A 113,803-nucleotide genomic window follows, 5' to 3' on the forward strand; every position below is an offset into this window, starting at 1 on the left:
GGTTAAAGAGGTTAACTTAATTAAGCTTAAAGACCCGCCGTATAATAGTAGTAAGTCGGATAATAATCTTATACCTAGTATATAGCTTAGTATGGTATCTATTACTAGCTAACCTAGCTTAGACCTATAGGAAATTATTAGAGGACCTAGGTTTACTATACGCGTTAAGGTATATATAAATAGAGTAGTAATAAACATAACCGCGCTAGCTAATTTAGGCGTAAGCATAATATGCCTTATCTACCCTTAAGTAGTTACCTTTCTCTAATAGAGGGGTATCTAAAGATAGAGGATTACTAGTAGAATCCTACGAGCCTTAGGATTTAATAATAAGACTAGGGCGAATATTCATTTTATATACTACCTAAACCTAGAAATTAATAAGAGAATTATCTATATATAGGCTTTTATCTATAATATAGGTAGCTATTCTCTTATCCTTAGACGATAGTTCTTTAAATAGAACGAAGTTCTTTTAGACTACTAGACGAACACGCTTATTTAGTATAATAAGAAAACTACTCCTTCCTTTTAGGAATTACTTATAGTTCTATATACCTTTATAAAAAAAGAAAAACCTTCGTCTAACGGACTAAGTAGACCTAGGAGGAGGGGATAAGCTCCGCGCTTTAATTTACGCTTTTAGAAGCTTAAGTACTAAGTATAATAGAAAGTATATAACTAGAATAATATATAGTACCTAGTATAGAACTTTATAGGAATTTCTTTCCTTATTACGGACTATTATTAAAGGAACCTAAATACCCTAGGACTACTAGTATAACTCCCTACCTAGATAGATACTTTTATATAGAAAAAGAACTATATTAGAATAGATATAGACGATGTCCTAGTCGTCTAGGAGAACATATAAAGAAAACTATACTACTATATAAAGTAGTTTACTAAATAGCTTTTATCATCCTCCTATTCTAGTATATAAACCCCTATACTAGGCTTAGTAACCTAGCACGCTAGATAATACGCGCCTCTACTTCTATTACCTACTACTATTATAGTAGATAATCTAATACTCCTTAACCTTAAAATTACCTCTCTACTCCTTATTATCTAATGGACTAGAACTAGGACTATTTACTTATTTAGACTATTTCCCTTATACTCTTTTATATGAAGCTACTCTAACTATTATTATTATACCTACTTTTAGGGGGGGGTAATATTACGGCCTATACCCTTATAGCCTATACCCTAGATAATAGATATAGCCTAATATACTTCCTAATAAACTAACTTAGTAGAACTAATAGATGAACTAACTTAGCCTACCTAAGTAGTAAACTATCTAACTACCTAGGCATACGCTATAATAACTAAACTCGTTATATAAGGGTTATATAAAATAGTTACTACTCTAGATAAATCCTTTAACTACGTATACTACTTTAGATGCGTATATAGAGTAGTAGACTACGGTATAAGGCTAGATAGTAGTTAGCTTATAGATAAAGGTAATCCTATTATCGTCTAATAAAGGCATATAAAAGGTAGTATAACCTAGGATAGATTAAGGAGTATTCTTAGAATTACGTATAATTAAGCGCTTCTTAGTAGATCTACTTTAGCTATACCCCCTACTTATAAGTTATTTTACTACTACGTAATACTTAACCTCTTATCTCTTACCTTCTTACCTTCTTATCTTATTATAATTATCTTATATAGACTACTTATAACTTATTCTCTAAAGTATTACTATCTACCTATTAGGAAGCCTAGCTTATAATAAGTATAGCCTACTTATACGTAATACTACCCTCCCCTTCTAGTAAATAACATCCTTATTATTTAGTTAGTTATCTAGCTAACTAGTAGCCTATAATACTAATACCTATAGATCCTACTAGAGATTAGGTATTAAGGTAGGGCCTAGTAGCTACTAACTAGGACCTAAATAGGGCCGTATATATAAGTAAGAATATATAAAAAGCCCTCTATAGATAAAACCTTATAAACTAAGGTTTTATCTAATATCTACTCTAAATATATTATTATTACTACTTAATTTAACCTCCTATAGTACTAAATCTTATATTATTATAGATAGACTATTAAAGGATATAATCCTAGAATAACTTATCTTTACCTTAATACGCGCTAGGTACGCTATCTAAAGCAGGCACCTTACCCTTCTCTCGCCGCGTGCCTGCCGCTTCGGGCGTAAGCTTAACCTAGGTAGCTTGAGCTAAACCTTGTCCTTGATTTGAGGGGATGCGTGCGTGCGTGCGAATACTGGTGCAGTGCGCACTACAGTATTCGGGCGAAACGATCAGATGTTTCCTGTCCTTTTCTCTGCTGTACTGTCGTACACAAGTACATGGATAGGTCTGTGATCCCGTCTCGAGCGCGGGTGGATGGATGGACGAACGGGCGGGAGACTGTGTGGTCGAAAGGAAAGGGTCTCGGTGCGTGGGCCGGTAAGTTGCCTCCATGTGCGACGTAGACGAGCTCGGCCTGTTGGGGAGGGGGGGGGGGGGGGGGGGGGGGAGCCCTGAGAGCGGGTGTATCTGCGTACCTACGTACTTACTGTATGCATCCAACGGCGCAATCTTGATCGGTCGAGTCAGGCTGAGGCTGCGAAATCGAAGATTCGTGGTGAGCACGTACGCTGTATGTTGCGGTGAATATTTTCGCAGAGCACTCTAACAATCTTGGAAAGCATCTGTTCTCGAATACGATTTTGGAGCGAAGTAGAGCTAGTTCAAGTAGAGTACAACGATAGTGAGAGCATACAACGCAATGTTGGTATTTTGAACGACACTTTCTGCGTGCACACAAAATCAACTCCCACCAAGAAAAGAAAGAACATCAAGTAAATAGGTAGAAGAAGACGGGTCAAGAATTACAAGAAAGAAACGGAAGAGGAGTCATGTTTCTTTCCAGCAACACCCTCACCTCTCAACGATCCAACGACGATGTAGTACCACCCTCTCCGCTATGCCAGGATGCTTGTCAGGGACTCGAAAACAGACGGGGAAGAGAAAGGAGGTCGACCAGTGACGACATACTCATCCGCCGCCGCCGCCCATGCCAGGGAATCCTCCTCCTCCACCTCCTCCAAGTCCCGGAAAGCCCTTGCCACCGCCAAATTTCCCGAGGCCGCCGCCACCGCCTTGCTGGCCGCCTCCTAGACCTCCGAGGCCACCGCCGCCGCCTTGCTGGCCGCCTCCTAGGCCTCCGAGGCCGCCTCCACCTTGCTGGCCGCCGCCGCCTGGTTGACCACCTCCTAGACCTCCGAGACCACCGCCGCCTTGCTGGCCGCCGCCGCCTGGTTGACCACCTCCTAGACCTCCGAGACCACCGCCGCCTTGCTTACCACCTCCCAAACCTCCGAGACCACCGCCGGCTTGCTGGCCACCACCTCCTTGATCTCCTCCGCCACCCCCTCCTCCACCTCCTCCTCCACCACCTCCTCCGCCGCCGCTACCGCCAGCACAGAGTTGCTTGATGTAGCCAGCGGCGGTACCAACATCAGAGCCGTAGCCAGTGTGACCAGCAGCCTTGGAGGGCGCATTACCTTGACTACCACCACATACACCATCACCCTGACCGTGTTAGCTCGTGCAACCACAATAGAGATGAGCGTAACTTACACCACCGCAGAACGTTTTAAACTTGCCACCCTCGACTGGAGGCTGTTGCTTGTAGGGGTCACCGAAAGTGATAACCGCACAAACACTCTTGAGCCAGGTGTTCTGACCTTTCTTAGCAGCGCCGTGGACACAAAGACCGCCCTGCGAATAGCCGGCGAGGCCGATCTTGCTCTTTGGACACGAGGTCGTCAGCTGTTGCGCCATCTGGGCCATGGCACTCGAGCCGGGACCGCTGCCGGAGATTTCGGTTGCGATACCACCACCATCAGCAGGGTACCGAACACCTCGAACTTCGCCTCCGGCCTGATTCTTAACCGCCTTGGCGAGAGGAGTACCGACGACGGTTCCGAGATCACCACCAGGATCACCCGTACCACGGGCGAAGATGACAATGATGGGTGCGCAATCGCCGCCTACACAAGCCGAAGTTAGTCATGTGCACAAGGTTTTACAGCAACAATCGCGACGGTTAGGGTCAACATAGAGAAATGAGCGGAATGGGGTACAGTGTGGAATCTGCGCTCATAAGAGGAGACGGAGGGTGCCGGGTCACACTGCTTGTGCAAACATCAAGGAGTGAATACGTACCACCAGACTGACGACGTTCCTTTCGCATGCCCGGCGAACTACCTCCTCCGTATTGCTGGAGTCCACTCTGGTGACTACCGTGCAGTCCACCTTTCATCCGGTGAGACGTAGCGCCATGGCGACCGTTGGATGAACCTTCTCCAGAACTTGGTTTCTCATTCTTCTTCTCGTCCTTGCTCTTGCCATGCTTCTTCGACTCGCTGTTGGACATCATCGACTTTTGATGACCTCCTCCACTACGAGAGCCACTACCGCCGCCGCTGCTACTCTCGCCACTGTAGGACGGCTTCTTGCCTTTGCCTTTACCCTTGCCCATTCCACCACCCATTCCGCCTGAAGACCCTCCGCCATTGCCACCTGAAACGCGGGAGGATCCTCCACCCATTCCGCCGCCCGATCCGCCGAGGCCAGTAGGACTTGGGAGGGATGTTCCAGTGGGAACGGGAGGAGGCTTAGGGCGCTTACCACCCTTGCCCTTGCCTTTCTCTTTGCCTTTGCCTTTTCCTTTGCCCTTGCCCTTGCCTTTGCCTTTGCCTTTGGTTATCGGGGCTGTCGGGGTGGGAATAGGAGGCTGGGTTCCAGTTGCAAACGGAGCTCCTCCTCGTCCTCCTCCGCCTAGCTTGGGGAACTCTCCTCCTTCACCGCCTCCAATGGGTGCTCCACCACCTGGTCTTACGCCACCCTGGCCGCCGCCGATGGGTCGAGGACGTGAAAGGCCAGAACTGCCTTGTGAATTGCCTCCATATGAGGGTCTTTCCATCTTCTGGGGCGCGCCAATAGCCAGGGCGGCCAAAAAGAGAGGAGCAAGATAGAGCTTGACCATGGTGGGCAACGAAGGGATCGGTTGATGAGATGACCGAGGTCGAGAAGGATCGTGAATTGCAAAAAAAGGAGTGTAAGCGTTGCGCACTGACTTCCAGAGCGTGCAGACACTGACTTGACAAGTGTCGAAAGAGTGACTTGGAAACAAAAGTTGGGAAAAGCCTTGAGGGGAGAGGGAACTGAAAGCATAATAAAGGTCTTGTACCAAGCCGAGAGATGAGCTGGCTCAGATTGTGGCTTCGACGTCTGCGTCACCCAAAAAGGAAGGCCCCCAACGCTCCATCTATTCAGCGTGTCATAGGGATCCGGGAGCGACATCAGTGGGCTGATGGTCCATTCACCGACGTGTATCGCTGAGCCGCCGTCAGGTACGTCGGTATGTACCGTGGGCTGGAGACGTGTCGGCGTGGCGGAAGATCAGGGTCGGCTTCTCCAAAGGGTTAAGTGCTCGTATATCGACTACTCGGGCGACGAGGAGGCCCCGTTCAGGGTCATCAACAGGTAAGGAGAGTCTGGCCAGGTTCGGGTCGTCGTTTTGGGAACAGCCAATCAGGAGCATTGATTCTAGTTTGGATGGCGTTTCACAGGTATGAATGCCAAGCAGCGGCCAAAACACACACCCCCCCCCCCCCCCCCCCCCCCCCCCCCCCCCTCCCTCCCTGGGGCTCAGCGCTGCGCAGACAGGAGCCCCTCCGCACCCGCCTTGATCGCTTTAGAGCATGAAGTGGCTTGCGGGAAGAGCTGGGGCCCTGGCTTGAGTACTCTAGCCGTACCTGATCCTCGTGTGCGTGATGGGGACGCAGGCCGCAATGAACGGACCCAGGCCCACTAAAACACCTCATAATGCAAGGGTCGAGAGGGACAGCGCACCTGCTGCAGGGCTGATACGCGTAGGGCTGACAAGAAAGTCCACGCGCATTGGCCGAAAAATGTCGTCGAGTGAACGGCGTCTCCACCATCAAGGTAGCCAGTCACAGAGTAGTGTATTGACAACGAGCTGACTTTGCAATCGACGATAAAATACGTGGAGCAATCGCAGGGGAACAGTCGGATCCAAGTTTTGAACATCATGGCTCTTTTTACAAAGCTGTCGTGCACCGTTACTACGATTGCGATTGAACTGTCGGACTTTTTGTGAGATGTCAGACTCCTCCGCGGGTGCGATAGAGGGCATGCAGCATGTGGTGACAGGAAATGGAGAAAACTGTCCAACTGCGGATTGCTGAATGTTGCGACTGGATGCCTCGCTTGATAATAGATCAATCATCACTTGTGTGCCGAGCCTGTACGGGCCGCGTTCGAGGTGTTGACACCCGGGATAGAAGCCGATGATGGGCACAGCTGGTAGAAACATCGGCTTAATTCTAGATTGTTGAACTTGACAATGAATCAGTGGCGTTTGTGCATGCCATGGAAGGCAGTGACGGAAAGCATGCTCTCTGGGATGAAACGACGGTCGTCTCTCACATCAAGGGTCGGAAGCGTTTTGTCTGAGCCGCAAAAGGATTTCCCTGATAATCTCGCAATCTCATGCAACTAACGAGGAGCTGGTTGCCCTGCATGATTGGTTCTTCGAAGTACACCATCGTAGATGTCAGGTGAGTGTTTACCGACCCACGGTTTTGGCGGATCGAGGCCCTTGTTGAGCTCAACTTCATGTCATCGAATTTGCAGCGCTATTTTCTGGTCGTCAGGCGAGCGTTTGTAGGCCATTGTGTCGATTCGAGCAATGTGCTATCGATGCCGCCACAACAAGCGATTCAAGACGCTTTCCCAAAACTCCTGTAACGGCGGTCGGGTATTACACGTCACTGAACGGCCATCACTCTGGGCCAAGACAAAATTTTGTTCTTGAAAAGCTTAAATCGGGTTGTAGGTGACGCTCATGGTCGAATGGTCGTCGGATTCGCTTACAAAACTCGGTCATTGAAATAGTTTTGGTATTTCGAGTACCCATCCTCGGATCCCCTCAATCTTCTGCACTTGCTGACGAAGCTTTTCCAGCAACTAAACACGTTTCTGATTATGTGCTCAGCTGCTTTTCGAGAATTCATCCTCACCAAACAAACTTTTGCTGAAATTCGTCCGACAAGTCGACTTGGCCGTAATCAGTCACACTGTTTGACGAGTGCGACTTTTGATCATGACGGACGTCCTGCGGTGTGGCATCATGCAGAGCTGCTGATGTGCTAGTTGTTGGAGATTCAGTCATCGGAGGACCCGATGTGTTGAAAGCCCTTGATGGTGATTTCCATGTGGAGTCGTTGCTAACGTGAGCGTCTGGCCGTTGGCCATGATTCATGTCTCCGGAACTTGATGCCGTCTGGTGCCCCGGGGCGGTGACACTTCCAGATGAGTGGTGGTAATCGCCCAAAGTAGAGGCGATGCGGGGTGGCCCAACGGTTTCGTTTGCAGATCTGGGCCCCCGACGCTTTTGTCGATCGTGGCACCATGCCAGAAGGGCCTGCGGCGAGTTGAGCGGAAAGGTGGTCCAGTAGTCCAGGGCAGCTCTTTTCTCCTGGGTGGTGCGCTTTTGCGTACTGTCGGTCAAGACCGGGCACGCGATGGAATTAAGCAGCTGGTGGGTGGGCACGAGCGGGAGAAGCTGGAGCAGAATGTGCTCGACTTCGTCAAGACGAGTCTCGATTGCTTCGAGATAGCCCTTGGCAGGACCCCTCTGGAGCTGCGGTGGCCATGTGCAGTCCATTCCCGTTTCTCGACATCTTGCACAAGTGGGCCTGGGACACAATCAGCAGAGACGGGCAGGGATGTGACCAAGTCAGCTCACCATTCTCCGCCGCACTTTTGCTTCCTGCTGCGGCAAGAGTCGCATGCAGCGCTGGAGCGCGTCTGGCGGGGGTTGCGCAAGGGTTGGGCCATGCCCGCTGGACGGCTCCCGTTAAGAGCAAGAAGGTCCGAGTCCGAGTCGCAGGTGCATGTTGGTCGGGGTTCAGCGGTGCAGGTAAGCAGTCATAGTTAGCAAGGTAATGTTCACAGTGCGAGGGCAGACAGACATGGTGTTGAAGCGTGCCTTGGGAGGCTGTGTTCTAGTCGCGCCTGGCCCAGGGCCGGCTCAGGCATGCAGGTGGGTGCCCCAGGCAGCCGAGGCCCTGCTTTCCCGTCAGATTGCCACTTCCCGGTCCTTGCCAGATGCGGATGATCAGATAAAGCAGGCTACTTGGTCAGTCCCTCAGGTTGGCCGGCATTGGCTTAATCTGATCGGGCCGTCGGACCCGATCTCTCCCCGCACCAAGTCCGCCCGCCGTCCCGTCCCGGTCCCGGGCCTTCCCTCAGGCAGGTCCGGGTGCCCTCGGCTGGGCCTGAACCGGAACTGCTCTTGGGTGGTGCCGACATGCACCACAGCAATCCGTGGCCATCATGTCCACCGCAACTTCAATTGTTCTACATGTATCTGATCCATGCCTCTGATCTGCCACTCGTTTACTTCTTCACGCGTCGCATGCACTCAAGTCTCCCGTCGTCACCAAGCTCTCCGAAGCGTCCCGCCGCTGTGCCGAGGCCACACACCAACACACGCCAACCTGGCAATGCGCTCAGTCGATCAATCGTGAGCGCAATGAATGAGTAAAGGATTGCAAAAATGCGGGTCACGTTGGGCGCGAAGGCAGAGAGCAGCCGGAGCGGAAAGTGTCCGCGAAACGTCAGCTTCACCGGGACAAAACTCCCCCATAGCTGGGAATTCTTGGCTGACTGGTGTTAGTCGGTGGAGATGGTGCCCTTGGCAGTTGACGACTGAAACACTCGAACGCGAGGTCTACACGGCTTGGCGGTCGCTTCGTCGAGCAGAGGGACATGTAGCGTCCGAAACCTGAGGCGAGCCGCACTTCGTTACCTTACCTATTCCTCTCAGCTGCTCCTTGCCTCACCATGGTGGCTCGCCGCAAACATGCGTGAAGCACCTTGGTCTTCTGCGCCTGCTTCATTCGCTGCTGCGTCAATGCCATCCGGGCCATGCCAACAACTGCCCTCGCTGCCTCGACCCCGCGAGCCGACTTGAAAAACTCAATCGTTCACAAGTTGCCGCCCCTGTCCACCGTCCGTCAAAACTTCGCATGCCTACGCGTCCTCCGACCTCTTCTTCTCCACCTCTTCTGTCCAAGTCTCTTCTCCGCACCACTGCGCGGACGTCTCTCCGTATCTCGACGACGCGAGGCGTTGACATCATCCAATCATGACCCACCCCGACAGCGGCCCAGCGCCATGGGACGAGAAACACCGTCCAGACCCGGCCCCGACGACTACGACAAGTCCAGTCCTCAGCGCCCCCGCCAATCGCCCATCGAGAGACATGGCCGACGACGAAGGCATTGAGCCCGCCCCGCTGCACCTTGCCCCGCCGCCCACCAGCGACGCTGAGCCTCGCAAGCGCTTAAGTGCGAACAGCGAACGAGTGGCTACGTCCGACTCCAAAAAGAAAATGGACGTCACTGTCGCAGAGGAGACACCGCAGAACCAGCATGGGCAAACTTCAACCTGGGCGCCAGACGACGGCTCGGCCATGTCGAGATTCATCGACTACGCCATTGAGCTGAGGAGAATCCTTTACAAGTATGCCAAGTTTGTTGGGCCGGGCATGATGGTCGCCGTTGCGTACATTGATCCCGGTGAGTGAGCCTTGATACTCTGCTGTGCAGGCCAATGGCATTGACCGTCTATAGGAAATTATGCGACAGATGTTGCCGCCGGTGCGTCGTTTCGCTTCGGCCTGCTATTCATCATCCTCATGTCGAACATCTTTGCCATTTTACTCCAATCCCTCGCCGTCAAGCTCGGCTCCGTCACGGGCATGAATCTTGCAGAGACTTGCCGAGAATTCTGTCCCTTTTGGCTCAACATAATACTCTACTTTTTTGCAGAGTCGGCCATCATTGCCACCGATATCGCCGAGGTACCTGGGATGAGACCCCGGTCAGCTGGGTACTTGCTGACACAGCTCCAGGTCATTGGCACGGCAGTGTCGCTGAATCTGCTCCTGCATATTCCCCTTGTTGCTGGCTGCGCAATCAGCATCCTCGATGTCCTCGTCATTCTCTTCTTTTACAGGCCCTCTGGGTCTATGCGCGGCGTGCGCTTGTTCGAATACTTTTCCATGATGCTGGTGCTTGGTGTCGTCATCTGCTTTTGCATACAACTCAGCCTCATTGAAAACACCACGGCGGGAGAGGTCATGCGCGGCTTCATCCCAAACAATTCAATCAGCAACTCGCAAGGGTACGATCCAAGGGTACACATACGGAATGAAGCTCACAATATCTTAGTCTACTACAAGCCTGTGGAATTTTGGGTGCTACCGTCATGCCGCATTCTTTATATCTCGGCTCCGGCATTATCCAGCCTCGATTGCGCGAGTTCGACATTGCGTACGCTGCGCACGCTCGCGCTGTTGGTGTGGTCGAGCCCCGCATCTACGACTCGTCAAGTGACTCGGACTCGTACACGGATGAGCAAGATTCACTCAGTAAATATCGGCCGTCTATCCATGCCATCCGAAGCTGCCTTCCGTACTCCATCGCTGAGACTGCCATTTCTCTCTTCACGTTTGCTTTGTTCGTCAACTCGGCCATTCTCATCGTTGCTGGTGCTGCTCTGTACAAAACCCCTGGCGCCGACAATGCCGACCTGTTTGGCATCTACGACCTCCTCTCTTCCACGCTGCTTCCCGCTGCTGGAACGATCTTTGCTCTGGCTTTGCTTCTTTCGGGCACCAGCTCCGGCATCGTCGTGACCATCTCCGGTCAGATGATCAGTGAAGGCCAATTACGATGGAAGATCAAGCCCTGGATCCGCCGGTTGATCACTCGCAGCATCAGTATTACGCCATCGATCATCATCGCCGGGGCAGTGGGCCGCGCAGGGCTGTCAGCCACGTTGAACGCCAGCCAGGTCGCGCTCAGTGTCATCCTTCCCGTTGTCAGCGCTCCACTCATATACTTTACCTGCCGCAACCGTTACATGACGGTGCCAGCAGCGCGCTGCGGCGTCGTTGACCCCGACAACCAAGACGACGGCGTCGCTGTGCGGGCAGAGGGGAACCCGGGGCAAGAGAATGATCGCACGGGCAAGGACGTGCAGATGGGCAATAGTTGGTTCACCATTGCCGCGGCCATCATCATATGGCTCGTGATTGTGGTCATGAACGTTGCGCTCATTGTTCTGCAAGCAATGGGGAAGGAGTGAAGAGGTTCCTGGAGATGTGGGAGCCGAGAGAGGGAGAGGGAGAGGGTCAGACGCAAAACAAAATTGTTCATTTCTCTGTTGAAAATTTTCTCTCCCCGGAAATCGTTTCACAGTCGGCGGGCTTGTCCCATGTTTCTAATCAGCCACAGAGCGACATGGCATGATGTTGATTATGTTTTTGGCTTGGTATAAATGAGTACATAATAGACCACACATCTATCTACTTTCGTCACGACGCATCTTTGACAAACCTGGAAAAAAAAAATCAAGCTTTTTCCTCAGTCTGCCAATTTCCTCGACGTTGCCGCTTCTTCGCCAGAGGGCAGTGTTCTCAGTCACGCTCTGGTGGCCTCTGTCGCTCCTCCTGCCTTGACTCTCCATCTTGGCCGAGGGCCTGCCGCGCTGTCAATGAACCAACCTCAGCCGTTCCTTTCCCTCTCTCGCACAACGCACCGCCCGCCCGCCCGCCCGGCTTCGTCAGCGACGCGGTGCGATGCAACGCGATGCAGTTTACCCGTCATCTGATCTGATTGCATGCATGTGCTGCCATCATCTGGTGTTTCCGACTGCACACCGCTCAATCAGATAATGCGATGCGTGCGCTACCCTGAGTCTACGCAAGTGTGCCTGTTTGCCTGCCTACATCCAATCTGACGCGCGACTACGGTACCTGTGTCTACGCTTGGTACATGCAGCGCGGCGCCGTTGCCGCTCGACGGTTGCCGTGACGGCGTGGCGGGGGTGCTTCGTCCGTTGCGTGCACTAGCTTAGGTATGGTAGGTAGGTCGGTGGATAGGTACCTAGGTACGTAGCTACTAAAGTTGGTCGCGGAGGCTTGTGGTCGGTTGGGAGACGGAGACGAACGGACGGACGGGCGAATCGCCTGTCCCAACGAGGGCGGTTGGTGAGGCGAGGGCGAGGCATTGATTTGGTACATTAGTTCGCAATTTGTGGTTGAGGGAGGAGCTTGGTGGTGCTGCGTGGCATGTGCAGATGGACAATGGAGGTGTGTCAGCGTGGGGATGGATGGATAGACAGACAGACAGACAGACAGACAGACAGACAGACAGACAGAGAGACGGATAAACGCGTGTGAGGCGGGAGGATGGCAGGTAGACGTGTGTGTGTGTGTGTGTGTGTGTGTGGGTAAGCTCTCTATCTGACCGACTGTCTGTCAACACATGGGCAAGGCACCTGAGTGAGTAGGAGTGCGTGGGATGCAGCACGTCAGGTCGTCAGCCTCACTTCCTACCTACCCACGTACGTCCTCAACCACAATGTCTGGTACAAGCAACTGCCCTACCCATCTAGACTGCCGCGCTGGTGTGGTGTCTGGCGTTCGCGCACCAACCAACCAACCTAACAACCACCCAGCGCTAAATCAAGCCGGGCTACACCAAGCGTGGCCGAGCTCCGTGGACGGACGGGAGGAAGGGAAGAAGGCGTGCGGGAAGGATGGATCATTGAGTCCTTTCTCTCCCCCTTTTGCGCTTCTCTCGCCTTGTTTTCGCTGTGGTGATGGTGCTTGACGGACGGCATCATGTTGCTCGCAAGCGAGAACCGAACCGTTCGGCTTGCTGGCCAAAAAGAAAAAAAAAAAAAAAAAAAAAAAAACCCCTTCCGCAAATTCATAGGTAGGTCATCAACCAACAAACAAACGGTGTAGCTCAGCAAGCGACGAACGAGCCGCCGAGGTCCGTTCGCCAAATCAATCGTCCAAGGCCACCTCGGGCAGCCCGAAACAGCGGCGTCAAGCACTTTGGGAAAGTCGATGCGAAACACGCGAGAGGGACTGCGGGAGTCATAGTCGGGGGTCGAAGTCAAAGGCCGTTTTGAAAATCGTGTTGCTGAATTGTCTGTGACAAGATGTCAGTGTGGAGGAAAAGGTCCATGGCTGAGAATTATAAAAATTCCTGTCAATTTGCGATACTCCAGACTGCCTCGCTGGTTTGGGACAATCTTTGCCTTCATTGCTCACTGCGTGTTGGAAACAAAACCCAAGTAGAGACATGGACCAAATTCTTGTCGTCCCTCCACGCCTTACCATGGTCGGTCTGCAGATTCAGAAAACTCAACAAGAGCCAAAGTGCAGCAAAGTGGAGGATCAGACCGTGATCGCCAAACAGAAACAGCTGTTTCCCCTCACACTCGAGAACTCATGCGTCCAATCTCACCGCCTCCTCCCTAGTTGCAGACGTCAGCCACGCACCACGCACATCAGATAATCGCCTCGTCCTGACAATGAAACCGCATACAAGCGCAACACCAAGGCAACGCACGCTATCAGATCCGCTGCAGACTCAGACTCGGCACATGATAGCTCCGACGCATTGCCAATCGTATCAGATGATCAGCCCTGAGGGGCATAGGCATGTAAGCTGATCGATGCAGGACGCACGCACGCACGCACGCACGTAAAACCGAAACGCTTCCAGAAGCCAGCAGTGACAGGCAGGTGGGGTGGAGGTGGTAAAAGCAGCAGGAACGCAACACGCGCAATTCGCCACCACCCAAAACTCCTCCACTTCACCGCATAATCAATCTCTTGGCCCCGTCGCACTACTGCGCAGGTACTCTGCTCACGTACCGTACCGGACCATGCCGGCACCAACCGGCTGGCCTTCCGGATAGATGCATGGATGCGAGACGCTAAGATAACTCCGCGCATGCCGCTTCATCATCATCATCATCATCATCATCGGCAGCAGGTAGGCTGGAGAGACTATCAAAGGGCGCCGAGCGAGTGAGGTGCGTCTGCGCGTCGTTTCGACGGCATAGTCAAGTAGAGGATCGGCGTATAGGAAAACGAAGCGACGACGCGGCGAGGCGGTGGGGACATTTGCGTTTGGGATGAGCGGGGTCCTTCATCGTCGTCGACGCTAAGGTAGTGGAGGAGGGAAGACGGGAGGGTCTGGAGGGTCTGGTCGTCAAGTATCGTGCCGCTGGTTTGGAGACTTGGGCTGGACTGGGCCGGGCCGGGCTGAAGGATTCGCGCACGAGTGTGGTTCGGAATGTTTCCGTGCCTGTCTGCCTGTCTGCCTGCAGTAGACTCAGGTTGGCTTTGGTGTCTCGGATTTCGATGTCGTGGTTGTCGTTTTGTTCCTGTGGCGTTGTTGGAGAGATGTGTTGCTTTGGAGGAAATTGTGTGCTGGTGGTGATGCGATACGATTGTTGTTGCGTGAACTTGTGGAGAATTGCGAAGAGTTTTCTTTTGAATGCTGCGAGAAGCTGGCGAGCAAAAACGTTGCTTGGATGAGTGACTGGCGTCCACGAAAGAACAGTAGACTTTGTTGATAATGGAAAGAAACAGTAGCAGACGAGATATGGAGAAAGAACTCTGGGCGAGTTCATCAAATTTACAGCGTACGCAGTGAGCGCTTTCTTGCTCGTAAATGTGCCCGCTGGATGAGCATGTCCTGGAGCATTGCATTGCCAATCAGCAAAAATGCCCTGCATGAGCGTCGGAGAATTCATCCGACAATACCTTGTCCAGCACCAGCGAGCAGATTCTGCAAATCTTGAGCGGACCAGAGGAAGACAACACACACGCCAGACAGCATCACCAACTGCAAGCCAGCAGAAGTGTTTGGAAGCTCCTCTGCGGTCAACATAAGCTTTGTTGGTGGTGGTGTAGTGTCGACGAGGCCCTTAGCCGTGGCGTGCCGACTGGAACCACCGCAGCGAAACCACCGTGACACGTGACCGGTGCGCAAACAGGAACCAACCAGTCATGACCACAACCCCTACCGTCATCATGCCAGCTCGCTAAAGAAACGTCAGCTCAATTGGGATGCGGACGGGCCCGACCGCGGGGAAATATGAAAGACATGATGATGTGATGGCGGGGGGGAAAGGAGCTAGGGGCCCCGAAAGCTCGGGCTGGCTGGCTGAGAGGTCGAAGACGTCAAGCTGTCTGGCTGTCTGGAGCTGAGCTTGGAGCAGCAGCAGCAGCAGCAGCATCAGCAGCAGCGACCAAGGCGTCAACTTGGGCCCAATGGCTCCAATGCTTCATCTTGCAAGTCATTGATACATTGGCAACATTACAGGCGAGGAAAAATTGATGAAAGTGGCGGAGTGGTCCCTTCTATGATCAGATACCATCAGGTTTGCTCGCTGGCTCTATGCAGTACTCCTGCTGTACTAGTACAAGACCGTTCCGTTCGTCTCAGAATCAACTGGGTGAGTAGTCGTTTCCTCCACGAATCATGTAGTAGGCTTCCGTCCCCAGATCCTCCGCCGAAAGAGACGACGTCGATGATGAAAGTGGACGACACGTGGCCCAAAGGGGTTTAGCGAGCCAAGTGATGAAACCCGTTCCAATCGCCGCCGCCGCCGCCCCCAAGTCATCCCCTGGGTGAACATGTTTACACGAACTTGGCCATCATGGCAACCATGAGGTCGAAGAGACCAATGGCCTCGACGAAGGCGAAACCAAGAATGGCGTAGGAGAAGAGCTGACCACGCATGGCGGGGTTGCGGCCGACGGCAGTGATGAGGGCACCGAAAACGACACCGATGCCGATACCGGCACCACCGAGACCAATGGCGGCGTTACCCATACCAATGTTCTGGGAGACCTGGACGAGAGCGTTGGCCATCTCGGAGCTGTACTGGCGCTTGTTGAGGTTGGTAGCACGGAGGATGGCAGAGGGCTGGGCACGCTTGACGGCCGTGAGAGGCGAGGCAGTGCTCTTGGAGGCAACTGTTGAGATGAAGACATTTAGCAAGCTTGATCAATTGATGATGATGATGATGATGATGAAATTTTTGCGGCTCGAGGTCAGGAAGGATGGGCAGTACCGGTGAAGGCGCGCTGCTGGACGGGAGCGCGGAAGACGGGGCGGGCAGCCCTGGCGAGGTTGGCCATCTTGGGGGTGACGCGAGCGGCAGCCATTGTAATGGAGGAGATGGAATTGAAGGTGTGGGTTGATGGGTTGAACCTTCGGGATGGACTTTGGATCAATGTAGGGTCGGAGTGGAAGAGAGGAGGGGAGCTGTGGCCGGAGGAAAAAGTGCGAGATGGAGCGAGCTTCGATGGTGGCCCGTGGGTCTAACTTGTGCCTTGGGCGGCGGTCGAAGGGGGTCACGGTCATGTCTCTGGCTGACAGCAGCGAAGACCGGCGGCCGAAATTCTCGCAACCTCGCGGCCAATCGCTGCCTCTCGGCGCACCACCAGGCCCACTTGATGCTCGATCGCCTTCCGTCAACGACCAGACACTGCCACGACATAAAAGGGCGCCACTGCTCTCCTCTTCGCCAGGCTCTTGCTCTCGCCGTCTCTCTCTCTCTCTCTCTCTCTCTCTCTCTCTCGCGGTCCCTCAGCCAGAGGGCCGTTGTGCTGCGCGTTTGTCCCCGAGGACCCGGGGGGTGGGTCTGCGAATTTTCGGACGGCATGGCGACGCCATCGCCAGCAGCAAGCATCCGTGGCGCCTTGCCCCAAGCAACCTAGCGCCGTCATCTGCACGCAGCAGCAGCCCTATGCGAGGGCCGGCATCGCATTCTCGAAGCGGTGCAGCAGCTCACCACGGCAGCAGCCAGAGAGATTCCACGACGACGCCTCGCAACCGCAACTTGGAGGCTCTCATGGACACCGAGGCTGACGACGGACGAGACTGCTGTGGCTGGTGCGACCGGTGCCATCAGGGCTTCCGACTCATCCCGACGCGGTGAGATAGGGCTTGATCGCAGCTGAGTCCGTGGTAGCGCCGCGACATCTGGCATTCTGTCAGTGCGGGTCCCTGCCGTCACGCATCGGAGCTCTTCATCAACCTTCAAGCAGCAGCTCTCTCCATAATTGGCAAAGGGGTGGGTCTTGAGGCCGACTGGTCTTGAGGCTGAAGCTTCTCATGGCAACAGCAGCGCACCTTGGCCGCGCCCCCCGGCCCCGGGTGTCTAAATGCACATTGTATGTGGTCAAGGGCAATTGTCCGAGCTCTTTCTCTACAGGCTTGAGGCTGCCGGGCGTGGCGCGACGGTTGGGCGGACAGGGAGGGAGACGATAGAGTTCTATTGATGTGAAGCGACGTTGGATCAAGACGAAAGTCGGGCCGTCTTGGTTCCCGGCGGCGACCGGGGCACCCCTGTCGAATTGGAAAATTTTCTTCGACGTCGTCTCTTGTGCCCTGCACAACCTCAGCCTAACTTGGCACTGAACACGGTACAATCGCTGGTTTCGCTGCGCGCTCTTCTTTGCGGGCCTCCAGATGTTCCCCCAGATCCTCGCTGGCCTGTTTTCTGGGGACTACCTATGTGCCATCACCGCACTCCATGACCTCATCAACCCCCATCGACCATGTCATGCTCCAGACTCTTCGTCAACCTTCCAATCATTGCCTCGCGGGACACGCCGCCCCCTATCTGCATCTGACGCCCCCCACCCCCCCTGCTGAGGTGTACCGGAAAGGGGGCTGGTTTCTTGCCATGCTCTGTTCTCCTGTGCCGCGGCTGGCTCCTCGGCATCCACAGACTTGCATGTTTCTTTTGACGTCGACTTTTTCCTTCCAACGTGACCAGAAATGGTCACTCCTGCAGATGCAGCCTACGCCCATGGCCACGAAGAAATGCTTGATTGGCAAAGCATTGAGACGCCATTGCTGCCGTTCATGACGAGTCGATTGCCCATGTGCTCGTTGCCGTGCCACTGTACCATTTGTGCGAGGAAAAAAAAAAAAAAAAAAAAAAAAAACGAAAGTTTCGCTCCCTGTCTCAAACCGCCAGTGTCTTTTCTTGGTACCTAGGATGCGTTTGGAGCCCTGCGGTACCGACGTGCTGGATGCGCTGTCGATATCGCATATGAGCCCTGTCGGACACGATGTTGTTTGCAGTATTGAAATTTTTTTTTCGATAACGCCGTTACACCAGACTGATGCTAGAGCAGTCCAGGTCTTTGCTATTCCTAGGCCATCGATGCAGTTTCCGCTATTCCTGCGTTGCTCATTCTCACAGATCTCATATTCCTTCGCCGTATCTTTGCGACTCGATGGGAAAAGCAATTTGCAAGACGATGATGGCATTCAAAAGATTCAATCAGCCTGTCATCTTTCATCTTCGATCAAAGTGACTGGTCGCAAGAAAAACAGGCCGTTCCGTCTCCCAGCTAAACGGTCGAAACATCTCTCCATCTCACGACGCGCACAAATCCCATCGTTCAACCTCTTGCAGCACAGTAATCAAACAGATCAGAGCAGAGCGGGAGCATCCGCAAGCCAACGAGCACCGACCGCTAACCGCGGTTCGAAGAGATGCAGGAAACCGCCAAACCAATTGAAAATCCGCACAAGACTCATCATCAATCAAGTCTCAGCCGCGTCTGACGCGTCTCTTCTTCTAACCGCGCATGCAGTGCAAAAGGCACGCAAAGACTTACCTCGTCAGACAGTCTTGCGAAGCCGGCTGTCTTCTCTATCAAAGCGCTCTCAAATCGTCGTCCACCTTTTCGTCCTCGCAACAACTGGCTGGATGGCGAAGGGGAAAACCGCATCTAAATTTTCTCGGGGGATACATGATCCAAGCCACCATAGCTGACAAAACATCACACAGCAGCCAGCCTCGGCCAAGACGGGAGAATCACTGAGCATGGCTGTGGACACTGCAAAGCCAGAAAATCGCAGCTGACCATCAGCACGCGCTAAGCAGGTAGGACGGGGTTTGACCGTTAGACTGACCGTGCAGCGGGTGGTGTGGAGTCATTTCCACCACATGCATGCGTCCCAACCACTGCCACAATTGAGAAGCAGTATCACCGAAGAATCTGTATCACCGCTAAAAGGTCACGTCGGTAGCTCCTTCATTGACCCTGCAAAAATCACAACACACAAAGCGAAGCTCCAAAGAAGAAGGGTATATTGCGACGCGTTTAGACAAGCTTTCGCACAAGATCGATCTCCTCCACACCCCATCACTCCGCCGACTCCGTGCTCTCCGTCTCACTCTCCTCCCCCGAAACCTCATCACTGACAGTCTCCCAATCCGAATCCGACTCGTCGCCCTCGACTGACTCCTCCGAATCGTGCCAGTTCCCCACCATCGCCCCCGTCTCCACCACGTCCCACACTTCTTCCTCGGGGGCATCCCAATCCGGCTCCTCGCACTCGAGCTTCTCGAGCGGAACCTGCCTCTGCGCGCCCTCAAACGCGTCCCGCACGCTCCCGGCCACGTGCTCCACTCGCGTTCCGGGGTTCTTTTTCTGTATCTGCCACTCGTCGATGAGTGCCAGCCACTTGTCGTCGAATTGGTCGCGCCCGGCGCCAAAGCACTGCCAGGCAAAGATCTCGACGCGCCAGCCGCGGCCCTCGTTGCCGCAGTTGTGGATGACGGTCTGGTAGTCGGTGCAGCAGAACGCGCACCCCCTGACCGTGCCCACGAGACCGGGCGACGCAAAGTTGGCAAAGTCGAAGCTCGCCAGGTCCGGCATCTCACGCTCGATGCCCTCGCAGTCTGACGACGGGAGCAAGCCACCAGGCTCCCTGAACGGCGGGTTGCCGCAGGCCACGTGGGGACAGAAGCTGGGCCATCCTCCTACGGCGGCTCCGAATGCCGCCATGTCGCCGTCCTCGCGCCATTCGGTGAAGCGCCCCTTGATGATGAGCTCGCCGTTAACGATGCGCGGCTCGTTCTCCAGTTTGGCGTGGTTTTGGGTTGGGTTCCCTGGCCTCAGGAACCGGAACTGTGGGGGGAGCACCAGCGCTGAGAGAGGGACCCCGTGCGCTGGCGACAAGAGGTGTCTATCCATGACCAACTGGATTTGGACGTAAGACATTGCCACGGGGTAGCCGTAGAAAAACCTCTGCCTGAGGCAGAAGCTCTTGAGCTCAACCCAGTCTGGGCTGTTAAAGGGACGGTCGAGGCTTTGGTCCCTTTTGTGAAGCTGCAAGCAGTCGTGGCAGACTATCAAGGCCGGGTAATTCCGAACCAAGATTTGGAGAAACTCGAGTCGTTGTTGACTCACGAAGGGCAGCTCGCCGACATAGCTGCGGAAGGCCGTGTTCGTGAGCGAGAGGAACAGCTTGGACTCGTCGGTGAGGTGCGGAATGAGCTCGTAGACGAGCTCGACTGGCAGGTCTCCCAGGAGAGAAAAGGAAGTTCTCGTGGGAGACTGCTGGGGAGAGGAGGGTGCCTCAGGAGATTGGACTAAAGAAGCGTCCATCACTTGTTCGTTTGGGTACCCCCCTGCTCAACGCGACATGTTTTGTTGTTTGTACGTCCGCATAAGTGGAGAGGACGGAAAGTTTGGGTGAACTGGGGAAATGATTCGAGCCTGGATTCTCAGATTGCGCAGAGAAGCTTTCCTTTTTATACCTCGCTGGGAAGTCCTCACCCTCAATGTTTGGGACGTTGAACCCGACCAAAGGCGGAAAGCGACGCCTCCTTCAACAAACTCCCTTGGTTGGTGAGAGAAACACGGAACCGAGGGGCGAGAAAATCAAGGCAAAGGCCACTTTTCCGGGATGTGGACGTCGAATTCGTTGGTGAAAACGCAGGCCTTGTCAGGGATTCCTCAGGAAGGGCAAAGGGATAAAAAGTGTCGCACCAGTCCCGGCCAACGTGCCCGGACGTTTTTCGCGACATGTCGGCACTGCGTACATGGCAATGTTGGTATAGTGCGGCCATGGATGGCTTCGCATTGATATTTGTGTCATGTTGGCGGAGTAAAGCTCCTAGTCTTGCACACAGTGGAGCAGGATTCAAATCATGACTGGTTCGGAAGTCAGCACATTCGCCCCTTTCTTGATGGCTTTGGTTTTGATGCGTACCAGATACACGGAAATGACAAAGCTGTCAATAACAGAGCCGCGGTAGAGGTTGTTGAGGGATGAAGAGTGGTAGGTAAGTCGGAGTCGGACTTGGTTTTGTTTGAAGCTCAAGAGACGGTAAGGTAGGCACGCTGCGATGGCGCGTCCTTCCAAGGTTTGGAGGCGACTGCCCCCGACTGTTTCTGCGTCCGTCTTGATGGTCGAGCAACGTGGCTTCCGTTGAGCAACTGTTGCGGAAAGATCCTGGTAGCTGTCGGCTCCAATGGCCAAAGCAGGACGCAGAGCCAAACGCAATGGCATGCGCTTGTGAGGGCGAGACGAGCTTGCGCCTTTTGCAGCATTTTGAACGCTCGGGTCGTGATACGTCCTTCCTTGGAACTGACTTTGCAGGAAAAGAAGCATCGTCGAAGACAAAAGGATACGCATTATACAAGGCTAAGGTAGCAGAATCGAAGCTTTCAAACTGAGCCCGACGCGACAAGCGCATGTAATTCGGCAAATTCATCAATGAGAGCTCCTTGCCTACGCCCTTATCGTGACATGAATGCTCCCGGTGTGCCCATTTCCTATGGTTGGTTTGCTACGACTTTTACAACTGTTACCAAGCCTCGGATGGCTGCTCGGCGATTCGGCAGTCAGTAGGACTGTATTGAAGCTTTCAGGCCACCAAGCCTATCGGCGCTGGACTCGTTTAAACCGCGTCCGCTGTGAGACAGGAAAGGCAAAGGGAAGAGTTTCAGAGAAGATGAGAGGGTTTGAATGATAATTGTTGATGAAGCAACGACGTGGAGCGTCACGGCCAAGAGACAAGACAGCCAAGCCGGCGAGAGACGAGACAGCAAGACCAAGACGGACGGCGGCGCCATGAGGATTTGCACGCCGAGATGGGCTGTCGAAGATCAGGCAACGCTTGTTTTGTCGTCATACGGTGGGCTGGAAACGCCAACATCAACGATTTCCCAGCCAAGATGTCTCTCGTTGCTTGTACGGGAAGCCGGCGCTGCCAGGTGAAACCAGGCGCCATTGCCAGATCTGCAATTCCAGAATTAGGGGGGGGAAGGGGTGGCACGCGAACCCATAAAATAGTGTGTGTTGGTGGTTCGAAAATCTCGAAATGGACGCCGTCGCAATTCCGCCGCCCGACCGACATAGGAGCCCGACACAGCCCTCGCACAAACGCACGCAATGAAGCTGACAACGAAGGGTCTGAGAAAGATGGCAGGGCTGCACGGGGAGGCAGCAGCATTTGAGTCGGGCGAATGAAATTAACAGTGCAGAGGGGAAGACGCGATGAGCATTGGGGGCCGCCACATGGTGTCGTAGCGACCGGACCGGTTAAGCTTGTCTCCCAAGCCACCGAGCCGTAGGGAAACGATGCTTGAACTCCTGAAGCAAACGGCACAAGAAATGAGAAGAGTGCTTGGCTCGCCGAGCACTATGCAGAAAGTCAGCCTTGCCCAGACGCCCTCGAGTCATGCGCAGCGTGAGATGTTGGGGCGAGATGGGGCCAGAATCGAAGAAATACGGATTGGAGGCAGGGTTATACGGGCTGCCATTGTCGTGGAGATGCTGAATACGGAGGCCGCTGCAGCAAGGAAACTAGAGAGAAGAAGAATGTCGAGGCCGGTGGTAGGAGGACAACGGCATGAGGGTCCTTGGCTGGAAAAACAAAGGCTGGGGGCTGCGCGTCTGAGAATGCAGTCGAGAGGGCAGCGACTCTACTACGACAAACGAAAATAGTCAGGGCTGGAATTCGGTGGTCAGCGTTTGGTGATGGCAGAAGAGGATTGCAGTGCACACGCAGCGGGCTGCGCAATGACGATGGCTTGGCGTGGTGTTGAGGACGGATTGCTGTTGCGCTAGTCCGCATAGGGCAGTGAGTCCGCCTCACGTCGAGCCTTCATGGCCCCCCATCGCCAGCATCCATTTCTCTAGACTCGACCTGGTGCTTTGCAGCCTCTACCACGATGGATTCTCGCTTGGAGACTTCGCTGTCGGCCCCCAGAGCACCCTCGCCGGCATCCCCGCAGTCGCCTGGTGCGATTGCCGCCGACCGACCCCTTCTGGCTCGTCCTTCACCGTGTGACCCACTCTGCAAAGCGCACCGACGCTCCCTGACGCGTCAATTTCGGATGATGATTCCAGTAACACTCCCTGATGCGAGGCTGTGCCCCCAAACGGGAGGCGAGAAAGGGCATCTCAGTTCATCATGCTCACTCTCCGCCCTCCGTGGCCCATCTCCATGACCACGTCCCTCGTTCGACCATGAAGTTCCCTCGTTCTCCTCTTGGTATCCTCGGGATACTGTCGCTCCTTTTCAACAATGCTCTCTTCGCTGCCGCCGTCGAAATCGACATCACCTCGGCCGACTCGGTCAGAGCGGCCGCCGCCGAGGTCGCCTACGGCATGATGGTCTACTACACGGGAAACAACACTGGCGATGTCCCCGGCAACCTGCCCGCGCCTTACTACTGGTGGGAGGCCGGCGCCTTCTTCATGACCATGGTCGATTACTGGTACTACACGGGCGACGATACGTACCTCGACGAAACCAAGCAGGCCATTTTGCACCAGGTCGGAGAAGACAATGACTTTATGCCTGCCAACCAGACCAAGAGCGAGGGTAACGATGACCAACTCTTTTGGGCCTTTGCCGCCATGACCGCTGCCGAACTCAAATTCCCCGACCCGGACGAGAGCCACGCTTCGTGGGTCGGCCAGGCCCAGGCCGTCTTCAACGAGCAGGCCGCCCGCTGGGACTCTTCGACGTGCGGCGGTGGTCTTCGCTGGCAGTATGTTCTTACATGGTTCACGACGACTTTGCCTCTGGCTAACTGGATCCAGAATCTTCACATTCAACGGAGGTTACGACTACAAAAACACCATTTCCAACGGCGGTTTCTTCCAGCTCGCAGCGCGCCTCGCTCGTTACACCGCCAACCAGACATATGCCGACTGGGCCGAAAAGACGTGGCAGTGGGCCGAAGGAACCGTCCTGTTTAATGCCGAATCTTGGATTATCAACGACGGCACCAGCACCATGAGCAACTGCAGCAACGCAGACCACAAGCAGTGGACCTACAACTACGGAACCTTCATCCTCGGCGCCGCCATGATGTACAACTACACGGAGGATGCTAAATGGAAGGTGCGCGTGGGCGACTTGCTCAACACGACGTGGTCTACATTTTACCCGGCTCACATGGGACCAAATATCATGGTTGAAATCACCTGCGAACCGTTCGGAGCTTGTGATCAGGATCAGCTGTCTTTCAAGGCCTACCTCACGCGCTGGCTGGTCTTGACTGCGCAAATGGTGCCAGACTTTTACGAAGATATTTACACCAGGATCCGGCCGTCAGGCCAAGGCGCCGCCGGGCAGTGCTCTGGCTCGGGCAAGTCGGCGGGAAACACGTGTGGCAGCGAGTGGAACACGACAACCTGGGACGGGACTATGGGCATCGGCCAGCAAATGGCTGCGCTCCAGGCCGTGGGAGCAGTCATGGTCGACCTGGTCGATCTGGACCCTCCGTTCACGCTCAAGACTGGAGGTACGAGCAAATCGAATCCGAATGCCGGCAGTAGCTCAAGTAGTAGCGACGGCACGTACGACACGAGCAAGCCCATCACCGCTGGAGACAAGGCCGGCGCGTCCATTTTGACCATTACCATGGTCGGCCTTATCCTGGGCGGCGCGTACTGGATGATAATGGGAGACTTTTAGCTGCCACAATTTTCCCTTTCTTCTCTATTCGGTTTCTTTTCGTCTTCGATTCCCTGGATACCAGAACATTTTTGCATATGCATCGGCTCGAATGGTGGGCAAGGCGTCTTGCGGCGCGCGGGGCGGTGGGGATGGACGGGCAAAAGCAAGAGCCTCCTGGCCTGGCTTGGAGTTTGTGGGACGCCGCGCTCAGTTGTAGCATTTGCACTTTGCAATCATTTTGCATTTTTCCGGAGCTCTGTCGCTTCAAATCCTAGGGGGAGTACTCGTGTCAATTATTTCGAAATCAGCATTTTTCCTTTCTCGTCCACTTCCACTCGTGCGGTAGCGGTTTCTCACTGGTTGAAGATTTTCTGCGTCGATGAAGTACAAAAGATGAAAAGAAATGAAATTGGGTAGATTGTCTCGCAACCACGTGCTAGGGACCAATTCAAAGCACGACAGCACAACGAATCAAAATATGCGAGGCCTAAGTACGAGCAGTAGCATGCTGGCGGATGGGGCACCTGTCAGTGGTGCAGAAGAGGGAGGGGAGGGAGAGACCGACTTACCCACGCTTTCCTGGCTTCCCCGCCTGCTGCTGCCCCGCGGATTCGGGATTCGCGTCTCGGGACTTGCGTGCTTTCACGACAACCCACTAAATCTCAACCACCACCACCCAGCACATCCCTCGGCCCCAACTTCTGATGCCGCCGCTTGAATCGAACGGCATCGCGTCCGCCGCCGTCCTGGCGGGGAATGCTTTCCCGTCTCGTCATGCCTTGCGTGTTGCGATACTGCACTGAGAGTCCCGCGCTGCGCCACCGACTTACGCAGCTGCGGTCGACCCATCTTTCGGATTTAGATCTAGGTCTTTGACGTCGGTTAATTTGTACACTCGAATCCACTGCTGATCCCATTCATTCCCATTTCCGTCTACATTCAATTGGCATTTCTCTCGAGCCAGCGCCGCTGTACGGTACACGTTTCGACGACCTCAACACCACCACCATGGCCGAGCCAAAAGACAGCGGCTACATCCAAACCAGCGACCCGTCGCGCCCGCGCAGCGACGCCGCCGTGCCCTTCCGCGACATCATCCCACCACCCACGCACCCCAAAGTGGCCGGAATCCAAGACTGCGACGCGCTGTCGTGGACCGAGAGCCGGCGCAAGATCCCGGCGCCGGCATGGCTCATAGCGCGGCTGGAAGCGGGCAATCTGGAGAAGCCGTTCGTGGGCTTCACGACAGACGGCGTGGTGCGCGACGCGGTGTGGGAGGGGGCGTACGGCGCAGACGAGGGAGCACCGGTGGAGGCGGCGACGGGCGCCGCCAACGCGCTGCTGGGCCTGCTCAGCGACGACGAGCGCGCGCGCACCGTGTACGCCAGCGTCGAGGACGACGCCATCCGCCTGTGGAGCAATCCGGAGCTGTACGTCAACCCGGGCGGGCTGCGGCTGGACGAGGTCAGCAGCGCCGTCCGCGATGCCGTGCACGCGCTGCTGCGCGCCAGCCTCAGTCCAGAAGGCTACGACAAGGTGCTGGGGTGCTGCTTGACCAACGGATTCTTGGGCCACCTCGTCAACGGGCGCAAGGTGCTCAACGAGGACTCGTACAACTTCCGCTTCTTCGGCGGCGCCGCCAGCACCGCGCCCGACCACCCATGGGGCTTCACCTTCTTTGGGCACCATCTGTGTCTCTGTGTCGTCTTCAGTGGCCGCCGCATGGTCATTGGCCCGTCGTTCATGGGCGCCGAGCCGGACCGCATCGACGAGGGCCCGCACGCCGGCTTGCGCCTCTTCCACACCGAGGAGATGCAAAGCCTCAAGCTGATGCAGAGTCTGGCGCCGGCAGAGCAGGCAAGAGCGCGGCTGAGCGAGGGCATGGGTCAAGAGAGTCTAGGGCCCGAACGCTGGAATCCGTTCGACGAGCGCCACCTCGGCGGCGCGAGGCAGGATAATCGCGTGCTGCCGTTTGAAGGCATTCCCGTCTTTGCTCTCCCATCTGCGCAGCAGGAAACAATCGTAACTCTCTACCGTGCTTTCAATGAATATTATCCCGCCCCTGTCCTCGAGCGCCGCGTCGACACGTTTAAACGGTATCTCGACGAGACGTATTTTGCGTGGATCGGCCCCCATGGCGACGACGACCCGTATTACTTTCGCATTCACAGCCCCGTCGCCCTTTGCGAGTTTGATTTTCATTGCGGTAGTATGTTTGTCCTTTCCCGGGGTGGGCGGGAGGTGGGTGGGAGGGGAGAGAGGCGGGTCGTGGGTGGATGAGAAAATGAGGGGGTGAAATGGTCAAGTGACAGTTGGCTAACAATTGACACCAACAAACAGTCTTCCTCACAAACTCGAGTCCGGCTCGCTGCCACATCCACACCATCAACCGCCTGCCGAATCGCGGTGACTATGGGCGTGCGCTCGTGGAGCAGGCGTTGGGTAAGAAGAAGACGGGCGCTAACGGCGTCAATGGTGGGGCGGCGGCGGCGGCGGCGGCGTTGTAGAGCATTGTGGAAGGAGAAGCGAGAAGGGAGTTAAGTGGCTTAAAGGAAGAAGTGGCAGTAGCAATAATAATAAAGTATTTCAAAGACAGACGCAATAGCGGCTGTTGTTTAGTTACCCAACTCCTGAACTGCGCACTTGCCAACCACTTCCACGCCTACCACCTTACCTCGAAGACAGGCATGGGCAGGAGAAGACGCGCCGGGCGCGGATGAGGAGCATTTATCCGCGAGGGACTGTGGATGGCGAGATGAGAGCCAGATCGAGGTGGATGGCCAGTCGAGAACGCGAACGGTCTTCGTTTTCGCTGGAGTAAGTAAGGTAGGGAGGCTCGCATGACGCAGCAGTGGTAGTAGCGCATTAGATCAAGGTAGTCAAGAACGAGAGGATGAGGATTATCGAGCATGAGAGCATGATCACGGCAACAAGCGATGGATCAAGGGCTGGTGCCAAAAAGTCGTGGCACGCGCGCGGATGCGTTTCCAGCGAACTGGGCCTTGAATTGCTCCCCGTTTCCGTCCTTTACAGACGCTTGGATACTCCTGAGCACTCTGGAGTCATGGGACTTGAATGCTCCTGGAAGATCATGTGTCCGCGCGAATGGATGCTCCCAGTCTGCGCTCTACTACGTACTCACCTAATGTCTGTTGTGTGTGTGTGTGTGTGTGTGCCACGACTCTCATCACCAAGGATCGGATGGCTGTTTGGAAATCTCCATGTCTCAGTGTGAAGTATTGAAATCTATACATTAGGACCACTCACTCAGTCCAGTCCAGTCGTCCTATCCACTACCTCCCTCCAGCTCCACCTCTCCCACGTGTACAATCTCAGTCTATGACGTATCATCCATCGCTCACTGATCCATCCATCACTGATCCAACAAAGAATGCAAATCTATGCAAGAACAAGGCAAAGAGATTAAAAAAAAAAAAAAGTGAAAAAGCACTACTGCTAACCGACATAAGAGGTGGGGGGAAAACAGGCTCGTAAATTAAAATAAAAGAAAAAAAAGAGAAAAAAAAAAGAGAAAAAAAAAAAAAAAACGCCACGCTAGCTGCTGCCCGCCGACTGCTGCTACACGCGTAGACAGCCCATGCGATCCCGAGTCGTCGTCGTCCGTCCGTCCGTCGTATGCCAATTCAGTCCGCGCTACATGCAAGGAGGGAAGAGAGGGGGAGGCGAGAGGTGAGGAATGGACAGTGGGGAGGGAGGACGCAAGGGGGATGAGGAGGAGAGGGGATCAATGCCAGCGGAAGAGGATATGGAAAAAACAAAAATCTCATCTCTTCATCATCAACAACGGATAATGACAAAATTTCCTTTTTTTTTTCTTTCTTTTTCCTTCTCTTCTTCCAACAGTGACTCTTCACACGTCTAGTTGTTCTTGGCCCGCTTGCCCTTGGGCACGCGCAGCGCCCAGTACAAAACGACGGCGCCGAACACGTTGAACGCGATGTACACCCACATAAGACCAAAGTTGCGCCACGCATCCTTCCAGTAAATGTCGACTTGCGCCAGGAACTGGTTGGTGCTGCTCATGGCACAGTACGTGCACGAGTCGGTCGCTTCCGGGTTGACCAGGTAGCCGCCGCCCGAGGACTGGATGTACGGCTCCATGTAGGCGCCGCAGGTTTGGTTGCCGGCCGGTGCGAATGTCAGGTATTCGTTGTCGGCACATATTGCGTCTGTGTTGGCGACACCCGTCGATAACATGCCGCTGACGAGGTATGTGAAAGGCGACACGCGGTACATGAAGACCCAGAAGCCGGGGAGCTGTTCTTTGGTGGCAAGGACACTGGGAAGAGGTTAGTCGCGTTGATGGACTGCAGTTTCGGAGAGAGGCTTACCCGCTGAAAATCAGCGTCAGAGTAAAGAGCAAGTTAGCAATGGTGCCACCGTTCTCGGCCGAGTCGACGCCCGCAATAATCATGTTGGTGAAGGTCGATGTAAACAGCAAAAACATCCAGACGAACAGGAACATGAGGGCACCGCGCTCGTGCACCGTGTCGGTCGGCTCAGCGTTGCGGTAGAGGCCAATGGGGTAGTACCAAGTGAAGAAGAGGATAAGGCCTGCCAGACTGTTCCACGGCAGCTCGACGACAATGTTGGACAGCAAAAACGCCTTCCACGAGTAGGCCTTGCTCGGGCGCTCGCGCACCTCGTACAGCGCGCGCTGCGTCACAAAGTGCGGCATGATTTGCTGCACCAAGTTGCCAAAGATGGTCATGAGCATGAAGATGGCAAACATTTGGTTCTGGAGTCCCTGCGACGTGTTGCGCGCTTTAAAGAAGGAGAAGCCGATAAACAGACCAGAGAACATGACGAGGATAAGCTTGGCGTAAATGTACGAGGGAGTGCGCCAGTACTGCTCGAACACACGCTTGGTGACTTCCCAAATTTGAACCGTGAAGGGGGCAGCAAACTCGCGGTAGCTCGTCTGGTCTTCGGTGGCGCTGGGCGCGGTCTTCTGGGGCAGCTGCTCGCGCATTTCCTTGAGCTCGTTCTTGACTCCAGCGTATTCGGGGCTGTTGCGCCAAGCCTCGTGCCAGTCAATGTCGGTGTGTGAGCCTGGAGCTGCACCGATAACTTCGAGCATCCATTCGGCAGGGTTGGCCTCGGCCGGGCAAGGGTGCGCACCGTTGCGCTCAAAGTAGCTGGTCAAGACGTGAGAGTTTTCGCCAATTTCGCCAAAGTAGACAGTCCTGCCGCCCCTGGCCAGGAAGAGCAGGCGGTCGAAACGCTGGAAGAGCATGGCAGAGGGCTGGTGAATGGTACACAGAACAGCCTGGCCGTTCTTGGTCAACTTCTCCATCAAGTCGCAAATGGCCCACGAGGTTTGAGAGTCGAGACCAGAGGTGGGTTCGTCGAGGAAGAGCAGGAGCTGGGGCTTGGCAGCGAGTTCAACACCAATCGTGAGGCGCTTGCGCTGCTCGACGTTGAGACCTTCACCAGGAACACCGACAACAGCGTCAGCATACTCCTGCATGTCAAGAAGTTTGATGACTTCGTCCACGTAAGCGAGCTTCTCAGCGCGGGGGACGTGGGCAGGTTGGCGAAGCAGGGCACTAAAGTTTAGCGCCTCGCGGACCGTCGATGTCGAGAGATGCAAGTCTTGCTGCTGGACGTAACCCGTCTTGCGCTGGAAAGAGGCGTCACGCTGGCGGCCGTCGACAAAAGCGTTTCCAGTAATGACACCCATGGTGACCCGAGTCGCGAGAACATCTAGAAGTGTGGTTTTGCCTGCGCCGCTAACCCCCATGAGGGCCGTCAGAGTTCCTGGCTTGACCCAGCCGTCGACGTGGTCGAGAATGCGACGGTCCTGGCCCTTGATCTTAATGTCGTAGCACATGTCCTCCCAGTGGAAAATAGCAGTCTGGCGTTGGATGACAGCAGAGACGTCGCGCTGGACGCCGGTACCCTTTTCGACGACCTGCTTCGAGCCACCGGCAGACTCCTCGTCGGAGCGAATCTTCTTGGGGATTTGACCGCGGCGGAAAAGGAGGACCTCACCCTTGGACTTTTTGGCGGAAATGAACTCGGTCGCGGCCAAGTACGTGCAGAGGAAGAAGAGCAAGAATCCAATGAGAATTCCAATGTTGCGCCACTTGTGAGCGTGGTAGTATTCGAACGAGCTGTTAATGTACGCATCGCCGTCGACGTAGTCTGCACCGGGGGTGGAACCGACAGAGCTACACACATAGTTCGACGGGCTGACATCTCCGTAGCCGGGGGTTCCGGGAGGAGGCACGAACGCGGAGCAAGTGAAGTTGCGGTCGTGGAACTCGTTGATCATGAGCGATTCAAAGCCGTAAGAGATGGGGTCCAGGTAATTGATCCAGCGTGACCAGCCAAGCATGTACCGCGTGGGAATGACGAAGCCGGTGTAGATGACCAGGGCCAAGATGAAAAGCGCAGCAGGAGCCATGGCCTGCGACAGGGTACGCGAGACTGAAGCAATGGTTCGGAAAAGCATCGACATGACCAGGGTGAGAATGAACGAGGTGAGGACGAAGAAGAAGAAGGGTCCCGCCTCGCGTCGCAGGTTGGTCATGAAGTACAGCGTGATGTTGAAGATGAAGGCGTTGCAAATTTTGTACGGCATGTCCGTAAGCATCTGAAGCCGGTTAGTACATTGCATATTTTTTGGACTTCAGGATACATACGGATGCGTAAGCCTCTGCTGACGGATGGTACAGGGCATAACGCGAGTGCTTTTCGACAATCGGACGTTGAGCGTACAGCGTCAGGATTTCCAGGGCCGAACCGAAGGCGTTGAACAGGATTGCAAAGAAGAGCAGCGCGCAACGGGAGAAGAAGGAGGTCGTGTTGGACGGCAGGTTGTAAAAGACGCTGCTGAGAATGAGGGCCATGATGCTGTTGCCAAAGAGCTGCGTTAACGTGATGCTAGGATCACCCTTGAGACGCTGAAAGCCACGCCAAAGACACAAGCGCACTTGCTTGCCGTACGAGAGCGTGTAGGGAGACTTGATACGCTGACCCTTGGATTGTTGGGCCTTGCGGCTCTCCTTGAACCTCTCAAGGTACTCGCCGCCAATCTGGTACTTCTTGTCGTACTCGTCAATGTCGCGCAGGAGCTGAGCGCGCTCCTGGCTAGCCTTCCAGCGCTGAGCAAACTCGTCGGGGGTTCGGGGTACCTTGTCGTCCCAGCCCGCACGAACGACGCGTTCTTGGGGCGAAGTCATGGACGTCAAAAAGTCTGGCGTGGTCTGACGGTCCGGGCAGTCGAAGCCCATGTCGACAAAGTACTGCTTGGCCTCGCCTGCGCGGCCAAAGAAAATTTGGCGGCCTTCGTACAGGACAAGGACCTTGTCGAAAACGTCGTACGCCGACTGCGGGGCCTGGTAAATGGAGACGCAGGCGGTGCAACCCATCAAGTCGGTCTGCATGCGAAGCGTTTTACAAAACTCAATGGCGTTGGCTGAATCAAGACCTCGAGTCGAGTTGTCCCAGCACTGCAGGGGAGCCTGGGACAGAGTGGCCTCGGCAATCGAGACACGCTTGCGCTCACCACCGGAAACACCACGGACAAAGTCGTTTCCTACGCGCGTATTGACGGTGTGGGAGATGCCGTACATGGCCATGACAACGTCCCTCATGTGGTGGGCGTAGGTCCACTTGTCGACGTCGCCGGGAATATTTCGGGGGGCTCTGGCGCGAGCAGCAAAAGCAAGGGTGTCACCAACGGTCATGTTGGGGAAGTGAACGTCGACCTCGGCCGTGTAGATGGCCTCGCCACGGAAGTGATTGTGCATGCTCTTTCTGCTGATGCCCTGGTAGTTGAGGTACGAGTCGGGTTCGATTTCGAAGCCGTGCGTCTCACCAGCCACAGTCTTGAGAAAGGTAGAGCAACCAGAACCAGGAGGACCCAAAACGACGAGCATCTCGCCGGCCTCAACGAGGCCCTCAAAGTCATTGAGAATGTCAATTCTCCGCTGAGCCTGACCCATGATTCTCTTGGCCAGACCAATGCCCTCGAGGAAGACATTGCCCACGCTCTTCTGGTAGTCGGTCTCGGTGCCGAAGCCGTAGACGTTGAGGTTCTTGAAGGCAATACCGGCAGTGCGCTCGGGAAAGCGCTCAGGATCTCGCGAGCGCAGATTCAAGAGAGCCTTTGCCCAGGAGCGGGGGTTGAAGTTGGGGCCATTGGGGTTCAAGGCGGAGTTTGGCTCGGCCTCGGTAAATGGATTCTTGCCGATTACAGAGCCAGTCGACTGGGTCGTGTACTGCCGAGCGAGGGCCGTGACGCGGCGGTCGCGCTCTTCTGCATCGGCCTCTAACGAGTCAAGTTGCTCTTTTTCTTCTTTTTCGTCGTCGAGGGCGGGCTGGTGTGTCGACTTGGCCGTCTCGGAGTGGGTCGAGGTGATGGTGAGATTTGATTCGGTAGGGTCGTCGCGCAGCTGGCGTGCTGAGCGCGAGGGGCGCAACCCAGCGCCAGAGCGCTCTACCGTGTTGTCAGCGCTGCCAAAGGCAGCCCCGCCCATGAACGACATGACGGCGGGGAGGGAGAAGAGCCCAGGATGCGGTGGCGGTGGTGGTGGCGGTGGAGCGGCGGAGGCGAGGGGCGGGGTGGAGAGAGGGAAGTGAGGGATGGAGGAGGAGGAGGAGGAGGAGGAGGAATATTGGGTGAGGAGACTTTCAACACAGGCATAGTGGAGAGGGACAGCTGGGGGGGACTTTTATTTGTGACGAGTGATGGGACGGATGGATGGTGAGCACATGCAGCCGGGGGGGTGGTGGTCCAGGTGCAGCGGTGATGGTGCTGGTGCTTGTGCTTCTGCTTGTGCTTCTGCTTCGGCGCCCGGAAAGCGGAAGCGAGTGACTCCGGGGGCCTGCGGGACTTGGCCATCCGGATCCATGAGAAAAGACATATCAGAGTGCCTGAGTCGCTGCACGAGCTGCCGGCCCTGCTTACGTTGTACACGGACAGCCACAAAGACACGGCATTGCTGCTCGAGGTTTTTTTTTTGTTTTTTTTTTTTTTTTGCTTTACGTCTCGGGTTCGGTTCGTCCCTCTTCTGCTGCCACACATCCATCCATCCATCTAGAATCCATTCCCTGATTCTCCCCCCTTCCACTGATCCCCGACGCCACGCTCCGTACCGTCTGCTCGTACCCTTGTCCGCCCCATTCGTGCTTCTGTCTGTTCTTTGTCCAACCCGACAAACAGCACTGGACACGGCAGAAGGACTGGCGGTGACGGCTGCATGGTCGCGTAGAGGACATTTGACAGGTTCCGCTCCCGATGTCGTTCCAAGCACGTCATGGACCGTATGTAGTAGTACGCTTCCTTGACACTCACTAGATAGTAAGCTTAAACTCGTCTCCGCGCTTGGCCTCGCATCCCAAGATGACAACCTTGGTCTGGTCCATCTTACGTCACCCCACTTGCGCGACCCGGAAACACCCACAACCGGTGGCCAAAGGAAAAACGAAAAAATACATGTCTGTCTGCCAGAGTTCGGCTTCGACTGACCCGCCGGCCATGACTACGCCAGTATTGAAACAGCGACCTCCGGACAAGCCTGGCTACCTAGCCTGCCACTTTCAAACCGACCACCGACTGCCCAACAAGAAGCCAAAGCCACCACCATCAGCACCACCATCAGCACCACCACCACCACCACCACCACCACCACCACCACAACCATGTAAACAAACAAATTGCCCAAAGCCGAAGACGAGAACGGCGATGCGAAAATCAAACCCAGGACCCGAGCAAGGTAGGCTAGCCAAGACAGGGCCCAAGGCCCCGCCCGCAAACCTTCTCTCCGCTTCCCCGGACTTACTTCCCTTGCTCGCGGCTACTTTTTTGGAGCCGCTTAACATCATATTGCACCGGCACTCAGCCTTCAATTGCGTGTCGGCATCGGGAGCGTCCTTGCTTTGACGGTCGGGGCGGTGCTCACACCGAGAAGCTGCCCTGGTCGCGGCGGGGCGGGCGGCGGATAGTGCCGGTGGTGGCGCAGGCAGGCAGGCAGGCGGGGCAGCCAATGCCAATGCGAGAGCGAGCGGGTTTTAATCTGTCGTCGTTCGTTGTTCAGCGCTTTGTTGTCGCTGGGGCCTGGGCTGACTCCGGCTTTTGTCCGCTTCGCTGCAGCCCTGGTATCTGGGACAAAGCAGAGCCGTCCGGCGTCCGGGAAACAGGTTGAACAGCATCCGGGGCGGAGAGCACAGACAAGGAAACGCGACCCCTACGACCGACACCTCAACAACGACGACGACGACGACGACGACGGCGACAGCAACTGAGTCAACAACAAGCGACCGCCGAATGCTGACACTCCAGATAAGACGCCCAAGGTAGGTCAGCAACAATAGTGGAGACCCACTCCTCTTACTCTCCAGCCCTGGCCTGCGAACTCGGCCGCCAACGCTCCCGTCGCTTGGCTTCGCTGTTGTTGACTCCAATCTCACCGCGCACTCACCATTCATTATTACTCACTCTGACCCTGGCCCCGCCCCCTACTCTGTCACCAATCAGCCCTGCAGCTCCCTCTCCTTTGTCTCTCCCAGGCCTCTCCGTCCCCCTCTCCCTCAAGTTTCATCCTCATCTCTCTTTTCTTCTTCGCTCCTCTCCATCATCATCATCAACCTTCTTCGCACCGCCGCATATCGCCTCGCTCTTCTCTCCCGCTCATTGGCTCGATCCTTTTCACAACTGCCAAGTACCTCCCGCCTCCCGCCCTGCGCCTTTGCATAGATCCCATGCCTGTTGCGTGCGCCCAAACAAGGTTGGTCGGATCCAACGGACGCCGCCTGCGTCATCTACAGCCGAGCCAGCGGCCAACGTCGCCTTTTCCAAAGGGAAACGGATCGCGGAGGGCGAGTGTTGGACTGGCAGCCAGACTGCTCGGCGCAAAGCTTGCTTCCTTGGTTGCTCGCTCGCCTAAGCAAGGTAGGTGGGTAAATAATATCCGCGAGGTCGATCTTTTAAAGCCCTACTGCCGTATAGTCGAATCACGCAGGCGAAGAAATCTGAACGATTAATGGTAAATAGGAGCCGGAGAGCAGCAGCATATCCACGCTACAGTCGCTGCTCGCTGCTCATGCACACACGCGCTGCTGGCTACATAGCTGCCTGGCTGGTGAGGTAGGTAGCTAGCGCAATGAGCCCACCATCCATCCGCCCATCCAGTCTTCTGTGTATCTACCATTCGACCGACGCACGTCGTCAAAACGGCGGTGGTGAATGCATGTATGTGTGTATGTATGTATGCGTGTCTCTCCCTGTGGTTCTGCGGCCGTGCGGTGGGAGATGCAGTGGTGCACCCACGCACGCTGGCTAGCCAGCACTGGCGGACAGACGGACGCACTACACCACTACACCACTACCAGTGCAGCAGCAGCAGCAGCAGCGGCAGCACCACCACCACCACCACGACGATGGCCATCGCATCATTGAACGACTTGATCGTCTGTTTGCCTGTCTGTCTGTCTGTTTGCTGTCCCCTTTTGCATGCGCTGGCGACAGTTGGATTGCGACCAAGTTGCAGCTGGCTGGCTGGCTGGCTGACGTGATTGCGCTTCTTGTCCTCGTCCTATTCCATGACCGATTGAATGATGCCGCTGCCCAATCGAAACAAGAAGAGGCAAAGCAAGACTAGACAAGACGAGAAAGGCAGATGAAATCAAGCGCGTAGAGTCGCAGCTCGGTCCGCCTTCTCTTGCTCTCTTGGATGCTTTACCGACGACGGCGACCATAGCGACATAAACCCAAGTAGCAGGAAAGTACTAGATGAGAAATGGTAGGAATGGTAATGGAGTCCAGAAACGAAAGGGAGAAGTGGCAGCAATAAAAACACTACGAGTCAAAGTAGACCAAAAACAGAGACGAGGGAGGCAGAGGGAGAACGGGATGGTAAAAAAAGAAAATCCATGCCCTTCGTAACACTGTGACTACCCAAGTACCCAAGCACCGACCGACCGACCAAAGCAACCTGAACCAACTCAACTACCTAAAGGGACATCGAAGAAGACGACGAAGGAAGAGAAAAACTACGAACGCCACGCCACGCAACGCACCAACCGGACGGCCAAGATGGGGACAGATTCCTTGCGTTGTACCGCGAGGCAGCCACAGCAGCAGAGCAGACGATAGACAGGCAAAGTAGGCAGGCAGGCAGGCAATGCTTAGAAGCAGGCAAGCAAGCATGCGAGCAAGCAAGCAAGCAAGCAAGCAAGCAGTAGTAGCGTCGCGAGTCTCTCTTGCGTCACCACACCCACACCAGCACAAGTCAAGCCTCCGTCTGCCCTCTCCAATCAGACGACAAACGTCGGCGCCCATGCAAACAGGCTGACAGACAGAAAACAGGAGCAGAGCCGCCCCGCTCCGCCGCTCGCCTCACTCACTATCCAGACGTAGGGCTTCTCCCATCATCGTCACACCACCACCACCACCACCACCAAGAAGAAGTACGGTAAGCGAAGCGACCATCATCCCCGCCGCACACTTCTTCCATCATTCATCGTCATCGGCAGCATCGTCATCGTCATCATCAGGAAATTCATCATAGCCCCTCGCCAAAGAACCGACTCGCCGCCACAATCTCCTGATCGCCATTGGCAAAGTCCCAGCCGACAATTGTTGGGTCCTGGCTACAACATATTATGCGGCGCGCGTCGAACTGCAGCTTGAAGACGCGACTGTTGCTGCCCGTTGGGTTGGCCGTGCCGCCGACGAGAGGCACGTGTTGGTGACCATGATTGTGATGGTGGTGATGATGGTGGTGGTGGTGAGCAGCTCCACCGTTGGCGTTGGCTCCTCCTCCCTGGCCTTGCTGCTGCACGTTTTGTTGGTTCTGTACGCCGCCAGGCAGAGGCGCGTGAGCGGCTGCAGGACCGGCGACGGCAGCTTGAGCAGCAGCGCTCTGGGCGCCCGCGGCCGGCGGCTGCGCGAGGGCGTGGGCTTGTGCCTGCTGAGCAAGCTGCTGGACTTGCTGCTGGACTTGGTGGAGCTGTGCGGCCGTCGCCGTGGCGGCGCCGGCGGCTTGATTTTGCGCTGCTTGCTGCGACGCTGCCGTCAGCGCCGCCATTTGCTGCTGAAGCTGCTGGTTGAGGCGGGCCGGCGCGGGTCCTCCTCCTCCACCACCTCCCCGACGGCGGCCGCCGGCATTGGCGACGGCCTCGCTCTGCAACAGGCGCTTTGCTATGGTCCATTTGCCGTCTGCTGCCTTTTTCCAAATAATGATGCTCTCGTCGTAGGAGCCCGACACGATGCGACCCCACCGGCTGCCCCCACCGCCTGGCGGAAGCTTGGCGCCGTACGCGAAAATGTCCTGGGGGTTGCGGGAGCCAGCGTTTCTTGTGCGACGTTCCTCGCGCGATAGCTCCGTAAGAGCGCCTCTGGCGCGCGCTTCAAAGTACTGCTGATCCACCGCCCGAGCCTCGGCTTCGAGCTCTTCCTCGTTGCCGGGCATGTCGCCAAATTGTGCTTGCACCGTGCGGACCAGGTTGGCATGACCACGCAGACAGGCCACTTCTGCGCCCGTGGCTCTATCAAAGATGCGCACAGTCTCATCAGAGCTGCCCGTCACAATGCGACGGCCATCAAACTGAACGCAGGCGATGCCCTTGGTGTGACCGGGAATCGTTTTTAGACATGTGCCCGTCCGAATGTCCCACACCTTGACCGTCCGGTCTCCCGAGGCCGACACTATCTGATCGTCGTACGTTTGTATCGCATTGACTGCAGCAGTGTGGCCCTCGAGCGCCATGAGCAGACTAAAAGCGGGCAACGGCTTGAAGTTGAGCTGCTGGCTCTGCATCTCCGTGTCCAGCCTGACAATGTAGTTTGGAAATCGGGCGCCGCTACCGGTAGTCTGGGGGTAGTCTGCGTCCGCCGGCACGAGCTCGCGGCGGCTCCATACCTTGATCGTCTTGTCTTTGGAGCATGTGACGAGATAACGATCGTCGAATCGAAGGTTCAAAACAGACTCGCCATGAGCGCGCTCCAACCTTTTAATCATCTGCCCGGTCGAAAAGCGCCAAACAATGACGTGGCAATCGCTGCCTCCAGAAACGACAATGTCGTGTTCGGGGCGCTCATCAAACTGCAAGCAAAGCACCGACGCGTCGTGACCTGTCAGCGGCGCCACGACCAGCCTTTGCGTCTCCAAGTCCCAGATGCGGATAGTCTTGTCCCTGCTGCCGCTAACGACATACTTGGCCGAGTGCTGGATCGTATAGACGCATTCCTTGTGCTGCTCGTACGGGTGCGACGGGTGGGGCAATTGGAAGTTGACGTAGCGGCCGGAGCTCCAATTGTCTTCTAACCGTCTCTTTTGCTTGTAGAGGTATTGCCAGTTGACCATTGGGTCCCCGAAAGAGGACAGGATGAGCGAGGGCCGGATGGGTGGGAAGAGCATGTCCGCCGGGGGTGGCGATATGGCGTCGTCGATGCCAAACTGCGGTCGAGCCTCGATGCGGCGGGCCAGGTCATTTATCCTCGCCTCGGAGGGAGACTCGCCCTCGTAGGCAACATCCTGCATCTCGTCCGTGCTACCGCTCCAGGGACTCTCGTCTGCCTCTACCACGCCGTGTTGCTCAACCCAATCTTCTGCGCCATCGGCATGTGGACGCTCCCTCAGCTTCTTCTTGGTGTGCATGCGTTCCAGATCAGCGTCGCCACCACGGACGCGAGATTTGCGCTCCTTCATGGCGGACCTGTTTGCCTTTTCCTGCGCTTCAAACTGGCGAATCTGGCGAATGTTGGCGGTCCAGCCCTCGGCGCCAAACATGCATTTCCACAGCTGGCTGTCGAGGGTGCGTCCGCGCCATGACTTGGACAGGGTCGAGGTGCGGAGGAGGGTCTCGGGGTCGAGGTAGGAGAATATTTGAAAGGTGATTTCCGGGGGCAGGTGGAGGACGGGGTCGAGGTGGAGTCTCGAGTTGAGACGCTGAACAATGGCGGCAATGGAGGCGGTGCGCAGCGAGCGCAGGATTTCAAAGGCAAAATCTGCAGACGTCAACGATTGAGCTTGAGTTTGGGCCAGGGTGGGGCGGTAGCCACCTGCTCTCTCATTCTCAGGCAAGCTGAGGATCCAGCCTGGCAGGGTGACACGGGCCGAGTCGACATCTTGGGCGTCAGACTTGGGAGGTTCGGCGCGCATTGCGGCGTCAACGTCGCTGAGGCTGCGCGTGTCTTCCGAATAGCCCTCATCGAGCTTGTAGGGAGCGGCCATGGTGTTGAGGTAGGGTGTGTCTGAGGCGTACGGGGATGATGTCGGGTCTCGAGCCATTGCTGAGAGTCGATGCACAAGGAAGGCCGCCTTGCGACCAGCGCGCTGCGACTTGCAGATGGGGCAAGAGTGGCGACGCCACGAGGCACTGGCTGACGGATGGCTCTTGCAGACGAGGGGGGGGGGGGGGGGGGGGGGGGGGGGGGGGCCGGGGCTGGTGTTGGCGTTTTATTTTTATCTTTACTTTTAATTTTTTCTGCTAGGAGTAGTGTGAGTATGGTAGCTGATGAAGCGTTGCGGATGGCGGGTGTTGTGTGTGGGTGGGTGGGTGGGTGTGAGGGTGGTCGAGCAGAGGTTAGGGCTATCGGTAGACAGCGAGCGAGTACAGTACCACCTACCTACGCGGGAACAGGGACCATTGAAGGACCTGGCTGATGGCTGGCCCAAGCGCACCACACTGTGCCCTCGACGACGACGACGAAAGTTGTGGGCACGATAGAACGACAAGTGTAGAAGTAGTAGAAGGGCCGAGATGGATGAGGCTGGCTTGCACTTGAGAATAGCGTGGGCGCAGTGCAGAGTCTGGAGTGCAGCTAGGGAAAAGATCGTGCCGTCTACCAGGAAACGCAGTGGACAGCGGCACCCCGAAACACCAGCCAGCACGATTCCATTATTTGCAAACTCGCTAGGCACTCACTGGCTGTGTATCTGCATTTTATCGTCTCGCTCGTCTCCATCTCCATCATAAGCGGCCATCGTGGTCATCGTCGACTTAAGGGGCACCTGAAACCGCGGCGCTACAGTGACCCGCTAACCTAACCCGCCCACCCAGCTTCTCATCATCCCCTACCTCCAGTGCAGTCCGCAACTCCACTCTGCCACCCTCACCACTACCGTACCTACCTACCTACCTACCTACCTACTTACTTACTTACCTTACCACTGCACCACGTCCACCCGACGTCCAAACCTGAACTCGACCACTCGACCCTCGCGACGTCCCTCGCTCCCTCCGTGCGCCCTCGCCTCAAACCATCCAACCTTCGCTTCGCCTCTGCTTCGGCTTCGCGCCCGGCCCGCCGCCCAAACTGGCGTGAAGGCGGCCCGCCGCTCCTCCGCTGCCAGCAGAGGTCAGGTCTCACCTCACTGCCACCGCTCAACTCCTCCTCCTCCTCCTCCTCCTCCTCCTCCTCCCATCTCACCACCGCCAAAACGAATCCCATTCCCTTTCTCCCTCCTCCACCAGCGCGCCGCCCTGCGATGATGGAGGTTGGGGTTCATGGTTCCTTGTCTCGCCCTCATACCGCTACGATCCAGAATTCGCATTCCCGCCTCCACAGCTCGGGCGGCCCCACGCCCCTCATGCCCAACTCAAACCATGCCAGCTTCTCGACCTTTTCCTCGAGGGCCTCCGACTCGTCCCACGGCACTTCGGCCTCGACCCTCTTTGCTGCGCAACCGCCCCCGCCGCTGCCCACTCACGGCCCTCTGAATGGAGGTCCTGTCGAGGCCGCCAACAACGTCCTGAACAAGCGCGGCGACAAAGAAGCGTCGCTCTTCGTCATTTGCCAGAACCTTTCGCGTCGCCTGCGTAACGTCCCTGGCTTCGAGGAAGTCTTGCTCGAGGAGGAGCGCTCTGCCGACGAAGACACCGACCCCGTCACGCTGCTGTGGAGGACATTCCGGAGGGGCTATCCCTTGATGATCATCTACAATGCCCTCGAGCCCCCGGTTAAGCTCGAGGTCGACAAGACCAAGGTCTCGGAGAAGAAGCGAGAACAGGCTGCCACCTACAAGTTTTTGTCGGCTTGCATCAACCAGCTCAAGTTCCCGTCCGAGGAGTGTTTCGTCATCAGCGACCTATACAGCGATGACACGACCGGCTTCGTCAAGGTACGTTCTAGCGCCCCTCCGCCCCCGCGCGCGCGCGCGCGCGCGCATGCGCACTCCTCTCCCGCTTCCTTTTGCTGACTGCGCCTGCAGGTTGTCAAAGTTGTCAACCGTGTTCTCGATCTTCTCGTCCAAAAGGGCTTGATCAATGATGCCCCGCTTGACGATGGCTCCTCCGAATCCGCGCCCACCAACACCAAGCGAACCCAGCGCCAGCACATTGTCGATGAGTTGGTCAAGACCGAACGCACCTACGTCCAACACCTCGAACTCCTGCAGGCATTCAAGAAGCTGGTCGAAGAAAAGGGTGTCGTGACTGGTGATGCCGTGCACTCCATTTTCCTCAACCTCAACGCCTTGCTCGACTTTCAGCGCCGTTTTCTGATTCGCGTCGAGCAAACGAATGCGCAGCCCGAGTCGGAGCAAAATTGGGGTCGACTTTTCGTTCTCTACAAGGAAGCTTTCAAGGTTTACGAGCCGTTCATTGCAAACCAGAAGCGCTGCGAGGAGACTGCGATGCTCGAATTTGAAAAGCTGAAGGAAACCGGCGGCCCTCCGGAGCTTCGTCAGATGGTCGAGTCGCCAACGCATCTGACTTCCTTTCTCCTCAAGCCTTTTCAACGTCTTTCCAAGTACCCGTTGCTCCTCAAGGTACGTGCGCTTCATTTTTGTCACATTTGGTGCTGATTTTTGCAGGAACTTCGAGACAAGGGCGACTTGGACGAAGAAAGACGGGACGACATTTCCACCGGTATTGACGCCGCCTCTGCCGTTCTTAAGAGGACCAACGAAGCCGTCGACATGGAAGATCGCAAGGAAGCGCTCGAGGAGCTCAAAAGTCGCGTCGAGGACTGGAAAGGCCACCGCATCGAAGGATTTGGAGACTTGCTCCTGTACGGGACCTTTACAGTCTTGAAAGGTGACGGCGGGTCCAAGGACCAAGAGCGCGAGGTCAGTATCCAGCCCCGACTTGTGACCACCACCAAACTAAAGCCGCAAAAGTACAAAATCTACCTGTTTGAAATGATCCTTCTCTGCTGCAAGGAGATCAATCCAAACAAGCAAAAGAACAAATTGATGAGCAAGGGCCAGCTGTACGATAAAAAGGGCAAGCCGAAGTTGCAACTCAAGGGTCGCATCTTCATGCAAAACGTTACCGACGCCATTTCCACCTCGAAGCCAGGTGTGTACCAGAATGGTGTCTTTCTCGTGTTTTGCTGACGTGTCACAGGATCGTACACCTGCCAAATTTTCTGGAAGGGCGACCCCGGCATCGAAAACTTTGTCATTCGCTTCGCAACTGAAGAAACGCTTAAGAAGTGGGTCTTCCAAGTGGACCAGCAGCGCCGGCAGTTTAGGGACACGACGCAAAGGGCAAGCGGCAGCACCAAACAATCCACCACTTCGGCAACAGAGTTTACCTACATTCGCGATCTCCGAGACCAGGGCCCGATTGAGAACCCGTACGCCGAAACCGACGATGATGACGAGGTTGATGTCGCCGAGGTCACGAGTGGCTATCCTGGACAGACCGACTTCACTCTGGCCCAAGGCGAGAAGGGTACGCGGTCGCGATCAACGACAGGCGAGAGCGGCATCAACCCGCTCGACACATCCCGGCCGCCGGATTTGCGCTCCATGCCTCCGCGATTCCCTCACGGTTCCATCCAGAATCCGCCTCTGAGCCTCCGCACGCAGCAACTGCAAGCTGGCGCCATATCTCCTGGCAACGGTCCCAACGACTCGTACTTTTCTCCCAGCATCGAATCGCCCATTTCGACACGCACCAGCTCCTCGTCCGGCATGTTTCCATTTCCAAGGCAGCACATGTCCAATGGCTGGCACGGAGACGACAATGTGCGGTTCACCGCTCCAGCCATGGGCCGGCATACGTCTCGCGACGCTTCCAGTGGGTCTCACATTTACTCCAATGGCCGTGGTCCCGTAGGCCGACCTTCGGTTGCTCCGACAGTTTCGCAGAACGCCATAAACTCACAAATCCGGCTTCGTTCAGCTAGTAGTCCAGACATCCACAACCACCTCCCGACACGACGCACCCCTGGCGGATCTGTTCCGGACGTCCCTCCTTTCCCCAGCCACTACGCCTATGGTCCCGGCCACGCGAATCGCAGCCAGAGCAATTCGCCAAACATTCCCACGCCCACGTCCATGCCCCGCCAGAGCTCCCCGAACATCCAGAGAGAAAAGCAAGCGCTTCGCACGCCCGGATCCGAGATCAACCTGCACTTAGACTACCCTGATAGTTCTCGACAGGATTCTCGCTTCACGCCAGGTTCGTCCAGGACTGCCACGCCAGCTTCTTCGTTTGAACAACAGCGAACAACTACTCCAGGTACAGATCGACCCCAGTCTCCGACCGTCTCCGCCGCTACGCCGACCGAAGTCTCGATTCCATCCCAACTCAAAGTCAAGGTCCACTGCCCATCTGCAGGGTCCACCATGACGCTGGTCGTCAGCACCAACATCAGTTTCCAGAGCCTGAAGGACCGCATTGACGCGAAATTGCAACGCAGCACCAATGTCAGTCTGAGCTCTGGACAAGTGAAGCTAAAGTACATCGACGACGATGACTACGTGAGCATCCAATCGGATGAGGATGTTCAGATGGCGTTTGAAACGTGGAAGGAGCAGCAGCGAGACCAGCTGCTGGCAGGCCAACTGGGTGAGATTGAACTCTTTTGCCAATGAACGTGACGACATTGGCTTTTCAGAACGACGACTATCGCTGCACGCTTTCGCGCCTCATGTGCGGTTTTTTTTTTCTTTTTTTTCTTTTTTTTTTTTTCTTCGGCGTTAGTGTCTGGTGGTGGTAAATCTGATTTTTCACGTCATGTCTGTGGCGTTCTTTACGAGGAAAGCGGCGCGACACGGGGAGTTGTTGTTTCTCGGCGTCCTCTTTTTTTCTTTTTTTTTTCCCTCTTCATTAAACTTCCCTTACGTTCTTTTACCTGCTATGGCCTGGACAATCCAGAATGGGCGCGGGTGTCACTTATCCAGTTTTTTCTATCTAACGCAACCGGAAGAGATTGATCAAAGCAGCAACACCCTTTTCTTATTTTCTTATTTGCATAGTGGCAGACCCTTGTGCGCATTACAAGGGATTCCGACGCGAAAAGGAGTCGCGCTGTGGAGTATCCGGTGGAGATCAGCAACGACAAAAGGGAGAACAAAACGAAAAGATTCACCCGGAACATGACTGCTCCCGCTCGGCGACGCTACTAAGATTTTTGCTTTTACTGCATCAAGATTCGGGTGCGTGGGTGGGGATGGAATGGACGAATGGATGAGCGAGCGGGTCAAAGACATCTTAGGCGACGTGGCGCGTTGTTTCTCAATCAGTGAAGTCAGTCAGCATCTTCCTCTGGACCGAGAGTCTTTCTTCTCTACCGCGACGGCCTTTATGTGGTGGTTTCATTTTGGATTGTCCCTTTTATTGTCCTCTTTCGCTCGTCGTCGTCTTCTGCTCGCTGGCGTTGTCCTGTGCTTCTTGTTTTCTCCTCGCGTTAGGAGGTACTACCGCCTTGTCATGCCCGTTTGATTGTTTCTGCGCACTGGACCAGACGAGACAAGAGCGGAGGACCGACGAATGAGTGCTCCACAGCGCCGTTACGCCCACCCGCTTACCTGTCTACCCGTTTGGAATGGTGGGTTGGTGGCTACCACCATTTCGAGGTTCCCGTGATTTCGTCCTGTCGACACTACGACCTTGCGCCGCCGAGGAAGGCGCACATTCACCTTGACCGTCGGCACTGAGCTGGCAAGAGCTCATCTTCCCAGAGGACCTGTCCACCAGCCAATCAATTTGTTCGAACGCTCCTTTTTCGCCTGGCCCTCAGCCCCAGCAACATGCACACCATCGTCCGTGGAGGCCGCTGGCCATGCGGAACTCCGGCCTTCGCGTCACATCCTCGCCATCCAATCGAAGAAGACTTCCACTAGTCGAATGCCGCTTCTGCTGTGAAGCACGACGAGAACGGTCCTCTGCGCCCGCGCATGGGAAGCCTCAAGGGTTGCTGGGGTCGACGGCCTCAGGAGATCTTCTGTGGTCCAACAGCCATTGGGCCTCCGAGCCGCCGGAATCAGGCAGACAGACGGTTTTCGACAGAAGGGCGGTCGGGATGGAGAGCAGAAAGACAAAAGGACAGCCGGGCGCAATCGGACAGCAATAGCGGCTCAAGACCAGCTGATGACGGACGGATGACATTAGACTGGCTGGCTGGCTGGCTGGATGGGTGGGATAGGATACGGGAAACAGGGACGGTCTGCGGATTATGTATGCAAGAAAGGATAGGTGCTACCTGGCGTTTACTACAAATCTCTTATTCCATTCAATTGAAATGCTATTGCTGCTATTGTCACTGGTACTCTGCTGATGCTGGTGACGATATCTCTGGTAGGGCAACGCAACTCTGGTACTGGTTCAGGCGGAACATGGGAACTGTGATACACCAACAGAGCCGCATCCACGGAGTATTCATCCTTCAGCCCGCCGTGACGAAGACCAGAAACTTTCCATTCACAACGCTCATTTCTTTCGTCTACTTATTGCTTGCTTTACCTCTAATCCCCGAACAGTTTATCGGGCGGCAGCAAAATAGGCTGAGAAAGAAATGAGAAATCCTCTAGGGAGCATTCGTCTGCTGTTCCAGCCGCGCGTAGGGAGTAGTCGTCTACTTCTACGGCTACGTTAAGCGACCCGTGATCCATACCTACACCTGGAACCTGGAAGTGTTATTTCTTCTCTCACCCACTGTGAAGCGGTCTGTTAGGCGGCAGCAAAGTCGAAGGTGCGGAATCGGAGATGCCTCTTGCGCAGGCATAAGCACACCCTACGTACGTTTTTGGTGAGAATGATTACCTTGTTGTTCCTTTCGCTTTTCGGACCTGGGGCTGACATCTGTATAAGCTTTACGGATTGGAAGCTCGGTCTTTGAACCCACTCGAGGGCGCGGGCCCGAAGGTGGTAACTCCGAGCTGGCACCCGTTGCTTCAGCCCGCGTGGACCAGGGCGCGTAAACACCGACTCTCCAGGCAGAAACACCAGGGAATGCGTTGAACGGCATTCAATTTGAGTTTTGTGGCGCCTCATGGCCTTCTCCAACATCAGAAGAATGATGCAATTGGCAAGAGAAGAAGAGCAGAGGCAGCTGAAGGCGAGTCCGAGTTGTGGGATATATAAGGAGGCTTCGAGTGCAAGCATAGCTGGGAAATCACATCAATGGACTGATTTACAACCGATCAAACTTCCTCTTCAGAAACACTCTACTTGCGTTGCGAAACCAATCCGCCAGAATGCCATCCAAGCGCACCCAATTCGGCCCCGGCGAAGGCCTCGACCCAGCCTGGATCAATGTCGACGCCTACACCTTCTCCCACCTACACCCAGACACCCGCCCCAACAGCGCAGTCCTGGACCAGGCGCTCAGACAATCGGCCAGAGAGGGCCTGCCCCCCATCCACTCGTCGCGGTCGCTGGGCAAGTTCCTCGCGCTGCAGTGCCGCGTCAGCCGCGTCAAGCACGCGCTCGACGTCGGCACGCTGGGCGGCTACAGCGCCATCTGGATGGCGTCCGAGAATCCGGGCCTGCGCGTCACGAGCCTCGAGTTCAGCCCCAAGCACGCCGAGGTCGCGCGCAAGAACATCGAGGCGGCGGGCGTGGCGGATCGCGTCGATGTGCGCGTTGGCCCTGCTGTTGACTTGCTGCCCGTCATCGCCAAGGATATTGAGGCGGGCAGGCTCGACAAGATCGGCTTTACCTTCATCGACGCGGATAAGGCGAACAACTACACGAATGCGGACTGGGCTATTCGTCTCGGGTACCCTGGTGCCAGCATTTTGGTCGACAATGTCGTGCACCATGGCGAAGTGTTGGATGAGGAGTTGGCGCGCCATTGGGACCATGTTGGGGGCGCGAGGGACGTCATTGAGCGGATTGGAAAGGATGACCGTGTCGAGGCGGTCGTGTTGCAGGTTGTTGGGGAGAGGAGCTATGATGGGTTTCTGATGGCGGTTGTGAAATAAGGGGTACCAGTGTTGAGATGTTTGTTGCGAGGACAACGGTACAATTTGAATGGCCGACTTGCGAACACTCCTTATTCTGGTAGAGGATGATGAATGAAAATTTTACCGGCCTGGAACTGTGGTAGGGTTCTTCGACCAGTAATCGGCAAGTTCGTGTGACCCGCTGTTATATAATTTCAGTCAGTTCTCGAAAACACGGGAAGTTTTGTTTCAACTGTGCCGATGTTGGGGAAGAACATGCCAAATCGTAGAGACTAAATTTCTTGTTGCAGTTTTGACGTATAAGGCCCATTGATCCAGTGGCAGCGGGTGTCTGGTATCTGACCTCATACACCGAACTCGAGTACAAAAAACGTGTATACCAACTTCCCAAAGCAACGAAGCTCTTCCTCGATCGACTCCAAAAAGCCGCTTTTAAAACCGCCTTTGCACCTCAATCGCTTCGTTCGGAAGTTTGACAACCAAAAGCCATGAAGCAAAAAACAAGCAAAACAGTTGTCCTGAGGAAGATTGCCTCAGAGACGCCTGTTGCGAAGCCCAAGCCACCATTCACTCTTTACCATCTCATCGATACTCCTTGGTTAGAGAGGGTACTTGATTCTCCCCCCACAGCAGCCATGGAGCAAATCAATATCGAAGAACCAACAGGCATCGTTTGGAGAAGTGCACTGCCTGACGCAACACCGGCTCCACCAGTCGTCAAGAGGCTGACCATCGACCCTCCCCCTGGACTGATGGGGGAATTCGCTGTTCCGCAGCATCCAAGAGTCACGAAGAATGGCACTTCTTTCCGCGACACTCCCGGCCACAGGCACTTTCAAGCCGACGTGCGGTCTCTAGTCCAACTATTCGTTCTCGTCCTGTAAGTGCATATGGAGCATCCGTACGCCTCAAAACAAGCACTGAAGGGACACTGACCTATCTTTAGCTCCTTTGTGATCGGGTACATCGTTCTCATGGTCATCCGTAAACTGACAGACTGCGAAACGCCGCGCGAACGCGCCCAGCGCCTGCGCAACCGGCGGCTGAAGATGATCTGGATGGTTGAGACGACCTTCCACCTCTTGTCCATCCCATTCCGGCTCATCTTCTTTCTGATCCGAAGTATCTGGTTTCCTATTAGCATCATCCTATGGCTTATCCGCCTTGTCTTCGGATCCATCCCCCACTTCCTCATCTTCGTCATCTTCCTTCCACTGAATCTCGCCCTGCTCATCGGTTGGACGGTCGTCCAGATCGTCAGACTAGTTAGGCGCGGCTGGCTCGTCGCGTTCCCGCCGGGCGACTGCACCGACTGTCGCATCTTCACTGAGCTCTGGGTCACAATCATCGCACACGAGGCCACAAAATTACTGCTATTCACACACGCTTTGTTCGACTTACCACTGCCGAGCAGCTCCGGCTCGTTTGCCTGGGTCCTCGTCATCTGGCAGAACCACACGCTGCTAAGGGCATGCGTCAACACTTTGGTCCTCATCTTATTTCAGCGCCGCCTTTCCCGAATCATACGGTCTTCGCATCAAAGCGCCCTGCAGCATTTCGAGCCAAGTGGCCACGACGGTGCGCAGTTGATACCCGTGGAGCGTTTGTTGGACGCGTGGAGGAGGCGCGCCCAGGGGCTAGACATAGACCATGAATTGGAGAGGTTTTTTGACGATAGGGGTTGGTGAAAAGACGGGGGTCGTGGGGAGGGAAGGTTCTTCTTCGGACTGTCGTCGGACTGCGTGGTTTGGTTTCCTGTTTTTTTCGGCGTTTGGACGGAGGGAGAGGAATACGAGGAGGGATATCAGAGCCCGTTTGCTGTAGCTTGCTTTTTCGCACCACGGTGGGTACGGAAAGAAATGAGACGTCTCCTACCTAGGGAGCGTTGTTACTGCGCCAATGGAGCATTCGCCCGCAATCGTAGCCGCATCTAAGGAGCAGTCATCCATTGATACTTTCACAACCGTGCTTGGCGACCTGTTGTAATTACTGAGTGTCATTTCTTTCTGCACCCACTGGGATTTTTTTTGGAGGGGGGAAGAGAGTAGTTGACCGTAGAAATATCGTTTCATTGACGTGCGCAGGCGCTCTCGTCAATACAACGTACGAGATCGCAACTAGGGCTCATCAACGTGAACGCAAGAGCACGTTCACTCTTACTTCCTATTCTGTACGCATCTAGGAAGGTAGTAGGAGGGGATGTAGGAATGAAGATTCGTTGACGCATAAAGGCATCTCTTCGATACGAGGAGGTCCCACCCCACGCCTACATGTAGTCAAAAGGAACGCCCGAATCCCTTTGCTCGGAGGTCAACAGTAGCTTCCTGCGCGCAATATCGCCTGCTGCAGTGCACTCCACTCTAAACCTTCCACAAATGGCGGCGGAGACAGTCCTTGAGCCGCCGCTTTCAAATCAGTGCTTGGGGCGCTCGTCATTCTTGAGGCCTCTCGACACAATTTTTCTTTTTTCTCGACTCCCCTCTCCTCCTTGTAGTTTGTTTCAAGTGCTTGTGACTCGTCCGGACCTCGGTGGTGCTGGAACGTATCGCTCGTGTCGGACCGACTCGGGTGTGATATGATGTCCATTAGGTGATGGATGTGTGAACCGGTGCCATGTCTTCCAATGGGCTGACGTGTGTTGAGCGTAGAGAAACCCCAAGTAGCACCGTCGCTGCCGCGCCGAAAGAAACAACTATAATTGATTATTGTCTCAAAATCGGAAATGAGCGAAAGACCAACGGCTATTGGCCCTCTTTTGATTTTAATACGCCTTCCCGACAGCGGCAAGACCCGAAAAACGAAGACAAGAGACAAGCAGCAGCTCGGGTCCCAAGGAATGTGCGTCGTACACTGAGAATAGTGCTCGGAGTTGTGCTGGAACCGTTTGACGCGAGAAAGCCACGCCGTCCAGGAATCCTCCCTACCTGCTCTGCGGTACTCCCACATGACCACGTTCAAAAGAAATAGCGCCACCTGCTCATCTCTGATCGTTCCCCAAAGAGCGTTTTGCAATCGCTTCCAAACCTACCTGATGCAGGCATATGGACGCCTTGATACGCCACGAGCGCAGCGCAGTGCACCGACGATCCATCGGCGCAGTGGAGCAAAGCTCCAAAGGGACAGGAGGACAAAAGAAAGATGCCAAATGTTTGGACTAGCTTTTCCCGGAGACAAGACAAGAGCGAGGTCCAATAGGAGACGGAGAAATACCTGCCTGTCCTGTGATGTGTCGTACACGTATACACAGCGCTTCTTCCGTCGCCGGCCGTCCACATGCATCCATCGCAGAGACGGGAAACTCCTACACCACTTCACCCTGCCCCACCATCGCCATGTGCCGTCGAGGTCCCATCATCACCCCGTCCTCTCATGTTTTGACGCTGCAAAAGCAACGCTGAACACTCCACCCTCTGCCGACGACACGAGTCATCAAGATTGCCGCCCAACTCACTCCTCCGCATCATCGCGTCGTCGCCATCCATCTCCATCAGACCCACCGCCATCTCGCGTCTCGACCTTGGGATATCATCGGTCATCACCATCGCGTCGTCTGTGGGATCGAACGGCTGACAGAAGCAGACACGCATCAGCCATCCAAAGTTGGCTGCCCATGTCCCGTGCTTCTCGAAGCCTTCGCCATCGCTGCTGCTGCCCTTCTTGCAAGAGATGCGGTGGAGACTATTACGCTGCGTGTCGACGCCCCCCTGCTGCTCGACTTGCTGTGCCGCTCCAGGCGGTGCGAGCTCGTTTTGGGTTGGGAAGAAAGAACGCCTGGCCGGTGCACCCTCGTTGTTCCGCACGTGCGGACTCGTCGCAGTGGGCGGAGGACTCAGTATCCTGTTCGACATCGCTTCACCGTTTCCGCTCGACGCGGTCCGATTGGGATGTTGCTGCTCGCGATAGCGGGAGACATGTACAGGGCGTGCCATACCGCTGGAGATTGACCCAAGAGAAGAGACGGACACAGGACGCGGCAGGGGTCGCTGGCGGCTCGAAAGTCCATTTGAAACGGCGATTGGAATGAGGGCGGGGAGCGCAGCGGAGCGGATAACGTGCGTGGCCCGAGTCTCCACTGCACATGGTCCTTCTGCACGTGGATTCAAGGGTCCAAGTGGCACAGCACGCGGGAGATTTGAGGGGGATGCTGGGGGTGGTGTAGATCGGGGGAACAGGGAGTACTTGGGGGTGTTTTGAAGAGTCAAGAACGTTTCTTGGGAGTTAGTTTCGCCAGTAACGGGTACCGTTGTACTCGGCGCGGCATCGGTGGAACTGGTGAGAGCTGCTCTGCGAGTAGGACGAGACGGGGGTGATGGGAAGAAATCGGGAGGCGGACCTGAGCTGCTGAAAGCTCCGGACCTGGGTCTGTTGGTCACAGTGGGACTGACTGAGACGATGCGGTGGCCATCTTTGCAGCAAACATCGAAGGATCCTAAACTGTCAATCGCCGAACGGCAGCCTGGGAAGTCGAAGTTGGTGCGACCACAGTTGGTTGCGACGTTTGCATCTGATTGTGAGTGACTGGGCATGTCGGCAGAGCGTCCGCGCACCATGCATGAGACACGGTCGTATGGTGATTCTGGTACTCTTGGGTCGAGGTTCCGTCTGGAGTGCGGCGGAGAGGTGAACAAGGGCTCAGGTATGAGCGAGTGGATACTGGGACGCCGGCCAGATCTGGATGACCCTTGCGATGTACAGTTCTCTGGAGAGGAGGTCTGTCTGGAGGCCAGAAGGCTTGGTAGTGCGACGTCTGGCTGAGGAGACGGAGGGGGTGCTGGTGGCTGTCCGCCATGCCGATGCTGCACGCGATCCTCCTGCGTGCCCTGCTGCTGTGCCTGCGCCTCTCCGCTGCTCGGCTGCCTGTCCGTCTGTGGATCACGAGGTGGACTTGTCTCAAAGCTCGTCTCAGCAGGGTAGCCAATGCCGGTTGCACAACCCCTTGGTGCCCCAGTCAGTCCGATGCCGCCATGGCCGCTGCGTGGCGGAGCCCAGTAGGCTCTACCTGTTCGGTGAGGACGGTTTGTGCGGCCCTGTTGCTCATGGCGGTCTGCCTGCGTTGCATAATCACCTGCTTTTGTCGCCGGTCGCTGGTTAGCTCACATCTCCGGTCGAGGCTGTACTCACTCGAGCTGAGCAAGCGGCAGGAGTCTTGACCAACCTCGGGGTCCGCGAAAGAAGTCTCGAAGAGTATATCCCACGCTTCTGGCACGAGAGACCCTTTGCCTAGAAGCGTCTGGAGTTCTGGACAAAGTAGGCAGATCACCCGGCCAGCGGGGCACGCCACATGGCGTGGAGGTCCGCTTATACGGAGCATGGATCGGGGAGCCAGGCCTAGCGGGGTCATCGACGTCATTGACGCAGTCTGAAGCCAACATGTCCTTTGCGTGTGAGGGTATTTGCGCGTCAATGATTTGGTGGAGTTCTCGAAGGGTCGCTTCATCCACAGTCATGGATACAAGCCGGCGGTTGGGCGGCCCCTGCAACGCCATCTCATCCGAAACATTTTCCTGGTCAGTCCGCTTGGGCACGCTCCTCCTCGATGTTGCTAGGAGAGATTTCTTGGAACGCAGCGTGGCGAGCGACTTCTGCTCAATGATCGTCGTTAACGGTGTAGCATGTGGTCTGTTGACAAATCGGACCGCGATCCCCGGAGGATCTTTAAGCTGTTTTAGTACACATCGTATTCGCACGAGCTCAGCATGCGGCTCCAACGTACTTGGAGTGCCAGAGCGCGGTCGCTGCTCGTCAGCCCAGCCCTTGGACGGCGACTTGCTTCTTCCCTTGGCCCTCTTTCGGGCTGGCTGGCCGCCATGGTCGAAATCCAGGCTAGCGCTCCTTGCGTCACAAATTGAACTGTTCTCACTGGGAGTTTCTTCTGATGAGTCTAGGTGCGGGAATAAGTGTCTCTTGGAGGGCGTAATGGATGCCGAATCAGCGGGTGCAGGAGGTATCGATGCTTCCAGAGCGTTGCTGCGGTCTGATAACGGTTGTACGAGTACGACTGAGGAAGATGTTGCCATGATGATGCTCGGGTTGAAACTGATTCAGGCGTGCCACAGGTGGAAAAAGAAACGTCAAAGTTTCTAAACGAAGTTTCAGGCGTCACCAGTTGGCTTGTCAAGAGCGCCTGCCCTCCCACGGGCTGCTGCGTGGATGCATGGCGCCTTCCATGACACCTCGCTGAGGAAACATTCTTCGACGCGCAGGCGTTGTAGTAGGCGGGCAGCGACAGCAAGGCGGGTAGCAATCCAAGGCAAAACGTCGACCGTGCAATTCCTTTGTGTTGCAGCAGCAGCAGCGCCGCCGGTCCGGAGACAGGAGTTTCGTGACAATGCCGTGGAATATGCCGTCTTCTCCACAATTGGAGTCAATTCCTGAGCGCGATAGCAACCGCGAAGTAGAAAAACAAAAGGCAGGCCGCGGACGTCTCAAGGATTGATGCCAGGAACGGCGCAAGGTCTCGACATGGAATACAGGGCCGTCTCCGAAGCCCGTCACATCACGCCAGGAGTGAGGTCGAAAGCTCATGGTACGACTCGCTGGTGTCCTGCAACGGACGCCAGTCGTATGACTGCCAAAGCCATGAGCTGAAAGACACGGGACAACTTTGAAGCAAAATTCGAAGATGAAGTTATCGATGACGAAGACTCAGGAAGTTGCCAGTGGGGATCTCTGAGATCGGCGGCGATGCACGCGGCGACGGTCCGAGCGAGCGCATCTGCCCGCAGCTTGCATGTGGCAGGGCGCCGGCTTCCCCGGCGGCATGCTTCCCATTGCTTCGGGTCTACAGCCCGAGAGCATCAAAACCGGCATGAGTTCCAGCAGTATTCGCAGCAAAAGCCTGCAGTCGGGGAAGGGGAAAATGACGGACGTTGTCGGCAGGATACCTGCTCTACCGAGAGCCAGGCACAATTACCGCCGGAACCCCTGGCCCGATCCCCGTTGCAGCTGCATTTTGGAGACCCACGAGGCTTTTCGTGAGGAGCCTGTTGGAACTCTTGTTGATTTTTTCTTTGTCTTTTGACTTCATTTACACGATAACCAGTCCGATACCCTGACTCTCCGACTCTCGTGGGGGCGAAACGAGCAGATCTGTCTGATGGTTCCACAACAGAGTCTTGTAACAGACGGTGGCCGGACCCAAGCAGCTGGCGTTCGTTGCTGGATTCGTGCTTCTCAAGTTGGACTGGGCCAAAACGTGGCTGTGTTGGTGTCAGAAGCCTGGTGACCACACGTGTCGTCTACAACCTCCTCTGTTGCAACCGGTCAATGCTAGGCTGATTGGTCAGAGGCGGTTGTCGACGTGTGTGCTGGTGAGGAGAACGGCTCCTCGCAGGCAGGTGATTCAGGAGCAGTCAAGTGTGCGGCGAGCAGGGCAAGCCGCTCCCAACCACCCCCGGATTGTGTGCTCCGGGCGGCTGATGGTGGATATTACCCCACGCACTCTCAAACAGCCCATGGACCGGTTGTAGGTCGTATCCATCCTGCCTTTCGAGTATCTCATGGAAAAGGGTTGGCATTTTGCGCCCACGAACGTAATCATGCCGCGTGTACCAGTCGCCGCTGTCCAAAATCCTTGACGTAGTGGGGAGCGGAAGGGGCCTTTTTTGAACAGTCTTGTGGAAGCCACGGACAGATTCTCTGCGTAATCAGTCAATTGGGGAGTGCGCTGTTCTCATCTGGTCCAGTGCTACGGAGCCGGGTCCAGATTCTCATCGAACACCCCGGCTGTGGACAGATGAAATATGCTTAATGAGGGTAAGACGCTGTCAGCGCCATGTGTCAGCGGGTGAAACACACAGCTGCTCAAACCGTTGTTTGCGCGCCAACGCCCGCGGCCCGCGACTCTGGTTGAATATCGACCCATTTCCTTCTGAGCATGACTTCTGGCAGATCTTAGGGCTCATATCGTGCTTTTAATTCAGTTGCCAAGGGTTAAATGGCCAATCGCGGCCTCATTTGGACAATTGTAGCTGCGTCTAGTTCCAGGAGGGGGCATAACCAATGTGGCGTGGACAGCCACTTGCCGCGCTGGGCTCGAGATGGCGTTTGCAGTCAATGATTCGTCGCTTCTGCGCTCATGGAAAACGCAGGTAGACCTCTGCTCGCAGCAACGACAAACGCAGGTCCCGACAGGCGACAAATGCGGTTCATTGGAAAATCGGTCTTGTTACTGAGTCTCCACCTGACCGCTGCGACACAATAATGCAAGAGTACCAGTCGGACGGTGAGTTGAATGCACTGCAAAAAAGTGGAAAGAGATCGGCAAGTTGTGCCCCCCCCATTGATGTCCAACTCTCCAGGATGAATTGTATCGCGCGTTGGAGGATACGGAGCCATTTGGCCGCAATCCTACGCTCTTTCTACAGCACAATGACACTTCAGTCATGTTGCATGCATAGGAGCACAAGCGACTGGTCAGTCTCCCACACAGGATGTATCAAAACGGTCCCGCAGTATACGCCCAAATGCGGGTCGAACGGAAGGGAGGCGGGGGCGCTCGAGTAGCCACACATATTCACGTCTTGCAGCGCAGGACGGCTGCAATTTGCGTTCGTCACGCTAGGTACTGATGCATCCGCAGACATGATCTGCACTTGCAAGTTGGGGCAGGCGTGTGGCAAGAGAGGTGCCGAGAGTGTCGTTACAGCACCACTCAGACCAACGAATCCTGCAAGAAAGCTTTGTCGCATAGAGTTTGTAAGCCAGTAGATTCCGGCCGGAAAAAAAGAGCTGGAGAGATATTGGGTGCGTGTGCTCAATCTCGCAGCTAGATCCGCATTTCTCTCCACCCCTGCTGATGGGGCACGGGTAGAAGCTCAGAGCCCTTGTATCCTGGCCAAGCGCCACACCTATGCTCTTGAGAACGTTGTCACATCCCAACTTCGATACCGCACGCCTTGCATGGAGCCCTATCAGGCCACCTCGCAAGCTCCGGGCCTGACCGGCTCCTCGGGACCAACTTGTCGTCGACCTTTTTGGGCGGAGGCGCATCCATGTGTTTGGATCAGCTCGGATGATCGTCTATGCCCTGTTGAAAAAAAAGTCAACCAGCGGATTCGAGACGTCCCTAAATCCAGGGCATGCGAGTCCCAAGATCTGCAATACGCGGTCGTTGCCAATATCTCGTGCTGCATCAGGCGCGGGTACAAGTAGAGAGCTGCGGTCGAGGTGGTAGAGAAGGCACGCGTCGTGGATCACGCTTGTTTTCGGTTGTTCTGTTTGGAGCTGTCCGTACTTTGTTCCTCCCCACAGAGCCAACCACATTACATCGCCAGCTTTTTGCTCGTCTGCACGCGTCAGACGACCCCAGAGCTAGCCAGCTGACATGCCTCTTCCCAAGCTCGCACCGAGCAAGACCAAGGGCGACTTCTTCCGGAGGTTGGGCCTCAGGGAAGATTGCCCGGCGCACAAGGAGCTGTACGAGCTGATGAAGGTAAGCCTGCCGCGCGAGGCCCGCCGGGCCAAGGCTCAACATGGCTGACTGGGCTGTAGGAAGAGGCTGCTGAGGGCAGACGGCGTACGAGCCAGGATCCATCTAACCTGGTGCCGCAGTGCCGCGCCGACCCCACGGTGCAGCCGCCTTACTCGTCAAACCAGATAACCGAGACAGCCATGCACCGAGAAGTTTTGAACGTTTACCAGTCGGCGAGCGAGCGGACGAGGCCTCTCTACGACCTGGGCCATTACATGGACGGCCGGAACGAGGACAATTGGATAATCAGATGGCTTCTTTGGCATGTTTTTCGGTATCGGGACAATCGAAATAGACATCGAGGTAGCGGAGCATCATCCAGCGTTACCGCCAGCGAGGCTGACGGTGCAGGCGATGCAGGTGCAGCCCAAGACGCTTCAGCAGATGGGAATCATGGCCCTGGAGGAGGCTCGACAGGGACAGGTGAGGCGGTCCCCAGCCAGAAAGCCTTCGTGGATTGCCACGTACTGACAGACACTCAAAATAGAAATGTACGATCCCGTCCGAGACCTCTAGAAGCTGGTTTTCTAGGGCCAATCGGGCCCATTCGGCTGCCAAAGTTGCCATGGTCGATTGCTGTAGGGCTGATATGGTGGTTATCGTGTCCTTTGGAGGGGTGGCCAGGTATGAAACAAGACGTGGGATGGTCGATTTTTCAAAGCAACGTATCCGGGTTTGGGCTGTCTTTTTTCGTTTTCCTTTATCATTCTTGAAAGGATTTTATCGGCATTTTTTTTTGGCAAAAATTCTGTTGGAAGCATTGGAGTTGGCGCTAGCGTCGCTTGAGGATCCGAACGAAATGATGGTCCCCTTTTGCAAAGTAAATTCTCGTTCTTCCCGCACATTCCAGCTCGGGCTGACGTTAAGACCGGGTCAATGCCCGTTGGTAAACAGCGGCGGGCTGGGCGATGAACCAGGAAGACAGAATGGCAAGCCAGGGCGGTGCAGATTTGGGGCGAGGATGAAACGGAGACAAGCAGCTGCTGGGCTGAGAAATTGGAGCGGAGCGGGGGGAGTGAGAGTGAACGGATTCCGAGGTGCGCCGGCATTGAAGCCAGGCAGACCTGGACCTGGGCCCTGGCGCCGATCGAGCGTGACTAAACCAAGCGGACGGCACCTTACCGCTGTCAGGGTAGGCGCGAGAGCTTAATTCAACCTCTCGCTGAGGTCGTCATCGTCTCTCGCTAGGTCACTATTCAGCCCATGGCCATCGACACGCCTGTGACCAGACGACCCGGCCACCTGTGGAGTTCTACCGAGTCACTCGGCAGCGAAAATGCACCAGGGCACCAACCCGACTCCATGTGACGGCTCCGTCGGGCGAGCATGCAGGCCAGGCCTGGGAACGACAGAGGTGCCCATTTTCCACGCAGCGACCCATCAGACCGGGACCTGTAAACATCAGACCACCGCTACCGAGTTCGAGGAAACCTGAGCACTAGCAAAGAAAAGAGATGACCGCCAAAACTTACAGTGATGTCAGAATCGCCCCATTCATGCGTCCAGGCTGCTGTCGGCGATGGGAGGTGATTGAGGGTGAGCGACCTGGAACCGTCAACTTCTCAAGGCCACCGTGCACCACGTCGATCCCTGGGGGCTGCTTAAAGGCATATCGAATGTGTCTTGTGGCGCTGCCATATCTGTTGATCAGTGCTCCACTGCACTCACAAACAACACAGCGTCGTGTCAGCGGTTGCAAATTGTGGAACTTTCGACAATCTTGTCCCTCGCTCCGGAGCCTCCTTAGCAGCTCCGCTCTCTCGTACCCCCAGTCGTCTCTGTTCCATGACCGGCAGTCTCACCAGCCCTCATTCCACCGTGGGCCAACCATCATCAACAACCCAAGGTCGCACCGACCCGATGCGAGCACCGCAGGGTTGCCACGCGCAGGAAGGCGTTGGACACTTTTCTTGTCGGGCCAGACACTGCCAGACATGATCTAGCAATTTGACTTTCAAAAAGACCTGGGCAAGCCTTGCGTGTCATCCGCTCATCCGCGGCACAGCTGCTGCACAGCCGCTGCACAACTTCAACCCTTTTCCAGGTTTCCTCGAGGGAATTGACCCCAAATCACTTGAAGAGAGCAGCCTGAACGCTCTCGCCGATCGATTAGCATGAATATTGACTTCTCACTTTGGGTTTAGAGGGTCCACATGGATTCTCAATCAAACAAGATCTTGCTAGATGATGCAGTCCAACCCTGAGGCCACCGAGACGCATCCGACGCCACCATAGCTGAGACGCATCCGACACCTTTTCACACCTCTCAAGTCCGTCTCGTCATTCTTTGACCAAAACACGAATTCATGATCGGTAGCGCGCGCTTCGATGCAGTTACCTGGCAACCTGGAACCCCGTATCCCGTCTCTGGACCATGTCGTGTCATGTTGGGCGGGTTCCACAAAATCCGAGCAAAAATGGTCATTCACAGGTCTTGCAGAGAGGACCGGCCGGCCAGCCAGGGCCAGGGACGAATCGTTGCCGGCCGAACCACCTCTTCAAATCTGGATCGTGCGTCGCGCATACATGACTGTCCCCGCACATATATCTCGGAAAGCCCGAGCTGTTTCACGCCCTGAATTTTCAAATGGTCTAACCCCTTTCGCCCCCGTCCTGCCGACAGCCTAACTGTCACGCGACGTACATTCCAACATGAACGTCCAGGTGCTCAGAAGAAGCGCTCGATCGGTTGGACAGTCGACGCGCTGACACGTCTGCTCACTGCTGGCAGCAGCGCAGCCAGCCCACAAAAAGACGGTTGTTGCATCTGCATCTGGAAAAGACCGAGATCGGCTAACATCGGATCTCGGCGCCACCATACAGGGACCCACCCCACACTCTCCCACCCAAGCACACGGATCGGGACCGCCCACCTCGCAAATCTGGTATATGGCCGGTCGAAAGGATAGCCGACGACGGCCAAAAGACCCTTGAGTAACAAGTCAACGCAAGAATATCAGAATCAATGCGCCCATGGCCAATGGCAAGGAGGCCTTCTGTAAGCTTCAGGGGATGTTGGGCTGCGATTGCGCGATAGAGCCATACACGGCGCGGGTGTATACTGACCCAGTGCGCGCAAAGCTGACGAAAGTGCGGAGGCTCGCCCTGCAGATCGCACGACGGAAAGACCAATGCGGAATGGAATGGCCTTACGACGACTCAGCATGTGCCCCATCTGCCTCCCTCTCGCGCCGACGACACTTTTGTGCCATCGTGAGAAGCCAACGCCGATTTATGTCGTCCACAGTCTTCTTAATATCCGGCCCGACAGCTCCATACCGACCCGGAAGTCTTCGGTCGGCAGTCCACCAGTTTTGATCTATGTAGATGCGCACCCACATCGGCACCACGGCAGCGTTGAAGATGTAGCCAGGGTCCGGTAGAATATGAAGAAAAAGATCCGAGCCTGGGTCGGCCAGCTCAATCTTCAATTCGTGATGAACGCTCTTCATGACCAGCTCCATGCTCTGCAAAATGTCCTTAACGAAATCTGGATCTTTGGCGGATGCAGCGAACGCCCGATATCGTCCACTTGGGGTGTCGTGTCCGTCGATAGCGAGTTGGAGAATTGCGTTTTGGAGCCGCGTCTCGGTTTCGAAGTGCCACTCGCAGCTCTCCTGAACATACTCTTTCAGACACCGCTGTGCGTAGCCGTCCACGCTGCGCCGGTACTTTGTCGCGGCCTCGAGCTCCACTGGCATGTCTTCCGCGCGCCCGTCCTGCGGCTGCAGAACGTTCAGGTAGCCCATCTCTTTGAGTATCTGCGTCACGTCCCGCAGCGCGGTGCCGTAGACAATGGGCGGTCTCTCGTCGCGGAACGCAGGCAGCGAGCACGCCAAGGGCGCTTTAGCTGCCACCCACACCTCGGCGTCGATTTGTTCCTCGAAGAACTCGTCGGGGACATGCTGCGGGAGGTCCATTTGCGAGAGCAGATTCAGGGCGCAGCGCCGTCGTGCTTCTGTGGTGCGCGTTAGTAGATCAGAATGCTCCGTCACTGTCAACAGCATCGTAGACTGTACCTAGATCATATGGCGGAAGATCGTCTCTGTTACTCGGAGCGACGTGGGGGTGGAACCAGACAATCACCGGTCGCTAGGGGGGCAGGTAGTGTCAACGGCAGCCAATGGAACAATATTGTCGACAGTCGGTGCTTCACTTACGTCCAAGAGTGGCGGAAGCTCTTCTTCAGACAGCGACACTCGTCCGTCGGCCGACGCAATTACTTCACCTGGTGGCGACAAGGCATCCTCTTTCTCCGAATTGGGCGCAGAATCTCTCGTGGGGTCGGTCGGGGAAGGTGTTGGTGGCTTGTACGTCGCGGCGTCATGAAGTCGGCGTTGACTCGCTGGACTGTCTTGACCCGCCATATTGATGTCTTGAAGTCAATGGATACCGAGAGTGCGTGTGTGTAAGGATGTGCTGCCGTTGGTGAGGTGACTGGCGGCGCGGCAAACGCAGCGTTTGTTGGTTCGAGGAGCACTTACGAACCCCAGGGAAACGACGACGGGCACTCAAAAGTCCAAGACGACGGGGCATATGAATCTAGGGGACAACATGACCCAGGTGACATGTGCGGACTTTTGAGAATCGTCATATGGATTTGCTTGCAATCGATTTTGATGAATGTTTTTGGTTTTCTCGAGTCTTCACATCGCCACGTTCTTCGCCAGGAAATTTGACTCACGCACCCCAAAGAAAATGATGTGATGGATCTGACCCAAAGAGAAAATGGTGCTGTAAAGAAGAAGCCAACCTCTCACCACACTCTATCGTTCTTACCTGTACAGTCCACTGTCCATCTACCTTTGCAGCCACAATCGATTTCAAAGAAACTGACCTTGGCCGTTGTCATTCTGGTTGGGAATAGATCAAGGAACAAGGAAGGATATGAACGCCTACGCTATGCAAACCTTGAAGGACTGAGCATGAAATGGAAGAAAATCACAACCGTCGACTGCTAGCAGACTGGCTGCTAGCAGGTATACCTTGACGCATTCTACGCCAGTCTGCCTCGAGCGGTGAAGCCCGAAAAATGGGAATCTGGTAGCGAGGATATCAGCAAGTGCATGCTGAACTCGGAATCCATGGTCCGCAAAAGGTGTGCTCCCCGTCAGCGATCACTTCTACCCTATGGCAGCAGGAGTGCCCGCACCCTGTGCCTGCGTCGCCTGCAATGCTGCCATCTGCTGCTTCAGCGTCTCTCTGTAGACAGTCGTCGCACGCACAACAGCCTCTACCGTAGGACCCACGACCTTTTGCACGGCTTCTGCGCCGCCGCCAAACGCACGCTCTTCAAAGCGGCGTCGCTTGCCCGTGCGTGCCGTGTAAGCCTCGTTGGCTTTGCGCGCCTCGTCGATGCGCTTCCTGCGCTCAGATTCGGCGTCCGTGGCCACGGCCTGAATGCGTTCAAGCGATTTGTCCAGCGTTTCGACGAGGGTAGACAGCTCATCTGCGCGAGCCGGGTCGCCGCTGTGGAAGACGGTCCAGAAGTAGTGGAGGAATTCGATGGTGGTGCTGTGGACGAGGGAAAGGGAGTCTGTCGTCCTGTCCGAGAGACCGATTGACTGCGCCGGAACAGTAGCAAAGGTGCCCGGCGGGGTCGAAAAGTCGGCGGTTTGAGAACGGCGCTGCTTGATGGCACCGAGAATCTGAGAGGTTGCAGCGTTGCGGGCGGCTTTTGTTCCGACGCGTTGATAAGCTGGCTTTTTGGCATCTTGATCGCTGTCGGAGTTGTCGTCGACGTTGACGATGGCATGCAGCTTGACTCCCGAACCGCCAGTGTGCATGCTGCTAGAGTCAAGCTCGCGCCGGAGCTTTTTCAACACATCAGAAGGGTTTTGTTTGGAGTATATTTGGGCTTCCTTGGACGCTTGGTCGTCACGAGCGAAAAACTGCCGTTGGTCTCTAATATTCAGCATGATGCGGTTGTCCTTGGCCCTGTTCGACAAGTCTCGTAGACGAAGCTGCTCGTAGGTAGCCTCATCCATGCCCGCAGGCGCGTGCGGATCTACATCGACTGGCATGACATCGGCCATCATGTGTCCGGAAACACGGTTTAGACTACGAAGGATGGGGACCTTGTCATGTGTACTTGGCCGCATGGTCATGTCGGGAGCGTTTCCCTGTCTCTGGCTGTGGTTTTGCTCGTTGCCCTCAATATCGAGAAAGTGCGGAAATTGCTGCACGCTAAGACCCTTGGCGCGCTCATTTTCTTCCGTGTCGTTGAGATATCTATCAAATTTGGGGTTCGTGGGATCCATATCCGTAATCTTCTCTCCCTTCAATCTTTTGTAGAGTCTACTTGCAAAGAATGCGGCGAAGAATTCGACCTCTCCCATGGGCGGAACCAGATCATTGTACGCTTTCCGGACGAGGGGGTGTTGGTTGAAAATGGTGGCAATCTGCCCCCTGGTCAAGGTCGTCTGCGGCGTGCCGTCGTCCCTGTATTTGAGTTTGATGGACGAAAGCGCATTGACCGGGCCGTGTGTCTGGTTGACTTGCACGGCATGAGCGCGCAGCAGGTGGACTCTAGTCGACCAAAATTGAGAAGAAAACTGGGACACCGTAATCGAGTCTGGCTTTCCGTTGAGTGCCTCTTCAAATCTCCTCCGCGTGTTCATGTCTTTGCTGAGCAGCGACCTCTGCAACTCGACATCCGCCAGCAGCCTCGCATCATCGTACATGTTCTCTTCGGCTTTGTCCGTTGTTGGAGCACCAGACACGGCTTTGGCAAAGGTCATGGCGGCCGACTGGGCCTGCCCGTCGGTGTTCGGCTGGGGAGTTGGGGCATTTTGGATGGAGGTGGAGCGGGCCTTGTGGGCTTCGATGGCAGAGCGCAAGGTGTTTGTAATGGCAGCCTGGTCGTCGCGAGCAGATGGCGAGGTGAAGACGAAGACGTACGAGTCGGGAGAGGTGACAATTTTGATGGAGACGCGGGCACTGGTTGCCGGGGTCTGCTGCAGATCTAGAGAGCGCCGGCATCAGCTCTGGCCATGCAACAGGGTACCGGGTCACGTACTAGAAATGTCGGCGACGGTGACGGTGACGATGGGCGGGGCGTTTGGCGGAGCAGACGGAGCCCACAGGACGGTGCGGTTATCCTTGGAGATGGACAGGATGCCGTCCTGCTTCTTGTAGGAAGCGGGCACACGCGACATGGCCGGAAGGGGGAGAGAGGGTGGTGGAGGATGAAGATGGCCGGGGAGGACGAAGACAGGACAGCACAGGACAGCCCAGGACCTCGACGTAATCGAGCGGCGTTGAGAGGCCCGTTAGCCGACGTTGTTCCTTCCTTGGCACCCGAGCACCCAAGCTCCCCCCGAGCTCCATTCCACACGCACTGCCCTCCAACGGAAGCTGTCGACTCTAGCTCCAAATTCGTACCATGTCGCAACGTCTCGCCCTCTCTTTGCCCTCACACCTATCGCGTGTCCTCCAAAAGCCGGCTCTCCAGCTAGCTGGCGCGAGGTCCGCTCCAATTGGCTCCTACAGCCTCCGATCTGGCAGCTGATGCGTTCTGTAGAGCTGCTCCATCTCTTTCCTCTCCACGCATCACCCTCCGCGTCCCACAACAACCATGCCGGCCTCTCTCCACCACACCCACATACTACAGGAAGAAGTCGAGGGAGCCTGTGGATGATGAAGCCATCCAGGACCTAGGCCTCGAGCAAGCCGATGCTCGCCTTGCCTGCACCGAGGAAGCCTTTGACTTGTCGGTCCTCGAGGCAGAATGCCTCAAAGCCCTCGAGCGCCTGACGCATGAACTGGGCGAGCTGCGCGGCGGAGGACGCTTGGCTCCTCACCACCTGGAGAGGCTAGGCGTGCAAATCAAGAACGAAAAGACCAACAAGAAGGAATGGTACAAGCTGCACGAGCTGGCTCAAGTCATTCCCAAGGGCAAATTCATGCAAGTTGTCGTCGGAGACGAAGAGGCAAGAGTTGCTCGCGCACATTTGCTGCCATCAAAGCTGACGCGATGCAGCACGTCAAAGCGCTTATGAGCTCCATCCGCGCATCGCCGTACTCGCTTGCCCCGCAACCACCGACCCCAGAGGAGCCCACCACCATCACCGTGCCCATCCCTCCGATCACCGGCGAGTCGCGAACCAAAGCCATCAAGGCGGCCACCGACGCTGCGAACAAGGCTACGACGGCAATCAAGCGCGCGCGCACCGCACACCACAAGAAGCTGCGGAGATTTCAGCTCGAACGGAACATCCTCCCCGATGACTTGGTCAAAGCGACCAAGCTGATGGACGAGACGGTCAAGGAAAACCTGGCCGACGTCAAGAAGATTACCGACTCTGCTAAGAAGGTTCTGGACGCTCCGCAATGAGCAGCGTGGATGAGGTTTTGTACCAAAAGTTTGGCGCAGCTTCAATTGCAGCAAGTGATGGCGATTTTGACACTGCTGTGCACTTCAAGGTCTAGGAAACAATCAATTTTGAGCATCTGCCTCGGCCACCAAAGATTATTATGGGTATCGCGTAGCGCCGCACTATAGCTCCAGCCCAGCCATCGCCCTTGACTCTTTCGCTTCTACTCTCCCTCGAATTCTACAGTGTCTTCTTTCCGCCGCCCAACTTCGACCTTCCTTGGCTGCGCTCCTGCCACTTCATGTACCCGAGGACAGCTCCAGCGAGAACGGCGAGGACGACAAAGTTGCCTGCAAGAAAGTCAATGATGAGCGATTGATAATGCATCGCAAGTGCAGGCGAGGCATACTGATGATGAATCCAGCTGTATCAGCCGTCAAGCCAACGAGGCCGCCGATGAAAGCCGCGACTGTGGCGAAGAACGTTGCGATGACGGAGTAGAGACTGTTGAAGGCGTCGGTGACGAGGGAGATGAGGGAGTGCACGAGTGCGGAAAGCGATGAAGCGATTGACGACATGTTGGCTATGGAATGATAGGTCTGTGCTTAGTTTGTATGAGGTATTGTATCACGTCTCCAGGAACAATGTTGTGAGGTGTCTGTCTGTCAGAAGAGGCTGATGAAGGTAGGCTGAGTATTAGGTTAGGTTGTTGCGCGAACCAGGGAAAGAGCAAAGGGAGGAGGGAACAAAGCAACCTGGATCCAACAGACTGTCCAGTATCCCATGCAGTCACCCAGTCCAGCGCAATCGCCAACCAGGAAGGAACTTGAAGCCCGCCTGCATTCCATCACGTACGTCAGCACATCGTCATCGGAAGCACAGCAGCGCCAACTAGAGACCGGGAATCAAAGAACCAACCAGAACTGACCAACTAGATCCCAAATCCTTCCATGCCTCTGCAATCACGCGCTCTACATCAAATCTGCCACAACCATCTCTGCGCAGTGGTTCAGTGGACGAGCAGAACAGACGTACTAAATCTGACGTCACATCTCGAGACCCTGCATGGTGCATGTGCTCCCGTCGTCGCCCTCCCGCCGCCGCGACACGCCGCCGACGAGTGCGTCAAACAAAGAAACAGGAGACCAAGAAACTTGCAACGACTTTTGTCAGCGACCGACCCACAACGCTCTCCCGGATCGAGACGTACCGGATCGGAACTCCTTGTTTCCCATGTCTACGGCAGCACGGCTGTTCTGGCTTCCGTCCGTCCCGCGTCTCCTCCACCGGACTGCGGCGCGCCATCCGACGACGCCGCCGACATAGTGCGCCGCTCGTGTCGCCATTTCACTCACGCACGACGTGCAGTCGGTAGGTTCCGAAGACAACATATATACTTGCTTGACTTAGCGGCGGTGAACGAATGCGCCCCAGACGCAAATGTGGTGGTGGGTGAATGCTCCTTGCATGTGGCGGTGCTAGGAGCTGTCGTTCCTTGTTGAAACCCACCCAGTCTGCGATGAATGACTCAGTAGGTGCTTCGGCGACGAGGGGACGATAGGTAAGGCGAGTCGGTTACGGAATCAAGGCTCTGCGACTAGATTGTTAGTAGATATGTATGGCATCGCGCCAGTAGAGACTCACTCCCTGGAATCTCAACGACTATTTCAACTCGGGACCTTCTCTTGCCTGCAACTCTGTCGTCTTTTCGTCTCTTCGTTTCGCTTCTTACGTTGTTGATATCTCAACATCGTACAATTTTGCTATAAAAAGATTCCTCTCTGTTATTTCGCCTCTCAGGCTCATCTCATCTCGCTTGCTCTCATGCATGTTCTTGCTCTTCTTGAAATCCAGTGTTGCATCTTGTGTCGTCGTGGATAGTATTCGACGTGTCCGACAGGCTACTTACTAGGAGAAGAAAAAAAAAACACGCAAGGATCCGTCGCCTCTTCATCTCTCTCCCTCTCCCCTTTCCACGCGTTTGACATATGGAAAGAACATTCTCTCACCGTCTCCACCAATTCTTCTTTTCCACAGCAGAACAAAATTGTACCCGCAACCTTCTTCTTTCTATCTCCACCAGCCTACATGATTTTACACAACACATCCACATCCCACAACGGCCCACTCACAGCAGCCAGTCGCGCCTCGCCCTCACGGCAAACCCAAAGCGCGACTGACTGACCAACCAACTCACTGTGGCATGGCTAAACCGACACACACACACACAACCAATCGACTGCCTTCCCGCGCGCGATCCGTTCCGCGCCTGCTTGCAAAACCGGGCGCGCGGTGGGACGGCGTCGTGTCGCTGTTTTCTTCTCCTTCATCCATTTTTCGATGGATGATGAATTGACTAATTAGATGATGGATACTGTGGGGACCGGGGGCTTTTCAACGGGAAGCGTTGTAATTGTCGGGTGCTCAGCAGCATAGTAATAACAAGGTCTTGTTCTGTCCGCGCGAGGGTGGTCTTTAAACGGGCTGCTTCGCGCGTGAGCGGAATTATTATTATTGTATTTTAAGGCAGACATGGGCTTTTTCTTTTTTCAATGTTGATTTACAACCCTAACCCTAATCTCCACTCTCCGCTCGACATCTGCTCCCTGAAGGCTCTTGTTCCTCGCCTATGACCATCATCACTCGCCTTCCAATGCATCCGTCCGTCCGCTCAGTGTGGCGCAGCTCAGTCAACAGACAGACGTGCTACTGGAGTTAGGGAGCGGCTGCTACTTAATTTGTCTAATTGAAAACACAGGCGAACCCAACTGCAATGCTGCAAAAGCAAAGTCCGGAAGCTCTTAATCCCAGCAAAAGCTGGGAATTGAGATGAGGATCTGATTGGTGGAGTGCCGTTGGCGGCCGGAACAATCGGCCCACAGTCTGTGCTGCTTCGATGGCACCTATCCAGCGCAGAGCTGGCAAGATGTGTGCTTTGTGAGCATGAGGTAACGCAGCGGGCGCGGAACTCTGTGGTTCCGAGAACCTTCATTTCCTTGAAAGTTGGGGACACGGTCCAAGGCCGTGGTCAAGCGAGACAGGGAGGGTGAATCCTCACCAACATCAACGCAAGTCATCGCAGGCCAGTGGAGAGACAGTCGGGGAATGGGCAGATCGATTCAGATTGATTACGCTGCCTTCTTTTCCGGAGTACGAATGATACCAGACTTGGTGTTTCCCACGTCAGAAATGATGACACCAAGGATCCACGCATTAATCAGGAAAAAGATGACGCTGGAGGACCAAAGTCCGCGAGCAAAAGTGGAGCGGCCGAGAAACTCGAGCTCATAGCCTTGTTGAAGCCAGAGTGCCTGATTACAGTCAGTATTCCGTCATTCATGAGTTGTCGACGTGCTTACTTGGCCCAGAACCCAGAGCAGAAGTGCGGTGACGCCTTTGGCCGGCTTTCGGAGTAGAGATGAATCAGGAAGGTAGAACGGTAGAAAGACAATGTACCACAGAAAGTACTGGACGCACGTCAGCAGTCGCACAACTCGTGGGCATGGAAGGACGAACTTGGCTTGTGCAGACTTTGTTGAAGGTCACAAACGCAAAAGTCTGAGCGAGCATTGTCGAAGCAAGGTCCTTCTTAGCCAAGGCCATGGGTATCGCAATGGTGCTAAAGAAAAGCTGAGGGACAAAAGCAAAGGATTCAAGCTTGAGCGTGGAGCTTCCAGCGGGAGATGAGTTCAAGTACAGAAGGATATTGTACGGGGAAAAGTTGTGGCGATGATCAAGTCTGATGAGATGGTAGAAGTAAGTGTGCTCAAGAAATGGCCACCCGTAGCTGCAGCTCGGTCAGAAGCGTTTGAATAACGGACGAGAAAGACATACATCGAGTACATGAGAGCATTCAAAGCCAAAAATGTCGCCAGACTCACAATGGCGAGGGTCAGGCGAGCGCTGTTGAAGAATCCTGTTATTTTTTGGCCTACAGAGTTGTTGTCGCTTGCAGGTGCATCAGGGGCAACATTGTCCTGGTCGAGCCACCAAAAGATGGAAGCAGCATATATGAATGGATAGATCTTGAAATGGACAGCAAAGCCGAGCAGCAATCCAGCAAGCACGATTCGTTTCTGCGTGACGGCCCACAGCAAAGCAGTGACAATGACACCAAGCAGGCCTTCAGAACTGCCTCTCGTGCTGATCTGGGCCACCATGGGATTCAGAAGCCAGATGCTTGCGAGTTTAAGCGCTCTTTCGGCTGACATTTTCGAAGTTGATCGAAGCGTTAGGTAAATAAGCCAGCCGGCGATGATGTCGCCAAAGGCAAACAGAGCCTTGCCAAATGAGAACCATTTCGACCAGGTTGTGGGGTAAATAAGCCAGGCCAACAGTGGCGTATACCGGTACGTGTCTCTTCTGTAAGGCGAGCTTCCTTGGGCGACGAAACGAGTTGCATCGGTGAAGACAAAGTAGTCAATGTCGGTGTATTTCATGGGGGAGTACGCATCTTGGAACAGGCCGTAAACCAGAAGGACAGCTCGCAGAACAATGGCGGCAGAGAAGACCAGTTGCGGCTGGACCATGAGTCGAGACATGGTGACGACAATGGCACGAAAAGAAGAGGATTGGATCAGATGGAACTGAGAGCTGGACGCACTCGAGTGGACAGAACGGGGTGCTTCAGCGTCTAGGCAGGTTGTGCCGATGGACGGCAAAAACTGCCGCGGGCAAAGATGCAGCAGCAGCAGCAGCAGCAGCAGTGGTTTGCGTCAATCGGGCAAGCACCATTACCATCAAATAAGCACAACCACCAACCACACCACCACCGCCCACCCCTTTCAAAATCTCTCCTCCTCTCTCATCCATGGGCCAAAAACGTACCTACACCGAAGCCATGGACGACTCCACCAAACAGCAAGCCTCACCGTTCCTGCCCACGTTTGAGGTTTTCCGCGCCGAGCTTGACGAGCACCATGACCGACGGGAACGCATTATCAAGGCGTCGCGCGACATTACAGCTGCGAGCAAGAAGATGTGAGCTGAACAGCTGCTTTGCACCGACTTCTTGCTAACCTTGGGCAGCATCTTTTCGCTACAGAGGTACGACGCCGCCATCCCCATCGCTCACCTTGCTCCGCAGAAGTCTCCGTCCGCTTGAGATTGTCGCAACGCGATCTGACTCCTCCCCAGAGTTCGCAAACTTGGCCAGCCGCTCCCTCCCAACGTCACAAAAGCCAATGCGCCCTACTGGGACACCATCACGAAAACCTATGCCGCAATCTCAAAAGACCTCCAAGGCCTCAATGCCTACCGCTATGCGCGCAACATTACCGGAGGTCACCAAGAATTCATGGAGTCACTCAGCTTCCAACATTACCTCGAAACCCAAACCTTGATATCATACGAAGAGTCGTGCAGACGGTTGGCAGAGCTCGGCGGCGAGGGCGGGCCCATTATGTTGACGCCCGAGGACTATATTCTGGGAGTGTTTGACATGATCGGAGAGTTGATGCGCTTCTCCATCACAGCCATGGCGACCGGCGGGGCGCTGCCGGGAGGACAAGCGCGACGTCAGGCTCGCCCGGAAGAGGATGGCATGGACGTTGACAGCCCGGAAGATACCAAGCCGCGGCGCAACGTGCTTGATGACATGCGCGACCTCCGCACGCTCCTGGAAGGCTTGGATATTGCAGACCGGAAGTTCTCGGACGACGTGGACAAGAAGATGGGAGTGATGCGGACGTGCGTGGAAAAGGTCGAGAATGCGCTGTACGGGCTCATGATTCGCGGGCGCGAACGGCCGAAGGACTGGATGCCGGATCTTGGTGCTGCAAGAGGACAAGGGGAGGTTGAAGGTTACTAGCAGTAGTCGTGTGGGGAGCTGGAGATAGTGGCGGAGGCGACAGCGTCAGCAATCCAAAAGTGTTGTAGCTATAAGGAATATGGACAGGACCAAATGGGCATGGTGAGACGAGGGTAGATTGCTCGGTGTCGTGGTAGTATTGCGGGCTTTGGCGCTTGCCCCCGCTTGTGGCTGCCGGCGCACTCACAGTCTCAAATCATCCAACCTCCGCAGACGACCGCCGCCCGTCCATGTCCATGGTTAGTTTGTCTGACCGCACCCCGACATGCCCATCACCATCGCCAACTCCTCAACAACACTGCATCCCCAACATCTATACGCTTATAATGCGCTCGCTTTGACCGCCGGCCTCTCCATGAGCCGATCCACCTCGCCTTGAAGGCCCTTGCAGCGTCGCCCACGGCTATGCTCTCTCACCCGACCTGACGCACCGAGCAACACCAACCCACCCTCGCACAGTACAGCACGCCTCCAGCCCGTCCTCGCCTTTTCGTCATGCTAACTCGCACCCAGAGCGAACCCAACTCTCCATCCTCACCATGCGCGCTGGTGCGCCGCCCCAGCCTCAGGCCCAGCCTCAGGCTCAGCCGCGCCACGGCCGCCCTCACAAACCCGAGACACCTGTCCGCAAGATATTCAACTGCATTGTTGACGACTCTGCCTTCCTCGCTGGCGTCAAGAAGAGCACCCGCGATGGAATCCGCAAGTGGATCAACAATGGCGCCATGCGTCTTTTTGTCCCGCTGTACAGTACGTGTTCCCCGCCAGCTGTGACGTGACTCTGGCGCAATCTCATTGACGAACTCGGCAGCCCTCGAGCAAATGGATCGCATGAGGCGTGCTGGCGGAAAGACCGCCCAAGATGCCACCGACACCCTTCAGTGGCTTGACGACGTCACCTCGATCAACGAAGTCCAGGCCGCTGGTCTTGTCCAGCTCCAGGGTGGCGACGAAGTATACAAGACATGGGCCGAAGTCGAAGGCTTCTTGCTCCCCGAGACTCTGCTCTCAATGACTGAATCCACTGACGAGGCGGATCACACTGCCGACGAGCTCCACAACTCGATCCACTCTCAGAGCAGCACCGACAAGGCTTCTGAGAGCTCCGTCGAAGTCGAGTCCAAAGCTTCCGAGTCGCCACGTTCCACCTACTCGTCCACCAGCCCCGACCTGTTGAATGCGACTCCTCTCAAGCCGGAAAAGGCTCCGGTCACGAATGGCACTCGAGCCACAAACGGCAATGCGCGCAACAGAAGATCTAAGAAGGAGCAGAAGCCCAAGTCTTTTGTGCCCCAACACCTGCAGCCATTTTTCAACCACGTCATCTGGAGGATTCACCATGAGCAAAATCCAGAGATTGGTCCCGAGTCTTTCATTTTGCTCACCAACGACCCAAAGAAGCAGGCAATTGCGCAGCGTTTCAGCGTACGCGCCAAGCGCCTGGAGCAAATGCGCGACATAATTGGAAGGGAGGAGCGCGACTTTAGGAATCGTCAAGCGTACCTCAAAAGGGAGGCCAAGGAAGCCAAGGACATTCGAGAGCCAGAGACTCAAGAAGAAGCCGTCCCAGACGGTGAAAACTCGGACGACGAAGATGAGGTTGTCTTCAAGAGGGAATTGCCCTCCCGACCCAAGTCTGCAACTCAGCCCGTTTTCGATCCCAACGAGTTCAGCCGCACCCAACACGTTGCTGCCCCTGCCGGACCCAGTCCCACCCAGCAAAACACTCACCGTGGTCGAGGCGGTCGCGGCGGAAACCGTGGTGGTCGATCTGGATTCCCCAACACAGGTGGAGCCAACCCGCGTGCGCCTCGCAACTCTGTCATCGCACCGAAGATTGCGGACACTGCCGGTCCAATCGACCCCGACTCCTTCACGAGGCCTCCGCCAGCCACACGCTCCCTCCGGGGCGGAAGACGCAAACTTTGGGAGCCCGCGTAAGAAACAAGAAAAGGGCGCTGGAGGCTTTTGACAGCGCTCGCGGTTCTTCTCTCTTCTATCATCTATGGGTCCTTGGCAACTCCGCAAAGGGTAGCAACTTCATCCGACGGGATCGAGAAGGCATACTTCAGCCTTCCAGGGTGCTGTTTGCGTGCATCATCGTATGGCCGTCATGGTCTTGAATGGCTCCAGCCACATTGAGTCTGACTTCATGATGCAAGCCGCGACGGCCTCTGCATCATGACGGCGCAAGGGCCAAAACGTTGGCCAACACCAGGTGAGATTCTTTGAAATCTGCAGTGGCAGACGCGGCAAAACGTCATCAAATGCGGAAACGCGTGTGCTTTCACGAAGAAGGGGGTGAGATGGATTGAGGAGTAGTTGAGTTCAGTGTGGAGAAGTGACTTTTTGACTTTCGCAATCGTTTCTTGGATTTTGCGCCTCAACGATCGCCTCTCGATCACTCAACACTCGTTTAGTAGAATGGCCGCTTTGATTTTGATCCTGCATTTCTGCTCTTCAGATTGGTTAAGCTAGCAGAATAATGCAAAACGATTTCCGCCAGAAGTTTGTGACAGGGGGATCGGTTGATGTTTTCTACCAGCCAATGATTTCGCCAAACCTGTCAACAAAGCAGCCACTTGGGAGGCTCCCTTCTCCCAGCCGCTGGATCAAGGGCAATATGTCCCGGAGACTCTCGTCGCAAGTCATGGCGCCTTCTTCACGCGTCTTCACCAAGGCTGTCTCGACGCGGCCGGGATGCATGCTGGCAAAGCAGACCTCGGGGACGTCAATGCTGAAGCTCTTGATGACAGAGTTCAGCGCCGACTTGCTAGCTCTATAAGCGTACGACCCTCCGCCAACATTGGCAGAGATGCTACCCATTCGCGACGACATGACGACAACCTTTGGCTTCAACTGCATCTCAGCAGCAGCACGCAAATTGGGCAGCACGGCCCTGATAATCTGAAAAGTGCCCACGACATTGATTTCAAACGCCCGCAGCATCGTCACACTGTCCATGACCTCCAGCGTCTCAGCGGCCGCAACGTCATGCGGCACCTCGTTCTCGACCGCTGGCACCAGCCCTCGCACGCCTGCCGAGTGGACGACCAACGGTATCGGCCTCGGTTTCGGAATCGGCCTGCACTCAACGCTCAGCCATTCACGGGCCCACTGCTCCAGCTTCGACAGCGCCGCTGTGATGTCGACTTGCGCGAAGCGACCCGACGGTCCGATGCGCGCGCGCTGCTCGTCAGCCATGGGAAGCTTGTCGACGCCGAGGACGGCAACGTTGGCGTCGTGGGAGAAGTGCTCGAAGAAGGCTAGTCCGAGGCCGTTGCTGGCGCCGGTAACCAGAATCAGAGGCGCGTCTGGAGGAAGCTCCGAAGTCGAAGGCTGACTTGATGAAGCCATGCTTTTGATCCAGGGACGAATTGAGCAAAACGATGATAGAGCTGACAGTACATCCAGTCGTCGTCGATGATGGAAGATCAACAGCAAGGAAGCGGCCTTGACGTGGACCCCGCCTCCAACCCACACCGTCGGCCTGTGCTTCGGCACCTCCAGCCGTTCATCTCCCCGACCCGGCATCGCTGCTCCATACTCTTTGCATTTCAACCACGACACTTAATCCGCCGGTTTCTCCCGTCACCATGGCCTTTATCCAAACATCTACGGCGCTGCTGTCTTTCTGTCTGGACTGCTGGGAGGCCGAACAGGCGCATTCACAGTGATCTCGCCTTGATCTTTTGACATCCAGACACCATGGTTCTCTACGAGCCCGGCAAGACAGACCATGGCCTCCCCCACGATCCCTTCAAGGTCAATACATCTTCCCACCCAGCAAGAAGTACCAGCACCGCTGACAAGGAAGCCTCCAGGCCTGCGTCATCCCGCGTCCCATCGGCTGGATCAGCACCATTTCATCAACAGGCGCACACAACCTAGCGCCCTACTCGCAATTCAACAACCTCACCTTCGACCCGCCGTACGTCATGTTCAGCGCCAACCAAACGCCTTCTGCAAAACGCAAGGACACCGTCACCAACGCCGAAACCACCGGCCGCTTCGTCTGGAACCTGGCCACCTACCCGCTCCGCGAAGCGGTCAACATCTCCGCCGAACAAGTGCCCCCCGGCGTCGACGAGTTTGCCCGCGCCGGCTTGCAGAAGGAGGATAGCATCGTCCTGGATGGCCCGCGTGTCCCCATGGTCGCCGACTCGCCCGTCAAGTTTGAATGCGTGTACCACTCGACGCTGCGGCTGCCGGCGAATCCACCCATGGCGACGGCGCACGTCGTCATTGGCCGCGTCGTCGCTGTCCACATTAAAGACGAGTTCTTGACCGATGGCATTCTCGATGTCCGTAAGACGCTGCCTATAGCTAGGTGTGGCTACTATCAGTACACGGTTGTGAGGGATACGTTTGACATGGTTATCCCGAGCACCGAGGGCTTGAGTGAGGATCTTTTGGCTGGACTGGAGGGCAGTTCGAAGGGGAATCGCGAGTTGGAGGAGAGGAAAAGGAGAGAGGAGGAGGAGGAAAGGAACAGAGGCGAGAGGGCGAATAAGTTGTGACAATGTGTAAAGTGGGCAATCACTATGCTTGCGGCTTGTATGGACTGGGTTCGCCCAGGGTAGGGAGTCGAGACTACCATGTCGAAACTTGGGGCTGTATGGCATACCCGCTTTCAAAGCATCGAGAGCGTGGTTTTCGACTACGGCTGTGTCCAAAGCAAAGTGCAATCAATCAGCCAGAGGACGTATGAAATTCAGCCTTTTCAGCTCCATCTCCATCGATGCCACCATCCGTATTGTTCGACTGAAGGAGAATCGTCCTATTTTCATAGCTACAAGCAATCTTCCAAATTGCCCGGCTTAAAGGCATTCTTTCTACATGAAGGTCGTCGTCGTCAGATGAAACGGAGAACAAACGAAAGTCTGTCGTGATGGTTTTTCCCGTATCGCCACGCCCACTCCTGTCTAAGCGTTTGTCTCTACCAATGCGGCCACAACGCAGTGCTCACTCTCCCAACAAGCCGCTACTCCACCCGCGATTTCCACCCTTCGGTCAAGACGACAGGGCCTGAATACTCCTTCCGCCCGCGCGTCCAGTAATCAATCGTACTCAGCACGCCGACGCCCACAAACATGACAGACGCCCAATTGAAAGTTTCGACATCAGTCGGCGTTGAGTCGGGCCAGAAGCACCAGAAGAAGGCGTGGAGGGCGTACAGGGTGCCCATGACGTTGACGGGGACGCCCCAGCGGCCCAGACTCCAACGCGCGGGCGGCAGCGTATCGGGGTGCCGCAAGCGCCGCCACAGCACGCACCCGATGCTGACGACGTACGTTATCATCAGCGAGCACAGGTTGAGCGAGATGATAGCGTTGAAGGCCGTGTCGGACCCGATGTTGATCAGCGAGAGCAGCACTGTGAAGAGACAGGTCGCTGTGACAGAGTTGGTTGGTACTTCGAGCTTTGGGTCGACGCGCGCCAGCCAGTTGCTAAAGGGGAGGCCTCGGTCGCGTGCGAAGGACCATGTTTGCCGCGATGTTGACAGATTGTACGAGACGGTGCCGGCAAAGATGAGGACGGTGGGAATCACGTTGAGTCCGATCACTCCACCGCTATATACAGCTTGCTTGAAAACCCAGATGTGTGGGTATCCGGTCGAGTCGTTTAGCGCGGCGTCGATGTCGGTTATCATGAACATGTAGGAGATCAAGAATACTAAGCCAATTGCACCGTTCTAGAAGGAGTCAGCAAGTAGGAATGATTTCAAGTGTGTGGGAAAGACGCACCAGGATGTAGGATCCCACCATGGCGCGAGGAACAGTCGTGGCGGCGTCCTTGATTTCCTCCGACATGTGAGCCGCGGCATCAGAGCCTGGATGTATTAGAACTCTGCTCCACTGTGCCATTCTGCGTACTTACAGATGCAAGCATAGATGGCCGAGACTTGACCAACCATCAGACTCAATCCCATAGAGCTCCAACCTCCGCCATTAGTGAAAACGGTAAACGTATCTTTTGCCGTGAGGCGTGGGGACAATGCCCACATGACAATCATCAGGGCCACAAAGCCGAGAATGTGGATCAGGAGCATCAAGTTCTGGAGAAACGGCATTGCCGAGGAGCCGTAGACGTTGAGCAGCCAGACGAAGCATGTCACGGCAATGACCATGAGGGTGCCTTGCCAATTGGTTGGCGAGTAGTCTGGGTATGCCACGACCGCACACGACTGGATCAGCGTGCCGACCAGAAACGGCCCAGAGGCCGCACCCGCTTGCCATGACAATGTTGCCATCCATCCTGTCTCGATTAGTCAACAGTCACAAAAGGACGAGAATTGGAAGAAGAAGTTGTGGGACATGTGGACGCGGACAGGGAGCAGTTGTAGCACTGAATGAGAGCGTACAGGAAGCATTCGAGCCCTGGAAGATGGGAATGCTTACCTGAAAAGTAGCTTAAGAAGCTCTGATACCTCATGGGAGCAAACTCCGAAACCCAGTGATACTGGCCTCCAGATGTTGGCGCCATCGAGGCCATTTCCGCTAGTGACGCCATGACGGTGCTGAATCCAGCAAAGGTCCACAGGTAGGACCAGATCAGACCGGCCCTCCCGCCATTCTCGAGACCTTGGGTTGTGGCTCTGATTCCATCAGCTCGTCAGTCTGTTGGGGACAGGCTCCAAACATACGTGAGTAGCACCTCCCACGTGCCTTGGAGAATGACGGTAAAGGCAAGAGCAGAAAGGGGGCGATAGTTTCTCTAAACAAGCTTGATAAGCTTTGACTTTGACGACATGAGCTTGAGATTCTACCTTGAGCTCTTGTATCTTGCCCATGCGCGACATGTCGGCCCGGTCGTGTCGTGTGTACCCTTGGTACTGGTGGTATGCGTCGACATTGCCGCCGTACTCGCCCAGGTCCAGAGAGTCTTCTCTCGCTGGCCCGGCATTCGTGACTGACACGGTTCCATGCTCTTTCGCATCGGCTTGCTGGTTGCGATCTCCCATGGTGACGGCTTCCGGGCTCGCTCAGGACCACACGAGAGCAGGGGATCAGCGCCACGAATAGCGCAGGCAGATCGGAATAATAGATAGATGGACAGCAGAGCCAACGCACTTCAGCAATATTACTTTGAAAGGAGTCGTGAAAGAGACGGATCACCGGACACGAAAATGCGGTTTGCTTCTAGGCATGCAGCTCGCCGCCAGATCAGCAGCTATGGGCACAGAGTGACTGGCCTGCAAACATGGACATGGGGGTGCAAGCCTCGCAAGACATTTGTACTGGAGTCAGGCGCATAGTCTAGCTGCCGTGCCGCACCGCTACGCTTCCGTGCTGGGATTCCTACCGGCGCCCTGGTCATGTTCGTGGATTCCATAGGGCGTGTATGATGGAGTGACCTGGCGGGTGGATCCCGGGCGATTCATCTTCCCTGGTGGCAGCAGGAGATGTTTCTCCAAACAGAGGGCGGCAAACCGAAGCAGCGCAAAAGCCCGACGCAATTCCACTCGGGTTGCAGAGTGTCGAAGTTGAGAGACCGGGTTGCTGCAGACGTCGGCCGGTTGAGCCTCGGTCGTCGCTGAAATTGGCGCCTCCTCCTCCACACTCAGTTCCCCCCTTCAACTCCACAAATAACCACTGCTACACTACTACACTACTACGCTCACCACCACCACCATTAGAATCATAATCCTCTGACGACGCCGTAGCACATCTCGGCAGTATCACCACCAGCAGCGCGCTGTCCGCTGCGTCAGACTGCTGTGCTGCCACGCTCCACCGGCGAGAGCCGCTGATCGCATCGCAAACAGCCGCTTGACCGGACTCTTTAATCACACGCCCGGCTTCTTGACTCGCCTTCATCGTGATGGGGGATCTTTTGATTCAAGAAGCGTCCCCTGTGCCGCCCGAAGTGGGCCGACTCTCCACCGCCCTGCGCCTGGGGACCTCGTGCTCGCCTGCGGAGCGTACGCCGACTCTCCTGCTGTGAACGCTTACGCTATATTCCGTACCTCCTAGCCAAGAAGACGCGCAAAGTCCTCAGACAAGCATCTCCTTGCAGAGTCATGGCTTTTCTTATCCGTCGCTTTTCTACTTTTTCATGGCGCTGTCCCGCTGCGCAAACGGCAGTGTGCTTTCGTAAATTTTCTTTCCTTTGCTCTTCTGCCACTTGCGCCACCCTGAAGCTCATCGTCGCATTTGATCGAGGGGCAATTCAAACACCTCGGTCTTTACTCAGTGCTACAGGTACGGTCTCTCGGCAAGCTACCGCCGTATTCCATTCATGTACCACCTCGTGGTCCGCTCTTCCTCAGCCTGACTCAGAAGATCTACGAACCATACAAAGTGCCTGCCTGATTGCTTGTCAGCCTGCCCTGAACCAAGCTATGACCGTTCAATTTCCACGGGCTGGCGGTCTACCATCTCTTTTCGCTTCCTCTCTGCCATTAGCACGCGATGCTAAGACCGTGCAGAGACACCAACCCTTAATGTGTGTATGAAGCGACGTTGACACTGCTCCGCTCGCACAAGGAGGCTCCATCCGCGTGGCCAGCCTTCCTACCTTCCCACCTTCTTGAAATCTTTTGACGACTCCTACCACAATGCTGAGAGCACACTAGTCGTTCGTCGAAATCATCTCTTCGTCTCTCCGCAGATGGTCATGGAGGCCCAGCATGTGACGGTCCTACCTCCACCGTTCAAGATCACCGCCACTGACCATAGGGGCGTCTTGGTGGTTGTGGCGAGCGTAACGCTGAGCTTTGTGGTTACTTGTCTCTTTATCAGGGTCTATCTGCGGTCGCGGACAAAGGACTGGAGGCGCGACGATACCATTCTCGCCCTCGCCACGGTTGGTCTTGATCCATCCCATACATCTTTCAGCTCAGCTCAGCTCAGCTGCGTGGGCTTGCATACTGACCTCAAACACAGTTATGTTGCTGCTGTCAAGGCGCCTCGGTATTCGTGATGATCCACGAAGGCACAGGGATGCTGGGAGTTGACGATGCTAACATTGATCGCCTGGGCAGTGTAAGTTTGCTTTTCTTGCCTCTTCAGAAAGGATCCGCCTACGCCGCGAGGCCTGTGCACATTGAGGAGGTCCGAATCCGAATGCGTCGAGGTGTCTTGTAGACATTGAAGTCTAGCTTGTCATGGCTAATCCGATCATTTCAGGCAAACTACTCGCAGCAGACCCTCTATCTCATAACGCTCTTCTTCTCCAAAACCGTAGTAGTATTCCTGTACCTCCGCTTGACAGTCCATCGCAAACGCGCCATTGCAATCTACTGCACCCTCGCATTAATTGTCTTATGGCTTATCGTGTCTCTGATCCTGCTCGCCATCTACTGTAATCCAAAAGAGTACTGGACCAAGGGAGACCAATGTCCACACAATATGGTAAGTGCATAAACTGCCAATGAGGGTGCTGCACTTGTTGACGCAGATGCAAGGCCTGGCGTTGGGACATAATTTCCAGCCTCGACATCACTACGGAAGCGATATTGTTTCTCATTGCCGTATCAATGGTTGTTGGCCTCCAAATGCCTCTGCGGACGAAGACGATTATTATTGCGGTCTTCAGCGTTCGCCTTCCGTAAGTACACGAATTCTCCATGGCTGCGCAGCGTCTTCGAGACCTATATCCCTTGCCCACAGGGTACCATCACTCCACTTCAACACCCTCTCAAAAGAGACTCAAAGCAAGCCACAACATCGCGCATCCAATGCGCCGCCCCCAATAAATCGCAAACCGAAGCTGAATCCCTCATAGCCTCGTGGCCACTGCATCTGCACGCCTCCACTATATCCACCGACTCAACTCATCGCCCACGCCCTCGCTCGAGGTCGCCTCGGCGATCGTTTGCTCTCAATTCCAGCTCGACTTCGCCGTTATGACGAGCACTATCTGCTGTTTAGGCCCCTTCCTGCGTCCCTTCGAAGACGACAGCAGCCCCTCAACGACATTGCCTTCGCATGCGACATCGCACGGCGACCGCAGCAACATTGATAGCAGCATCAACCGCACGAAGCGGCGCTCGCGAGTTGGTGCACTAGGTCCCGAGTGCGGCCGTCTGGGTGGCAGTGATGGGATGGGACCGGACTTTTGTTCGCACTCGTCGCCGTGGCCATGGCGAGGCGGCGGCCAGGACAGCGAAAACGAAATCGACTCTGATGAAGTACGCTTGTGCGGCATGGGCGGTCACGTTGTAGGCGGTAGGGAAGAACGGAAGGGTCGCGGCGAGGTTATACCAATGACGATTTTAAGAAGCGCAACGACATCACCGCGCGCCCGCGGTCGCCGTAGCCAACGACATGGACGCAACGGCTCGTCGCTTTCACTTGCTGCACGATCGCCGCCGCAGAGTAGTTGCCCGAGTCGTAGTCTGTCTGTCGCGAGCGCGCAGCGGCGGACACTGGGGCTGGGGTTGGGTATCGGGTCCGTCTCAGGGGTGCAGCAAGAACGAGACAGCAGCAAAATCAGCAGCGGAAATGCCAACGCCGGGAATGGAGGCGCAGCGGGATTTGCCGCGTTGGAACTGCGGCCAGACTTTTGCCAGCACACGACGTACGCGGCGCGCGACGAGACGGGAGCAATGTCAATCTCGGAGCTCGACGGCGTTAGTCTGGCGAGTGGCGATAGCCAGCGCCTCATTATTGCGAAGACGGTTGTCACGGTCGATGTCGAGGAGCCCCACGTGATTACTCCTGCTGGCCCCTCAAGCCCTGCTGCGCGGAGCGGGAGCGGCATCTTTGCAAGGGAAATGGAAGGGCGACGGCGAAATGGCGACGGAGATTGTGATGAGGGGAAGAGTTGGACGGAAAGTCAGACGGTCCTGGCTCCAGGTATGGCGTTGTGAAGTGAGGAGATGGATAGACAAAATGGACAGGGTGGGTCTGGCGTTAGGCAGGCGACAAGTTTGGACTGTTGGAGCGGGTTCGTTCAAGGCGATTTTGGGCGTCTACTGATGTGGAATATTGGGAATCCTAATGGGTCTCATGTTGAAGAAGAGTCGGATTTACTCTCTTGATTCAATCCTACCGTCTAAGCTGAGCACTGGAGATTGGCAGTCGTCACTGTCGTCTTCTGGACTTTGAACTTGGTTTGCGCTGTGCTCGGAAGCATTCGAAAGTCCATCTGTCCGAGCAAACTGCTGACGGCACTGCGTGCCACAGCAACCGTTCGGCCCTCTTTCCGCCATCTTCTCGTACACTCCGTCCAAGATCCCAAGGCAGTGGCCATCTTCAATGATTTTAAAATGGCCACCCAATTTCTGATTTGCCTTGCCCTCAGCTTCGGTCTAACGCACTTCACAAATCTACTTGTTCAACTCGCCAAAGCACACAGCGAGGCCGTCCTTGACGGTGCCATCGCTTTCAGGTGCGCAACTCCAAACATCAGGTCCCGTCTTGTTTACGCAGCATCCCACTGACTTTCGAACTCCACCAGCATCGCTCTCATCATTTCAGCGCTGATCTGCTTCCTCCCTCCGCCCTATCTCGCCGCCGCCCTCGCCGACGACCTCGACCGCTTCTTCACTGACATCATTGTTCCGCTGCGCCGTCTCGAAGTCTCTCTCCACCACATCACCATCGCGCTGCGGCCCGGCACAAACGAGCTGGACGCCTCTATCCGCGTCTATGATGCTCCCATCGCCGTTTGCGCGGTTACGCCTCTCTCGCCGCTGATGTGGCTGCTGGAGCGACTCGCCGTTCTGCCCCACCAGCCTGCCCGTTTCCTCGCCTTCGTCGTCGCCAGCTCGACTGTCGCCATTCCTCTGCTCGGCCCCAACATCCTTGTCAGTCTTTTGAAGACCTGCACCACAATCAGTAATTTGAGGCAGGTGGGAATGGTCCTGGAGGTCCCGGTCTTCCTTGCGAGTACGGCGCTGCTGCACTTGCAGACGACAGTCGTGCTTTTCATCTTGCCGATGGCCGCAGACTTGTGTCGTGAGGGGGATCCGGGTAAGAGGATGGAAATGTTCAGGGAGCGCGTCAATGTGGCGCCTGTTGTGTGGTCTTTTGACTTGAATCGGAGGCGCTGGGACTATCGGAGTTGGCGTTGGCGTTGAAATCTTGCTGCACAGTGAATGCAGAAAGGAATGACATATGGAATATACAACAGCTCGCCAAGCGCAGTTGTGACAGCATAGGAAGATGACTGCTCCGTAGGTGTGGCCATGAGTGCGGACGACTACTCCCTTGGCGTAGTAGTAACACTCCCTGGGTAGGGGACTTCTCAATTCTTTCTGCACTCACTGTGCTAGGTGACCCGAATGGCTCGGGTAGATCTAGGATGTCCAGGCTTGGTGACACGATTTGGCGGTTTTGTGTTTGCGGAAGGAAGCGTGGTTGATGAGCAGGCGAGGATGCAGGGGTCTGCTTGCTCTGCAGAAACCCAGGTAACCCGGAGTTGAAGCTACCCGGCATCTTGCCTAACCGTACGCGGATCTAACCTGGCTCTATTAACCTCACCCTTCGTTCTTTGTAACACTTTCTACTTCAATCCCGCTTCATTTAATCCTTGCCTCTTCAACTCCCCTTTCGTTCATTCTACTGGCAATTCGCCGCTGGAGGTTGTCAACCACTTGCAATGGCCCCGTCTGCTTTGCGAAGTACTTGCTTCCAATATAAGGAAGACACGGATGCAGTAGCCTCATGGCTGGCCAAGACAGCAAGCGACTGCGGCTATTTGGGGGAGCTACTGATCAACTTGAAGACAGAAGAGCGCCCGACTGGCCCGATTGAGCAGCAAATTCTGAAAGGAAAGGCCAAGAAGAAGGCTAGATAGCAGACAAACGCAGCACCAGCCGCATTGCGAAAAAAGTATCACCTCGTATCAACTAATGCCTTTAACTCTCTGGCCAAGTCCATTGCTGCGTCCAAGGATCCAGTTGTCCAGCCTGATGACACTTTCACCCAACCTCTGAATCGTGCAATCTCGTTTGGCAAGGAGTTTTCTCGAACGTTGGCTTCTCAAAACATACTTCTGCATAGCGCGATCAAGATCCACACCTATTTTGTCAATGTCGTTGAGGAAGTTTAGATAATTCTTGGACCATTGGCAGCTTCTACCGCTGAGCGGGAGGCTTCTGTCCTACCACCGACTGACTCACTTGCTGGAATCGCCTTAGAAGAGCCACCCGCTGACTATGAGCCTGAGCTCAAGGCTGACCCATTCGAGGATCCGAATGAGCTTTACCTCGCCTTCAAGTTGCTGGTTGAAGATGTTCACAACATTCGGAAAGCCATTGGGCAAATACGGGCCGGCTTCGAGGGCGGCAAATACAGGAGCGTTGCCGCTACTCTGGCCACCAACAGTGCTATCGGCGTTGCGCGTCGCTTGGAGCAAGACATCTCTGAAGTTCTCAGCAAATATGGCGGATGCGAGAGAATTTTCAGCGCTTGGTGCTTCGCCATTTGCAGGAGCTTGGGATGCGATATGGATCACCGCCAAAAGCTTGAAGATGACATGAACTTCCTCGCATGCGACCACGCGGACGCTGTCATATTCCCGACTTTTCTCTTACTCATAAGCTTCCCCCCTGTTGTCCAGGATGACCCGAAAATGACTCCCATCAGCAAACCTGGACATTTGGGCAAGGTCGACGACACCGGCGATTTGAACTCAGAGCCCCTTGGCACCGGTCGGACATGGCTGGTGACGAAAAGAAAGGCGTGTACGCTGAAGATGAGCTCATCCGGGGCTCAGGATCGCGATCGAGACCAGATGGATTTGTCTATGGGACTTTCTCAGCGCGAAAATTCCCCTTGAAATTCACCACATCTTGCGACAGAATGTGTTTCGTTCTTTCCAAGAGCTCAAAGGTGTTGGTGAGCACCTCAGCCAGTCAATCGACAAAATCCTCGCAAGAAACATTCAACATCCGAAGTGGCCCTCGTTCAACAACGCAGCTTCGAAGGAAATCCTGGGACTTGTCCAGAACTGGGTCATAAATGACCGGATCAAAGAGGTCCTGCTGCGAGCGGGAAGCCCGCAGACTCCGGAGGATCATTACCATTTCAAACACAACCCTGTCTTTTGCGGTCTCTTCTAGTACAAGCTGCAAATGCGCTTCCACATCGTGGGCGTGGACTACGCCAACGCATGGGGCGCAATTCTCTACACTCAACCAGGAAAAAATTTTGGAGAAAAAGTGGGTTAACATGGATCTGTCGTCGGATCTGTCGTCATTGCTTCAGCCTAACGCAATAGCTTTCGAAGGGAAAGGCTCCCAAGGTTGGGCAAAATTTCTTGAAATGCTACACTATCATGAACGGCGTGTCAGCTGCCTCCTTTGCGCCAGATGTGTGCCGCAATTTCCAATGTTCCTCTTCTGGTCTGAAGGGAACCCAGTACCAAGTCCCCTCGGCCCGAGTATTTATGCATCGTTACTACGAGGGTTCCGGACGCGTTGATTTAACCCCAGATGAGCTCAAGAAAATCTTGGAGAAAACAATCACATACGAGGAAGACGACGACACCGATCAGATTGGCGCAGGACCTTGGAGTCCGGTCAAAGACACTCTTTTCAGCGTCAGCAAGCTCGACAAAGACTAATTGCAAAACCGCGCCCAAACGCTACGCCGCCTGACGATTCCTGGACTCCTGGAGAAGCTTGCGAATGCTCTCCACGGAGAGACCGGTGCGAGTTTCATTTCTTTTAGTTTTACATGCACTTCGCAGTCTGGATGCTGCTTCAGGTGATCAGCAACACATGCGGCCCGCATATCCAGCAAATGTTCGGCCCAAGCTATCTGCAGCACGAGTATGAGCTTCCTGAGATTGTCGGATACCTGCTAATTGCGCTGGCCAACACTGGAAAAAACACAACCGTCCATGAGAAGACCAACAAGTCCATCTTAGTCACCTTCGCCAAGGTGGCTGAGCTCTGGAACCATCTTCTCGACGCCAACGACCCTCGCTCAATCGGTTGTGTTGTTACCAAACATCTCGAAGGAAGCTACCAACTCTTTTCGGTCCTCCATTCGTAACCGAGCGCAGACATGGAGCATTCATCTGCGCTCGCTGACGTCAGTCTGCACCGCCAGCATCGAGTTACTCACATGTCAAGCGTCTGCATACGAAGCAGTTAGCGCGCTTCCATCTTTGTTTTCTTTGCCATCTTCTCTGTTGCTGTTTCTGTCTTTTTTTCCAAGTCTACTGGCTTTTGCAAGCCTTCTTGAGACAGGTTGAAGCACTGATCCTCATCCAAGGGTCCCCTTATCTGACGGCCTTCATCTGACTTTCCATGTGTTCTTGAAGTCATAAAGCACTTCATTATTTGCTGTCAAACTCTCCTGGTACCAAATTCCTCACAATTCAATCGTAACAAAGATCTACAACGATCGCAACGAATGTCTACCATAGGTTTTTGGTTTGAGCAGGGAGAAAAATCATGTATGTTGATTAATTCTCTATTACGTTACATGATTGATGGCCTCTAAATTGCCTTTTCTTTTTTGACGCGTTCTTTTCCCCAAGGACTTACAACTGCGCACAGGTCTTGGGATACTGAACAGCGTTCTTGATCATGCTCTTCAGCTTGTTACCGTCAATCTCGATGACGTAGTTGACGGTGCGGACGTTGGGAGGCGCCAGAGCCTCCCGGTACGCGTGAATGTTGCCGTAACTGGGGCTGGCGTACGCAATATCGACATCAAGGTAGACTGCTCCACGTTAGGACCTCTGAGATTCGAAATTTTTGCGGATTAGTACTGACATGTCGTGCTGTTCTTGACAATGCTGGGGTCCAGAATGATCGCTGCCGCAGTCTCATCCCAGAAAGGGAACGTGGTGCCGTAGTAGTTGTACATCAACTCGGAGTAAACACTCTTGACCTCGTACACTTCATCAAGGAACTCCTGCGTCGACGAAACCTGGTTGGCCACGTTGCCGGCAATGGTGATGTTGGGGAAGTCGGCAGTCAGCGCAATCTTCGCCGCCTCGGGGTCCACGATGAGGTTGATCTGCACCAAATTATCAGCAAGGCCTTGGGTAAGGTCTCCAAGAGCATTCGTACGTCCGAGTTCAAGTCGGCTTGCATGACGGAGCCTGAGGTTTGGAGCAAATTCACGTCGATATATCCGCCCATGATGACGAGCTCCTTGGCGTTCTTCGCGAAATCGGGGTCCATGCGCACGGCAAGCGCAATGTTGGTCAGGGCACCTCCGGAGTAAATGCTGACCTCGCCAGGGTACTTCTTGACCATCTCGACCATGAAGCTGGCCGCGTTGGTGTCGTTGGCAAATGTCGTGTTGGGGAAACCCTCGTAGAATGCCGCATACGAGATGCGGTCCGGGTTGCCAGATGTCGGATCGTTGCCCTCAGCTTCATGCGTCAGGTTTTTTGCGGCGAAGACGCCCTCCCATGGCAGCACTCCGTGGATAGCCTCCCAGGCCTGGAAGCGTTCCTCCGTTTGGATCAAGGGGTAGTCGGAGCCCTTGTACACCGGGATGCATGAAAGGTTGCCGACTTCGAGCGTCGCCAGCGCGTGCAGTCCCGTCTCCAGCGCCCACGAGTCGGCCGTGTCAGAGACAACACCAAGAACGTCCCAGTCAGAGGCCAGGGGTAGCAGGAAGGTGACGAATCCGGCAGTCGACCAGTCGTTGTCGAGGATAACCTTGGGCTTGTACGCTCCGGTCACGTTCCGAGGGAAAACGCCTGCGGGAAACGCAGAAGCCAGTGGCACAATGGCGGCCAGCGCCGCTGACGCGGCTTGCAGAGACTTGACCAGAGATGGCATCGTGGAAGGAGTTGAGCGAGGAACCTGGGTGCGAACCAGCAGGAACGCAGAGCCGCCATCTCATTTAAGTAATAATCGTGCTCTGCAGAATCTAACAGGCATTTTTTTTTTTAATGGTTGGCGCGTCGTCAGGCCGCGTCTTGCCGGGCCCATATTTCTTTTTCGAGATGGAGGGATCTTGCACCTCTGCCTCTCGCGGACGTTCTCGCCGTCCGTGACGACTTCGGGACCCGGGTAAATATACGGAAGGTGCCGGCGTGAAGATTGCGGTGGGAGAGGTCCAGGGGGAAAAATTGAATGCTTATGATACAAAGTGATAGTGCCATGATAAGGCCTGAGATATCGCATTTACGACCTAAGCTTCGTGCTCAAAGACCAACACAGGAATAAGAAATCCCCGCGCAAGCTGAATGACGAGACGTGGCTTAAAACGATGTATCCGATGATTGATGCTGTTCAGCGGATGAACCTTGATAGAAAGTACATCGGTAAAATTGGCCGAGGTGGCAACTTCGATGATAGATGTCGTCCAATGTCGCTTCGCTGGATTACTGAGCAGATTGCCGAGTGGACTGAGTTGCCGAGAAGACCGAGAAAATTCGCGGAGAAGGGATTTGAGCGTGGTAAGTGGAATTACATCACAAAAGAGGGGCAGTCGAGATAGAAAGCCATAGACCAGTAGTTAGCCGCTCAATGAATATATTCGTCATCGAATCCTTCTCTGACGCCATTGGGATTTGGAGCCCCGAATAGCGTGTCGATAGCCACTTCGAGAAACGCAGTCTTTTGGGACTAGAACAAGACTACGCAAACAAGGAGAATTCATGCCGACGGTGTTGTCCCTGTCCATCCCGTGGAGTGGAGCACAAAGGAAGATATCAGGTAAAGCGAATGCAGGCTCGGCCCGTCAGTTCGCATTGATTGATAGTGTATTCCGGAATTCGCGACCATTTTCAAAGCTGACTTTTCTGGCTACTCAGCCGCACAGTGGGCGAAATAGGAGGTGACACTCGGTATGGGAAACGGTTCGCCAAGCGCGTTCGTGACAATGGATGACTGCTCTTTGGGAGTAGCTGTAACCGCGGACGACTGCTCCTTAGACGCGGCTATGATGGCGGACGACTTTTCCCCAGGCTCAGCATCCATGGCAGACGGCTTTGCACCCACTGTAGCCGATTTCTCCACGAAACTGTTCGAATCCAGTCTTTTGACCCCTTGCTTTCCTTCCAGCTGCCGAGCTCTTGTAGACTCCCCTTTTGGCCGTTCGTCCTCCCATCCGAACAATTCCACTCAAATGTTGCACACCGGCCAGCACTTCTTCTCCAACCGCTTCCTCCACGGCCGCCTTCAGAGGAGTCATACCAGCGCATCCAAGCGCCAAAACATCAGCACCTCTCTCAACCAACTCTTTCCCGACTACACACATAATGGCCATGATTTCTTCCTGACTCTGTCCGTGCAGGTCGAGAACACCAAGCTTGCAGCTCACAACACCCGCGCAGAATCCGTCGAAGCCGTAGTGCCTGATCGAGTCCTCGTGCATGACGCGGCTTCGCTCGCTGACGGCAATCAGTCCGAAGCGACCACCCAGAGTTCGTGCGGCGAAGAGAGAAGCCTCCATGATGCCGATGACAGGCTGGTGCGGGAGTTCTTCGCGCGACATGCGGATGAGAGCGTGATCGGAGTAGCATGCAACAAGGACGGCATCATGTGTCGCAGCCAAGGGAAGCGCAGCGCGGGCAGCAGCAGCAGCGGACATGATGTTGTCAAAGTTGCCCTCCACCGCATTCGGAGCAGGCCGTGGCGACGTGAAGCCGGTGAGAATGACATCCGGAGGAAGTTGAGATTGAGCCATGGAGACGCAAGCATCGGTCATGGCCTTTGTGCTGTTTCGATTGATGAGAAGGATGCGGATTTTCTTGTGTGAAGAACGTGCAGTTCTATTCGTAGTAGCAGTGACACCGTTCGGCTCGGCCACCAGCTTGGGAGGCTCCGTGACACCCGTCTGCTCGGTAATACGCGCGTAGTGCTCAACGCGCCGGTGGCGGCCAAAGTCGAAAGTGCGTTCCCTGCCTGCTCTACACTCTTCCAAGTTACAGTCAGCGACTATGACCTCGTCCTCCAAAGTTGAGCTCTCGGCAAGAAGCTCGCCCTCAGGACCAGTGATACAGCTCCCCCCAATAAGGTCGTACTTGCCATCGTCCAGGCCGCAACGTGCAGCACTGACGCTGAAGCAGGCATTGGTGTAGCTGTGAGCCTGCATGACTAGCTTGTGATGGAACAGTGCCTTTTCGCGTGCCTCGTCTGGATCCATGTTCTTGTCTGAGCCCCAAAGGTGAGGTGCGAAACCGGCAGTGTTGTAGCCACACAACACGACCTCAACGCCTTGCAGACCAAGAACTCTCCAGCTTTCAGCCCATCTCCTGTCGTTGCAAATCATCGTGCCAAAGATGGGATCGCCGTGCTCAGGCGGAGACTCTACAAGCGCAGGCACGCGAAATGCTTGCCAACCCAGTTCGCCTGGCTCGAAGTACCGCTTTTCGAGCTGATTGGTTGCCTCGGGATCTGCGAAAGGCTCAAAGTCTCCGGGCAGATGGATCTTGCGATACTTGGAAAGGATTGAGGCGGTCTTGGCGTGATAATAGATGCAGGCATTGAAGGTCTCGCCTTCATCGGTTTTTTCCGCGAAGCCGACGGAAATGTCGACGCCCAACTCTTTTGCCCTGTCAAACAAGGGCTTGGTCTGCGCCTGCGTGGAGATGTCGCCATGCTCGAAGAACGAGTCCAGCTCCACAGGATCGTTGATCAAATGGCGAGGAAAGAACGTGGTGAAGGCGGTTTCGGGGAACAAAACGACTTGAGCGCCCTTTGAAGATGCCATTCCAGCAGCTTAATCATGCGCTGCAGTGTCTTCGGGCGGGGGTCCGTGAAGTGAGTTGCGCCCATCTGGGCGGCGGCAAGACGGAGAGTGCGCGGCATCGTAGCGGAAGTGGGATCGCTGATCTCTGCAACAAGTGTAGTCCTGCACCGTTTATTCGCAAGCAGGGGACCGAGGGCATAAGAAGATCGCCATGGCGTTGTGAACACCAGAGTCCCTTCGTAACGGGATGCCCGCAGGCCGACCGGAGAGCTTTGAGCGTTGCCGTTGGTTGTGCGCGTCGCGATAAGGTTGCTGTCCCGTGTAGAGTCGAAGGTTGTGCGGCACAGGCGGCCGACGCCAGTTGATAAGTACGTCGAGAGGTTATCGGAAGAGATAGGCAAGTCGACTGACACCGCAACACCAAAGCTGCTCTTGGCAGACTACTACTAACATGGCCGCTCGCACATTGATTGCTACTTGTGCGTGTCGCGAAAACTTCCACCATGGTCGTCAAAATTGAAGTCGATCTCCTCGTCCAGAACGCCACAGTGGTAAGTGGATTCACTGCAGCTACCGACTAGCAACCTTGCCAGTGCTGATATGCTCTCAGGTGACAGCGGCTCACGTTCATCCAGCCCAGGACATTGCCGTGAAGGATGGCAAGATTTTGCTGCTTGGCCAGAATCTGGCTTCGATTCTGGCAGCGATAACCGTAATTGATGCACACGGCGCATATGTGACACCTGGCGGTGTTGACTCGCACGTTCACCTCGACCAAGTAGGTATTCGCTCATGTTTCGAATCCCGCGGCCAGTGACCAAAGAATTGTTGGACAGAAACATGACTGTTGAAGCAAAAACTGGAATTGCCATGATGCCCTGAACACGATGACTTGAAACTTGATAACTTACAATTTTACACAGGACTCTTCAATCGAGGTGGCAAGCACTGGCGACAACTTCGAGACTGGCACTCGCTCCGCAATTGCTGGAGGCACAACAACCGTTATTTGCTTTGCAATGCAGACCCGCGCCGACACATCCTTGGTCCCTGTTATCGCAGACTACCACCGCCGCTCAAGCGGCCAAGCGTACTGTGACTACGGTTTTCACATCATACTTACCAATCCTACGCCCGAAATCATGACAGGGGAACTGCCTGGGATGATGGCAGATGGCATCAGCAGCGTCAAGCTGTACATGACGTACGATCCAATGAAGCTTGACGACAAGCAAATGTTGGATGTCATGATGACCACTCGAAGCCTGGGTATGACGACCATGGTTCACGCAGAGAATGCGGATATGATTTCGTGGATAGGGGAACGGCTGATGGAGAAAAATCTCAACTCGCCTTTTTACCACTCGATATCGCGGCCACAGATTGCCGAGGACGAGGCCACGTATCGTGCAATTGCGATGTCTGAGCTTGTTGGTGCGTTCCCATCTCCTTCTTGCACAATTCTAGACTTGGAACAGAGGCCTCGAAAAGAGAGTTCGGCAAAAGGCCACCGCATGTTTGGTTTGATTTTCAGCGACGGCCGCCAGCCGCAATGAACCGCTCCCTTCCGAGCATCCCGCTGCTTTGGAGCATTCCAAAGCGCATCATGGAACCTCCCATGGCGGTGAGGACGCCGAGGTCAGCCCAAATTACTAAGTAGCGCTCGATGCGTTGGATCGGGCGGGTGCCGAAACCCCTTCAAATGGTCACGGTAGTCAACTGACTTACTGAGAAACTTAAAGACACGCCCATCCTTCTCGTCCACATATCGTCTCCCACTGCGGTGTCCCATGTGCGCCAAGCTCAGACGCGTCTCTTGCCCATTCATGCCGAGACTTGTCCTCATTACCTCTTTTTGACCTCGGCCGCACTGCGAGCGCCGCACCCTGTCACAGACCCTTTTGAAGGAGCCAAACACATCTGCTCCCCCCCGCTGCGCGCTTCCCGAGCAGATCTCGACGGAATGTGGCGCGGAATCGCCAATGGAAGCGTCACGACATTTTCCTCGGACCATGCGACGTCGCAATATGACCATCCTTGCGGCAAGAAGCGCGGTCTCGCGGACCCATCAGACGTGACCTCTCAGCCAGACTACCGCAAAGTGCCCAACGGATTACCCGGTGTTGAGACGCGTATGCCGACGTTGTGGGAGGGCGGTGTGCTGACAGGCCGTTTGACGCCTCAAAAGTTCGTGGAGCTGACATCGACCAACCCGGCGAAGTTGTACGGACTGGGACACTCCAAGGGCGCCATCGCGCCTGGATACGATGCAGACCTCGTGATTTGGTACCCCACCACGGAACAGGTTGCTGCAGGAGACGGCACCGCCACCTCCATGACGCCATTTTCCCTGACGAACGGCCATCTCCACCATGCCATCGACTACACACCCTTCGAAGGCATGCGCTTCACTAATTGGCCACGATTCACAATTTTGGGAGGCCGTATCACATGGGATCGCGATGGCGGCGGTATCGTGGGTGCTAAGGGAGACGGGAAGTTTTTACGTCGCGGCAAGAGTACGTTAAGCAAGCCTCGCGGAGAAGCGGCTAAGTGGGATAAACCGGAAAATCTTATTACGTAGGGACTAAGAGGTAAATTGAAACTAAAGAGATAGAAGGTTAAAAGTAACTTAGATAATACTTAGAAAAGAAATATAAAGAAGAGATCTTATTTATTAGATTTAAAGAGAAGAACCTAGCTAAGTTCTTTAGTATTTTAGGAATAAATAAGAGGGAAAGATATAATAAAGGTAGGATAATAATAGACTTATATAGAAGAATTAAGGCTATAAAAGCTCTACGCGTAAGAGATAGAAAAATTAAGCATTTTCTATTAAAGGTAGAGTAAGAAGTTTAGTATTAGTTTTATTAGTAATTTATATCTAATTAGATATAGTATATACTTATATTAGTAGAGGCTTCCTTACTAAGGAATACTATAATACTCTATCTTAATTATATACTTCTAGCCCTATTCTAATAACCGTCCTAGCTTCTCTACTTATACCTTCTATATTATAATTCTCCTCTATAACTAGATTTTCTTATAGGCCTCTATATCTTTATACTTATTATCTATACTATATATTCTCTAATATTATTATAGCCTAACTCTTAGGCTATAAGTATAATAGCCTACTATAGTATTAAAGCTCTTATATAATAACTATACGCTATAGTATTAAGCTATAAAGGCGTACTATACTAGTAAGCTACCTTACTAAGCCGTATTACTAAGCTATAGCTATAAGCTACCTCTACTCTTATAGGTAAGCTAACCTATAATCTCTAGCCTATATAGTCCTATAGTAATAATACCTACTATAAGCCCTTATATAGTATATATTAACTAGCTTATAGGACTCTAAGTATATATTTAATAACTAAGTCCTATAAGCCCTAGTAACTAAATAAGTAGTTAAGTCTTAAGAGGCATCTTAGCTTAAATAATACCTACTTATATAGATAATAGACTATATCTTAACTTCTATTTCCTTATACTACCTTCCTCTCTCTTTCCTTTTACTTCTTAGAGTATATAGGCTAGAAGAACTACTAGAAGGGATATAAATAAGTAGTTATATAGAATAGTAGCTAGCTATCTTTATTTTCTTATAATTAACTTCTTAAGTAGACTATTAGCTCTTCTTAACCTCTTATCTCTTACCTCCTTACCTTATTATCTTATTATAATTATCTCGTATAGACTACTTATAACTTATTCTCTAAAGTATTACTATCTACCTATTAGGAAGCCTATCTTATAATAGAAAAATAAAGATTATTAATATAAGATTTAGTACTATAGGGAGTTAAATTAAGGGTAAATAATAATAATATATTTAGTATAGATATTAGATAAAACCTTAGTTTATAAGGTTTTATCTCTTAGAGCGTTTATATATTCTTACTAGTATATATAGCCCTCTTTAGGTCCTAGTATAGCCCTCTTTAGGTTCTAGTTAGAGTTCTCTAGGCCCTATCTTAGTTATAGTATTATACTATCCCCCTCTCTAAAAGAACTATTCTTAGACTATTAGTAAGTAGCTATCTTAGGGGCGCTAAGTAGTATAGAGTTAAGTAGTAGCGTTACCTATTAGGTTATTATATTATTTAGCCTAAGGGTATAGTTATACTATTAGGTATATTCTAGTCTATAATTAGTATTATTATAGCCCTAAGTATTATTATATAGTAATAGGGTTTTCTTTATTTAAGTCTATAGAGTTATCTACTTTATTATTAGTCTTATAGCTTATATATAAGCGCCTAGGCGTTAGCTTATAGGTATAGAGTTAGTAGCTAGTAGTATATAAATAGGGTTACTTATCTTACCTACTATCTATCTTTTTTAATTATTACCTTTATATAACTTTTACTATAGCCCCCCTCCGTCTTATATATAATAAGGTTTATAGCTACCTAGTTTATTTCTAGCCTTAGCCGCTATTAGATCGCCCTACTTATACGTAATATATTTACTACTAGTCTAGGGTACTACTAGGTAACCCTTTAGCCTCTATTATAAAGCTATAGACCTCTCCTTATAAGTATAAGGCGCCTAGTAGCTCTCCTAGGGGTAATACTAGCACGTTATTATCTAGTAGTCGCGAGCTATAGGCTTACTTATAGTAAGTTATTAGAGCTAATTTCCTAAATAGCTATAGCTAACTATTCTAGTAACCCTTTAATTATTTAGGCCTAGATCTATATATTATTTATTAGTTATAAGGCGCTAATTAGTAGGAGTAGTAAGTATATATACTATACTACTATAGCTAATTAGTATAAATAGATATACTATTTAGGTACTACTTAGGCGCGTTACTAACTAGTTATTAGTAGATTAATAAGTATTTTTACTATATAGTTAACATTATACTAGAGGAGTATAAGTACTTAATTAACTATACTTACTATACTATAGCGTATAATAAGTTAGAGTCTTATTACTAGACCTAGTCTTAGACTTAGACGTCTTATTTATCTCTCCTTCCTATATCTACTAGTAGTATAGCTACTATTCCTCTACTAGTAGCCTATTCTAAGACTAAGCTAGATTATACTTATAGGCTTTTAGATAAGGATATATATAATGCTACTACTCTAGCCTAGTAAGATATATTTATACGTCCCTTAGCTTTATAGTTTAGCTATTTAAACACGCTAGAGCGTATAGCTTAGAACTATACTAAGGCTATAGGTAATAGTATAAAGAGTAAAGAGGCTATACTAGTAGAGTTAGGTTATTATTATTAGGTAAGTTACTATACTATATAGAAGTATTAGAAGGTAAGTTATTACTATTTATATCCCTATTTAGGTTCCTATTAGCTAATCTATAGTAGAATACTAGTAGTCTCTTTAGCCCTAATAAGCCTACTAATATTATTATAAATAAGGAGTTTAAGTAGTTATAGCTATTATATATATATATTATGCCTACCTATTATAACGCCCTTTACTATAGTAGCTAAACTAGGTTTTCTTTTCTATAGGATCTATTTAAACTAGTTAGGCGTTTCTATTATTCCTAGTTTCTATATAGAGTCTAGTTAGTAGAGTTATTAGGTCCTTTTTAATACTCTTATAGTAATTAAGGTCTTTTATAGGTATAGTTAGTAGAATAGTCTACTTATATTAGGCTAAGTCTATAGGATAGTTTCTAAGATATACTTATTCCTATCTAGTACTTACTCTTACCTATTACTTTCTATAATTCTTTCTATACTTCTTTTTTAAGTTAATATATCTATATTATTACTTAGACTATTATCTAAGTTATCTCCTAGTTTCTATAGAGTATTATTAGGGTCTATTAGGGTCCTAAGGGGGCTCCCTACTACTACTATTACCTCTTTAGGTTTATTTTAGAACTCTAGGGGTTATTCTTATTCTTACTTTATAGGGCCTACTAGGGCTAGCCTATTAGTCGCCCTTTTAGATACTATCTACTTACGTTTAGCTAGGTTTTTTAAAACGTTATAGGTAGACTTATATACGTCTATTATTTCTTAGTAGTTATCTAGGCCGTTCTTATATATCTATTTATTAAATTTATTTCTATAGCCTACCTACTTAACGAAGTACTATACCTCTCTAGGGGTAAGTTTATAGTTAATAATAGTTTCTACTTCCTAGTACTTATTACTCTTATTATTAATCTTAATAGGGTAGGGTTTAGTATCTACTAGGCCCTAATAGGGTTCTAGTAGAGAGATATAGAATATTAGGTAGATCCTTACTATACTTAGTAGGAGGTCTAATTTATATATTAGCCTACTATATTATTAGATAATAGGAAAAGGGCCTAGATAGTAGGCGTCTAACTTCTTTATTAGTTATTTAGTACGGATATTCTTTAATAAAAGAAGTACTCTTTCTCCTATATTAAATTATTTATCTAATTAGTAATAGTTAGTATACTTAGCCTAGAGTACTTAGGCGCGCTCTATATACTTCTATAAGGTAGTAGGGCTAATACTACTATACTAACTAACCTAAAAAGGTATAGTAAGTAAGATAGTAGCTATCTTACTTAGTTAGTCTATATATTAGGGTAGTAGTATAATACTATCTCCCCCTTAGAGGAATATATCCTTATATTTAACCTATTTAGCTACGAAGTAGATACGAGTTAGTACTAATAGGGAACTAGTCTACTAACGCGTAGATACTAGGCTAGTTAGTAGATAAGGCTAACTAGTAGGTAGTATAATAAAGACTATAATAGCTATAGAAACGTAGTATATATATATAGTAGTAAAATTATAGTACGTACTAGGGCGTACGGATTACGTAAGTATACTACTTACTAATATATATACCCCTAAGCGATAACCTAAATTTAGCTTATACCTATAAGAGTAGTTTAACTAGGACTTAAACTAATAACCTCTAGGTAGATATAAATCTTACTTACTCTATAAGGTAGTAGGACTAATACTACTATACTAACTAACCTAAAAAGGTATAGTAAGCGAGATAGTAGCTATCTTACTTAGTTAGTCTATATATTAGGGTAGTAGTATAATAGCTTCTTAGCCTCCTTATATATTTTAGTTAGCTAGTAGAGGTAGCTCTCTACCTACTAAGCTTACTTAGAGTCTATTAGTACTATAATATTAGGGTCTATAGTAACCCCTTTATTATTAATTAGGTACCCTATAGTAGCCCTATTAGTTCCTTCCTCTATCTAGGGTATAGTATCTAGTATACTATTAGGAAGATTAGGTACCTAGCTATAGACTAGATATATTAGAGCGAACTTAGTTATTAAGTAGACTTTACTATTATAGGTAAAGGCTACCTCCTATAGGCGTAAGGCCTAGTCTAATTATTCGTAGTTAATATATATATATATAAGTATACTTCTAGCTTCTAGTTTTAGTACTTAGTTTACCTATTAGTCTATAGGTAGAACGCTATACTTAACTTTTAGATAATTCCTAAGTAGTAGTAGAATACGCTCTAGTAGTTACTTATAAAGAGACTACTCTAGTCTAAGATAATATTAATTAGGCACCTAGTTACTATAATAACCTTATACTAGATAAGAGTACCTAAGCTATCTACGCTTATAGTTATTTATATAGAAAAGTACTATATATATTTTATAAACCTATCTACTAGAACTAGAATAGTATTATATTCGCGTCCTAATAGGTTCTAGGAGGCTAGAAGGTCTATAATAAAATCTATTACGAAATATTACTAGGGTATTATAGGTCTTTAGACTAGTTTAAGGAGCCTATATAGCTTATACTACTATAGCTTATTTTACTAGTAGGTATTATAGTCTTCTATATATATAGTTACGTCTTTAGCTAGTATTAGCTACTAGTATTTACGGCTAATAACCTCTATTATATATTTAACGCTAAAGTATCTACCTACTAGGTTATTATAGTTCTATATAAAGATCTTACCGCGTAGTAGGGCGCTATTAGGCATCTATACTTTACTATTCTAGTAGATAAGATCTTAGGGGTCTATAGAATACCTCTCTCTAGTACTATCTACCCCTATTATACTATCTATATAGACCTTCTAAGATAGAGAGTCCTTCCTCTAGCTATCTAGAAGTAGCTAGAGGAGAGACTTAGGGGGGTTAGTATATACTATTTCGCTAAGAGTAGCTACTACTACTTCTTAGTAAGGTATTAGACTTAGTACTAAGCTAATACTAGTAAGTAAGGACGCTATAAGGAGGTATAACTTATATTATTAGACTTATTTTAAGGGTAGCTTTACTAGTACCTCTACTCTAAGTAGGTACTATAACGCGTCCGTCTAGCTAGTAACTAGGGGTATAGTAGTACCTAGTAACTCCTTAAGGTCTTTTACTTAGAGCTTCTATTTTAGAGTAGGTAATAGTATATCTAATACTAGCTATTTATCTACTTCTTTAAAACCCTTTACGTAGTTAGAGTAGTAGGATAAACTATTAGTAGGGTTACTTAAGCTAGGTTTATAGCTAATCTTAAAGTTAAATTCTACTAATAACTCTATATACCTAGCCTACCTTATAGTTAGGCGTTTAGTATCTATAAAATAGCGGAGGTTATTATAATCTATAAGGACTCGCGTTAGGGTAGGTATATATACTAGGTAGTACTACTATATCTTAAAGTACTCTATAATTATAAGTAATTCTTTATTATAGGTATTATACTATACCTCTATAGTAATAAATTTACGTAAGTAGTAGGTAATTAGGTACTAATAGATAGCTCTATCGCTACTAATAGCTAGCTATAGAAGTATTTCTATATATATATAGTTAGATACGTCCGTAATTAGGGTTAGTAGGCGCTTTAGATTATAGTACTATAGTAGGAAGCCTTCTAGGAAGACTACTTATAGCTATTTAAAGGCTATCTAGGCGGCCTCTAGCTAGTAGTAGGGTTAGTACTACCTTATAGGCCTCTTTCTAGTCTTTTTCTTCTTTACCTCTATGGTGTCTAATAAGGTACTAGCTAGAGCCTAACTAGCCTCCTATAGGAGTTTATATAGGGGTTAGGTTAGCGCGGAGTAGTTCTAGATAAACTAGTAATAGAAGTTAGTAAAGCCTAGAAATACTTAGATATCCTTATAGCTTTATAGTTCTAGCTATTCTTTAATAGTCTAGACCCTCTTAGCGTCTATTTAGACGCTATTAGGGGTAATTATAAACCCTAGGAACTCGACGCGTTTTATATAGAATACGTACTTTAAGATTTTAGCGTATAGTTTCTATTCCTATAGATATTATAAGATTTACTTTACGTACTATACGTAGTCTACCTTATTTTAGGAGTATATAAGAATATTATCTAGATAGATAACGTAGATAGAATCTAGGAGCCTAGCTATAGCTTAGTAGATATATACTTAGAAAGATATAGGAGCGTTAGCTAGTCTAAAAGGTATAACTAGATACTTATAGTAGCTATACTACGTCTTAAAGGCCGTCTTCTACTTATCTCCTACCTTAATCTAGAGTCTATAGTAGGCGTTATAGAGGTCTAACTTTATATATATAGTAGCCCCTAATACGTAGTCTATTAGCTTCCTAATTAGGGGTAAGAGGTAGTAGTTCTTAATAGTAACCTTATTAAGTCCCTAGTAGTCTATATAAAGGCGTAGGGTCCTATTAGCCTTAGGTATAAAGAGGATTAGGGCCCCTATAGGCGACTTATATTACGTAGTAGTAAAATAACTTATAAGTAGGGGGTATAGCTAAAGTAGATCCGCTAAGAAGTACTTAATTATATATAATTCTAAGAATACTCCTTAATCTACTCTAGGCTATACTACCTTTTATATACCTTAGTTAGACGATAATAGGATTACCTTTATCTATAAGCTAACTACTATCTAGCCTTATACTATAGTCTACTACTCTATATATATATATAAAGTAGTATACGTAGTTAAAGGATTTATCTAGAGTAGTAACTATTTTATATAACTCTTATATAACGAGTTAGTCGTTATAGCTTATACCTAGATAGTTAGATAGTTTACTACTTAGGTAGACCGAGTTAGTTTATCTATTAGTTCTACTAAGTCGGTTTATTAGGAAGTATATTAGGCTATATCTATTATCTAGAGTATAGGCTATAATATTACCCCCCTCCTAAAAGTAGATATAATAATAATAGTTAGAGTAGCTTTATATAAAAGAGTATAAGGAAAATACTAAACTAAAATTAAAATAGGTATTAGGTATAGGGTACTAGAATTATAATAAAAAAAACGTCTAAATAATTAAATAGTCCTAGTCCTAGTCTATTAGATAATAAGGAGTAGAGAGGTAATTTTAAGGTTAGGGAGTATTAGATTATCTACTATAATAGTAGTAGGTAATAGAAGTAGAGGCGCGCGTTATCTAGTATACTAGGTTACTAAGCCTAGTATAGGGGTTTATATACTAGAATAGGAGGATAATAAAAGCTATTTAGTATAACTACTTTACGTAGTAGTATAGTTTTCTTTATATATTCTCTTAGATAACTAGGACGTTATCTATATTAGTTCTAATATAGTCCTTTATCTATATAAAAGTATCTATCTAGGTATAGAGTTATACTAGTAGTCCTAGAGTATTTAGGTTCCTTTAATAATAGTCCTTAATAAGAAAAGAAATCCCTATAGAGTTCTATACTAGGTATTATATATCGTTCTAGTTATATACTTTCTATTATACTTAGTATTATAGTCTATACCCTTATAGCCTATACCCTAGACGATAGATATAGCCTAATATACTTCCTAATAAACCGACTTAGTAGAACTAATAGATAAACTAACTTAGTCTAACTAAGTAGTAAACTATCTAACTACCTAGGTATATACTATAACGACTAAACTTATTATATAAGGGTCGTACGAAATAGTTACTACTCTAGATAAATCCTTTAACTATATATACTACTTTAGATATATATATAGAGTAGTAGACTACGGTATAAGGCTAGATAGTAGTTAGCTTATAGATAAAGGTAATCCTATTATCGTCTAATAAAGGTATATAAAAGATAGTATAGCCTAGAGTAGATTAAGGAGTATTCTTAGAATTATATATAATTAAGCGCTTCTTAGCGGATCTACTTTAGCTATACCTCCTACTTATAAGTTATTTTACTACTACGTAATACTTAGTACTTAAGCCTATCTTAGACGATTTAACTACTATATATAAAGTCTACTTTATACTCTTCCTTATCTATATATATAGTAGGAGGTTCTAGCTCTAGTTACTAGCCTAGAATAGGATTATAGGCTTTATAAAGACGATCTATATAGAATAGGTTATTAACTTTAATATAGTATAGAAGGTCTAAAATATATAAGTAGCCTTTTATACTAGTAATCTAATAGGGACTACTATTTAGTTAGTCTAACTTTATACTAGGCTAATTAGTTATCTAACCTATTTTATAGATATATACCTTATTACTAATACTAAAATCTAGCTTACGCCTAGAATAATTTACTTAATAGACTATATACTTCTAAGTTTTACTTAGGTATTTCTTAGTCTATTCTATAGTATTATATACCTAGTATATAAAGGCCTAGGCTAACTTATAACTAATCTTCTTACTTAGTTTTACTAACTTTATATAGCGCTCCTAATTAAATTCTAGCTAGGGGAGATATCTATATACTATTTTATATAGGGATACTCCTATTAATTCGTATAGTAAGATAGCTTACGTAAATATTATACTACTACCCTAATATATAGACTAACTAAGTAAGATAGCTACTATCTTACTTACTATACCTTTTTAGGTTAGTTAGTATAGTAGTATTAGCCCTACTACCTTATAGAGTAAGTAAGATAGGTTAGTTAGTATAGTAGTATTAGCCCTACTACCTTATAGTAAAGTCTAGTACTAGTAGATATACTACCTAATTATCTTAAAAATAACTAATAAATAGATATAGTCTTAAATTAATTAATTAGTTTATAATTTCCGTACTACTATTTATTTATAAGTAATATACTAAGGTAAGTTTTACTTATATACTAGTTAGCCTATATAACTCGCCCTAGAAAGCTAAGATAAATTATAGCCCTTAGTTAAAAATAATTATCTCTAGAGCTCTATACGTACGCTAAATTTACTTATAGAATAGTTTAGCTACTCCCTAAGCTATAATACTCTTATAGTAGGGTAGGCTAAATACTTATTTACTTAGGTAGTTAATAATAATAAGTATAGCGTTATACCCTATATAGTTCTTTAGTATTTTCTTAAAATCTATTCTAATATACTACTATACTTAGTCTAGTATTATTACGATAGCTAATAAGTAAGACGATACTAGTAACGCGAGTATACTACTACGTAATTACTTAATAAGCTAAAGCTAATTATAACTAAGCCGCGTAAACTAGCTAAGCTAAGTAGGCTAGCTATACTAATAAATAATAATACTACTAAGGCTATATAGCCTACTTAGTAACTAATAGAAATTCGCGTAAATAATAAAAAGATTAATTCTTTTATCTATTATAATAATATAACTAAAGTAGTAATTTATATAGTAAGAAGAGAGTTTAGTTCTTATTTTAATTATTTAGATTTTATTCTACTTCTTATATAAATATATATAGAAGATAGTAGAGTATATAGTATCTTCTATATTTATAATAATTAATAAGACTTTACCTAACTTTATCTTTCCTCTACTTAACTTTAATTAAATTCTTTTAATTTTATATATATCTAACTAAGTAGATAGCCTTTAGGCTAAAGCCTATATATTAGCCGTTTAATAATTCGTAATAGATATAGAAGATTATTCTAGGTATTATCCCCGTTCTATTTTTTATTACCTAAGGGAGGTATTAGAATACCTAAACTAGATATACTATATATATAGCCCTAGCCTTATATACGACTATCTATTATTTAAGAAGGTAATTTAAGTCGTCTTAGTAAGGCGTATTAGTATTATCTAAGGACTAAAGAGTATTAAGTACGTATTAAACTATAGAAGTCTTTATAAGACTATAGAGTAGTATATAAATCTTAAGGAGGCGTCCTCTCTATACCTACTTATAAGAAAGTAGAAGACTATTCTATATATAGATAGTATAGCTAAGAATTAAGCCTACGTAACTAGTATCTAAGAAGGGTCTAGTAGTTAATAATAAATACCCTTACGTAGAGGTACTAAGTTACCTTATAAATCTAAGAAAGAAAGAGGATAGATACTCTTCTTCTTATTATAATCTTTTTATTCCCTTTTACTAGTTAAGCTTAATATATAAATATAAGAGAAAGGTTTATTTTACGCGATATAATTCTAGGTTAAAGAAGCTTTTACGTATATTCTACTAGAAGAAGCTAGTAACTATCGGTTTAAGATTACTCTCCTTATAAAGGGACTAACCTAAGATATTACTATTTACGTAAGAATATAAATTAAGACTCTTAAATAAGTTATCCTTAACTTAGCTAAAAGGATTATAAGTATTTAAACTCCCTTACGTAAAGATACTATAGATTTAATAAGTTTATAGTATTTAGAAGGGAATAGATTCTAAAAGAAGAAGAAATATATACTAAAGGTACCTAACCTACCTAAATTAATAAACGGCTAAAGCCCTATATACGAGTATTAGTAACTTCTTATAAATAATAAAATCCGTAGTAATAAGGACTACTTTAAAAGAGATACTACTATAGATACTAAGAAAGCTATTACGAGTTATATCCTTTTAAGGATATAGGGTAAGGTAGTATAGTATCTAGTACTATTCTTACATGCCTACGTAAAGATAGACGATCTAGTACTAGATACTAACTTATATTACTAGCTTAAGTAAGTATTTAAGAATCTATACTAGTAGAAGGATATAAAGAAGAAGTTAAAGGACCTTTATTATAAAATTTCTATAGATCTTTAGAAGTTCTAGTTAGAGTTTATATACCTAGCTTTAGAGGCTAATCTTCTATATAAATAATAGAAGGAGAATTTCTATTCTTCTTTAGATCCTCTACTATAAACTTATTTAGTAGGTATTAAATAAGACGACTCTATCTTATTTAAAGAATATCTTTAAAAGGCGTATCCTATTACGCGAAGTATAATTAAGTACTAAAATAGTAAAAACGTATCTTTATCCTCCTAGAAAGACTATATAAAGAAATATTAGTAGTATTCTATAAAGATAAGTAATATCTTTATTATATACCGTATAGTAGATAGTTTATAGTAGAGAATATAGTAGATTCTTTACTATAAGAGAACTTCCTTAAAGGACTAACTAGTAGGCTACCTAAGAGTATTTATATAGAAGAACCTATAGATTCTAGAGAGTTCTATCTCTAGGTAATTAGTAATAGGTCCTTCTATTAATAGAAGACGATTTCTAATTAATCTAGACTAGAAGATTCTAGGCCTTAGTAATAAGACAATCTAGAATAAGGGCTAGAATCTAAAAGAACCTATAGGAATAAGTTCTTAGTAATAGAAGAGGTCTAGAAGAGTCTAGAATAGTCTAGACTTATTCTTAGGCCTCTAACACTCCCCCTAACTTATTACGTAGGGTAATAGATAGGAATTTAGTAAAGAGAGCCTTAGTAAGTACCTTAGTTAAGGCGTCTATAGGCATCTCTTTAGTAGAGATATAGGAGAATCTTATAAGATTTTCCTTAACTAGCTACCTTAAGAAGTAATACCTTATATCTATATTCTTAGACTTTTTAGTAGTATCTTCCGTAGTAGCTATAGCCGGTATGTTATCCCCTTTAAGGACTATAGGAGTAGGTATAAGGTCTTTATAACCTAACTCTTCTAAAAATCCTTTAATATAAAGGATAACCTTAGCTAGTATACTATAACCTATATATTCTACCTCTATAGTAGAAATAGAGATATAGGTTAGTCTACTAGCCTTCTAGGCTATAGGCCTATTAGTAGAGTAAATAATATAAGCTGCTAGAGAATGTCTATTAAGCTTATTCCCTAAGTTAGAGTTAGAGTAGGATTCTAGATTAAAACTAGTACCCTTATAGGTAATAGTATAATCTTTAGTTCCTTTTAGATAGGATAAGACTCTTTTAGTAGCTCTAAGGTACTCTACTAGAGGGCAGCTTAAATACTAGCTTAAAGAAGCTAGTATATAAGCTATATTAGGCCTAGTATAGACTATAGTATATAGAAGAGAGCCTATTAAAGATCTATACTCTTTAATAAGGTCTTTACTAGCCTAATAGTCCGCGGGTAGTCTAGGAAGCTCTTTATATAAATAAGGAGTCTTAGAAGGCGTAATAGAGCTTAGAGAGAAAGTCTCTAAGACTTTAGAAAGATAGCCTTCCTATAATAAAGATATAGTCTTTTTAGACCTATCCCGGGTGACTTAAATTCCTAAATAATAGGAAATAGGTCCTAGGTCCTTAATAGTAAACCTAGACCTTATTAATTCTTTAAAAGAATTAATAATAGATATATCCTTACTAAAAAGTAGGATATCGTCTACGTATACTAAGACCTATATAAATAAGCCTTCTTTAAAGGTCTTAGTATATAAGTAGGCCTTAGATAGAAGCTATTTATAGCCGTTCTCTTCTAAGAAGTAGCTAAAATAGGCTACCTATACCCTAGGGGCTTATTTTAGGCTATAGAGAGCTTTCTTTAATTTATAGACTTTATTATTAAGCTTAAAGCCTATAGGTTAATATATATAGACGTCTTTATCTATTTTCCTATTTAGGAAGGCGGTTTCGACGTCTATATATACGATTTCTAGGTCTAAATAGGTAGAAAGGCTTAGTAGTAGGTGTAAAACTATAGGTAAGACTATAGGACTAAAAGTCTCTTTATAGTTTATACTATACTCCTAATTTTAGCCTTATACTACCTATCTAGCCTTATAGCGGGTAATATTTCCCTTATTATTAGTTTTAATCTTATAGACCTATTTACCTCTAAGAATTTTATTATTCTTAGGGGGGTCTACTAAGATCTAGGTTTAATTCTTAATAAGGAAATTATATTCTTCCTACATAGCTCTCTACTAGTCTAGGCTATTATAAGAATTAATAGCCTAACTATAAGTAGTAGGTTCCCTATTACTATAGAGTAAGTAATAAGAGATATCTTCCTCTATATTACTTAGGCCTTCTATAGTAATATAGCTGCTACTACTAGGGATTCTAACCTCTTTAAAGGTCTCTCTAAGAGGATAAGGTACTTCTTCTATAGGGCTATTAATAGTAGCCTCTATAGTAGTCGATTCCTTAGAGGATTTTTCTCTAAGGCGCTTACTTCTCCTAGGCTCCTCCCTACTAGTATCTATAGTAGTTATAGACCTAGATCTTAGTCTATTAGGAGGGCTAGTTATAGAAGAGGGAAATATAGGCTTAGTATAGTCTATATCTTTCTTATCTTCTATACTTTTAGTATAGGGAGAAGGAAATTCATCCTCTTTAAAGGTAACATCCCTAGTACGTATAATAGCTTATTTTTCTATATCCTAGCATCTATAAATATACTCCCCCTTAAAGCCTAATAATATACTAGGCCTAGAGCGTAGAGAATACTTAGAGGATATAGTACGCTTTTCTCTAGGGATATTTATAAAGACTTTACTTCCGAAAGTCTTTATATAAGAGAGATTTATAGTAGGAGACCTGCCCTTAGCTATATTTAGCCGGGCTAGAGGCGAAATACCCTCTAGGGACTTCTTAGGGGTCCGGTTTAGAATATAAGTAGCGGTTTTAATAGCCTCTAGCTAGAAGGTAAGGGGGACCTTAGAATTTAAGAGAAGGTAACGGGTAATAGTATCTATTAACCTATATGTCCTCTCTATAAGCCCGTTTTACTCTAGGCTATAAGGAGAACTCTTTTCTAGAGTTATTCCTTTATTTTTAGCTAGTAAATCTAGCTAAGTTCCTCTATATTCTAGGCTATTATCTAGCCTTAAAGACTAGACTTTACTATACAGCTCTATAAGTTTAAGATAGTAAACTATCTTATTATAGGCTTCTCCTTTAGTAAATAGGGGGAATACCTATATAAACCTACTATAATAGTCTATAAAGGCTATATAGTAGGTATATCCCCCTATTCCCTTAGAAGTAATAGGTCCTATAATATCTATACCTATTTTCTTATAAGGTTTAGAGACTACTACTAGTATAGTAGATATAGTACGCTTAGATTTAGCTAAAGGGCATATAGAATAGTCTATTTTACTACCCTTAATAGGTAGTAGTACCCTAAGAGCTTCTAAGTTTATATACCCTAACCTATTATACTATAGGTTTAAATCTACTATATATAAGTAATTTATAGTAGATTCTACCTTAGGTAGTATAAATAGGTTATTCTAAAGTAAAACTTCGGTATATATCTACTCTCTTTTATCTATAAGTCTTAAGTTCTTTATATCTAGATATATACTATGTATATATAGCCTAGATATAGAGATAAGATTTATAGATAAATCAGGGATATAGAGAGCGTCTAGAAGGTTTAGATTTATCCTTCTATTAGCGTACTTAAAGGTAATAGGTATAGTACCTATTTCTTTAGTATAGATCTCTCTTTTACCTAGTTTTATAGGTAAATTTACTTCTTTTAAAGAAGTAAAGAGATCTTTATATCTAGATATATAGGCTATAGCGCTAGTATCTAGAATCTAGTCATTTAGGCTAGGACCCGCGGTAAAATAAGAGGTATAACCCGTAGTATATAGGGTATCCTCTAAATCTATAGGACTACTATTATTTTCTTTACCCTTTAAATTCCTAGCTCTTTTATAGTAGTCCTTATCTAGATAGCTATTCTTTTTATAATAAGAGTACTTCTTAGTACTCTTATTATTATAAGTAGAGGCGTTCTTTTTAGAAGAAGATTTCCCTTTATTACTAGTTATAGTAATAAGGGTAGTATTACTTTCTTCTTCTAGTTCTCGGCGCCGAGACTCTTCTACTAGACGCTCTATAAGGTAGTCTAGAGTAGTCTCTTCTTTTAGCCCTAGCTAGGCTACGGCGCTCTATAAAGAATAGCTACTAGGTATATTACTAAAGAATATACCTAGTTTCTACCTCTCTATTAAGGCTATATTAGTCTAAGATAATAGGGTTATCTTATCTAATAGATTAGCTACCTAGGTATTAATATCTCCTGTATCTTTAAGGCTTAGTAGCCTTATAAAGTATAAGACTTCCCATAAAAGTCCCTTAGATTTATATCTTTTTCTAAGGGCTTCTCCTATAGAACTTATAGTTCTATAATAGGCAATACTAGAATAAAGTTTAGGATCTATAGAGGTCCTAATAAAAGTCCTTATTCTAGTATTATTAACCTTCTAGGTAGGATCTTCTACTTTAGGTTAAGATTTAGAGTCTAGATAGGCTTTTAGCCCTTCTATAATCACTATATTATTTATAGTAGATCGCTAAGACTCCTAGTTCTTAGGGCCTTTAAGTTTAGGAATGCTAGGGAATTCTTTTCCCATATTTCCTAGTAGAAGATGTTTCTTTCTTAAGGTATATTAAAGATTTTATACCTTATAGAGGTCTTTAGAGTATAAAACTCTATGTACTTATAGTTTTAAGCGGAAACTATAAGTGTATGAAGTCTCGAAGTTTATTAGGTGCTAATAGGCCTAATGCACCTAATAGAAAGTAGGGAGTTTATTAGAGTATCGATGTTTTCTCTAATAACTTAGCCGGGAGTAAAGATATAAGAAATCTGATTTTAGATCCTTATCCGCCAAGTTTTTCTCTTTAAAACGGTATACTACTTTGCTTACTAAGCAAAGTATTCGGGTCGATACGGGTTAAAAACGTTTCGAAGTGTCGTAAAGTTTTAGTATTCCTCGTGCTAAGACACTAGCGGGAACTAGTATAAACGGGTAACGCTTAGGCCTAATATAGTATAGAGGCCGCGTAGCTACACCTTATATTAACGTAGTTAATAGAAATGTAAGGAAATCTAGAGAAAGGTGGAGAAAGGTAAAGAATAGGTAGTAAATAAGGTTATTCTAGACTACTAGAAGGTTCTAGAATAAAATCCTAGGTAGATATAGGCCCGACGGTCCTAGGAAAAATTCGATAGGCTAAGAGCCTAAGGATAGGGCTTAGGATACTAGTCCTTACCCTAAAAAATACCTTACTTATATAAATAAGTAGGCTTTTCCTAGACTTCTTTATAAGTTTAGCTTAATAGCTATCTACTAAGATAGTCTTACTAAGCCTTACTTATAAGAGTGGTCTAGTATAGAAAGAATAGTATATTCTTTCTTATAAGTAGGGAAGGAAGTAAAATCCTACTTATAAATTATAAGGTAAGCTATATAGTAATCTATAGATTACTATTAGCTAGGCTTATAACCTATTAGTAGTATTCTATAAAGATAAGTAATATCTTTATTATATACTATATAGTAGATAGTTTATAGTAGAGAATATAGTAGATTCTTTACTATAAGAGAACTTCCTTAAAGGACTAACTAGTAGGCTACCTAAGAATGTTTATATAGAAGAACCTATAGATTCTAGAGAGTTCTATCTCTAGGTAATTAGTAATAGGTTCTTCTATTAATAGAAGATGATTTCTAATTAATCTAGACTAGAAGATTCTAGGCCTTAGTAATAAGATAATCTAGAATAAGGGCTAGAATCTAAAAGAACCTATAGAAATAAGTTCTTAGTAATAGAGGAGGTCTAGAAGAGTCTAGAATAGTCTAGACTTATTCTTAGGCCTCTAATAAATAGTAATAACTAGGGCTAGTTAAAGAAGAATCTTTTAGAAATCTTAAGAAACTAATATATAGTAAACTATTTCTAGTAAACTATAATCCTACTCTTAATACTTATATAGAAATAGACGTAAGTAATAGAGTTATTACTAGGGTTCTCTTATAATATTAAACTAATTACGAATAGAAGCTAGTATCCTTTTACTCTAAGGTAATATTAGACGCTAAACTTTACTATAGAATATTAGATAAAGAACTTCTAGCTATTATATAGGAACTAGAGGAATAGAGATCTATACTTATAGGCCTTTATAAATCTTTCCTCGTAATTATAGACTATTAGGTATTAGAATACTTTACTTCTAAATACTAATAATCTATATAATAAGTAAGATAGACTAAATAACTTACTAAGTACTAAGTCTAGTTTACTTACTAACTAGGAAAAGAGAATATTATTACTAATATTCTTATAAGAAAGTAAGAGTAGCTTAAGACTTAAAAGGAAAAAGTAAAGGCTATATAAGAGTAGTATCTTATTCCTACTTCCTAGGTAATTCTACTTACGATAATAGAGCTAGAAATTTTACTACTAATAATCCTTATTAATAAACTTCTCTATATAAATAGAGAAAATCGAGATTTAGAATTATAGAGAGAAATAGCTTATCTTTAACTAGAAAACGAATTATATTAGAAATTATAAGAAAAGAATTATTAATAAGTAAATAAATACTATTATACGCCTAACTTTAGTATTAGAGACTTAGTCTATATAAAGAAGACTAGCTAGATAATAAACTAGCTAATCTTAAGCTAGACTCTCTAAATATAGAACTATTTAAGATTACTAGAATAAAAAGATATTCGTATAAATTAGATCTTCTAAAAAGTATAAAGGTTATAAACCTTTTCTATACTAATTACCTACGTAAAGTAGCTATAGACCTATTACTATAATAGAGATATACTAAACTAGAATCTAAGATTATTAATAATTAATAAGAATAGGAAGTTAACTTTATCTATATAAGTAAAGTTACTTATAGAGTTCTAAAGTATTAGGTTTAATAGGTTAGATATAATTAAGATAATAAATAGTATATAGTAAATTCTTTTATTAGGTCTCCCTATAAAATAGAGGACTTCTATACTACTAATCCTTCTACTTCTAGACTACCTAGGAATCTAGAAAAGTAGAAAAAGGCCTTCCTCTAATAAGAATTATAGGAAGAGACGTAATCTAATAACTAACCTATCTATCCTCTAGTAAAAAGAATCCTCTAATACTATAGTAAATAACCTCTTTTCTATATAAACTAATTTATTCTTACCTATTCTATACTCCTATTTTAATTTAGTTTCTTATTTCTTATTCCTTATACCTCTACTCTTCTTCCTCCTTATTAGTAGGGGCTAGTACTAACTTTTTAAATTTAGGCCTTATTAGATCTTCTAAGGAATTCTATAAGAAATTATTAACTTAATTATCTATTATATAGTAAAGGGTAAGGTACTATCTAGGCTATATCTTATCCTTATACCTTTTATATTAATTTAGAGGATAAGTACCTATAAGGTTACTTATAGTATAGTCTAGATTACTAGTACCCTAGATATAGTTCGCGTAATAACTCTATAGGAAACCTAGTAACTTATAGTAACTATAAAAGACGTAAGTAGAGAGGTTATTCTAATACTTAGTATAACTAGTAGCCTAATTAATACCTATATATTAGATTAAATAAGTATTATATAAAGAAGCGTAAGATTCTATAGATATAAGGTTAAAATAATTCTTAGAAACTATAACGACTATATAATAGGCTAAGTTACTAAGACCTAATATATATAATATATATTAGCTAGCTTTATTACCTCTAAGAGACTTCTATAAGTTAGTTAGCTATTATATAAGGATAAATAATAGCGTAATATACCTTAGCTAGTTTTTTAAAAGTCTTATATAGGATAAAAACTATAGACTTATTAGTAGTATCTACCTCTAAGTCCTAATCTAAAGGTTCTACTAAGAACTCTATAGGTAAAGTAGCTAGATAAATAATACTACTATTATCGCCTTTATATAAAGGTATACTAGGTAGCTCTATAATATAATAGCTACTAGAACGTATATATAAGAAAAAGATAGATAAACTAGCTTATATAATATTTATATAAGGATCTATAGGTAGAATAGTAATATATATAAGCTCTTAGGAGCTAAGTACTATACCTAGACTAGTTAGCTTTACTTTACCTTTTTAGACTTAAAATATATAAACGATTAGATAATTACGCGTAACGTATTATATAATAGACTTAAGTAGCCTTACTCTCCTCTTAAGGTATTATATTTACGTAAACGCGCTAGAAGTAATAAGATTAATTAGATACTTTATATAATAATTAGTTAAGTATTCTAGACTAACTATAAACGTAAACTTACTATTATTTAGCTTAAGCTATTTACTTAAGTAAGAGAATTAAGAGTAAAGGAAGAGATAAGAAGTAAAGATAAGTAGAGTAGGTATTATTATTAAGGGTTAGTAAAGAAGGTTAGTTAAACTATAAACCTAATAATAAGATATACCTAGTAGTTCTATACTTTACGCCCTTACTAATATAGTACTAGTTAGTTATCTATATAAGTATCTACCTAATAAGCTAACTTAGGCTTTCTCTTAGAGGAGGAATATTATAATAGCTAATAAGTAAGATAATACTAGTAATATAAGTATACTACTATATAATTACTTAATAAGCTAAAGCTAATTATAACTAAGCTATATAAACTAGCTAAGCTAAGTAAGCTAGCTATACTAATAAATAATACTACTACTAAAGCTATATAGCCTACTTAGTAACTAATAGAAATTTACGTAAATAATAAAAAGATTAATTCTTTTATCTATTATAATAATATAACTAAAGTAGTAATTTATATAGTAAGAAGAGAGTTTAGTTCTTATTTAAATTATTTAGATTTTATTTTACTTCTTATATAAATATATATAGAAGATAGTAGAGTAAATAGTATCTTCTATATTTATAATAATTAATAAGACTTTACTTAACTTTATCTTTCCTCTACTTAACTTTAATTAAATTCTTTTAATTTTATATATATCT

General features: G+C 50.6%; 34 protein-coding genes across 34 annotated transcripts; 16 read left to right on the top strand and 18 right to left on the bottom strand.

Annotated features, from left to right (window-relative positions):
• Positions 1-2,531: 2,531 nt before the first annotated feature.
• On the bottom strand, positions 2,532-5,646 carry IWZ02DRAFT_459597 (cutinase-domain-containing protein). The gene is made up of 5 exons (XM_066768092.1): positions 5,148-5,646; positions 4,203-5,097; positions 3,615-4,027; positions 2,681-3,566; positions 2,532-2,631 (listed from the first exon to the last, which is right to left on the bottom strand). Exons 1-4 carry the CDS (start codon positions 5,340-5,342, stop codon positions 3,030-3,032), a joined length of 2,040 nt encoding a protein of 679 aa, XP_066620151.1. The 5' UTR covers positions 5,343-5,646; the 3' UTR covers positions 2,532-2,631; positions 2,681-3,029.
• A 1,128-nt stretch (positions 5,647-6,774) lies between these two features.
• IWZ02DRAFT_63007 (uncharacterized protein) lies at positions 6,775-8,218 on the bottom strand. The gene is made up of 2 exons (XM_066770981.1): positions 7,813-8,218; positions 6,775-7,762 (listed from the first exon to the last, which is right to left on the bottom strand). The coding sequence occupies exons 1-2, from the start codon at positions 7,902-7,904 to the stop codon at positions 7,081-7,083; spliced, it is 774 nt and encodes a 257-aa protein (XP_066620152.1). The 5' UTR covers positions 7,905-8,218; the 3' UTR covers positions 6,775-7,080.
• An 819-nt stretch (positions 8,219-9,037) lies between these two features.
• Positions 9,038-11,499, top strand: IWZ02DRAFT_63016 (divalent metal ion transporter). Its single transcript, XM_066770982.1, has 4 exons — positions 9,038-9,649; positions 9,704-9,933; positions 9,985-10,256; positions 10,304-11,499. The coding sequence occupies exons 1-4, from the start codon at positions 9,217-9,219 to the stop codon at positions 11,220-11,222; spliced, it is 1,854 nt and encodes a 617-aa protein (XP_066620153.1). The 5' UTR covers positions 9,038-9,216; the 3' UTR covers positions 11,223-11,499.
• A 2,169-nt stretch (positions 11,500-13,668) lies between these two features.
• Positions 13,669-14,994, bottom strand: IWZ02DRAFT_63044 (uncharacterized protein). Its single transcript, XM_066770983.1, has one exon. It carries the CDS (start codon positions 14,650-14,652, stop codon positions 13,948-13,950), a length of 705 nt encoding a protein of 234 aa, XP_066620154.1. The 5' UTR covers positions 14,653-14,994; the 3' UTR covers positions 13,669-13,947.
• Positions 14,995-15,586: 592 nt separating this feature from the next.
• IWZ02DRAFT_435759 (mitochondrial ATP synthase protein 9) lies at positions 15,587-16,116 on the bottom strand (the record flags this gene model as incomplete). Its single annotated transcript, XM_066766474.1, has 2 exons — positions 15,587-15,924; positions 16,023-16,116. 2 exons carry the CDS (start codon positions 16,114-16,116, stop codon positions 15,587-15,589), a joined length of 432 nt encoding a protein of 143 aa, XP_066620155.1.
• A 1,670-nt stretch (positions 16,117-17,786) lies between these two features.
• On the top strand, positions 17,787-18,933 carry IWZ02DRAFT_63076 (uncharacterized protein). Its single transcript, XM_066770984.1, has one exon. It carries the CDS (start codon positions 17,961-17,963, stop codon positions 18,744-18,746), a length of 786 nt encoding a protein of 261 aa, XP_066620156.1. The 5' UTR covers positions 17,787-17,960; the 3' UTR covers positions 18,747-18,933.
• IWZ02DRAFT_63077 (uncharacterized protein) lies at positions 18,934-20,518 on the bottom strand. Its single transcript, XM_066770985.1, has one exon. The coding sequence runs from the start codon at positions 20,365-20,367 to the stop codon at positions 19,120-19,122; it is 1,248 nt and encodes a 415-aa protein (XP_066620157.1). The 5' UTR covers positions 20,368-20,518; the 3' UTR covers positions 18,934-19,119.
• A 2,634-nt stretch (positions 20,519-23,152) lies between these two features.
• On the top strand, positions 23,153-24,698 carry IWZ02DRAFT_424862 (glycoside hydrolase family 76 protein; the record flags this gene model as incomplete). Its single annotated transcript, XM_066765886.1, has 2 exons — positions 23,153-23,766; positions 23,819-24,698. The coding sequence occupies exons 1-2, from the start codon at positions 23,240-23,242 to the stop codon at positions 24,696-24,698; spliced, it is 1,407 nt and encodes a 468-aa protein (XP_066620158.1). The 5' UTR covers positions 23,153-23,239.
• A 624-nt stretch (positions 24,699-25,322) lies between these two features.
• On the top strand, positions 25,323-27,323 carry IWZ02DRAFT_63197 (uncharacterized protein). Its single transcript, XM_066770988.1, has 2 exons — positions 25,323-26,889; positions 27,021-27,323. The coding sequence occupies exons 1-2, from the start codon at positions 25,689-25,691 to the stop codon at positions 27,185-27,187; spliced, it is 1,368 nt and encodes a 455-aa protein (XP_066620159.1). The 5' UTR covers positions 25,323-25,688; the 3' UTR covers positions 27,188-27,323.
• A 1,044-nt stretch (positions 27,324-28,367) lies between these two features.
• IWZ02DRAFT_63172 (ABC-2 type transporter-domain-containing protein) lies at positions 28,368-33,297 on the bottom strand. The gene is made up of 3 exons (XM_066770986.1): positions 31,349-33,297; positions 29,033-31,299; positions 28,368-28,980 (listed from the first exon to the last, which is right to left on the bottom strand). The coding sequence occupies exons 1-3, from the start codon at positions 33,194-33,196 to the stop codon at positions 28,560-28,562; spliced, it is 4,536 nt and encodes a 1,511-aa protein (XP_066620160.1). The 5' UTR covers positions 33,197-33,297; the 3' UTR covers positions 28,368-28,559.
• Positions 33,298-37,213: 3,916 nt separating this feature from the next.
• On the bottom strand, positions 37,214-39,886 carry IWZ02DRAFT_382951 (WD40-repeat-containing domain protein; the record flags this gene model as incomplete). The annotated part of the gene is made up of 2 exons (XM_066765249.1): positions 37,214-39,660; positions 39,715-39,886. The coding sequence occupies 2 exons, from the start codon at positions 39,884-39,886 to the stop codon at positions 37,214-37,216; spliced, it is 2,619 nt and encodes an 872-aa protein (XP_066620161.1).
• A 1,260-nt stretch (positions 39,887-41,146) lies between these two features.
• IWZ02DRAFT_471361 (uncharacterized protein) lies at positions 41,147-44,482 on the top strand (the record flags this gene model as incomplete). Its single annotated transcript, XM_066768868.1, has 5 exons — positions 41,147-41,776; positions 41,867-42,424; positions 42,470-42,724; positions 42,767-42,956; positions 43,005-44,482. 5 exons carry the CDS (start codon positions 41,147-41,149, stop codon positions 44,480-44,482), a joined length of 3,111 nt encoding a protein of 1,036 aa, XP_066620162.1.
• Positions 44,483-45,559: 1,077 nt separating this feature from the next.
• Positions 45,560-46,472, top strand: IWZ02DRAFT_63336 (uncharacterized protein). The gene has a single exon (XM_066770989.1). It carries the CDS (start codon positions 45,788-45,790, stop codon positions 46,406-46,408), a length of 621 nt encoding a protein of 206 aa, XP_066620163.1. The 5' UTR covers positions 45,560-45,787; the 3' UTR covers positions 46,409-46,472.
• A 204-nt stretch (positions 46,473-46,676) lies between these two features.
• Positions 46,677-48,029, top strand: IWZ02DRAFT_459629 (O-methyltransferase-like protein family 3). The gene has a single exon (XM_066768093.1). It carries the CDS (start codon positions 47,087-47,089, stop codon positions 47,813-47,815), a length of 729 nt encoding a protein of 242 aa, XP_066620164.1. The 5' UTR covers positions 46,677-47,086; the 3' UTR covers positions 47,816-48,029.
• Positions 48,030-48,495: 466 nt separating this feature from the next.
• Positions 48,496-49,404, bottom strand: IWZ02DRAFT_459631 (uncharacterized protein). Its single transcript, XM_066768094.1, has 2 exons — positions 48,985-49,404; positions 48,496-48,923 (listed from the first exon to the last, which is right to left on the bottom strand). Exons 1-2 carry the CDS (start codon positions 49,290-49,292, stop codon positions 48,899-48,901), a joined length of 333 nt encoding a protein of 110 aa, XP_066620165.1. The 5' UTR covers positions 49,293-49,404; the 3' UTR covers positions 48,496-48,898.
• A 639-nt stretch (positions 49,405-50,043) lies between these two features.
• On the bottom strand, positions 50,044-50,925 carry IWZ02DRAFT_63367 (uncharacterized protein). Its single transcript, XM_066770991.1, has one exon. It carries the CDS (start codon positions 50,741-50,743, stop codon positions 50,108-50,110), a length of 636 nt encoding a protein of 211 aa, XP_066620166.1. The 5' UTR covers positions 50,744-50,925; the 3' UTR covers positions 50,044-50,107.
• A 183-nt stretch (positions 50,926-51,108) lies between these two features.
• IWZ02DRAFT_435769 (uncharacterized protein) lies at positions 51,109-53,814 on the bottom strand (the record flags this gene model as incomplete). Its single annotated transcript, XM_066766475.1, has 4 exons — positions 51,109-52,862; positions 52,919-53,035; positions 53,058-53,450; positions 53,511-53,814. 4 exons carry the CDS (start codon positions 53,812-53,814, stop codon positions 51,109-51,111), a joined length of 2,568 nt encoding a protein of 855 aa, XP_066620167.1.
• Positions 53,815-57,122: 3,308 nt separating this feature from the next.
• Positions 57,123-57,785, top strand: IWZ02DRAFT_435770 (uncharacterized protein; the record flags this gene model as incomplete). The annotated part of the gene is made up of 3 exons (XM_066766476.1): positions 57,123-57,230; positions 57,290-57,692; positions 57,757-57,785. 3 exons carry the CDS (start codon positions 57,123-57,125, stop codon positions 57,783-57,785), a joined length of 540 nt encoding a protein of 179 aa, XP_066620168.1.
• Positions 57,786-60,418: 2,633 nt separating this feature from the next.
• IWZ02DRAFT_435771 (uncharacterized protein) lies at positions 60,419-61,636 on the bottom strand (the record flags this gene model as incomplete). Its single annotated transcript, XM_066766477.1, has 3 exons — positions 60,419-61,263; positions 61,289-61,361; positions 61,430-61,636. The coding sequence occupies 3 exons, from the start codon at positions 61,634-61,636 to the stop codon at positions 60,419-60,421; spliced, it is 1,125 nt and encodes a 374-aa protein (XP_066620169.1).
• Positions 61,637-62,311: 675 nt separating this feature from the next.
• On the bottom strand, positions 62,312-64,463 carry IWZ02DRAFT_63431 (uncharacterized protein). Its single transcript, XM_066770992.1, has 2 exons — positions 64,288-64,463; positions 62,312-64,233 (listed from the first exon to the last, which is right to left on the bottom strand). Exons 1-2 carry the CDS (start codon positions 64,424-64,426, stop codon positions 62,393-62,395), a joined length of 1,980 nt encoding a protein of 659 aa, XP_066620170.1. The 5' UTR covers positions 64,427-64,463; the 3' UTR covers positions 62,312-62,392.
• A 497-nt stretch (positions 64,464-64,960) lies between these two features.
• Positions 64,961-65,604, top strand: IWZ02DRAFT_383187 (ribosome recycling factor domain-containing protein; the record flags this gene model as incomplete). The annotated part of the gene is made up of 2 exons (XM_066765264.1): positions 64,961-65,206; positions 65,251-65,604. Coding segments are annotated over 2 exons (600 nt in total), but the record flags the coding sequence as incomplete, so codon positions are not given.
• A 110-nt stretch (positions 65,605-65,714) lies between these two features.
• On the bottom strand, positions 65,715-66,348 carry IWZ02DRAFT_63528 (uncharacterized protein). Its single transcript, XM_066770994.1, has 2 exons — positions 65,994-66,348; positions 65,715-65,934 (listed from the first exon to the last, which is right to left on the bottom strand). The coding sequence occupies exons 1-2, from the start codon at positions 66,160-66,162 to the stop codon at positions 65,825-65,827; spliced, it is 279 nt and encodes a 92-aa protein (XP_066620172.1). The 5' UTR covers positions 66,163-66,348; the 3' UTR covers positions 65,715-65,824.
• A 2,067-nt stretch (positions 66,349-68,415) lies between these two features.
• On the bottom strand, positions 68,416-70,197 carry IWZ02DRAFT_63525 (PIG-M-domain-containing protein). The gene is made up of 4 exons (XM_066770993.1): positions 69,419-70,197; positions 69,101-69,371; positions 68,944-69,051; positions 68,416-68,895 (listed from the first exon to the last, which is right to left on the bottom strand). The coding sequence occupies exons 1-4, from the start codon at positions 70,123-70,125 to the stop codon at positions 68,713-68,715; spliced, it is 1,269 nt and encodes a 422-aa protein (XP_066620173.1). The 5' UTR covers positions 70,126-70,197; the 3' UTR covers positions 68,416-68,712.
• Positions 70,198-70,424: 227 nt separating this feature from the next.
• Positions 70,425-71,393, top strand: IWZ02DRAFT_383062 (Translin; the record flags this gene model as incomplete). Its single annotated transcript, XM_066765255.1, has 3 exons — positions 70,425-70,564; positions 70,613-70,630; positions 70,721-71,393. 3 exons carry the CDS (start codon positions 70,425-70,427, stop codon positions 71,391-71,393), a joined length of 831 nt encoding a protein of 276 aa, XP_066620174.1.
• Positions 71,394-71,635: 242 nt separating this feature from the next.
• IWZ02DRAFT_63589 (uncharacterized protein) lies at positions 71,636-73,633 on the top strand. Its single transcript, XM_066770995.1, has 3 exons — positions 71,636-71,851; positions 71,907-72,143; positions 72,205-73,633. The coding sequence occupies exons 2-3, from the start codon at positions 71,933-71,935 to the stop codon at positions 73,332-73,334; spliced, it is 1,341 nt and encodes a 446-aa protein (XP_066620175.1). The 5' UTR covers positions 71,636-71,851; positions 71,907-71,932; the 3' UTR covers positions 73,335-73,633.
• Positions 73,634-73,931: 298 nt separating this feature from the next.
• On the bottom strand, positions 73,932-74,750 carry IWZ02DRAFT_471367 (uncharacterized protein; the record flags this gene model as incomplete). The annotated part of the gene is made up of 1 exon (XM_066768869.1): positions 73,932-74,750. The coding sequence occupies one exon, from the start codon at positions 74,748-74,750 to the stop codon at positions 73,932-73,934; it is 819 nt and encodes a 272-aa protein (XP_066620176.1).
• A 324-nt stretch (positions 74,751-75,074) lies between these two features.
• IWZ02DRAFT_63591 (nitrilotriacetate monooxygenase component B-like protein) lies at positions 75,075-76,198 on the top strand. The gene is made up of 2 exons (XM_066770996.1): positions 75,075-75,158; positions 75,218-76,198. The coding sequence occupies exons 1-2, from the start codon at positions 75,102-75,104 to the stop codon at positions 75,911-75,913; spliced, it is 753 nt and encodes a 250-aa protein (XP_066620177.1). The 5' UTR covers positions 75,075-75,101; the 3' UTR covers positions 75,914-76,198.
• On the bottom strand, positions 76,198-78,514 carry IWZ02DRAFT_63595 (amino acid permease 2). Its single transcript, XM_066770997.1, has 6 exons — positions 78,163-78,514; positions 78,040-78,110; positions 77,795-77,991; positions 77,274-77,651; positions 77,141-77,226; positions 76,198-77,088 (listed from the first exon to the last, which is right to left on the bottom strand). The coding sequence occupies exons 1-6, from the start codon at positions 78,355-78,357 to the stop codon at positions 76,378-76,380; spliced, it is 1,638 nt and encodes a 545-aa protein (XP_066620178.1). The 5' UTR covers positions 78,358-78,514; the 3' UTR covers positions 76,198-76,377.
• A 1,096-nt stretch (positions 78,515-79,610) lies between these two features.
• IWZ02DRAFT_63703 (uncharacterized protein) lies at positions 79,611-81,678 on the top strand. The gene is made up of 6 exons (XM_066770999.1): positions 79,611-80,201; positions 80,282-80,380; positions 80,525-80,749; positions 80,803-80,945; positions 81,123-81,364; positions 81,435-81,678. The coding sequence occupies exons 1-6, from the start codon at positions 80,007-80,009 to the stop codon at positions 81,560-81,562; spliced, it is 1,032 nt and encodes a 343-aa protein (XP_066620179.1). The 5' UTR covers positions 79,611-80,006; the 3' UTR covers positions 81,563-81,678.
• Positions 81,679-82,419: 741 nt separating this feature from the next.
• IWZ02DRAFT_63683 (uncharacterized protein) lies at positions 82,420-83,517 on the top strand. Its single transcript, XM_066770998.1, has 2 exons — positions 82,420-82,730; positions 82,800-83,517. The coding sequence occupies exons 1-2, from the start codon at positions 82,609-82,611 to the stop codon at positions 83,419-83,421; spliced, it is 744 nt and encodes a 247-aa protein (XP_066620180.1). The 5' UTR covers positions 82,420-82,608; the 3' UTR covers positions 83,422-83,517.
• Positions 83,518-84,686: 1,169 nt separating this feature from the next.
• Positions 84,687-85,124, top strand: IWZ02DRAFT_507422 (uncharacterized protein; the record flags this gene model as incomplete). The annotated part of the gene is made up of 1 exon (XM_066770422.1): positions 84,687-85,124. A coding segment is annotated over one exon (438 nt), but the record flags the coding sequence as incomplete, so codon positions are not given.
• Positions 85,125-86,817: 1,693 nt separating this feature from the next.
• IWZ02DRAFT_63773 (inosine-uridine preferring nucleoside hydrolase) lies at positions 86,818-88,311 on the bottom strand. Its single transcript, XM_066771000.1, has 3 exons — positions 87,373-88,311; positions 87,073-87,319; positions 86,818-87,019 (listed from the first exon to the last, which is right to left on the bottom strand). Exons 1-3 carry the CDS (start codon positions 88,093-88,095, stop codon positions 86,838-86,840), a joined length of 1,152 nt encoding a protein of 383 aa, XP_066620182.1. The 5' UTR covers positions 88,096-88,311; the 3' UTR covers positions 86,818-86,837.
• A 919-nt stretch (positions 88,312-89,230) lies between these two features.
• On the bottom strand, positions 89,231-90,976 carry IWZ02DRAFT_484281 (carbon-nitrogen hydrolase; the record flags this gene model as incomplete). Its single annotated transcript, XM_066769185.1, has 1 exon — positions 89,231-90,976. One exon carries the CDS (start codon positions 90,974-90,976, stop codon positions 89,231-89,233), a length of 1,746 nt encoding a protein of 581 aa, XP_066620183.1.
• Positions 90,977-91,351: 375 nt separating this feature from the next.
• IWZ02DRAFT_459672 (dihydropyrimidinase) lies at positions 91,352-93,656 on the top strand. Its single transcript, XM_066768095.1, has 4 exons — positions 91,352-91,506; positions 91,566-91,733; positions 91,879-92,389; positions 92,698-93,656. Exons 1-4 carry the CDS (start codon positions 91,459-91,461, stop codon positions 93,537-93,539), a joined length of 1,569 nt encoding a protein of 522 aa, XP_066620184.1. The 5' UTR covers positions 91,352-91,458; the 3' UTR covers positions 93,540-93,656.
• Positions 93,657-113,803: the final 20,147 nt, after the last annotated feature.

This window comes from Phyllosticta citriasiana (assembly GCF_038021145.1).
Source record: "Phyllosticta citriasiana strain CBS 120426 chromosome Unknown IWZ02scaffold_12, whole genome shotgun sequence".
In the NCBI taxonomy this organism is placed as follows: domain Eukaryota; kingdom Fungi; phylum Ascomycota; class Dothideomycetes; order Botryosphaeriales; family Phyllostictaceae; genus Phyllosticta; species Phyllosticta citriasiana.

What these genes read in the sequence shown, in the direction of transcription:
- IWZ02DRAFT_459597 (XM_066768092.1), bottom strand. Translation starts at nt 5,342, where the DNA reads ATGTCGCTCCCGGATCCCTATGACACGCTGAATAGATGGAGCGTTGGG. An exon ending in TCCAAGTCACTCTTTCGACA is followed by an intron (nt 5,098 to 5,147) that starts CTTGTCAAGTCA and finishes CGCAACGCTTAC; the next exon opens with ACTCCTTTTTTTGCAATTCA. An exon ending in GGAACGTCGTCAGTCTGGTG is followed by an intron (nt 4,028 to 4,202) that starts GTACGTATTCAC and finishes CGGCTTGTGTAG; the next exon opens with GCGGCGATTGCGCACCCATC.
- IWZ02DRAFT_63007 (XM_066770981.1), bottom strand. Translation starts at nt 7,904, where the DNA reads ATGGCCCAACCCTTGCGCAACCCCCGCCAGACGCGCTCCAGCGCTGCA. An exon ending in CAAAAGTGCGGCGGAGAATG is followed by an intron (nt 7,763 to 7,812) that starts GTGAGCTGACTT and finishes ATTGTGTCCCAG; the next exon opens with GCCCACTTGTGCAAGATGTC.
- IWZ02DRAFT_63016 (XM_066770982.1), top strand. Translation starts at nt 9,217, where the DNA reads ATGACCCACCCCGACAGCGGCCCAGCGCCATGGGACGAGAAACACCGT. An exon ending in CGTTGCGTACATTGATCCCG is followed by an intron (nt 9,650 to 9,703) that starts GTGAGTGAGCCT and finishes GACCGTCTATAG; the next exon opens with GAAATTATGCGACAGATGTT. An exon ending in TCAATCAGCAACTCGCAAGG is followed by an intron (nt 10,257 to 10,303) that starts GTACGATCCAAG and finishes ACAATATCTTAG; the next exon opens with TCTACTACAAGCCTGTGGAA.
- IWZ02DRAFT_63044 (XM_066770983.1), bottom strand. Translation starts at nt 14,652, where the DNA reads ATGCAATGCTCCAGGACATGCTCATCCAGCGGGCACATTTACGAGCAA.
- IWZ02DRAFT_63076 (XM_066770984.1), top strand. Translation starts at nt 17,961, where the DNA reads ATGCGTTTGGAGCCCTGCGGTACCGACGTGCTGGATGCGCTGTCGATA.
- IWZ02DRAFT_63077 (XM_066770985.1), bottom strand. Translation starts at nt 20,367, where the DNA reads ATGGACGCTTCTTTAGTCCAATCTCCTGAGGCACCCTCCTCTCCCCAG.
- IWZ02DRAFT_63197 (XM_066770988.1), top strand. Translation starts at nt 25,689, where the DNA reads ATGGCCGAGCCAAAAGACAGCGGCTACATCCAAACCAGCGACCCGTCG. An exon ending in GTTTGATTTTCATTGCGGTA is followed by an intron (nt 26,890 to 27,020) that starts GTATGTTTGTCC and finishes ACCAACAAACAG; the next exon opens with TCTTCCTCACAAACTCGAGT.
- IWZ02DRAFT_63172 (XM_066770986.1), bottom strand. Translation starts at nt 33,196, where the DNA reads ATGTCGTTCATGGGCGGGGCTGCCTTTGGCAGCGCTGACAACACGGTA. An exon ending in CAGCAGAGGCTTACGCATCC is followed by an intron (nt 31,300 to 31,348) that starts GTATGTATCCTG and finishes AACCGGCTTCAG; the next exon opens with ATGCTTACGGACATGCCGTA. An exon ending in CTGACGCTGATTTTCAGCGG is followed by an intron (nt 28,981 to 29,032) that starts GTAAGCCTCTCT and finishes ACCTCTTCCCAG; the next exon opens with TGTCCTTGCCACCAAAGAAC.
- IWZ02DRAFT_63336 (XM_066770989.1), top strand. Translation starts at nt 45,788, where the DNA reads ATGGGAAGCCTCAAGGGTTGCTGGGGTCGACGGCCTCAGGAGATCTTC.
- IWZ02DRAFT_459629 (XM_066768093.1), top strand. Translation starts at nt 47,087, where the DNA reads ATGCCATCCAAGCGCACCCAATTCGGCCCCGGCGAAGGCCTCGACCCA.
- IWZ02DRAFT_459631 (XM_066768094.1), bottom strand. Translation starts at nt 49,292, where the DNA reads ATGAGGACCAAAGTGTTGACGCATGCCCTTAGCAGCGTGTGGTTCTGC. An exon ending in AAGATGACGAAGATGAGGAA is followed by an intron (nt 48,924 to 48,984) that starts GTGGGGGATGGA and finishes ATAGGAAACCAG; the next exon opens with ATACTTCGGATCAGAAAGAA.
- IWZ02DRAFT_63367 (XM_066770991.1), bottom strand. Translation starts at nt 50,743, where the DNA reads ATGTGGGAGTACCGCAGAGCAGGTAGGGAGGATTCCTGGACGGCGTGG.
- IWZ02DRAFT_63431 (XM_066770992.1), bottom strand. Translation starts at nt 64,426, where the DNA reads ATGTCGCGTGTGCCCGCTTCCTACAAGAAGCAGGACGGCATCCTGTCC. An exon ending in CACCGTCGCCGACATTTCTA is followed by an intron (nt 64,234 to 64,287) that starts GTACGTGACCCG and finishes GGCGCTCTCTAG; the next exon opens with ATCTGCAGCAGACCCCGGCA.
- IWZ02DRAFT_63528 (XM_066770994.1), bottom strand. Translation starts at nt 66,162, where the DNA reads ATGTCGTCAATCGCTTCATCGCTTTCCGCACTCGTGCACTCCCTCATC. An exon ending in TACAGCTGGATTCATCATCA is followed by an intron (nt 65,935 to 65,993) that starts GTATGCCTCGCC and finishes ACTTTCTTGCAG; the next exon opens with GCAACTTTGTCGTCCTCGCC.
- IWZ02DRAFT_63525 (XM_066770993.1), bottom strand. Translation starts at nt 70,125, where the DNA reads ATGTCTCGACTCATGGTCCAGCCGCAACTGGTCTTCTCTGCCGCCATT. An exon ending in AATGCTCTCATGTACTCGAT is followed by an intron (nt 69,372 to 69,418) that starts GTATGTCTTTCT and finishes ACCGAGCTGCAG; the next exon opens with CTACGGGTGGCCATTTCTTG. An exon ending in TGCTCTGGGTTCTGGGCCAA is followed by an intron (nt 68,896 to 68,943) that starts GTAAGCACGTCG and finishes GACTGTAATCAG; the next exon opens with GCACTCTGGCTTCAACAAGG.
- IWZ02DRAFT_63589 (XM_066770995.1), top strand. Translation starts at nt 71,933, where the DNA reads ATGCGCGCTGGTGCGCCGCCCCAGCCTCAGGCCCAGCCTCAGGCTCAG. An exon ending in TCTTTTTGTCCCGCTGTACA is followed by an intron (nt 72,144 to 72,204) that starts GTACGTGTTCCC and finishes CGAACTCGGCAG; the next exon opens with CCCTCGAGCAAATGGATCGC.
- IWZ02DRAFT_63591 (XM_066770996.1), top strand. Translation starts at nt 75,102, where the DNA reads ATGGTTCTCTACGAGCCCGGCAAGACAGACCATGGCCTCCCCCACGAT. An exon ending in TCCCCCACGATCCCTTCAAG is followed by an intron (nt 75,159 to 75,217) that starts GTCAATACATCT and finishes GGAAGCCTCCAG; the next exon opens with GCCTGCGTCATCCCGCGTCC.
- IWZ02DRAFT_63595 (XM_066770997.1), bottom strand. Translation starts at nt 78,357, where the DNA reads ATGGGAGATCGCAACCAGCAAGCCGATGCGAAAGAGCATGGAACCGTG. An exon ending in CTTCTTAAGCTACTTTTCAG is followed by an intron (nt 77,652 to 77,794) that starts GTAAGCATTCCC and finishes TAATCGAGACAG; the next exon opens with GATGGATGGCAACATTGTCA. An exon ending in TGGTGGGATCCTACATCCTG is followed by an intron (nt 77,089 to 77,140) that starts GTGCGTCTTTCC and finishes GACTCCTTCTAG; the next exon opens with AACGGTGCAATTGGCTTAGT.
- IWZ02DRAFT_63703 (XM_066770999.1), top strand. Translation starts at nt 80,007, where the DNA reads ATGGTCATGGAGGCCCAGCATGTGACGGTCCTACCTCCACCGTTCAAG. An exon ending in ACATTGATCGCCTGGGCAGT is followed by an intron (nt 80,381 to 80,524) that starts GTAAGTTTGCTT and finishes CGATCATTTCAG; the next exon opens with GCAAACTACTCGCAGCAGAC. An exon ending in ACCAATGTCCACACAATATG is followed by an intron (nt 80,750 to 80,802) that starts GTAAGTGCATAA and finishes CGCAGATGCAAG; the next exon opens with GCCTGGCGTTGGGACATAAT.
- IWZ02DRAFT_63683 (XM_066770998.1), top strand. Translation starts at nt 82,609, where the DNA reads ATGGCCACCCAATTTCTGATTTGCCTTGCCCTCAGCTTCGGTCTAACG. An exon ending in GACGGTGCCATCGCTTTCAG is followed by an intron (nt 82,731 to 82,799) that starts GTGCGCAACTCC and finishes GAACTCCACCAG; the next exon opens with CATCGCTCTCATCATTTCAG.
- IWZ02DRAFT_63773 (XM_066771000.1), bottom strand. Translation starts at nt 88,095, where the DNA reads ATGCCATCTCTGGTCAAGTCTCTGCAAGCCGCGTCAGCGGCGCTGGCC. An exon ending in AAGCCGACTTGAACTCGGAC is followed by an intron (nt 87,320 to 87,372) that starts GTACGAATGCTC and finishes AATTTGGTGCAG; the next exon opens with ATCAACCTCATCGTGGACCC. An exon ending in TGTCAAGAACAGCACGACAT is followed by an intron (nt 87,020 to 87,072) that starts GTCAGTACTAAT and finishes AACGTGGAGCAG; the next exon opens with TCTACCTTGATGTCGATATT.
- IWZ02DRAFT_459672 (XM_066768095.1), top strand. Translation starts at nt 91,459, where the DNA reads ATGGTCGTCAAAATTGAAGTCGATCTCCTCGTCCAGAACGCCACAGTG. An exon ending in TCGTCCAGAACGCCACAGTG is followed by an intron (nt 91,507 to 91,565) that starts GTAAGTGGATTC and finishes ATATGCTCTCAG; the next exon opens with GTGACAGCGGCTCACGTTCA. An exon ending in CGCACGTTCACCTCGACCAA is followed by an intron (nt 91,734 to 91,878) that starts GTAGGTATTCGC and finishes AATTTTACACAG; the next exon opens with GACTCTTCAATCGAGGTGGC.